Below are 132152 nucleotides of genomic sequence, written 5' to 3'. Positions count from 1 at the left end.
TATTACATAGTATAAACAGCCAGTGATTATACTGAATCACTGAATGGGGAGAATGTGATCTTGTTGCATGTAAGCTTCAATTCTCTACTAAAACAATATGTTCAAAGTTTATTCAAATACTCTGACCAGTTCTTACTGTACTAATCCTGAATGGGATACATTGGTCCCTCACATTCTCGCAGAATATTGCAGATTTATTTCCCCTGCTGGACATGTGCTCAATATCACCATGACATATTCAGTAATATAAGCTAAACCCTGATACAATTATGAAGAGAGAGTTGTTGAGTGAGGCTTGATCAGTACTTGAACAATTATATCAAAGTGTTTCAACGACTAGGCAAGTCGGTGAGGTAGGTTGTAACAGTACAATCATATCAGAGCATAAGATGCACAGCTACCTTTCTACAAGCTGTTACACAATCCTTCACTGAACCTAGTAAAGCACGCTCTACCCATCCCAGTCATCTCAATATGCATCCCTGCCTCTTAATACTAGAATAGATATCTGACTACTGTTAACAATTACTTACCTTCACTGTACCCATGTACCCTTGCCTATCTCTTTTATTCACATTCACTCACTTTGAGCGATGGGGTAGCCTAGTGATTAAAGCGTTCTCTCTTCACACATAGGACCCAGGTTCTATTCCCCACGTGGGTACAATGTATGAAGCCAATTTTCTGGTGTCACCCACCATGATATTGCGGGAATATTTATAAACGTGACATGCCACCCAACTCATGCTCATTCTCTAAGGCACTCACTAACCCACCCATCCACCCACTCACACAACCCTCCCAATCACTCACTTACTTATTCAATGACTCACTCACTCACTCACCTACCCACTCATCACTTACTCACCCACTCATCCACCCACTCACTCACTCACCCAATGCTCCCAATCACTCACTTACTCATTCAATGACTGACTGACTGACTCACTCACTCACTCACCTACTCACTCACCCACTAACCCACCCACTCACTCACTCACTCACTCACCCAACCCTCCCAATCACTCATTTACTCGCCTTCTCACTAACGCATTCACTCACCCATTCACTCACCCACTTACTTACTCACTCACTCACCCACAATTCCCATGTGTCCATGTTTCCACCCACAGCATGACACTGTAAAGAATGATATACCATAACAATCCATCACACAAGACAATGTCAAGTGACCTCCCTTCAGTAAACCCCATAATCAGCAGTATGATGTATGTCCTTATTAGCCTGACTTGGCTGGTGTCAGCTAATACCACATGCACACATACTACCCATGGCAGCTCTCACTGTACTCCCACAAGTGATGAATACATTACTTAGCTCATACATAAAGTATAAGGAAACTCCCATATGTCACCTGGGACAGTGTGTCCACTTGCAGTAATATCACTACAGATATCTTAGAGTAAAGCTGGAATGTGTCCCAGAGTGTCTGTATCATATCACACTGTGTAGAGATTAACATCTGAATTGTACAAGCATTACTTCGTCAGAGAGTGGAAATTCCATGTCCACCTTTGCCTAACCTAGTCGTCTCCAAAATGATAGAAATCAAATATACTGTAGTCTTCAAATATAGATAGCTCAGCTCTGTAATAATCAAGAATTGTTCTGGGCTCATTTTGATTTGATATAAATTCTTTTTGTAGCTAATCCAGTATGTACATCTGGAGACAAACAACCATTTAGGTTTCTCTGGACAATGTTTTATCAAAGTAGCATTTGACATTTCTTACTTGAAATACTGTCTGGAAAAAGCACAGATCTATCAAATTCACAATCAACACAGAACCAACATATAAGATGCATTATGTGTCTATAGCACTCTGGTAGAATACTGACAAAGGCATATATGATACCACTTATCTATTCCTTCACTGCAGAGTACCTACAATTAAGCAAATCTAATATTCAATCCTAAAATTACAGATCTTTGTTATGCTGAAGAAATGTAATTCTACAGACTAATTTATGATGTCTTTACATAGCTGAAGACCTGACAGTATGTTTTTGTGTTGTATCCCTGTCACTGTGTAAAATGACTTAACATGTCAAGCACAGTTTACAAAACATCAGAATTATTTTATCATACTGAATTCCAGATGTTGATGCTTAACTTCATAAACCAGAACTGAAAGTTGTAGGATTATAGAAAACTAGTCAGCGTGTGTTCATTCTAAATTATGCTACTAATCCTAACATGTGTATTGTAATGTTTTTCAGTCACTTTAAATTCTTTTTTCTATTTTTCAGACAGTCAAATATGTTTCAGTCAATTTGTAAAATAACTGAACTATTTATACACTTTATAAATTACTTAAGTGAATTACTATATACACCAGAACCCACATTTTATAAGCTCTCTTAGCGCGAAGATAGTCGCAAGTTCATGTTAACGTATGGCACTTATGACTATCTTGGTGCTAAGAAAACATAGAAAATGTAGGCCCAGTAAGACATATTGTCTGGTTTAACAACCTTGTGGTATGTAAGCTTGTACACAACTCCCAGAACTATGCTGTTCACATGGTATCTAATGTATGGAGATATGCTTGCAATGTCCAGTGGGTCAGTTAAGTGTCTGCACGATTCCCTGCTGGGATTAGAGGTGACCCCCTGAACATCAGCAGTGTGAAGTAAGTCATTCTGTGTCAGCTGCCCAGGGTTCAAGTTGAGGCCATGGAATAACTGGCTGTAACAGCCTGGTGGACAGTTTGACCAATGGTCAAGTACAGAGTGTTCTCTCAGCTGACTGAAAGTCGTGTAATGAACTTGGTTATGAATGTAGTTAGCCAGGAATGTTTAAGCAATTCAGCATAGAAAACTTCCTCATTAACTAACAGAAAAATACTTCCAGGTGACTAAATTACACATCACAATGAATATACAATATTTATACCTATCACAAAACTATAATAAACTAAAATATGAAACTATTGTTCTTCACACTAACAGCAGTTCAACTCTACGGGCTTATGAAAAGTTATACTTTAGACAAACCAATAAACCAATAGGCCTGTTTTCTGTTGTTTTTTTTTGTACTGACTTAGTTGGTCAATCTGCCACCACCACACCCCTTGAAAAAAAAGAAAAACAAATCAAAACAGGAGGAAACAAAGTTTGAGCCCTATTTTACCACTGTAGTAGTGTTGCTGGATATGTGAAGGTTGACAGAGATTGGGAACTAATACACAGATGAAATTGGAAGGGTACCCAGTAACACCAGTAAATGTAGAAATCGCAAACAAAAAACATCAAACAAACACAAAAAAAATAACAATAAAACAATACAGCATTCAATAATTGTTTTATTATGCGAAAGTGTATGATATTGTTTTGATTCTTACAAATGGATCGTGCCATTAAAATTTAGTACCAAAATATAAAACAGATAACTGTTCATACAAACATAAAATACCAAAGTAAACAGAGGATACTAAACGACCTTCTGTGTAATATATTATAATCATATTAAACGATTTAGTGATTTCGTATCAAATGAGCAAAAGCGATTTTAGATGCTAAATCTTTCAAGAGTTGAACAAAAAAAAATGGTATTCACAGAAGCAAGTTTAGTATTCTGTTTATTGCTCTTGAAGCATGAATTGATAGAAACTGCCTACAGTGTGGTGACTCTCATATCAATTTTCTGTGAATCAAGCACAGTCTACTGCAACAGAGGCATAAGCATTGTGATGTCATAACTGTAACATTATGATATCATATGTCTAAGGGTATTACACTAGTGAAATATTGCCTTAGAAATATTATACCGCTGAATCTACCACTGGTAAGTAATAATCAGTATTTTGTTGTATTGCTCTCTCTGTGCTGTAATTCTGTTTTGAGATGATGTGATGTCATTCTTGATTGACATCACCTCACTACATGTACTGCAGATTATCTGCAATATTTCATTGATTTGTATCTGGTTTGTTGTATCAAACTAAATGGCACAGGATAGTAGAAAAAATAAAGACTGTTAACATGAAAATTGCTAATATGCAGTGACAAATTACAGGAAAATTCCAGAGTAATAAATTCTGTTACCATTTTCTAACCAATCAGATTGCAGAACAGACTCCCATTCAGTGCACAGTGTTAAACTAATATCAACAATATCACTGTTGGGTATGATATCACTGTGACAGCATGCAGGAGAATGAGAAAGGGCACAAGGCCTGTAAGCAGATTACAGGATTTATACTACTCAAACAAGTTAAGGATCACATGCTAACTCAACACCACTAAGTCTTGTGTCATGGCGTGGTTATAGTAAATGAAGAATCATCATCCTTAAATTATGTTGAGTTTTATACAATGCATGCATAATTGAATGACTGAGTTTATGCATCTTTCAGCAACATGAATGAGATTCAACATATGTCATATTGGGGATTTCACTTTCTTAGTAATGTACAAATTCTAGTACTTTTTTCAGTTGAGTCCCATCCGGGATTTACACTCAACAGAGGGGTACACAAAGTACGCAGTCTAGACTACCAGTTGTCCGACTTTCATTTTTGTGGAAGTCGCGGTGGCTGAGCGGGCTAGGCGGCTGACTTTGTGTGCTGGCGATTAGGTGCCTGACTCTGAGGGTGCGGGTTCGAATCCCGGATGGGACTCAACCGAAAAAAGTACTAGAATTTGTACTTTACTAAGAAAGTGAAATCCCAAATATGACATATGTTGCATTTGACCACTTTCTAAATGGCATCGTGTAATCATGAATGAGATTCACCCTTTGTATTCTGTTCATCTAGCACTCATGTCCAGAATTCCACATGATAAGCTAGAACTTAGTACATTGCTACTCCACAGCCCTTAACAGCAATGAAAGGAAAACTTTAAAACACATTAAAAACATTTATAAAACAAATATGAATTATGAAAGTATAAAAATATCATCATTAATTTGAACTATGTACAGATGGTAAAAATACAAAAGTTATAATTAAATAAAACACAATGGAGAATATATTATGATTTCTTCATGGAGTGGTGTGAAATGGGTACAGGGGATGAAATAAGACATGACTTGTTTTCAGATGATTTCCTCAGATTTGATAATAATCAGTACTTGTTCTCCTGGAATTTTGTTGCATATGTTATTAAGGTCATTATATGGAATAACTGCCACATATTTTCCTTTTGTGAGATTCTTACTATTTAACTTCAGAAAATTTAATACACCAACTGAACATTTGAGAACCAACTTCTGACATAATATACTAACAAAACCATTGCAGGAAAGTCCAACATGTCAACATTTGAAATAAAACACTGTGATATACTTAAAAGTTACTTAAAATAACAAGCTGACTTGCATTGAGAATATTTTTTTCATAGGGTATGTCATGTAGCACACTATATACCTATAGGGAAGTATTTTAACTAGATGTCTTTCCACTGGAAAATTAATTAACTAAAACACATTAATTCAGAACTTAAAATGTTAAGGTAATATATACTCTTAGTGGGCAGCTAAAAAGGTGAATTACTTCAGTTTAGGGACTAAGGTTAACAAGAATATCATCTATGGAAAGGCAATAAATGCAGCCCCAATAGATATGCATTTGCGGGTTACATCTGATCTGCCCTGAACTTGACATTACAAAGATCAACTTAAACAACCACCTCTGCTTAATCACTATTCAAATGAATATCCCCATGAGAAAAACAGGCTGTCTCTCTCTCTCTTTTTGAATTTACAGAATTAATCAAATGTGAGAAAGAGTTTCACTCTAATACTAGTGGATGAAGTATCACAGTGGTTTTCTGAAAGAACACAACCGTTGCTGGTCACAGTAATTTTTTCTTTTGCCTGGTTAGTTTCATACGTTATACATTAAAAGTATTCTGTCAAGTAGTTGAGAAATTCATGTATTCTGTAAGGATTAAATACACACATAATACCATAAAGATTTGCAAATGCGAAACATATGATAGTACTGGCAGGTATAATGAAGAGAGGAAGTTACAGAAGTTGAGTGTTTGCCTGTATTTAAAGTATTTAATTTCCATGTAAATGTACCTGTTGAAAATTTTAGATTGAAATACAGTCAGGCCACGTTAGTCCGGACCCCGACAATCCGATTCCCGCGATATCCGAACGATAGCTAACTGTAACCAATCTTGTTTACTATGTAAACTCATTACCTGTTGATTCAGTAATCTGGTGCTTCACTCTCCGTATCCGAACGTTAATCAGCGGTAACAGATTAGCTAATTACACATAGTTTTGCTTCATTAATCCGGCAGTGCATCAAAAAGGTTGGGATAATCCCTTCACACCATGAGCCCCATTCAGTGGTAATTGTTAAGTGACACTTGCGAGTTGAAGATGTCGTTAGTTTGTGATTTTGATCAATTAGTTGGTCTCACTTTTGGTTAGTTGGAGTAATACCTGTCATGGTTACTTCCTGTATAAAACACTGATCGTGTCAAAATAAGATCAGCTGACGCTTAAATTTGTCAGTCATAATGGAAAAGTCCCGCCCCTAGGCGTAAAGGATGTGAAATTACTGCCGCACAAAGAAAAAGAGAAAACCTTGAAGCCAACTTTGATCTTATGTGTAAACATTTTGGTCAAGAATTCAGACAGTCTATCGGCAAGAGCACAATTTCGGACATCGGATATGTTTTGTGATTGGTATGATCGTTTGACAGACAGATGCAATCACGTGGTTGACACGTGATCTCACTTCGTAACAATGCTGCTAGTCACAAGTATGCCAATGTCAAACTGACCAACGTGAAAGTTGATTTCTTGCCCCCAAACACCACATCGCACTTTCAGCCAACTTGTATACGTTCGTATGTTTTTGTATCGCCATGTCAAAGGGAAGTAACCCTACTGTAGTTGTGTTCATAAAAGTTCATTTCAGTAGTCCGTATGTTTCACTATCCGAACGTTTTTGATGAAAAACGGACGTGTTCGGATTAACGCGGCCTGACTGTACCTAATTAATAAAACAAAACACATGTGATACACAGCTGTCCTCATTGATTGATGCTCATTGACAGAATGTCACAGCATCACAAACAGAAGCCTCTTCCTACAGACTGGTTTCTGGCTGTACTTGCGGAACATTATGACGTAATGTCACCTGATCTTTTTATAGCCAACTCTGATGAACCCATGTTCCAGAATTTTAGCTATAATTTAACATTCAGCATCTTGCACAGTGTATTATACTAAATATTCATTTCACACAGGTTTTTTATTGCCAGAAGCTAGGGATGATAAAATCTGCAAATATCATCTAGAAGTCTTATACCAGGGACCATATACTGGTATATGGTCTCTGCTTATACTCATGTCCAAATACATCTAAAAATTCAAGTTCAATCTTAATTAAAACTACTGATATGAAATGGTAAAATCTTTTCAGCTGTAGAGATCATGGGAAAAACCTGTGATACCACATTACTACAATTACAAACAAACCAGCCTTGCCTGTTACCTATATGGGTTATATTTGCTCTGCATTCATCTCCATATAAAGGACACACACAAAGTGTACACTAAGGCCCTTTATATAGCACTGGGTCCACTGATTCCCTGCTATGCAGCATGTACTGTCACACGTACTACCTCCCTCCATTACATGCTACATCAAAAAGGCTATGTCACATGTAATACCTCCCTCCATTACATGCTACATCAAAAAGGCTATGTCACATGTACTACCTCCCTCCATTACATGCTACATCAAAAAGGCTATGTCACATGGCAGGTTTAATGAGATGGTGTGTGGAGGTTCCCAGTGTGACAAGATCCCTAGTAGTTTATCCAAATCAGAAGGCCCAGTCTGTCTCACAGTCCCTGAACCACATTATTTTCCCTACTGCCAAACCCTCTCTGAAATGCTAAAGATATAAAAGAAGCAAGTCTAGATTTCCTAAGGATCTGTACCTCTGGTCTCCTTATGGATCATTTTTAATGTATATATGGGTTTGTTTGTTACTATCAAATTTATATCTATTCAAAGATTAAGGTCACTGGATGGATGGTTGTGGATTCTGAAACGGTTGCAACTCAGAAAAACAGGACGATAATGTCATGTTTCTTCTCAGACAAGAATGCGTTCTTAGCAATATTCCAGCAATATCACAGCTGGGGAGACCAGAAAAGAGCTTCACAAATTGTTCCCCTATGGAAGTCTAACCCAGGTCTTTGGTGTGACAAGCAAATGCTTTAACTAGAAGGACACTTCATTGGTCCTCTGCTCAACATTGAAATGAGTGAGTGAATGAATATGGTTTTATGACAATTCTAGCAACATTCCAACAATATCATGGAAGGGGACACCAAAAATGGGCTTCACACATTGTACCAATGTGGGAATCAAACTCGGATCTTCAATGTGATGATTGGATGCTGTAACTATTAGGCTATCAAACCACCCCAACAATGAAATGACCTTGGCTGTCACACATTGTACCCATGTGGGGAATCAAGTCTTAAGCATTATGAGCAGACACTTTCCCCACAAGGCTACCCATCTGCCCTTCCCTGGTGCGAAACACCATCAGTGTTTAGGGCCTCCATACTAAATTTCTCAAGGAAATCTCCATGTATAACAAACATAAGACAACACACATGCTCCTGATATATTTCCTGTTGGCATAGCAGCCACCCATGGTCCCCACTTAATGTCATGTACTCCTAGAATTTATTACCTAGACTCCCCAGGACACTTACACAGACCAAGATAAATCCTCTTGCAGTAAAAGGGGAAGTGTTTGACATGAGCTTTTTATGACTGTTACAATGAACGTCCAACTGTTGTTGTTTTTTTAGTGGCTTGGTATCAGGTGATTTATAGCTTGACATCATGGACGCTATCTTTTAACGTCAATATGTGGACTTGTATAAGAAACAGAATTTCACCAGGATTGAGTTGACATTAATTGTTAATAATGAATGATACTGCTATTCATGTATGAATTAATGTCACTTAATGTTTCAAAAACAGTGTCTTCTACTTGTTTGGTCTCCAGTTTCAACAAGTAAAAAAATTGTATTTACACATATCATAAATCTTCATCAAACATGATCACGATCAGTTTACCTGCAGGACAGGTTCCCCTGCCGACCTAGATACCCTGAGGAGGTGGTGCGATGATTAAGTACATGCTGGGCCGGATGCAGTGCACTCACACTCCAAATCATGATTAGTTAACTCTGTTACCTCACATTTATAACAACTTTGTTGTACAGATAAATACTTGCATTACTGTTCAACAATCAATCTGCCTAAGAGTGAGTGAGTGAATCCATTTTATTCCCATTAACATCAACTTTATTCACAGGAAGCACCAGTGTAATGTGACATGGTATTTCCAAGACTCACCACCCGATAGATTTTAGTCTTTCATCAGAGCAAACTTTGCACTCATGAGACCTTCCACTGGGTGTTGAATGAGTTAGGTGAATATTTTATAATACTTTTCACATATAACCCTACAAGAACCAATAGCTGAATGACGCAACGAGTACAATTTAAGAGTACTGAAAAACATAGACGTTACTTCGTTAAATAGACCCTGAAACAAACATGCCCAGAGTAGAAGAGTATGTGCAAGTCTAGATTACCACAGTTTCTGATAATAAGCAAAATCTCATGGTTCCTTTTCATTATATCGTTAATATAAAATAGGGCTTGATTTTTTCCTTGTAAAATATGTTCATCTGAGAAAACAGATGATAGTTTGTGTATCAGGTCTATGTTCATCTTAAACCCATCTCGCTGATAATGTAACATTAGCTGAAAATAAGTGCATAATCAAGAAATGGTGCCATTGCTTATATTTTTATTACTTGATTTGAACTAAAACAGTTTTCCCTGATTGCTGTTTGTTTTTGACTCTTTAATGCAACACTCTAGCTACATAATGGAGGATGTAAATAGATTAGTCCGGATCATATGAACCAGTGATGAGTATAGTGAGTAACAATATGGAGGTATTTGGACTAAAGTCAACCACTTCACCAGGGCCTGACCCAATTATCTATACCATCTCTAGTGTGAGCCTCTTACACAGCCACCTTTTCAACATGGAAAATTTCCTTCACTATAGAGATGCATTACATTCAATGGTAACTCTATAATCATGCACACAATTAAACATGAAAACAGATATATTCCATTAAAAAAGTAGGAGATATTCCATTTTGTGAGCATATCAGTTGCCAATGACAACGAGAAAAGGTAATGTATATCCATACAGATAAAACATTTCCAAAGGAATGGAATATATTGTCACATTTTCCCTTAATTTATCAGTGGTTGCCTCATTTCATCATTTGCATTTGATCAATCATGTAAATCCAATATCCCCTACCTTTTTTGAATAGTACATATCAAGAGAATAAGCATATGTGCAGACCTAGCATCACAATCCTGTGGATCTTGGTTCTGCACCATTTGAGACTTGGAATAAAATAATTTTTAAACAGGGTAAAATTTTTAAAATCATAATACAATGACCTATCAACAAAAATAAAGTGAAATACTGTGTAAAAGGTCTCCAAATACCTCCAATGTCAGTTTTGCAAGCCTTTATCAAGACATCATCATGTATAATGCTAATATGAGATGACCAAGCCATGATATTCCTGGCATCGAAACTCATGCATATGAATGTCTCTTGAGACGTCTGTATCGCTGTTATATTCCTGTGATGGGGTACTTGTCACATATTGATAGTAAATAGGTAAATAGTACTGGAAATGTTTGTAACATGATAATCAATTATACACAGGCGGGTGAACTTCTTCCTTGCCACAGATACAAATACATAAGTAATAACCCTAGATCAGTTGTACATACACTAACGGGAACAAACACATTGTGTACAGGGAATTATTAGCACAGTCTACAGTCAGAGACTATATCTTAAAAAGTGCTGAGTTGCAAGAGCTCTTAACTACTAATTGAAAATTACCATAAAAATACATGTAATATCAACTCTGTTGCCTGTACATGGGCATTTATATGAGGGCATGGAATTGTTGGTATGGTGTTAGATTTTAAGGATGCTTCTTTCATTTACCTTGCTTTCATGAAATGATTTTCTCTCTGAAGGAGATTTGTTTGAGTTTGCACCCTCTCATAAGTAATCAGTATCTATGGTAAGTCCAATGAAAGTATGTATGCCTAAACAGTCAAAATAAATCCAATTTCAGTAGGCACCCTACCTTAGCTAACACTGCTGAATTAGAAACAATCGCTGCCTCATCAGCAGTCTTGAAGCTGTTTCCACGGCAAATACAAACAAAGTTCAGATCCATTTAATATTTCCTTCAACCAGTCACCGAGTTTTGCTTCAAAGAATGAAATCACAAGTTTGAGTCTAATCACAGTGGTTACCATGGTCTACTGTTACGTCTACTTATACGTAAGGCGATCAAACTGTACATGAGAACTATACACTGAATGATAAATACAGTAAACATGATGAGATGGGTGATTTAAGAATTAGAAGAGCTACACTTCATATGAATCTGATTGTCACTAAAGTACATTTGAACATTTCAAATATACCTGCAAAAATATATGGCAATGGTTTTGATTCACTGAATGAATGATGATGTAGACTTGGCAAAGTAATATCAGGAAACACAACATCAAGTTCAGTGTCACTTCACGATATTTACAGTCTTGGTTATTCTTCAACAGTCATAGTAGTGCATGCTTTCATCCTACATTCACCATATTATGACATCTGTCGATTGTGAAAACCACATTTTTCAAAGTATTTTGAGAATTGCTTCAGATCTTTTCAAACTGTCTCTTCAGACATCCAGGGTTGATGTGAGGAAAACTTATCACTTGGCACAAAAAAGTCATATATCCATTATATCATGAGTTGGAGTTCCACAATGCAAAGAAGGTCTGCTTTGTCCCTAGTGAACAGTTAGCATGTTGAAATGGGTTTCACACTTTGTGTGAAGTGGGGAATCAAACCCAGGTCTTTGGTGTGTTGAAAGAATGCTTGAACCAGTAGGCTAGCCCATCGCCTCCTGGCTCAACAGTGATATGACCATGGCTGTCAATATTCCACATTGGCCATGTTGTTCCAGATTCTGTCAATCCGAGTCTGACCTACAATGTGTTCACCCATTGTTTCTGTTTGCTCTGTGACATCACTCTTGTCAAAGATCTTTTATTCTATTTATTTAGCTTGGTCAGTCAGTTTGGGGTAGCCTAACTGCATATCATATATGCATTTTTATGATGGACTTGTTGGCACTCACAGTCAAGTTTACGACACCAGGAATACTGAATTGACAGACTGACAAAACTCTAGTGGCTATCTTGTGTCTGTGAAGAAGACTAACTTGGAAACACATTCACCTTTCTCGCACAAAAGATGTTCCAGGAATAACGAAAAGTATTTGTCCAAGACTTAAACATACAACTTCTTATTTATAAAGAAAGGATGACAATATATGGATGTTTATTGCATAGAGCAACGTAACAATAAGAATTTGTCATCCATAAAGTTGTATGTTTCATTTTTCAGTTACTAAACAATTATTTGTCCAAGAAAACTCTGCAATCAGGTTCCTGTTGTATTTCGTTGCAGTTCGTCATGGAGATCAGATCCTGAGGTGACATAATTTGAGGAACACTTGGCACTCATGGGAATGGTTCATCCCAAGCTACACTGCACTGCTGATACTCATGATAGGTCCAAGATGATACTATAATCATATCTTCCACACAACTTTTATGACTAGTTATCATGACCCAGTATATCTGATCATCTCTGATGAATATGGCTGTAATCTGATTACCAACATGTGGCGTTTGAGTACATAAGTTCGCTTGGCAGCAGATCTGATCTGGAGGTAGTTTCACCATAGCACTTTCTCAATGCACCAAACTGTTCGGCAGTTGACTCCCATCAAATATCTGTACACGTTATATCAGCATTTGACTGAAACAAGAAACGAACAGTCATAATCTTACTCAACAATAGTACTGAAGTCAAGCCAGTTTGCATGGACATTTTAGTAATGTCTGAAAATCATCTGTATAGCAAGTTGTCATTTGTTTATCATTATCAGCTGTTTGAATTTCAGAAGCCTGCGCAACATGTTCAGAAGCCTGCGCAACTGTAGATTTTCCTATGCCATGTCCTAAAGACATCTCAAAATGCTTACTGATATGGTCCAAACTGGCTGCAGGATTACTTTTATATAATTTGCAAATCTCATGCTTCTCGGCTGCTGTCACCCAAAGACATTTGAGTTTGCAGGTTGACTAGTCATGCCCAAGTACTGATCATGACCCCAGAATTTTGCCAGATCTGTTTGATGTATTCATTGATAACAAGACAATTAACTGCATTACCTCACTTGCAAATCGCAGCAAGTGGGGTATGTGTTGACAAGTAATAAACCAAGACGCATAAACAAATTGCAGTGAGACAGCAGTGAACACAATAATCAGTTGTCTGGTAATGCAAAATCATCATCCCCCTCCGGAGGAACAGTTTAATTTCACTAAAAATTTGTGCAGAAGGCGAAATTTCCAGATATACAGAGTCTGTGTAAACAGGGCTCAACTGTACATGAATTCATTTTACATATTTCTGAAGGTACTGCTGAAACTTAGAACTTGAATTTTGAATTTACCTGAGAAATTGTAAAATTTCTTTGAAAGTACACTTCTAATATCTACGCTTGTCTTGACAAAATTGTGAAAAACTCTGTTGTGTCTCTTAGCAGCTAGGACCCTGTTTCACAAAGCTATCATAGAGCTATGGCTGTCATACCTCCTACACTGTAACACAGACTTACGACAGTTGTAGCACTGCGATAGCTTTGTGAAACAGGGCCTAAGGTCAGATATGTGGGTATGTGTCAGAGACTCACCCTGATCCAGATCTATGGATCCCTACTCACTTACTGGTTTCACCCACGCTGCAACAAGGGGCATCACCTAGATTCCAGCCTTTGTGTTGACACGCGACTAAATACTGCTCAGTGTGGTGTTAAACTCAGTTCACTCACTCACTGATCCTTACCTCAAAGTCCAGGTAGTCATGGGGAACGTGAAGGACTGAGTTGCAATACTTGATCCTCATGTAACCTTTTTGCTGTGAAACCCCAATGACTTTCACCTCTTGACCCTTCATGAGGGTCAGGCCTTGTGAATCACCTGTAAAATGAGTTCATATAATGAGTACATTTTGTATTAAATCATGTTGCTATTGAGGTCTGAAATGTTTGGATCACATCATTCAAACAACAGTTTCTTTGACTGTTACCACAGACCCCTGAATAACAATATCTTGGTAAATCACTGTCAACCTCACACAAAGGGGCCCATTGAAAAGTGTTTAGAAAAGTGCCTGCAGGCCATAAATACTTTCATTTCTGTCTGGTCTGCAAAATACATTCTAAAAAGCCTGGCACATCTACAGTGATACACAATTAACCTGGACTGCTACTGTGACATCAACAAACATGAGGACCTTGCAAGCTCTGTGAACTGGACATGTTCCTTCCTGTACCTACTGTTAGTTACACAGTCTTTTGAAAGGGTTACGGGGCTGTGACCAATTCATTACCTTTAAGATCTCTTTATCTAACTTATCTTTGAAAACCAACATTCATTCTTTCACAGAATTAGACACAAAACGTTTCTCCATGATCCTGATCAGTCATAAAGGGAGATAATTCAGGATGGATGACAAATTTGACAGGGTGTATGGTTCATACACCCTGTCAAATTCGCCCACATGGTTTTCATGGGTATTTGCGATTGACCAATCAGAATTTGATAAATTTATCTTAAGGGTAATAAAGAATCATGTACTGACCTGCAAAGTTATGTTTCATGATACGGTAGTGAGGGAACTCCAGCCTCATCCCCTCATACACCAGGTAGTTACGTCTAGATGGCATTGGTGGTCTGGAATCCTGGGAAAACAACATTTGTATGTCAGTCACATGAAACACAAAGCTTTGATATTGTCATGATTGGGATGATTTTTCTTCGATTAAATTTACATACTAGCATCATGTCATACTCTAAACATAAATAGACAAAGATTGTCCTTAGCATAATCTTCCCCATAACCAAATCACCATAAAAAAGCTGAAACTTTCTTACAATTGACATGCTGAAACAAATTTTCAGAAAGAAATCACAAATAGAATCAATGAAGAAACATTTGAAAGCAGCTAAAAATAGCTCCCTTGTCTTAAATATCATCATGATACTGATAATATGTAGAGTGTAGAGTTAAAGGAGACCTGTTGGGATCCTTTCACAACAAATGTATTTGCTATTCAACATTTTGGATAGTTTCTGAACTACTATGAAAGTAGTGTGTTTGATGTATGATGAAGTACTGTCCTCACCTGGTTGACAGAATACATGGAACACAGTTGTTGCAAGACCCATTCATCCACCTTCTCCACCTGTCTCTGCTTTGACCTTGATGCCTGATGGTCCATCTTTCTACTATGATGATCTGCATTGTGGTGGTGACTGATCCCCTGCTGACCCAGTCCATAATCCCCTTTGTGGCGCTGGTGACTTGTCTTGTTACTCTGAGGAGCTCCTCTGTGTGGGAGATTGTGATCTCCTCTGGAGGGCTGGGAGTTATCTCCCCTGGAAGGTTCTGAATGATGACCATTGTATGACTGGGAGTGAACTCCCCTGTTTGTCCTGGAGAGCTGCTGGGAGTGATCTCCCCTGTGTGGTCTGTATTCTTCCTCCAGCAGGTTTCGAGTGCTGCTGGCACTAGACGAGGAATTAGAGGACCTGGAGGAAGAAGTAGGGATGTTATTACTACAGGGTATTTACATGGCATACATATCCATGCAACATGTTCAAGTTGCTGATATTTTCATTTTCCCTTGGTAAATTTCATGTCAATCTCAACAGCACATCGTACTATCAATCTCAACTCCCTGGGGACCATACAACTCTTGGTGCAGCTTTCCCATTCTTATGGGGTACTTCTTTGGGACACAGTCACAGTTCTTTGTCCAAGGTATTCATGTGTCCACTATCTGGCCATATACCAGTGGATTCATGGGTTCCTTTAAGTGCATAGGTTGTGTACTGTAGGGGTTGTGACAACACATATAGATGTTATGGACGATAAATTGACCACCTTGACTGGAGACCTACCTACTACCTGTATTGCACATCTATTTTCACAACATTCAGTTATCACCATTACATATACAGTTGAGTACCATTGTGTTGGTAATGTGTTGAACTCTGCTAACTCGATATCTTGGCTGTCTCAATATAACATTTCAGTCCTTCAAATCCTTCATAATTTATAATTATTCAAGCTCTTTTAACTTGACACAAATGACTCAGTATTTTGGATAATTCAACCTGGTCACAACAGAGCCACGAGATTTGTCATGTGATTTATCATCAATAAAATTTAGTATCATTAATGAAAACATCAACCATGGCACCAGTCCAGTCAAGATGGGAATAGCATACCTGTGTCTCAACCTTTTCTCTGATGATTTCCGCATTCTTAGCTGAGCTTTTACATCAGGCCACAACCCTCTGACTTTTGACCCTCGCCAGCATGCCTGTATTTTGGCAGCAGCATCATGTAGCCTCTCCTGGCGCATGCCCTCAAGACTCTGACGTGTGCCCTCACTGGAATAATGTAAGTGATATATCTTTAAACCTGGTGTACATATTGCATCGTACACGGGAGTCATAGCTAAACACATAGTAAAGGAGCAAGAATTACCTCTGAAAAACATCATTCATGTTCATCCAACTTCCAAACTTCCAAAAAAGTAACTGTGTTTCATATAAAGTAGTGATAATGTAATATTGCTGAAAGCAATGCCATATCAGATGGTGATACCATCAGATCAATGTTATATCACAACAAATTCACTGACCAACAGTTGGTACAAGGAGGCAGGGGATACCCTAAGAGATGAGAGTTGGTTAACAGGGTCATCACCACATGATTGGCACATACTATATTATTTCTTGCATTATTGTGTGTGGTATCTATGCTACCTGTAGAACAGATGCTTCTTGCCTAGAGTCCACTGTGTACTGACATACGGAAGACGACTGTTGTCCATTGCCCTGAGGAAGCTGGTCAGAATGGTCTGGAAACATTGCAAGGGATACATTAACAATTCCAGCGTACTATATTCATCCAAATCATAATGAAATAACACAATAAACTGATGGAGCTGAAATGCTTGTAACTATCGATGTCTACAGTATATTGAGGTGTTCCCTGGTTGTCCTACCCGACACTCCTCTTGGGGAGTCTGCAGCTGGAAGTGGGCAGACGGAGGCAGGAACAGAGCATACCGGACATTGAACACCTTGTACCGCATCCGGTGAGGCATCCCTAGAAGTGACAGCAGAGTAAAGGTATGAGACAAAACAAGAAACACCTGCACTTATTTCAACAGATTATTATCTGTAAATGTGATAATGTTAGCCTTAGTGATTATTGTGGGGAGTCGAAGTTCATACTTGGACCACACAAACCAATGGTTGATAGTGTAAGCATTTTCCCACACTGCTGGTATGACCAGAAAATCCAGTGATTGACATCATGAGCGCTGACATACACTGTGGTGATATGACTAGACAATCCAGTGATTGATGTCATGATCACTGACATACACCGTGGTGATATGGCTAGACAATCCAGTGATTAACATCATGAGCATTGATATACACTGTGGTGATTTGACTAGACAATCCAGTGATTGATGTCATGATCACTGACATACACTGTGGTGATATGGCTAGACAATCCAGTGAGTAACATCATGAGCACTGATATACACTGTGGTGATATGACTAGACAATCCAGTGATTAATGTCATGAGCACTGACATACACCATGGTGATATGACTAGACACTCCAGTGATTGATGTCATGATCACTGACATACACTGTGGTGATATGACTAGACAATCCAGTGATTAACATCATGAGCATTGATATACACTGTGGTGATTTGACTAGACAATCCAGCGACTTGCATCATGAGAATTCATCTACTCAGCAAGCATTTTAGGAACCATGTTATTTTTCCTTCTGTTCAGACCACACTGTAATGCAATAGTCACAGATGACGTAATAGTAGATTTCCCACAAGTTTACTGTTGAACCTTTTTCAATGTAAACACAGTTGCTTGTTCCCATACATATTGTGACAAAACAATGTATTAAGCTCTCTGTGTTTGTCATGAACAATTCATGTCAAGATTTAAGGTCAACACTTGAATTCAACTTAAATTTTTTCTAATTCAATTGGCCTTATAATACCTAGTTTTCAGAAGACTATTTTTCAAGTCTTTATTTGAACTATATCTTCATTATTAGTTACTCCAGAACAATTGAAATTATAGGTGAAGGCAGCCAGTAGCGTCTGCTATCACCTGTTCAGTTATCAACTCAAAAGACCAATTAACAGTTTTGCTATGGATAAAAACGTGATGTTTGAGAAAAACAATTACTGAGTTTCAAGTATCTGATTTAATATTTCTTGGTCAAGTCAGAGGTTGTCCCCTCCGACGTCCGCCAAGCACCTATAAATTCCAGAACCATTCTAATTGGAGGCAGTTCCAACGGTGGACTCACCCCAACTAGAATCTTTTGGGACGCTGGACACAGGGATATGTTGGTAAGTTCCTTGTATTCTTACCTTCAGTCTGGTGTTCCACTTGTAACTTCGTGGTCTCAAAGACTATTAGTCTTGACAGGGATATGTTGGTACTGATATTTTTGGGTAGATGAAATGTTTCCTATCTACTAGAACAATTTCTATGATAAATTTTCATTATCTTCATTCTGCCAATGACCCTTAATACAGGGACCATTACTGTTGCCAACACCGTGATACAGATATACCTTTTAAGAGACTTTGTGGAGTGTGTTTCACAAGAGCACTTACCTCCTGCCATGAGCCTGACAGTCTCCAGGATCTGCAGTGACCGGATCTGCTGTATCACAGTCTCTGGACAGAAAGAGTCCATCTCACCATGATCATTACTCTGTGCAGAAACAAACAAGTCTGGCTGAATGAACATTGTATCACCCCCACAATATCACATTACAAATAGTTAATGTCTGAAGTAAGTAAACAAGTGGCTGACAGTATGAGCAACAATCCATTACACTGGGGAACACTGACACACAACATTTTCACTGATCCTCATTTCAGTCAGTTCATGTATCAAACATTGAGAGAATGAAAGAGTGAGTGTGTGAGTTTAGTTTTAAACCGCCTTTAGCAATATTCCAGCAATCTAATGACGGGACACCAGAAATTGGCTTCACACAACGTACCCCATGTGAGGAATTGAACGTGGCTCTTTGGCGTGATGAGCAGACACTTCAAATGTTAGGCTACCCCACTGCCCCTCAAACACTGAGAGAAAATACATGTGGTATTTAAGTATTTAGGAGGAAAGAATGGGGTTAGAACGTTGGTCCAGAGTGTCAGTTAATAGAGGTTTTAAAAACTGAAAGTATGTTGCAGCATGACTGCTATCATCTTACTCTGACACATCTGATAAAGTGTGGCTTGGCGTTGACGACTGACTGCAGCAGGTTGTCCAGTCTCAGCTGGAAGTCATGGCACAGTGACCCACGACACTCTTCATCCCTGTTAGGAGATGGATCCAAAACATGTTATACTATATCAATACTGTACAGTCATTCCATGTACTCAAGAAGATTCAGTATGATTTGACAGTTATTACTCAAACGTTGCAAAATTTGATTTTTTTGAATGCAGATTAATTAATTTATTTATTTATCAAACTAATTCTTGCAGTTCCTGAGAACCAATTTCAGATGTTCTCTTATATAAAAACACATCGCACCACGAATTCTTCAGAAGTGCACAGGCAATATTTAATGTCTATTCTTTTTGTACAGCAATAGTGATACTGCTTACAAATTCTGACAAGGCCAGACCAATTCTATTTCTCGTTTTACAGATTTTTGACATCAGAAAAACATAAGGGCAGGATGGAGAGAATAATAATTAAAAACACCTTTCCAATACTAAAAGTATTTTACTTTAGATAATTTATATAGTGTATATGGAGCAAAAAAACCCCCAATCAAATAAATTTTTTTTGTAACTTTACATTTTTGGACAACAAAAAACATGCTTTTATTATTTGAGGGGGGAAAATCCTTGAAAATATATGACCGGCAGATCAATGAAGCAAGAATAATACTGGTCTGGCCTACTCCAGAAAAAACCCTATGTATATACAGTGTTAGTATGATTTTGTTGAAATCCTGCCATTCCTGATTCAGGAGCACTGTACATCAAACCTGACCACCTGTCTCAAGCAACAGAATTTTGAACAAACCCATGACTACTTACTGTTTTCCTGTATCATGGTGATTGGTGGGTAGAATCCTGTACTTGGTCCCTCGTGGTCCCTGACCATTATCTGGGTGAGATTGAGAGTGAGTTTAGTTTTACACTGCTTTTAACAACAATCCAGTAATATTATGGTTGGGGACACAAGGAAAAAGGGGTTTCACACACTAACCATATGGGGACTCAAACTTAGATCTTCAGCTGGATGAACCAACACTTTACCCACTTGTCTACCCCACTGCCCCCTTATCTGGGAGAGAACAACAAGCAGTACTTATTTCAAGGCATCATTCAACAATATATTTGTCTTAATTTGTGAGTTGTTTTATTAGTTTATTCTGTGAGATAAAGAACTTACATATGCTGGCTAAAATACTTAGCTTGCTATGGCCAAATATTTTGAAGCCTTTACCCACACTGGCTGTTTAAAATGTCTGACTGAAGCAACTCATGTGTAGGTGCCGTCAAATCTGTATGCAGAGAGGTAGTGAAGTGATTTTTTAATAAGCTCAGCTAACACTGAACAGTCTCACGAGCATACCAGAGGTATCCCCAGTTACTCTCCCATTCCTCAATGTACACAAAGTAGATTCACCACTCATTGTTTTGACTTCATGTGCAAAGAGATGGCAGACAAAACCATATTAGAGTTATCCCCCCTCATTCTCCCATTCCTCAACCTACTCTGTGTATACTCATCGCTCATGGTTTTGACTTCATGTGTGGAGAAATGGGAGGCGTAACCATACTAGAGTTATGCCCCCTTATTCCCCTATTTCTCCACCTACACTATGTATCCTCACCGCTCATGGTTTTGAGTTCATGTGCAAAGAAATGGAAGACAAAACCATTCTAGAGTTATCCCCCCTTATTCCCACATTCTTCAACCTACACTATATATACTCACCGCTCATGGTTTTGACTTCATGTGCAAAGAGATGGGAGGCAAAACCAAAATTACAGTTTTGCTTCGAGAAAATACTGATGATGTCATCAGGAATCTGATCCTGATTGGTGGAGAGGAAGTTGCTGGCATCGTAAACAACACGGCCTGAGAAATGGCGAATACCAAACAACCGTTCAACCTTTGGTAATGGTTCAAAGAAACTGAAAGTTGAAAATGAAACAAGGAATGGTCAAACATATTTTGTTGTGTTCTTAAATCAGCTTGAAATAGTAATAATCAAGACTAGACCAGCGCTACCAGTGAACATTTTTTAACATAAAATAGGACAGATGAAGCCATAGGTTCATGACAATGAAATGACATGATGATGGTATTTCCTGCTTACTAATTGTTGATCCTGTGCCTTGCTTTAATCTCCTGGACAAACCCCTCGACTGTTGTCTTTGGCTGAGCTGTCAGAGTATCCAGGATGCTCACTATGCCATTTGTCTGTAATGAAAGTAACTGTTCACTCATGGTACTATGCATATATCACCATCCTTGATCATAGGAGACTATTGCACTGTTACAGCCATGCTGCACTATGAACTAAACATGAACATTTTCAGCACATCCTCATGGCTACCGAGTTTACACCCGGGAGAACAGAGACAATGTGGATCTAAGTATCTTGTCCAAGGATACTAGGCAAAAGTGCCCATTCTTGGGATCCAAACAAAGTGCCTCCACAGGGATCAAACCCATGCCTTCAGCATGATCGATAGATGTCTGACCGCTGCACTATTGCTCTCCAACAATACAAGGTAATCTGTCACACTTGCTTTAATGCTGCTCTGTACTTAGTATTACTAATCTCAGAACTCTGTGAACTGACCCTAGAGTAGCTGTGTATTTGTGTAGAACATACTTAAGTGAGTACATACAATATATACTCAGCTCCAAAAGAAACTCAAATCACACAAAAACAATCATACAATTCCGAATAGAGATAGATGTTAGATGAATAGATAACTAGATGTGGTTTGAGATAATGTCAATATGACATCATCAGAGTGAGGTATTTGATAATGCCATTAAGAGCCATAGGAAATGATATTTCAGTATGGGTGAGTGAGTGAGTGAGTTAAAATTTAATGTCACATCGGCAATATTTCAGCCATATCGTGACGGGAACGGAACATTAAAATGGAATATATGAGTATTATAACAATCAGTCGACGAAGGACAGTAAAAAACTAGAACATCACAGAAATGAATGTAAAACTAGTAGCTATGCCTAAAACAATTTATCTATAGAGGACAATACAATATAAAACCGGGCTATAGATTGCCAACAACTGAAGGTAGATCACCATTCTAGGGACCATGGGGACTTACAGTACTTTTGCTACCTGCATGGACCCTAGCTGGATTTACATCATCCCCTCAGCCGTCAGCAATTTCGGAAATCTAGCCATACAATAAAAATACACTTATACTACCATTAAAAACGTGGAAATTTAGAATTTACTTTGCATGTTTGTGGACTTACGTACCCTCTCAGGAGGACAATAATTTTACAATACTTCAACCCCCTTTGAGGGTACAGCCACCAACAATTCAAGTTACTAATTCAAACTACCAGTCATTAAAATACATCTATTTACAGAAACATATTATTCAAAATTCAACCAAAAAATCAATTTCTTTTAAAAAACCTATAATTAAATGAGAATTAACGCTGGTAAAAAGATCCTTAATTGTTTTAACTGTAAAATACTTATCCCTTGTGATGGAGAATTCAACACAGTCAAGCAGAATATGCTTGACCGTGACTCTCTCATCACAAGGGATACAAAATGGAGGATCTTCACCTTTTAACAGGTACGCATGAGTGTATCTAGTGTGGCCAACACGACATCGTCGCAAAATAACCTCTTCAAATCTGGACTGACAACCCAAGTGGGTATAACCAATGTAAGGTTTTGTCTCATGTAATTTATTGATACCCACTTGGGTGTCCCACTTCTTTTGCATCAGATCACGGATATAAGATCTAATGGTGGCTTTGTAATCACTATAAGGAATAAGAAGTGGTGTCACAGATTTGTTGAGTGCTGCTTTAGCAGCAAGGTCAGCCAGTGTGTTACCAGAAATGCCTACATGGCTGGGTAACCAACAAAAGACGATGTCGTATTGGCCAGTAGCAAGATCATTATACAATTCAATAATTTCTATTAAAAGTGGATGTTTGCAAGAAATATTTTTAATAGCCTGAAGGCAAGAAAGAGAATCGGAATAGATTATATATTGTTTACGTTTCGGGTGTCTTTGAATATATTTGAGAGCTGTTAATATGGCGTTAGCTTCAGCTGTAAAAATAGAACTATTATCTGGTAATCTAGAAGATATTGTTCTGGATCCAATGACAGTGGCACAAGCCACTGCGCCACCGTCCTTGGACCCATCTGTAAATAAAGGTTTGTAATTGCTATATTTATGCTTTAATTGATGATATTCTTGTTTATATTGTAAGTCATTTGTTTCTGATTTTTTAAAAAATGTTAATGTTAGGTCAACTTGTGGCCTAACCAACTGCCAAGGAGGAGAAGAAAGAAGACGGGAAGGCGATATACTTTCCAGCTCAATACCGGCAGAAGAAATAAATGGTTTAATTCTGTGCCCAAGAGGTGGAACAAGAGAAGACTTTTTGTTATACAAATCTTCATAAAGGGGATTGAACACACAGTTATAGGCAGGGTTAGATTCATCAGAATATAATTTAGTAGTGTATTGTAAAGACAATTTTATACGACGTTGAGTAAGAGATGGTTCATCGGCCTCAACGTAGAGACTATCAATAGGTGAAGTTCTGAAAGACCCAAGGCAAAGTCTTAAGCCTTGATGGTGGACAGAATCAAGAAGTTTAAGGTTGCTGTTGCAGGCTCCACCATATACGATGGAACCATAATCGAGTTTCGAACGTATGAGTGATCGATACAGGTGTAAGAGGGTTGCTTGATCTCCTCCCCACTTTGTGTTGGAAACAACTTTCAACAAGTCAAGAGCCTTCAAGCATTTAGTTTTAAGGGACTTGATATGAGGCAGAAATGTTAAATGGGAGTCAAAGATTAGGCCCAAGAACTTGGCCTCCTTTACAACTTTGATGGGAGTGCCATCTAGAGATAGTTCAGGGTCCTTATGTGGTTTATATTTTCTGCAAAAATGTATACAGTTAGTTTTGGATTTAGAAAATTTAAAGCCGTTTTCAAGACACCATTTATTTATTTTGTTTAAACACAACTGCAGTTGTCGTTCAATAGTATGCATATTTTTCCCACGACAAGAAATATTAAAATCATCCACAAATAATGATCCATCAATTGAATCGTTTAAAACTTTTGATAAACTGTTTATCTTTATGCTAAAAAGTGTGACAGACAAAATACTGCCTTGTGGAACACCCTGATCCTGATTGTAATGATCAGACAGGGTAGAACCCACTCGAACTTGAAACTGTCTGTCCTTCAAAAAATTTGCTATAAATTGAGGTAAACGACCTCGCAAGCCGTAGTCATGTAGGTCTCTTAAAATACCATATTTCCAGGTTGTGTCATATGCTTTTTCTAGATCAAAAAAGATAGACACAGTATGTTGTTTATTAATTAGTGCATTTTTAACAAATGATTCTAAACGCACTAAGTGATCGACAGTACTTCTGTTTTTACGGAAACCACACTGTATATCAGTTATAAGGTTATTTGTTTCCAAGTACCAAACTAGTCGATTGTTTATCATGCGTTCCATGGTCTTGCAAACACAGCTAGTTAATGAAATCGGACGATAATTGGATGGATCCGTATGATCACGTCCAGGTTTAGGTATGGGTACTACTATGGCGTCACGCCATGAGGGAGGAAAGTTACCCGATGTCCAAATATCATCAAAAATATTGAGAAGAGTTTCTAGGCAGGATTCTGGTAAGTGCTTCAGGAGTTGATAATGTATGTTATCAGCTCCAGTAGCAGTGTCATGAGCTTGATCAAGAGCAGTATGGAGTTCATGAATAGAAAACGTTTCATTATAATCTTCCCCATTATCAGAATTGAAATTAATAGTTTTCTTTTCTTGTTGTTTTTGATATTGCTGGAATTTTGGTACATAATTTGAAGAGGAAGAGTGTTTAGCAAGGGTTTCACCTAGTTTATTAGCAATATCTGATTTATCAGTAAGCAATTGATCTCCATGTTTGAGATGATGGACAGTAGATTTAGTACCTTTACCTTTGATTTTCTGGATCATGTTCCATACCTTGGACATGGGTGTCCGAGAATTTATTTTGGAAACATAATTTTGCCAAGATTGGCGTTTGTTTTGTTTAAAAGTACGCCGCGCTTTAGCATTTAAAATTTTAAATTTATTTAAATTATGTACCATAGGATGGCGACGGAAATAATGTTCTGCCTTTTTCCTTGCCTTCCTAGCTTGTTTGCACTCATCGTTGAACCATGGTTTTCTTATGTGTGGAACTACAGAGGAATTTGGTATACACTCATCAGCTATGGAATTCAGTTCATCAGTAAAACATTTAATAGCATCAGGAACGTCAATAAAAAGTTCGGGTTTAAGTTTTTCAGCACACAGTGTTTCATATAAAGTCCAGTTAGCCTTTGTAAAATTCCGCCTTGATGATGGAGGAACATCAGATGGAGTTATAGCTTTTAATATGGTAGGAAAATGGTCACTTCCACAGAGGTCATCGTGGACTGACCATTCAAATTCATTTAATAGTTCTGAATTTGTAAGTGACAAGTCGAGAGCAGAATAAGTCCCTGTACCAGGGTGTAAATATGTGTTGGAACCATCATTATAAATACATAAATCATTGTCAGAACAAAAGTCCTCCAACAATTTACCTCTAGTGTTTGTATTTACACTACCCCAGAGTGGGTTGTGGCCATTTAAATCTCCCATTATAATACAGGGCTTTGGGAGCTGATCATATAGAGCTTGAAGATCGGTTTTGGCAAAAGCCGAAGATGGTGAAATATAAAGAGAGCATAGCGTAAACGCTACATGTAAAATAATTCTCACTGCAACAGCCTGCATATTAGTATTAAGTGAAACAGGGCTTTGAATAACATTTTGTTTGACTAGAATGGATGATCCGCCAGTGGCCCTATCACCCAGAGGTGAAAAACAATGATATGCATTAAAATGGCGAAGGTCAAATGCATCTGTTTGTTTTAAATATGTCTCTTGGAGACATAACGCTGAAGGTGTGAAATCTTGGACTAATAGCTGTAATTCATGTAAATTAGTCCTCAAACCTCTGCAGTTCCATTGTACAATATTATTGGAATAAACTATCTTTTGGGGGGATTTTTTGGGGATCTACCCCGCACTCTTTTGGAGGGCGACAAGCTATGTGCCCTAGAATGGACGTTTTCAGAAACGTCCATATCTTCAAGAGACCCATATTTATTAAACAATTGAATTTTATTTTGTGACCCCTTAGGAGCTCTGCCACTTTGTTGTTTTGAAGCATCTGACTTAGGTTTGGGTTTAGTTTTAACAATTTGTTGTCTATCAGCTGTTGAATGAGACTCAGAGCGTGACTGTGAAGATGACTTATGATCAGAGGACTTTGATGTAGTAGGAAGTGATTCCTCAGTCTGGGATGATATAGCAGGGTATAAAACCTGTGGGGAGTCGGAACTGACCCAAGTCAAGGTAGTTTGGCATCCTGTGGATGATTTTGTTATTTTAGAGCTGAATTCAGATGATGATTTTGCTACTGTAGCATAACCTTCTAGAAGGTCAGATCTCTTCACCAGTTTCTTTGCCTCAGAAAAAGAGATATTTTGGGTGAACTTTATTTTGTTAATCGCCATTTGCTCTTTCCATATTGGACACTGTTTTGACGAAGATGAATGGTCGCCAGAGCAGTTAGTGCATTTTTTAAAGTCACTGTCACAATCTTCTGTTGTGTGTGTCTTCTCACCACAGTGAGCACACACAACAGACAATGTGCAGGTAGATACACCGTGTCCATATTTCTGACATTTAAAACACCTGAGCGGGTTGGGGATGTAGGTTTCAACTTGGATATTGCAGTAACCCGCCTTTACTGATTTGGGAGCATTTGGCAATGAAAAAGAAAACAGATAGGTATTTGTTTGGATTGTTTCATTGTTTTTTCGGGTGGAAAAGCGCTTCACATACAGCACACCTTGATCCTTCATTTCGCATGCTATATCAAGCTCGGACATGTCAGCAAACAACCGATCACGATCTCTGACGATACCTTTACTTGTGTTCAAGGTCTTGTGAGCAGAGACCGTGACCGGAATGCCCACAAAAGATTCAATGTTCATCAGATTGGTTGTCTGCTGTTTCTTGCCACACTCTATTAGCAATGCACCCGAACGCAAGCGTCTAATGTTCTTGACATCCCCAGCAATACCTTGAATGCCCTTAGATACTGCGAAAGGGTTCAACTTCAATGGTGTCTTGTCCGGAGTCTCAATAACGAGGAAACGTGGCCAATACTCAATCGATAGAGACGGTCTATGAGAAGTATCAACGGGATCAATTTCAAGTGGACGTTTGGTTTTTTTGGGGGGTATTTCATAAGCCATGATTGGTGTCATATGATTCATCATCCGAGCTCCCCACCCACCACGGAGTATCACAAGGACAATGCTAAAGCAAGCGGGCCTCCAGCTTGCAGCACCAAGGATACCCGGATGATATACTCCAGCAGAAGAATTAAGAGATTAATAATTCTACCAGATTGGCCCATGAGCCACCGCCTTCTGGCATAGGACTCTAGGCAAATTACAGAACAACATACTTCAAATTCAACATGTTTTAGATTATAAAGCCAAGTCCAAATTTACAACGATTCCAAATGATATATGTGCATTGATAAATATAATAATGCTCCATGCACAGGGCTTGGCATGACCAGCCGATTGGTCGAACCGGGCCTATTCGACCACCCGTCTAGGCGAAGTCAGGGCCGAAGTGGTGTATTGAGCAACAGGAACACGGTTGCAAGCTCCTATTACTCTCAACCACCAGGATCCCCTCCTCCGCCGACACAGGGCTGCAACCCACGGCAAACGGGTTGGTGGACCAAATATCCCCCCGGGTCCACTACGGGGATGTCGGCGAGCTCTTGGCGTTACCCAGCACCCACCACGAGGAGGTGGCTCGCCACGGGTGCCATTTCAGTATGGAGTATGGCCTTCAGTCACTTCAATTCATATCTTATTTGATATATTATTCATGCTTTTATAATTACTTATCAGTAATTTGATCAAATACAGATAGTGATACTAAAAAAAAATGAAAAAATCTAATGCTTCTTCATCAAACTTGCATTTTCCTCCTTCAGGAGAATTGTTTAGGATTGAAATACATAACCAAATATGAATGTGCTAATACTCATGTGAAACTCGGAGCCAGGTGAGTTTACGCAAATCCCTCGTAACTGACAGGTAACTGGGGCAGAGGGCAGCCTTTTCTACTGTGGCACATTGCTGACTCATGATGTGCACCTTGAAGGGTCTGCTATGCTATTGGTTATTCGCTCAAGTCAAGAGCCAAGTAAATATTAAAAATGAAAAGATTATTTACCAAATGTGATGTACTTTTACTCCAATACTAGTTAAACAGTAACTGATCCATCACAAACACAGCACAAACTACAGTTTCACCTGTGATGACAGTAGCTCTATGACAGGCATGTTGTTGAAGTGCACAATGTCTATCTCCGGGTGAATACCCTCGTCATGGAGGGCTTCCAGGGGGCTGCGGAACATGTGGCTGTTGTAGAAGTTCTGCATGGCCTCGGCACACAGGTTCACACACAGCTGCTCCAGCTGATTCACCTTCGGAAGATACGGATGAAGCAATAAATACTGAATAGCAAAAGAAACGCAAGATTAACAAAAAAATGAAATCTCATAAAGTAAGCGTCCCCATTTTGAATTTTATACACATGACCAAAAAATAAGTAACAGCTGTGTTTCTTTTGCTGTTCAGTATAGCATGATCATATAGGCAAGATCCTTCATTCATCGTATCATCATCATCATCATCATCATCATCATCATCATCATCATCGTCGTCGTCATCGTCGTATTCATGATCTCCATAGGTCCCATGGATCTAGGAGACTATGCATGATTGTAGTGTCAGAGGAGTCCCTGGAGATACACAGGGGCTGGCTACATGTGTCCTTGCTTGGAAGGTTAACACTCTACAAGTGATTCTGTCTGCCATTATGGATGAAAACTACAGTAATATCTGTTATGATGCAGGATTTCAATATGGATCGATTGTTTCTCACCAACCTCTGAAACGCCACTCCATCAGATCCTATTTGTATGTGATTAAGTAAAGCATTGTCTTTGAACGGCTTTTGAAAGGATATGCATAAAAGTGAGAATTTATGGACGTTAACTTCTTTATTTTGAAGTGTTTAGTGTTACCTATCCTGAAATGACACTGAAACAATTAAACAGTCTGATTATGTATTGGATGTCTTTGTGATTAATTGAAGTAAATGAACGTTATATATGAGACTGCAAAAACACAAATGATTAAGACCAATAAGCAAAACAAAACAAGAGATGAAATATATTGCCCTGTATGTACTGCATGCATTCTTTGTTAGGGTCTTGTTACGTTAGGGAAACATAAAAATGTTTGACTGCCAGAACCCTATGATCATGGGTTAAATCCCAGACTGTTGGTTTGTCAGCACCATACCCACACTTGTGGAGTTCATTGATGTAGCATTAGGAATTAACACCTACATCAAGTTAGGCCTTCTTCCCACACCAAGACTGAAATAATAGTTAAGGGAAGGTAATTTTGTACACAAATGGATTAGATTACTCACCTCTGCTAGCTCGAAGCCAAAAAGGTCCACGATACCCACAAAACCATCAGAGAACTTGCGGCCATGTTGGATCGTGGAGGAAGAATCTCCAGGGTGGGTGGTAAGGATGTCGGGACGATGACCTTGCAACAAACAAGATCAGATGTGAGTACAAACAGAAACTGTTTTTGTTCATATGTTGTGTAGTGTTGTTCATGCCACAAGCTGAAGTTACCATAAAACTCTCAGTACTATTATAAAATACTGTTTAAAGCGGCTCTAAAAGAAAGTCACTCACTCACTCACTCACATGAATTAGTAATTAGTAATTCCATTACTTCTTCATATTAATCAGTCAATCAGCAATCTGTAAATAATCCACATAATCCAGTGATCACCAGCATGAGTATCAATCTACACATCTAGGATATGATCACATGGGTCAACCAAGTCAGCAAGCCTGACCCCCCAATCATGTTAGCTGCCAGTTATGACAAACATAGTTGCTGAAGATCAATTCCACTTTGGATCGTCACAGGTACTACTTACTATACTGAGCACTACTGCGACTTCCCTTCGACTCAAGGCTCTCCATGCTTTGGGCAAGATTGGATGCTTGACGACGCATACTGTTGACTCGCTTCATCACTGTGGATACAGTACGGTAATACAGGGCCCGTGCCAAGGCATCTCGAGTTGTGTTAGCCTGCATGTACAAAAGCACATGCTCATGATTAGAATGTTCAAACATCAGGGTGAATTTACATACTCATATGACCCTAAAAGGAGATTGCCATTTTGAACTTGAACTTCTGGTATGCAGGGATGCATCCAACTTTCCCCAAACTTGACCCAAAATCACTTAGTTGCAGGAAGTGATCCAACACATATCAAAACAAGGGCCAACACTTGACAAGTTTCTGATCACCATACAATTTAAGAGCACTCCAAGAAAAGGTTGTCATGTGATCATGCTTACTTGTGCCGTTTGTCTGAATTATAAATTTGTGGAAGAGCTAATCTTAAATATCAAGTTTACATCAGCAAGTGCTCAATACCAATGTATACTATGCTTTACATGAATATTTTCCATAAATCCACAAATAAACCGTCTTAAAACATGACCTCAAACTACTCACACATCTAGCATCTGTAATGCTGCGTGAGACATGGCCATGAACGTGTCGGGTCCTCGTTGTGAAGCCTCGGTATAAGGACACCCCGGACACACCCAGCAGAGCTGCTACATACTTGATTTCTGGATCAGATAATTATATAGCCATGTTTCACTGTATGTTCCCTGAACAAAAAGGATCTGGTGAGAGCTTGATTGAGTTATGCCGCTATTAGCAATATTCCAGCAATATAATTGGTAAGGAATTGGGCGTCACATATTGTGCCCATGTGGGAAATCAAACCTTGTTTTTTGGTGTGATGAGCAAACCCTCTCACCACCAGGCTACCCCACCACCCTACCAGGATTAGGAAAAACATGTCAGTCATCCTACTCACCATCGTTCCCTACAACCTCCAGCTCCATCCCTGGACTCTCTACAAACTCCACATTTCCCAGCAACAAGATGGCCGCCAAGACCCTCAGTATGTCCATTACAGGGATTCCAAGCACTGACAAGGATGACTAAGGAAGAGGCATCTTTTAGAGATGAGTGATCACTCAATCTTTATTCAGAACTGGAGGCCACAGGCTCACAGTACAGATATATAAAAACAGTTCAACAGCAGAGTGGATTTCTTTTCGAAATAGCTGCGATGATGATAAATAAACAAAGCAACATTTTCAATGAGCATCACATTTTCAATGAGTATTTTAGAAATGAGTACATCATGGTAACGACAAAAAATAGCTGAACACCTCACTCATTCTTCCTGACATTCATTAAAACATTTAGCATGTACAAATTTAAGCAACTATCCATTTAGAAAATTTAACGTTTCAAAATTCACATAATGCCCAAACAAGTGTAATACTGAATGCCAAGATTAGACATAGTCCTGACTGTATGATCAAGTTTAATTATCTTCATACTATACAGAACAGCAAAAACAATGCAACTTTGTTTTTTCTCAAGTTTTTCAATGGAAGTCATAAACATGGACACTTACTTTTATGAGATTTGATTTTTACAAACTTGCAGTTCTTTTGCTGTTCAGTATATTAATGAGACTTTGTTGGATTGCATGCTTATTGTTTATCTCACCTTCCATACATCAAATCGGTGCATGTCATCTGTCACATTCTGCTGGAGGTTACCACAACTGAGGTAGCGCAGGTTGTGGAGGGAGTACCCCTTTAAATGTAGCTTCACTGAAATGGATACATTACAGTAGTCATATAGGCAGTTATGCATACTGCTGCCACACAGTAATATGATAATTTGATTACAATAATACACTGTAACCAGTCGACTTTATACAACAGGCACATTGAGAAACACATACAGATGTTTCGATTGTGGGTTCAAGAAACTTCAGCAGAAACTCTTCTATTTATTTAAATGAAATATATCACAGGTATAGTGGAATTATCTCAACGCAATGAGAGAAGGACTGTTACATGGATGAATATTTTCAGATCAAGTCTAGTACCTCTTTCTTCGTCAGACAATCCAGCCAGCATCTGGTAGAATATGTGATAATTTTTCTCCCTCCGAGGAACATATGTCACGCGACCCTGAAGCAAAGTGACGAGGAAAACTTGTAGAAGATAGGTTACATCTAAAATACTTGCACTCAAGATCATTGTTGTCATATACAGGCAAACAAGGATAAGTTGGACCTGCACAGAGAACGCATTTACGAGAAATGGTCGGAACAGGGTAATGAGCAAACCCATTTGGTTTGAGAAAAGTAGAGCAGATGTAGTGCACATATAGTGCATGATGATGAAATTCTGTGCATAGCTGCACATGCCTTGTTCAAAAGACTCTCACATGGTCAGTATTGCATGTGGGTACAACGTGAGGCCCCCTCACTCACATTGCCAAGCGCCAGTGCTGAACTCATACATGTTAATACGGGTCAGCTGTCAGGTCGGTGATCAACCTATCCTTGTTTGATGAGTGACATGCATGCTCACATGTGTAATGCGACTTTTGCTAGTATGGACTGACGCCAGTTTATTACCGGTAGTTCCAGTCCACTGAAATACCATGCTGGATTTGAATCCCTTTCAGAATCCAAGTCACCAATTCATTGTAACGTGTCAACCTACAACTCTACAGATGGTCTGTCTGCTAGACCATGGAGGTGATTGAATTCACTGATACACATATGACACAGGTTACTGCAAGTGAGTTTCAAACAGTCAGCACTATTCTAACTTCATCACAACAAGCTGTCACTCAGTGGCTGAAAACATGAGCAACAATCCACATTAACCATAACGATGATACGGTTGCAAGACAGGTCACACAATGTAACTGTGGACATCCTCTGCTGATCAATGGCAGTGAGAGGAGTGATGTCTTACCTGGTCTATGTACAGACCATGAATCTTGGTTCTGTATATCACACAATCAGAGGTCAAGTTCTCCAAGTACATGCCCTGCAACATATATCAATACATACCATTCACATTTGAGTCCTGTATACACTTGGACAAAGTTAAGCACAGTGCCAACCATGTATTATCCATACAGATTAAGACATCTGTTGAATCCTTTATTTCTATGATGCGACATTCAATATAGCTTCTTGTACCATTTTCACTCTTGCTTGAAGATGGTGTTGGAAGCTTTACCGAAATGTTGCATCATTGTTATCCATAAAGCATTATGCTTTTGTATTATCCATCCAAAATGCTAATCAAACACATAATATTTGTTGAAAATGCATCCTTTTCTGATTGTGACAGAAGAGATTAATTGACCATAGTTATTGGGCAAGTCCTCCAGTTGCTTCCTCTGGGTGTGTTTCTTCATATTACAGAACATACCTTGACCTTCTTGCACCTTCAGCCTAATTGGTGTTGGTGATGTATTTGGCAAATATCAAATGGTATCCAATGAGAATTTTCAATATCTTAGATGGAATTTGGCGATATCTGACAATAAAGACAAATGTGCACCATGTACTCACAATGCGTGTGCTATCAGTGTTGCATGTAGTCTCAGCTGATCCCAGAGATCGGAGAACTGTCATGGCCGCTGTTAGGTGTCTGAACATGTCTGTCTTCGTGCCTCCACCTGACCGCTCATACAGCAGCCGCAGGATGTGCATGGTGCAGTGAGTCTTCCCACTCCCACTCTCACCACTAGCATAAAACACAACATCAATCTAGGGTTCCAAAACATAAGAAACTGGTAGCCCAATGGTCTATGGTTTCACAATTTGTTGTACAGAGCTGCATTCCTATGAAGGTATATTGACATATCTGTCGAAAGTTGGCTTAATTGTAGTTTATTAATACAAATGTGACAATGACCTTACAATTGAACCCAGAATCTGCATAATCTATGTAACAGCAACAGCAGCAACAACAGCTTGCGCATGCTTACTGACACAGTGTTCCAGATTCTGTGACTGACATCTATGCAAACGATGACAACAGCACTCAACAATCAAGTAAACTTCTACACTGCATATATATCTAGCTATATATCCATACCATTCCAATGTTCAGAAATGGATTTTCAAATAAACATTGAAAACCTGCCTGTCCCAAAAGCATCGAAGTATATTTAAGAGATGTAATGCCAGAGATTTCAAATGAAACATTCCTGTACTTGAAATACGCAATAACACCCAGAAATTGGCCAAGACATCATGCTTATCAACATTGTAAACACAAACAGTCCACACAGAATTGTCTGTCAGCACTGACATTTACACTGAGAACAGGTGCAGCAGTAGAGTGTCATCAGCCTACGGGTTTGGATGGTTTGCATCTGGAACTGTTTAACTGTAATGTCATTTCCACTTTACGTCATAATATGATTTGAATGAGGTCAGGACTGGAGACAATGCAATAATACAACTGTGTGTGATATTTGTGCAGATCAATATGCAGTGAACAGCAATTTTATGTTTTTCAACCAATCAGATTAAAGAACACAATGACTTTTGGTTTACTATAAGCAGCATTGTAACAATCTACCTGAGGACGATGAGCTGTGAGTGCCCCGAGTCAATGTGCTGTGAGAGGGCAGTGTTGACAAGACCCTGCAGCTGATGCCCTGCTTGGTGACAGTCCTGTAGGACCACTGGTGATGGGACATGGTGAAATGGGTTCAGGCATATCAGAGTGGGCCCTACACTTGTCTGTAACAGGAACAGATACATATACTTGATCCATCCACTTAGTGCTAACATAGTCATAAGTGCCATACATTAATATTGACTGTCTTAGCACTAACAAAACCTTGAAAATCTAGGCCCTGTTCCATAAACCGACATTGCTAATTTCAACCTTTGAGTCATCTCTGAGGGGCTAGCCCTTTGACTCCCGGGCAAGGACTCAGATTTATTTGTGGGTCCTAAAGGCCCTTCTTTTAATAAAAAAAGGGAGACTCTTCCCATATTTGTAAGAAATATATGATAAATTGCCAACTGTATGTCACATGCAGGTCTTGAAACACAAGCTGTTAAATACTTCATCTCAAACAGAAATACACAAGAGGTTTGTTGTTTATTACTTAAAGACATAGGTACTACTGGTATAAATATAGGGCTGCAATTTACAGCTTCAGTTTACACAAGAGCTTGTTCTAAACACTGCAAGCTCAGAGACATCATTCATAAAGAAGTAAGAAATCTACCAGCTTCCTCTTCTTTCTCCTTTGTGCAATACTGCACTGTCTTAATTGGTGAGAATTGTTACAAGTATTGTCACACCAATACCCTTGCTCATGTTGGGGTAATATTGTCTCACCTGGTACTGCTGGCTGTAGAACCTCTCCTGCACATACCTGACAATTATGGGGTAATATTGTACTATGTCTCACCTGGTACTGCTGGCAGTACAACCTGGCCTGCACATACCTGACAATGTTGGGGTATCATTGTACTATGTCTCACCTGGTACTGCTGGCTGTACCACCTGGTCTGCACATACCTGACAATTATGGGGTAATACTGTACTATGTCTCACCTGGTACTGCTGGCAGTACAACCTGGCCTGCACATACCTGACAATTATGGGGTATCATTGTACTATGTCTCTTCCCTTGGTACTGCTGGCTGTACCACCTGGTCTGCACATACCTGACAATTATGGGGTAATACTGTACTATGTCTCACCTGGTACTGCTGGCAGTACAACCTGGCCTGCACATACCTGACAATGTTGGGGTATCATTGTACTATGTCTCACCTGGTACTGCTGGCTGTACCACCTGGTCTGCACATACCTGACAATTATGGGGTAATACTGTACTATGTCTCACCTGGTACTGCTGGCTGTACAACCTGGCCTGCACATACCTGACAATCATGGGGTAATATTGTACAATGTCTCACCTGGTACTGCTGGCTGTAGAACCTGGCCTGCAGACACCTGACAATGCTGTCTTCTGTTAGTGGACCAACCAGGTGAGTCAGATCATCCACTCGCATCCCACTCATTATGGGTAACTACAGCTGGCCTACAAATACACAACAGGCAAGGTCAGAGGTATCAGTGCACCAATTTGTTCTGCTGCTCACCTAAGCAGGCTGAATATGGTTTCCACAAAGAACAAGAAGACAAAGTCATCAATATTCCCTGCAATGGCAAAATACTCTTCATGAATATGGTGTGTATATGGCAGAGTGGAAGGAGAGTGTTGTAAAGTTCTAGTGTTGTAAAGATCACTATCACCAAATTCAGTCGAGGATGAACTTGTTGCCATAGAAACCCAAAAATTCAGTGTTGTAGCAATAAATGCAGATAGTCAAGTTTGGTGAAGAAATAGTCAAAGGTTTTAAAGTTCTGCTAAAAAAAACCCAGCACAACCACCAATTTCAGTCAAAGTCAAACTTGTCATGGAAACCACAAAAATATGATTTACACACTGGTGTAATACCTAAAAGGCACATCTAGGGATCATGGTATGTGTAAAGTTTGCAATATCTGTTCCGGACAAGCAGGCATCCTGAAATCCGCAGCCTAAGTCATGTTTCAATGGAAACCACTAAAAAAACAAAAAATTCATATCTGTGTCTAATCCCCAAAAGGCACATTTAGCGATCATTCTTGACATATGTACCAAGTTTGATGAAGCTAGTGTAATACGACGAGTCTGGCCATCAATAGTCTTTTGTGTTGTGCAATTTTAAGAAGATGTTATAGGGTGACTTTAATGGCCAAATTCATTCTACAGACCCAGATTTTATCCACTCTCTGCTGCGGGGTGAAGTACAACTGAAGACAATATAGCTTTAACAAAGAATATTTATTCTGATAACATAATATAATTAAATGCACTTATTTAACAATAATGCTTCACCATTCTGGATGGACATGGTTTGAAGCTCTGAAATACATTCCAAGCAGCATGAAAAGTTCACAGTGTAACAAGTCAGTATACAATTGTCACATCCGATCTGAACTTAACTAAGTTCTGCAGTAAATATAATTCACTGACAATTCAACAATCAACCACAATGTCTAACAAATAATATTACTGTATTACATCTAATGCCAACTCGACTAGATTCAGCAGTAAACATCTAACTGCTACAACACAATGTGGGACAACATCTCATGACTGCTATAAACTATGTCTTGACTCATGCCAACTCGACTTGATTCTGCAATAACTGTAAGGCACTATGATAAAACAAAAAGGTGCATGAAAACCTCCCCTAAAACCAAACAAGATCTGATCTAAAACCCAACAAATTTAATTGCTTATTTGTTCCTAAATACTATATTACTCTCTACTGAAAAACGGGAAGCTTGGAGTCATCATGCCGGCAGAAATGAATCCATCCACCCTATCTGGTCTTAACTACCCCAAACTATCTCAACTCTATTGTTAAACAAACACAGTAAGAGAGAGGAAAAGGGTTTTGTTCTGATACAGAATGTAAGGTACAGGGAGCTCTCACCTCCAACCAGCTAGGAGTCATAATGGACTGACTACTGACAGTGCTTATATACCCAAGTGACTACCCAGATGGTGAAAGTAAGGCTAGTAAACGCTCAAATGGATAGCTAAAACACGTGGCAATCAACCACTGATGGACTGACTAGCAGACTGACTGAAGGACTGAACCAGGATACATCCAAAATACTCTCTACCAAAACACAACCGGAACATATACGAGCAATGTTCCAGAGACTGAAAATCTATGGCACCACTGGTCAGCAAAACCTTGTATCTTCAATGATCAAGTGAGTGAGTGAGATTGGTTTTACGCCGCTTGTGGCAATAATCAAGCAATATCATGAAAGAGGACACCAGAAAAGAGCTTTGTACATTTTACCCATATAGGGAATTGAACCTGGACCTTTAGCATGACCAGCAAATGCTTTAACCACTAGGCTACCTCATCGCCCCTAAATAGTAAAGAACATATTCTTGTTTGTTAGAGGTGCCACAAAATGTAATGATGGTATTGTCATTCGCACTGCAGCTGGATCGGATGGATCGGATAAGTCAGGTGTGCTGACTTGGTTGACACATGTCAGTGGTTTCCAGTTGTGCAGATCAATACCCATGCTGCTGATCACTGGATTGTCTGGTCCAGACTCGATTATTTACAGACCACCATCATTTGGGTGGTATATTGCTGATTGTGGCATAAATCTGAACTTCATAGTGCAGTGGATCAGTAAATTGACATTCAAATATATAGTGTATGGCCGTAACACTTATATAGCCATATAGTGTATGGCCGTAACACCTATATAGCCATAACTAACATGCTATGAAAATGATGGCCTGATCAGTATTACTACCTGCTGCAAATGGCCTTAATTTACAACTTAAATACTGTAGACTGTCTCAAACATCCTTCATTATCATTCTGAAAACTATTTCACATGAGAGAGGTGTTAATGGTGCTTGTATTTCCAAACAGAACTAAATACAGAACTAAGGAATCATTCTTTTACTACAGGGATGGGTTAACAGGATTTTAATGCAATTAAGTACTGATACACTAATGTCTGGAAAATGATAACCCTTCCCAAATGTCCAAACAAGTTTTCATGACCCTCACAAAACAAATACAAAAGCACTTTATACTGTATGACAAAAACTCCATAATGGAGCACAGATCAGGCAAAGCCACAATTAAGAGCATGAACAATAATTGATCCCATCCTGGTACAACGACACATCATCTTTTGCTGTGCACAGTTTGGTCACTGAAGCATGAATCCTTTATTGCCCATGCTCTTTCCTGATGAGTGAGTAAGTGAGTTTAGTTTTATGCCGCACTCAGCAATATTCCAGCTATATGGCAGCGGTCTGTAAATTATCATGTCTGAACCAGACAATCCAGTGGTCAACACACATGAGCATCGATTGGCGCAATTCGGAACCAATGACATGTGTCAACCAAGTCAGCAAGTCTGACCACCCGATCCCATTAGTCACCTCTTACAACAAGCATAGTCGTCTTTTATGGCAAGCATGGGTTGCTGAAGGCCTATTCTACCCCAGGATCTTCTCGGGATTCTTTCCAGATAGTCTGCACCATACTCTTGGATCTTACGACAAGAGTCATCAGAGGATGACATAGACACCCTACCCCTCACATCTTTGAAAGAACAAATCATCTGACAGTAACTTAAAGTCCATCTTGATGTTTTTTTATGACTAATTCCAAATGAAACCAATCATTCACTTTTGAGACTAAGTACGAAGTATTTCCATGGAACCCGAGAAAAATAAAAATGACTAAAATTTGTTTATATCAAAAGGCACTACTTTGGGATCTGCCCCAAACATATCTGCCAAGATTTGCTGAAAGATATTTAGAAGTTTTCAAGTTGTGCTCCAGAAAAGAAACCCACCCATCCTTCTCAAGAATAAGTCCGAATTGTTTCCATGGAAACTGGTGAAAATAAAATTAACAAAAATCTGTAAACAGCAAAAGGCACCACTTTTAGGTTATGTTTGATATAGCTACCAAGTTTCGCATAAATGTACTGAAAGGTTTTTGAGTTACGATCTGGAAACAAAGCCCACCCCTCCATTTTGAGACTATTAAAGTCCAAAATGTTTCCATGGAAACTGAGAAAGATAAAAATCTGTAAATTACCCCCATTACATGCCAGGGGGATAAATGGTAAACTCTTAAAACCTGTACACTTCACACTTCAGTCACTCGAAGGAGCCTGACCACAAACATATAGAGTAGTCAGCCTCCATAAGGAGGAGGAAGCACTGGGAACCTTTTGTGACACAGGATCTCCAAGATATTCAAAGTTGGAAGGACCCTAACTATTTTCACTTTCAATTTTCTTGTCATGGCATTCTTGCCATTATCATTCATTCTTTGTGATACACAATGTGTGAATTATAAACATGCATACACTACTGTAAACACTCCTATCAAGCCTTTAGGACTGCACTGAATACCCGGTCTAATCAGTGCAACCAGATCCACATTGCTGTCTTATCACTTCAACTTGGGAATTATGATAAGGACAGATTGCCAGTGCATGTATTCAACCTGGAATCAGGTACAGGATATTATCATGGCCTCTATTCAACACACTAAGGTAGAGAGATGATCCTAGCAAAGGATCTTGTAAGATAATGATCCAGTTTGGCCCCCTTGGATCTGCATTATCATGGAGGCAAACTTTGAGAATTTTATATGTAAGCTGTGTAAAAAATGACATTTCTTACATTTTTGTCATGTCCATCCAACAAAATATGCACCAGTTATGAAATGAGGTAGATTTTTACACAAACTGAACTTTTTAGAAGTAAGTGATGATAAAAGAAACATGAGATGAAATAACTGTTTGTGACCATTCACTTGCTCTAACTTTGGGCTGCTCTTTTAATAATCAGCCTTTTGCATTCAGTTTAACCATTAAATGCTAGATCAAGCCAGAAGTCAAAACTGGCAAGCAGATGCATGGAATCAAGTGGTGTCAATCATTTAAACAAATAATTTCCACTCCAATATTATAAAATTTTCTGTTAAATTTGACGTTTCCAGAAGGTCAAAGAGGACTCTACATCCAATACAGAAACTGACATTTTTAAATACCTATGGAAAGTCATAACACTGCTCACATGTTAACACATAATCTACAATTAACATACTTTTAGACAGTCACACAGGAGGAATGAATTCCAGTCACATGTCAAACACATTTATCTGAACAGTTTCTTCACAGAAAGTTTGGCACACCCCTCTGCCAGGCTTATCACCTGAGAGAGCAATACCCAGAAACTAGAGCAGACGCTGATGTTAAATAAAGATTACATAGTTTCTTTGTATTGTAGAAATCGAACACCCCCAACCAGGAAACTGACTACAAAGAAAGTTTTCACTTTTGAAATGATAGTGAGATGACGAATGCCTTTGGCTCGTGGCACTAAGTGGCTGAACAAACAAGCATTGTCATATACACCAACTGAACGTTTCCTCCACAGAAGGTCTGAAATAGTTCAACTTCCAACTATTTTGGCATGGATTTATCCTGACCTGCTCAGTAGCAGATAGTTAGCACCCAGGCTTCAGTAAAAAGTCTTTGTGAAGATGACTAATTTATCTGGGATGACAATACCAGTAAATGATAATGCCATGTTCACAAACATATCATTTTAAGAAATACGAACTTCTAAATCACAAAATCATGAATATCATAATATTGCCTCAAATTGCATGCTATGGGCAATTATTTTGGAACTTAGCTAAACTATGATTACACACTGTGTCATTTAAAAAGTGGTCAAATGCAACATATGTCATATTTGGGATTTCACTTCCTTAGTAAAGTACAAGTTCTAGTACTTTTTTGGGTTGAGTCCCAACCGGGATTCGAACCTGCACCCTCAGAGTCAGGCACCTAATCGCCAGGACCACAAAGTCAGCCGCCTAGCCCGCTCAGCCACCACAACTTACACAAGTCTGTGTAACATAACATATGTTATATTTGGGATTACACTTTCTTTGTAAAGTACAAATTTTAGTACTTTTTTGAGTTAAGTCCCATCCTCATATACAAATCTGTGTTCTGGAAACCAAAATGTCATCCATTCAGAAGAAATATGGGCCATACACCTTGCTTACACATCAAGAATGAGTGATGAAGGTTTTACAATGCTTCAAGTAGCATATCATAGTGAAGTACAGTGTGAAAAAGCCTATATAATGAAGTCTGTATTTAAAACATACCCCGACATACATCTACAGCCAAATATTTTAATATTACTTGACACCATGATAGTGAAAGCATTCAACTTGTATAAGTTTGCACATTCGTGAAAATTTATAAGAATGTGCACCTCACAATCTTTTTGCTTATTACATTCATCTTCTGTTCATGAAATGGCCAGTTACAGATTTAATACTATCTCTTATTTCTTACTTCTCCTATATCCGTGTCAGTTTCTATTTAAAATGTTTTATGACAACCCAAGGTGAACTGATCAAGAGCAATTCATAACGTTGCCATGAGGTTTAACTCCAATAATACCTTTAAACCATAAATATCAAATGCTTTAGTACCCTTTAAAAATTCAGAATGTCAATCTATTTCATTCAAAACTTCTTCTTTAGGCAGGACAAATTTAATTTCTTCTTTTGTGGATCTGCCTGCTTTGAGTATTTAGAAGGAATATTATTTTGATTGGAAATTTTATATTTATTTATTTTTTTTGCCTGCCTTTATGTTTTCAGAGGATACAAATTTGTAAAACAAGAAATAGAATTGGTCTTGCCTTACAAGAAAATAACATTTGTTTTGTACCATCTGTTTCATGCCATCAGTATCCATTGACCTTTCATCCTCGAAGCCAACTTTGACAACCAATATTTAAGCATTCTGTCATTAAATATTTTCAACATAAACACAGATTAAACAGTAATCACCAGTACTCAACATCATTCAGAAATATAGTATGGCCAGACCAATCGACTTCGCCAACCTAGCCCCTGTCCAACTAGCCCCCTGATGTTACAATCCACTAATTTGTACCTATAGCTCCTTGTCTGGCTGTTCTCTTAACTGCGCTCACTCCCCTGTAGGTGGATTAAGTGCTTCTATTATTTAACTCATAAGCTCGTTAGATTAGGTGTTGGAAGTGAGTAGGTGACTACTGATACTTAGGGCTCTGTGAGTATACAGTTGCTAATAACTGACAAAACAAATAGGAAGATTCTACATTTATTAACATCCACAAATGAATTACTTCAGATCTTGACACATTGTCTGAAGGTAGAGTTAGATTAGTTGTTTTTATGCGAAACACATTTTGTCCATCATATGTCCAGGGGCACACAGGTATGAGTTTGGGAGCAGACTGCCCACACATCAGTTGCAAAGTCGACTTCCTCATGTAGAAATAAGGAGACCATCTCAAATATGTTGTGATGGGATTTACCGGACTTCTTCTTCAGACATGTGTGGTACCCTTCTACGTGGTACTGAGACAACACAAGTGGTATTATCGGTCCAAGAAGAAACGCGGGAATGGTGACCAGCTGGTAGAACAGAGCAGGTGATGCCTCGAATGTTCCATCTCTATGCCAAGTGTTCTGCAGCTTAATGAACCAGTGAATCCAGCTGAACCAGTGAACGGGGCTAGGGGAATGATGCCGAAAATTCTTATTTCTTGTTTTACGGATCTTCGGGTTGCATTTTTTCAAGGATAAGGACAACAAAACAATTTTCCCCATTCAAAATATAAAATCCCCAATGTTTTCATTGGCGAAAAATGTAAAGTTACACACAGAAAAAATGTTTGTAATTGGTATTTTTTACCCCATTTTACACTTAGTAAATTGCCAAAAGTAAAATACATGTACTTCATTATTTAGAGATAACGTTTCTTTGATTGGTGATTGTATTTTAAAACTAACATAGAGCAATCAACTAAACCATGAATAATTATTGTCAATACATGATCACAAATTAAACCAAAATGAACTCCCCAAACTAAATCATCATCACACAGCCGAGGTAAATAAACACAACGAGCATAACTGACAAGTGACTGGATAGTTGCTAACATAAAATTTCACACAATTCAACAGACATACGCTTATATTCCCATGCTTCCAAATTACTATATTTTAAGTTTGGCAATATAAGAATAATAATCTAGGCCAGGAGCCTTTCTACATCATTACTTACTGCAGTCATACCCTGGGGCACACATACTTATGAACTTATGTACTACTTAAAGATAGCTATCGGTTGGAGGGAGGGACATTCACATGCATGTGAAAAAGAAAATATTAACTTCAATATACGAAGAACATATGAACAATGAGTCTGCTGTTATAAGTATGTATGAAATTATATAGAGCTAATGGATATTTTACACTGATGATTCACGAGAATATTTAGGATGGTTTCTATAAAGGCTGTTGTGGGTTGGGTGAGGGTGGGATAGAATCTATGCCGTGTGAAATTCAGTGCAGACCATACACCCAATTAGATGGTGTGTAAGTGTGTTCCAAAATGGTGGAATAAATAGATAAATAATTCTTCGCTCCAGAGTATTTTGACAACAGTGTAGTCACTAGGGCTATCAAAAATATATGATAATCAGAAATATCATCGCTAAGAACAATTATCAATGGTAACTGTTCAAATAAATTAAAGTTAAAATTTACTCACTCTGCACACACAGGTCTTTTTATTCAGGAGCTGCCTCTATACAGTATGTTCAGGAGGCTGTTTTGCATGTAATCCATGCATAAACATTTGCATTTTTGGTTAGATCACTTCCCAAGATTTATCACGAATGATTGATATTTTATAGATTATTGACCTCTTTGACTGATATTGATCACCACACCTAGCAGTCACTGTCATTTCGCTCAATCAAAATGAGAAAAAGTAGAGAGGAATGACTTACCAAAGTTATATCATCCAAAATATATCACATGCTGTATTTATCCTCTAGCACAGTTATCCCACATCAGTAGTTACTGACTCCTTTACATCTTTCCTTGTATTCATTGTCCAAGATGATAGCTGAAATAAAATATACAGGTGAGTGAGTGAGTGAGTGAGTGAGGTTGGTTTAGCACAACTTTAAATTTTGTTTTGTTTGTTAATTAATGCCACACTTAGAAATATTCCAGCTAGACTGTAGTGATCCATGAATAATCAAGTTTGGACGAGACAGTATAGTGATCAACAGCATGAGCACTGTTCCATGCAATTCTTGAGTCTATTACATACTATACACGTCAGTAGTACCATAACAATGTAGAATAAAAGTCTGACATGACAAGGGTTATACATCCAACTGCTTGAAACTTCCCACCCCTGGTGAGACCATCCGATGTATGGCCTCAGAGTGTATGAGGGTATGCTAGAAGTGAAATATTGTACTGATGCACAGACACACATACAATTTCAGTAGTAATTACACTTTAAGTTGCACACAATAAAGTATAGTTGTGATGATTCATGTATTCTTCAAAGTGCAATGATATGAAATCAGTAAAACTTCAGGATTTACATGCTTTGAAAATGTTTGCTGTGAGTCCACTGGACTCTGAAACGGACAGACCCAGGTAAAACCCTACTAAACTTTGATAATTCAAAAGACTATCAACAGAGGACAGTCAAGGATGACCATTAGGAATTAATTCATATATATGCAATAAGCACTTTACCTATTGTGCCACCCATCACACAATGCATACCTTCCCCTATGGTATGCTGACACACATTATACAAGATAATCTCACTGTACCATGAGCTTGTCAGCACAAGAAGCATCTTAACCAGCTCACATGGCAAATACAACAGTGCACAATTTACAATAGCTTCATAAAAAGCCAAGCACAAACAGAAGGATCAGTGTTTCATGGTATTCCATGTGTTTCTTTATATACCGGTACAGAACCAATTATAAAACAAAAATCATATATTCTCCAGATATGTAAAGCAAATTATTGTACAGTAATAAATTTAAAGCAAACAGGACATTAACCATTCAACGGTCTAATTCTCTTCCCAAATATGACTAATTTCCTATTGCACTGTGATAAATTTACACACAATGACTCAACTTTCAGTTGAAAACTTGTATTATTCTAAAATACTATCTACCAAAACATGGTCTAGAAAAATGTCCAGAGAAGTTTTCATATTATCAAATCTAACACAGCGCATTGAGTGCAATAGTAAACATTTGATGGAAAAAGGTGTAGCTCTCTGCCTCTATCAACATCCCTAATGTGCAAAAATATGGAAATAAATATCACACAAGAAAGTACCTGTCCATCTGTTTGCACACCTTCGATCAGTAGCTGACTGTATCACTTGTGGAAGCAATGTCAACAGCAACACAGCACAAAGAACAAGTTGGTGAAAACAAACCCACAAATGTTCCTTTTCAGTGATATCCGATTACACGTCAGTAAGAAAACCTCTCCTGACACTGTCAATGTACACGTTAGATCAAGCCTACTAGCACCTCACTCGCTGCTCGTAAATATCCGATCCTCACAATGGAACTCTATAATTAAGTTTTCCCAATACAGCCCAACTACACCAAAATGTGGCACGAACACATTAAAGGAAAACTCAGTTCCGTGCAAGGTGTAGAGTTAATTGCTTGGTACAAAATGATTTCTCCATACTCCTGTTGTCAAACAACATTCAATAACCATTGGCTTAAATCCTTTCAAGAATGTTGTCAAACATGCATTGATGGCCGTCTGATAACCCTGTCAAATAACCCTTTGTGTAGGATACTGGGTATAAAATCCTGTATCTGTCCCAGTGTCAACCAAGACCTTTGTACACCACCCTGGTGACCACCTGTAGCTGCTAACACTCACTTGTTCTCTTCATAGCACCTTTGAATAACACATAGCTGAAGAATATCATCTTGTATCGCATGACAATATCCCATTCATGGTTTTCTCCATACTACTACACTCTCTTGTACTCTCTTGTATATATCTCCACCACAAAATGAAAACATAACCTTCCTAAGTTTTCCACTTGTCAGAGGTACTCTTTTATTGTAAAAGCTCGGCGGACGAACATTATACGCAAGACGGGAAATTCACCAAACTGACCACTCCACTGAATAGGTGCGACCAATAACACACTCACTTGAGGTATGTCCACTTAGTGTCCACTACCACACTTCACTGACCCCATTATTGATGCAGTGTGCATTAGCTAAAGTATAACTGGTTTACATGGGCTATACCACAAGGGCTTATTGTCAGCTAAGACATGGGCTCCTTGGTAATAGATTAACATGTGAAACATTCTGTAAAACTCAAGTTGTGCCTTCAGGCTAACACCTTAACAATGCATGTTGATCTTTTCCTTAATACTGACAGGTCTCGGTACAAACCCTAATCAGTATGGATCATACACTTATACACTTATGCACAGTATGAAAATACCCTCTGAATTTGTACCTTAATGTTCCACTACGTTATGTAAATACATCAATATTTTGAAACTGGTATCTGGTTCGAAAAGGTCTTCAATTCAATGAATTGAATGTCAGCAGCTTGAAGGCCACTGCAAAATAATGACTAATGTTTGGTGTGATTTTCATATTTCAGCCAATCCAGAAATATGGAATTTAGAAAATGTTCTTAAAGAGAAAATTTCTTTTTTGGAGAATTTGCAGTATTTGCAGTAAGTGAGAGAATGTTTCGTATTAAACTTTAATCGACAACAAATTCCTCCTGTAACATCAACATTGACCTTCTCGAGTCCTACAGGCAGCTTGGTTGTACAGTCCTAAGGGAGGTGAGAAAGAAACCCCACGGATCCACTGACCAGGGTTTTCTTAACGTAGGTCCAATTTGGGTGTTCATGTTGAATTATGAATAGAGTGAGTTTAGTTGTAAACCACTTTTAGCAATATTCCAGCAATATCAGAGTGAGGACACAAGAAGTGTGCCTCATACATTTAATTAGTCTGTCATATAGACCCTAAAGCAAATATATCCAAAAAGCCCACACAAGTCTAGAAAATGTGGCAAGTCTAGATTTCCATAGCTTCAGGAAATGAAGAGAGTCTAAGGGCCATATTTCATTATATCATTTTTTTTCAACTACGCACCTTTTCTCAGTAAACTATGTTCACTTCAGAGACTAGTTGTTAGTCTAACGTTTCATACATGTCGGGAAAAGAACCCAGGTCTTCGGCGTGACAAGCGAACGGTTTAACCACTAGGCTACTCCAATGCCTAAGTCATAAATAGACTTATTATCAACATGACACTACATATACAGGTTAATATATTTGCATAAGAGGGTAATGAGGGAGTTGGTTTTTACGCCGCTTTTACGCCACAGTAGGGGGAACACCACCAATTGGCCTACACATTGTACCCAAGTGGATAATCGAACCTGGGTCTTTGGCATGACAAACGAATGCGTTAACCACTAGGCTACCCCACCACCCCACTATAGGTAGGGAGACATTTCTGACAATCAAACATCAAGGGATATTATAAGTTGTAGCTAAAACTAATGGTTCATACTGCACATTAAGTTAATATTAGTGAGAGAGTAGTGAGTTTAGTTTTACCCGCACTCAGCAATATTCCAGCTATATGGCGGCATTCTGTAAATAATCAAGTCTGGACCAGCCAATCCAGTGATCAACAGCATGAGCATTGATCTGCGCAATTGGGAACTGATGGTGTGTCAACCAAGTCAGCGAGGCTGACCACCGGATCCCGTTAGTTGCCTCTTACAAAAAGAATAGTCGCCTTTTATAGCAAGCATGGGGTGCTGAAGGCCTATTCTACCCGGGGACCTTCACGGGTCAAGTTAATATTAGCAACAAATGTGGCATACAAGTTGGATATGAAGTTTATGCTCATGAAACATGACAAATTGATACAATGTAGCAGCATTAAACCAATACAGATAAATGAGTGATTTGGGTTTTACGTTGCTTTTACCAATTTTCCAGCAATATCACGATTGGGGACACAACAGTCAGTGAGTGAGTTTTGTTTTATGCTGCACTCAGCAATATTCCATCTATATGGTGGTGGTCTGTAAATAATCGAGTCTGGGCCAGACAATCCAGTGATCAACAGCATGAGCATCGATCTGCGCAATTGGGAACCAATGACATGTGTCAACCAAGTCAGTGAGTCTGACCACACAATCCTGTTAGTTACCTCTTACGCCAAGCATAGTCGCCTTTTATGGCAAACATGGGCTGCTGAAAGCCTATTCTACCCCACAGATATATAAGCTTCAGTTTTACTGATGATGTTTATGAAGTATACAGAATAGATAATAATGGACCACAATTAACAGCTACCTCAATATATAAGGATATCCCTGTTTGCTACGAATGTTTCTAATATGGTGTAGTCAGCAACACTTCAACCATGACAACTTCTGTTGGATAATAATTTTATCTCACTGGATCTCAGGTCTGAAGAATCTCCTTATCTATGGAATATCAGCACAGGTTAGAGTCCTCCAAACATAAACAATTTAGGAACACTTATTTGCTTTAACAATATTTTTTCACAAGGTTGTTTTTTTCTGTTACATTTCATAAGCACTACCAGCTTGTTAAAATTCAGGATTGAATTTATCTTAAAGGCTCCATACTAGTCATCCTTTAAAGGATAAAATTTTGCAATTACATGTTGTGAAATTTGAAAAAAAAAAACCAAAAGACCTACCTGTTTTATTCCTAATATTTTTGTGTGAAAACAAACATCTCCGGAAAAATTTGATAAATAAAGCTAACAAATTATTTTCGATGATTGAAAAGATGTAATGAACCAATCGTCAGTTATGAGATTTCAACCAGTTCCCAACACTGGCATTTTCTGGTTTCATTCTTTGCTGGATATAGACTTCTTAAAAAGTAAGCTCATTGGACTTTCAGCCATGTGTACCAGAAAAGAAAACAAAGTTTTAAAAAAACATGAGCATTCTATACATTATGTTCTTGAGTTATTAAATTTGATGATTTGTTTAATAAGTAATCGTTCTTTAACATATAATAGGCTCACTAAGACAAGCTGTAACTCAAAACAAACTTACTTGTCTACAATAGGTGTTTACTGAAACAGCAGCCATCCAAGTGATCCTCTCGCAAATGTTAGTATGGAAAGCTTTACTGTTTTCATAACTAACTCACAAATTCTTTTGTTAACCCATGAAAATATAAGCCAGCAAAACGTGGAGAGCTAAGTCTCATGATTTTCCCACGATGCTTATTCCATAAATAAAAAATAAGCAATACAAGGAAAACAAGTACAAATAATCTTGAAATGCATCCAAATTTGACAAGGCCCTCTGTGTGTAATCACTCAGCCTAGTTCAAAGCTTTCAAGTGAAATGACAAACATAATCAAAATATTTCAATAACATCAGCCATGTAGAACATTTTGAAAATGGGATGCATCGTGTCGGCTTTGTCAAGGGTTGGACATTTTACGAACGATTCACGTACCTGCACTGTAGACATAAGCGTATAAAGAGAAAACTCTTCGAGTATGTCAAAAATTAGCTTGTCGTCTAACGACGTAGCTTATACATCACATCCAAAATGGCAGTACTCAACGTACTTCTTTGTTTCAACATCCTCCCGTTTTGCGATAGTCTGGCAAAGTGCGACCGGCTTCGGTAACGGTGATTGCCACGAAAACTAGGTACGATACAGCGCCTGCCACACAAGTTAGCACTATGTATAGGCGTTGGTATTCCTCGGTGACAGTTTGCTTAGCGACAACTTTGATGTGTTTGACTGTGGCAACTTACCTTGAATCATGTCGTATTAACTCAAAGGGACAGGTATCACGCATGATAACCACTAATTGCTTTTAGTCCGGGAACACCGTGTCAAGTTAACCTGTTGGTTTTCTTCTCGGTTGACTGGCTGTCTGACACACATGGCTCGGTCTGTTGTTGTGTTTGACTACAGGTGCGCGGTAGTTATCTTCCCTTGGGTTAGTGAAGCGGCGAAAGTGCTTTTGTACTTAAAACACCTGTTTCATGATTATTGTATTAGGCACGTTTTTACTAAATTATGTAAAAACATCATTACGATGAAACAATAACAAACAACCGTTACATTATAAATATGCATAGATACTACAGATCCGATGTTAGAATAACAGTTATGTTTATGATGTTCAAAAATATATTTTGCTATATTTAAACTGTTTGACTGAAATTCTGTGAAAAACCACATAGAAATTCTAAAGCATGTGTTTTTCTTTACAATTTGCATTCAGGGATATCCGAAATTAATTTTTAGTTCTTTTTATTTTTTAGTCCAATCTTTCGAACTGGACGTTCAAATTCTGTAACGGTATTTCACGTACTGCAATTTTGTCTTATCTGGCTGCTATCTATCACTATTATACACAGAGGCATTAAATGTTGGTATACAATAGTCTCTGAAAAAATACATCCCTGACAGAAACAAAGTTAATGTCAAGAAAAAAGGCCATTAAGCTTTCTTAGCATGAAGTAAGGGATGGGGTAAAGGGCAAACAGGATGATTCGGGAATTCTGAAAGACTACATATCGTTATGTACATAAATGTCCAGGACCAACAAAAGTAAAACAGAGAATCACTATTTCAAATGATTTCTCTTTAGTGTTCTACTGTGATGTCATTAGGAACGTTCTTAAAATGAGCGACTGATTGTGGTTTTTCAATGTTCTAGCAATATCAGAGCAGTGAACATCAGAAATGGGCTTCACACATTGTGCCCATATCGGAATCGAACCGGGCCCTTCGGCGTAACGAGCAAACGCTTACGTTTTCAAAGAAACGTAGACACACACACATAAGGAGGACATATAAACGTAAAGCCTTTTTGAAATCCACAAAATACTGACACAACACGATTGGTTGGTTTGTCGTTTAAAGCCGCACTCATGTAACTACATAATCGAGTCTGAACAGACAATCCAGTGTTGAATTCAACCTTACGAGCATCGTTCTACGCAACTCAGATGTTATGACAGGTGTCAACCAAGTCAGTGAGCCTGACCCTCCTACCCCGCTAGAAGATATATTCTTGTTGTGCAACTATTTGATGGATTCCCCTATACATGCAGATCCCAGTAGGCATAATGCCACTGGTCATCTGCGATCCCTGCTTGTTGCAAGATGTAAACTAACCGGATCGGGTGGTCAGGCTAGCTGACTTCGTTGACGTTTATCATCGTTTTCTATATTGGGTAGATCATTGCTTACACTGCTGATCACTGGATTGTCTGGTAGGATTATATGTATTTACAGATCGCCGTCATATATAGTTTGAATATCGCTGACAATGGCGTTAAAGAACTATCAAAACTGCATACATGTATTTCTGTTCGGGAACAGAAAATGGCCACACAAAAAGGTCAAAATGGTCACAACCCCAAGTCAAAATGGCCAAACCAAACAGTCAAAATGGCCACACAAAAAGATCAAAATGTCGTAACATTATTTTCTTACTTTTCAGTACTCATGACATATGTATATTTTTATATCAAAGTGTAAAAAATACAAAAGAAGTTATATCACGCAAAACTTGGTGTTTATTATTGAGGTACTTTCCTCATTGATACTTTGAGACTGAGGTGAAAGACAAGTTCGCCTTTTTCGAGATCGGCTCACAGAAGTGGGAAACCTCTACTGATAGAGTCTAGAGGATAAACCTATGTCCAAAAGGTATTTCCTCTCTTCTCAAATATCTGTCTATCTACCTACGTACCTTCGTATCTATCTATCTATCTATCTATCTATCTACTTTTTGAGAGGCCATTTTGACTTTTTGGTATGGCCATTTTGACTTAGAACCTTTGTGGCCATTTTGACTGACTCTATATACTGAAAAACGTCGCTGAAGATTCTGTAGACTCCAATGGCTTGTCGCTGATCTGTCGATTGCCATTCAATCCGTCATTTTATGCCTGAGTGCAGGCATGATGCACATGCATCTCGATTTCAGTGTTGTATGTGTGCATTGAAATGGCAGATTTACTAGTATATATTTAAAAATAAAAACCGAACATACACACACTCACTAAAACGAATGTTGACAACATACGTATATAAACATACATTATACAAAGAAAATAAACATGTAATCCTGAAAAGCTGAATACTTACAACGTTGTTGCCGCACGGGATGCTAGGGGTTATCATCTGCCATCCACACATTCCTCCCGTTATCTTCAAGATGTGAAAACATTGTCCATAAAGCGAAACACTATTTATTTACCCAGCTTAAGGTAGCTACATCCACATTTCTTTAAGATTATTGTGCAAATCGCCCAAAGCAAGCATGCCATGTTTCCAAAATTACACAGTACCGAAGCAGTGTTACTTTAGGAAGGGAGATAACTCGTGACAATGCAACGTGCTGAATAGTCCGACCTCAATCCAAATGCGTCTATAGTAGCATCCATACCGCCTGAGGGTAAACATATACCAGAGTGTTAGAATTTGTTTGAGTTTGACACACACTGCACTACAGTTCTAAATACTCATGAAAAGTGTTTCATTTGAATTTTGCCTGCTGTATTGTATGCCATTCCGAAGCTGGTGATAACCTTATCAATTCTATGTAAAGACTATTATCTACGTAATAGACTATTATGATACTGCGTTAGATGTTGAAAGGAATTTCGAAAGTATGAAGAGCAAAGTTATTTCACTACATTATGTATAAGTACTACACTTTTGTTTAGATGGGCACTGGGTACTGGTTAATAGGGTAAATGCCTTATTTTCACAACAGGTGTCTGTGTGTACAAAATATTACTGTGGAGGTTTTCGTGACAGGGATTACATAGATAGGCATTGTTCACATTTACAGCCTAGTGCGCATTGTGGTGGATTGTAAAGGTTCCGGCAAATGCCATAGCTGAAATACGAAGGTGTTATTTCTCGTCCTGACGCATGGAAAATGTACTGATCTAACTAATGGTGTTTCCTTTTTTCCGTTTACTTAGAAACCCGTGAAAATCCGGGTGAGAATTGGTCTTCAGCAGCCATTGCTGACGGTACAGGTGGTTAATATCACTGGCTTGGGTGACTCATGTCATCACATCCCCATTGCGTAGATCGATGCTCATGGTGTCTATCACTAAACTGCCTGGTCCAGACTCGATCACTGACAAACCGCTCCTATATAGCTGGGATATTGCTGCGTAAAAAAGAAACCAATCCAAACCGATCTAACCAACCAATCTCCGCCACCAGCAACCAACTAACCAAGCCAGTGTACGGAAGCCTGCATGAGTGCTTGTTGCTGGCACACAGAGTAATATTCCAGCTATGTGCCTGGAGGCCATGTCCACTTAATCCACATAAGTGGATCTTCGGACAAGAGGCAAAGGTTACTTGAGACCAAGTAAGCCGAAATCCTGCAAATGTTTGTACCATATCCATCTCCATAAAGGCGGGAAGCTATACAAATGGGACGATTCCTGTGTAATCAAACTGTGAGGTACCTTTTCTTGTTGGTTTTTAATGACAACGGAGCATTTTGAGCATATGAGAACGAGTATAAATTATGACTTTTTTTGGGTACATATATGTATTTCATTTGGCTATTGCTGTTCTTCGTGATGATTCAAGCCAGGTGCGGCGGACAGGTCTTGTAGTATCATGTGAGCTCTCTTTTTAAATTAAATTTGGCCAGACTTGTGATATTCCTGGTAGTATCAAGCTGTAAGTGTTTGAGTGTAATTACATAATATGCAGTAAAGTAGATATCTAAGAACGACCCAAGTACATGAACATTTTGTTTTTGAGTCAGGGTCAAATATATTCGTTTCTTTTCAAGTTTCTTGCAGTGACTGTCCAGATACTAGTTTGTTCGATTGTGTACGAAATGGGCTTTGTAAATACTTATATGTGTCCCCATCTTTATATATTTGTTAGCCTGGATGGTGCCGATGGTGGTGTAGCCTAGTTGTTCGCCGAAGTGATTACAATGTCTGAAATCCGTTTCTGATATTCCCTGTCGAGATATTGATGGAATAATATAAAGTAGCGTAAGGGTAAACTCACTCACACTCACTCTCTTAGAGTCGTGAAAATAGAGAGAGAGATAGTACTGCTGCTCAAGGTGGATAAATGCAGTAGCTACTCGCTCACTTTTTTCGCTAACCCCGATTTGGAGCGCACCTGCTGAAGAGGAGTTACGTCCCTTCTCCGAGACAACATGGCCACCCACAATATGAGCAGAATGTTTCGATCAAGTCTCTGTCGTCGTTTTCTGTCAAATCTCACAGTCACTGTCCGTGCAACTCGTAACTGCTCGTACTTTCCCATCGATGACAGTTTGTTCAATTTGGCTGAAGAGCAGCGACAGGTATCGCTTTCAGAAAAAATCTTGCATATCGTGATGATTATTAGAATTTAGTTTAAACCTTTTCTGCCTTTAGTTGTAAGTTGCATTTCTTTTTAAATTATTCACAGTTCTTGTACATCCTTCTATGGCATGTGTATTTTAACATGTTATTGTTAATAGTGAAAGGACGGGTATGTTTTGATTACTACGCATCGAAAGACCTTACTTGACCTGTGGTGTTCGTGATGTTTTAGATCTATTGGTTCAAGGCACACAACCTGCACAAGTCGCCACACAGAACAAACATGTCACGATGCATGTCAGTGTGTCCCACCTTCGTAGATCCACGGCCATGATGTCAATCACTTGATTTTTCGGTCCAAACTTGAGATATAGCCAGAAACGCGAGTGCAGTGTTACACAACAAGTTCACACCTGTCGGCCGATTTCAGATACTGTGATGAACTTAATAAAACAAGCTCAATATCGTATGGAAGTCAGAAAAAATGTGCTTGAAAGGGTCATTTATGATATGTCTTACACATCTGCCATGTTGTGTCATTGAAATGATAACCCATGTTGCCAAGACACACCTATAACGAAGATGAACATCTTAGAGACAGTGGTCAAACCATCAGAAGGAGCATATAGTTGCATTTCTTACTATCACTGTTACAGCCGCATTAATACATGAACCTCCCACCCCCCTTGCCAGTATAAAACTTCCTTGTAACCTCTGTGCACAAATTGTTTTCCAGCTACGACAGAGTGTTTTCCAGTTTGCACAGAAAGAACTTGCCCCCAAGGCAGAAGAAATTGATAAGTCCAATGATTTCAAAGATATGAGGGTACGTAGAGGTTGGAACAAGTATATGTTTAATAGTTAATGACAAGTGTGACTTTGTGCAATAATATTCCTGAAATGTTATAGGAGGTATTTGAAGTTGAATTGTGTGATTTCTTTGTATAATGAAAAAGGTTTTGCCATTGTGGTATGATTAAGGCCACTCTCAGTTGTAACACATGGCATTGTATCCTAATTAAATTGATGCTGTTGATCACTGGATTGTTTTGATCAGCCTCAGTTATTTACAGACCACTGCCATAGAGCTGGAATATTGCTGAGAGCAGCATAGAACTAAATTCAATCACTCACTGACTGTCCGCTATGTCTTATTTTATCTGTATCATGGGCATAGAGTGTTGATTTATGGATAATAACTTTATTTTTTTTTATTATATTCTCCATTACACATCACAATTTGTTTCAGGATTTCTGGAAGAAATGTGGAGAACTTGGTCTCCATGGAATAACTGCTCCAAGTAAGTTCTCTTAGCACTGCTGATTGCCTGCAAAGCTTACTTTTGTTTTTCAGAATGTGTTTGTCAAACTTAAGGGGTTTGGTACTGAGTACATGTGCAGCATGAAATTTGGATATTAAGATGTATTTGGTTACATTGAGTGAATTACATGTTCTCTGATGATCTGAAGAATTGCTCATGTTCTTATTACTTATTTTCCTGAGCTTGATTTAATTATTTACTATGTTTAAAAGCCACAGTTACATAGAATATTGCTAGCATTCACTTCTTCGTCAATGGTTCTGATTGTCTTTGGCATTGACTGAGAGTAAGACAGTGTTATTTTGTCATTATATCTCAGATGGATGGTATTTGGGAGCATCCATTAGTTTCTTATAACAGTATTTGCTTGTAATGGTTAACACTAACAGGTCAACCTTTGTACTTCATGGTGTCTCGATCGTATTATGATAAATAGAAATGATGAGTATATATGGCTCAGTTGTTTGACTTGTAATGACTACAAACTATTATGCTCATTCATAACTATATACATATATAATTTGCCATGACTCAATATGTTCTTTTTCAGAATTTTGCATCAAACTGTTATACATTGTTGCAACTTTTCTAACACCAGGGAGTTAAGTCTTATCATATTGTCAATTTATAATTATTATTAATCAATTTCACAGTGTATCTGGTTGTATAATTATGTCATTCATGCTCTTATGTAAGAGCCACCAAAACAAAATCTTCTACATTGTACTCTGGGCCTAAGACCCCTATTATCAAAATATATTGAACTTTAACTTGAAATATCCAAGAAAATTTACTGGCAACTGATTCAAAGGACATTATGGTAACACTAGCCATTTGAAACTACTATGCTTGTTAATGAAAGAAATTATGTTGCCAGTTTGAGATGGTGATATCACTTATGTAGCAAGTGATTTATGGACAAGAGGTTGTTTTAAGATTTGCGATAGCATGGACATTTGTCCATGTACTGACATTTGTTGATATTGCATCAACTGTCAGTTCACCTGATGAAGGGGTCTGAAATGACCCCGAAACATTGTGTGTCAAAGAATCAAAAGAAGATTTATCCATAACAGATCTTGGGCAACATGGACATTGTTCTCTCAAAATGTCATCATATGAGAGTAGTATTAAAATGATGAACATATCTAATTCATTTTGGCTATAAGAGGAAAAATCTCACAATAGATTTGCATTTTATTTCGATATATCCAATGCACAGTTAATGACAAATGCTCAGATGTCTTTTCTTGTTGGAAGATACCTGTATGTTGATGTATTTATGTGCCGAGTGAATAGGAAGAAGCGAGGTTGGATATCCTGGAACTGCACAGAGAACTGTAAATCTGATTGATTGCCTTGTGAAAACACTGGTTTAGTTCTTTGTCTTCTTTAGTCCCTAGTTAACTGGTCAAGGTCAAATGTTTCGAGGGGTCCAGGTTGGAGATCTAATATTCTGGATTGTCAAGGATGTGAACTTACTAGGCAGACCAGTCTTAGTGACCTGCTGAAAATTTTGAACATCATAGCAAATTTAGACTAATAAATTATTATGACCAGTAATTATAAACACAAATTTAATAGTAGGCAGTGGTGGGCAGTTATGGGCAGTTATGACAGACAGATTATCTTTTTTTGACATTTACAAATATTCAGTCAAAAACTTTTGTTAATATTAGTGAAGCGACAGCCACGAAATGAGCTGTTATGATGTCCTGCAGTTATTAGTTTTAGATCATAGATAAACATTTGATAACACCTGTTTCTGTGGTAGGTGAGTATGGGGGATCTGATATGTCCTACCTGGATCACTGTCTCGTCCTGGAGGAACTGTCTCGAGCATCTGCATCCATTGCCCTCAGCTATGGGGCTCATTCTAACCTTTGCATCAATCAAATAGTTCGCAATGGCAATGAGGAGCAGAAGAAAAAGTATTTACCCAAGGTAAATCTCAGAGTATTTTGTCTCCCATTTATCCTTTACTGGTATATGTCTATTGCCAGTGTCAATACTTCACAGATGTGTATTATACCGTCGCATGTTTTTAGCTTGACTTATATTTCCAGAAGGATACCAGCAATATCATTTCTATTCAGCCATTTTGAGATGTCATTTCATCGACAGCTTATTTGTAAACAGATACCTTCAGGCTACAGCACTAGCCAAAAAATACTCAGATTCTAGCTTCAGAATACACATTTTTTATCAGTTTGACATCTATTGCAGTTTGAGGCAGAGAACACAAAAGCTGAACTAACCACCGTAGCAAAAATAGTATTTTGAACATTTTTTGTAAAGTCTTAGTACTGTCAAAACCTTTCGTGAAAGATTGTCCACATTTTGTTGATATTATATATCAGAAAATCGTAGGGCTTGTACCATGCATAGTGGAAGTAAAAATGTATGACATTATAAAATGTCATGTTTGTACTCAGAATTTTGGAAGCAATTGATGCAGAGTTTTGCTCCCTAAACCTTCGGATTAAAAATCTGAGTAAATCATGTAATTAACCGTTTCAGCATGTAGCCACCATATTATAACCATTTAAAAAACTTGTAAGTTATAAGCGTGTTTCTTCTCCAAGCACAAACTGATGATGCCAGGATATACACCATTTTACTCCATTACCCATGACCACTTATGAAGCGATATGCCATCTAGTGTTGATGTATGTCTATGTTTGGTTCATTAGCCCAACTTTTGGATACAATCTGTTTGCAAACACTGCCATTATCTTATATTGAAGCATTGTGTACTGCAGATTCTCTAAAATATATAGTGCATGTTGTACTATGAGACTGAAACTGGTTGTCTGTGTATCATGTTCATAATTACTGACAGTGAATTTGATCACCTTGTAGTTGAACAGGGAGAACTTGGATGATGTAGTGTTATGATGCTATTTCAGCTGATCAGCGGTGAGCATGTTGGAGCTCTAGCCATGAGTGAGCCAAACAGCGGCTCCGATGTTGTGTCAATGAAACTGAAGGCAGAAAAGAAAGGTAGGGCATGATTATGTTAACCATTATAACTCCATCAGCTGTTGTACAGAGTGACCGTGGTGCTGTAACTTTTGCAAGGCTGTGTTCACATGGTTAAGGTATGGTTGTCATCACTTCAGCACAAAGATCAAAGTCCATTTCTGGTGTCCAGCACGATGATATTACTATGCCATTTAACAGCGACATAAAACCAACTTTCTCACTGAAGTCACATTGTACAAAGGCAACCATGTCCCCTTGACACAACACACAGCAAAAATACCGTTACATTTCAGGAGACCACTATGTACTGAATGGTAACAAATTCTGGATCACCAACGGCCCCGATGCTGATGTTCTGGTTGTATATGCCAAGACCAACCTCACCACAGACAAACCACAGCATGGAATCAGTGCTTTCCTCATTGAGAAGGTAACCAGGAAATTAGTGCCGAAAGTTGGTCGTTGAGAAAATGTCTCCTGACTGGCGTAAACATATCTCAGATTGACTAGTTCTGAGTCAATGAAACTGTATTGAATAAACATGGAAAAGTATCTTTAATGTTAATGTGGGTTAATAATCATCTGCTTTAATCAGTCTGTAATAAAGCTGGAACACAGCTAAAAGAGACATAAAAATGTTACTTACAAACAGCCATGTACTCATAGTGGAAGTTATTTGCATCTGTTGTCAGTGTATTTAGACCACAATGGTGTGTCCTCTGAACTCGGATTGAGCGTTCAGCATGTGTGCTTGAATTTCCAGTCCTACCCTGGATTCACCACAGCCCAGAAGCTGGACAAGTTGGGGATGCGAGGGTCCAATACATCCGAACTCATCTTTGAGGACTGCAAAGTACCAGGTAATATTGTAACCACTTGCATTTATTAAACACAGTTACAGCAGAGAAAGGGTGATGAGGTAGCCTAGTGGATGACGTTGATAATCATTGTGCCAGCACTTTAGTTCTGTTCCTATATTAGTTGGTGTGCTGTCTGTATTTCATGTCTCTGACGATAGGACGGATATTGCTAGAACTGCTTTTGACCCTTGGTGTTTCACTACCTCACGTCAGTGATGTCACAGGCTATAGGAGCAATAGTTGTTCAGTTGGCAGATATTTCCCACATGGGTACAATGTGTAAGGCCCATTTTCTTGTGTACCCAGCCGTGATATCGCTGGAATATTGCTAAAAGCGGGGTAAAACCAAACTCACTCACTCACTCAGTTTGCAGATACTAATTTGTCTACTGATCAAATTTGTGAAGATGTGTTTATTTGCTAATTTGTGATTTTCTCTGTGCGAATTACACATGTGTATATTTTTGTTCCATGGACTCTTGGTTGTATTTACCCATACAAGATTAAAATGTATGTCTCCAAAAGTTGTCATTTGCCAATTCCTACTTCATTCTCTACTTAACCTCACTTGCCTGCCTCATCCCTTTTAATTTGATTTTCTATCGAAACAATTTTTTACTGGTGTCGTGCTGTAGTTGCTCATCTTTGATTATAGAATACACCTTGTTTGGCAACTACTTCTGAGTACACAGGCGTCTCACATTAACCCAGATTTTCAAAGTATGACTGTAAGTGTATGTTAGAATGAGCTGAGGGGGGAAATAATCATTTTATGGAACATAGCACTGCAGGATGAATATAAAGAGCTATATTGAAATATCATCAGAGCTTTTGTTAAATAGTGACCCTAGCAAAATTCCAGCTGCATGAGAGAAACTTGTAAATGTCTAGGTCCAGGGATTGATATTATGAGCATCCATTGTGGTGTTAGGTACAGGGGGTAGCTTGGTAGTTAAAGTGTTCACTCATCATGCTGAAGACTCGGGTTCAGTTCCCCACATGAGTACAAAGTGTGAAGATCATTTCTTGAGTCCCCTGTCATGATATTGCTGGAATATTGCTAATAGCAGCATAAAACTAAACTCCCTCACTCACTGCTAGGTGCACTGACTAGAATCAACTAAGTCACTAAGTCACTAAGTCACCGAGCCAGTCCTTTTTGTCGATCCTTTTGGTCTCTGAAATGGCCTTAAACCACCAAAAAACCTGACACTTTTTCAAGCACTAGGATAACAGGTAATCATCATTGAGTAATGATGGATAAAGACAGAACATTATTTCTTGGGTTCTCAGTGGAAAATCTGCTTGGCGGGGAAAACAAGGGTGTGTATGTGCTAATGTCTGGCCTTGACATTGAGCGATGTCTTGCGTCGTCTGGATGCTTGGGGTGAGCGTGTTGCCATGTGATGATGCTACATTGCATTTCCCCTGATGGTTACTAGAACAGCTGAATATGTGATAGTAACTTGAAAACTGGAGGGGGTGCTCAGTATATTTTTGTTTTGGTTAAACGGAAGAAAATCAACTTACCATTTATACAGGGGTTTGTAGTTCAGGCTAACAGGTCATGCTAAGGTCACATAGTTGAAGACGTTGACTGTCATTTCCATAATGTATAACTGTTTCAGGATGTCGAGTTGAACCATTACATATTCAGCTGTTTGTGTGCCCTGGTGTACAAGCACTTGTTGATTCCTCACAAAGCTAACACTTGCTTTGGTTGTGTGAAACTACATTCAGATGTTACACCCATTATTGACATCACCAGACACTGCTATCAGCATACTTAGTCATTAATTTCTTCTGATTCACGATGCTCGCCTGAAAAAGTTTTCTCAAGTGTATATTTAAATTCTGCTTTGTGAAGACCTGCTAGTGTTTGTTTCATCTTGTATAGTCTGCTGGTGGTGGCCACTTTCTTTGTCTTTGGTGTTCAGTGAAATCCTGTTTGTCTTGACGGCAGAGAACTTAAAAGCTCACTCTCTGGACACTCTCATGGCATGGCACCATATTGTGATTAGTTACTTCTGAAATGTGTTAATCCCAAATTATCCCTAAGTTGTCACAGGGGATTCTAAAGGATTTTGCCGGGAAGAGTATAGTCTCAATGTCAAAGGTTTCACTCGGGTTAGAACAGCTTCGATGTGAGGGGTTTTACTGCAGATAGTACAACCCAGCCGTTGTAGTTTCTAGGTGTTTCAGAAGGAATAGTAGCCTCGAGGTGTGAAGTGTACACTTGTGTTAGAAACTCCACATTTGATGGATTTCATTGTGAATACTATGGTCTTGAAACAAAGGGTTTCACTGAGGATATGACAGTCACAATGTAATGGGTTTTACTGGGGATAAAATGTTACTGAGGTCCAGGGTTTCACTGGTAACTGAGCATTCCAGATATCAAAGTTTCATTGGAGCTAGAACATTCCTGAGGTCCAGGGTTTCACTGGTAACAGAACATTCCAGATATCAAGGGTTTTCTCTGGGGATAGAATATTTACAAGGTCAAGGGTTTCACTGGTAACAGAGCATTCTAGACATCAAGGTTTCATTGGAGATAAAACATTCCTGAGGTCCAGGGTTTCACTGGGAACATGCGAGTCCAGATGTAAAGGGTTTCACTGTAGTCTCCTTGAGTGGTCACCACCAGTAGTAACCCCAGCACTTACAATATAAGCATATGCTAGACAGTCTATTCTGTTTCCTGCTTTGTAACCACCAGAGGAGAATATGCTTGGACAGAAGGACCGAGGCGTTTACGTCCTGTTTAGCGGTCTAGACATAGAACGATGTATCCTCTCGGCAGGCCCTTTGGGGTAAGTAACTCTCGTGCAGTGCCTGCTGTCTATGTTGAAAATCTCTGTAACCTGGCATTCTAGTACAATTATATCAAGGAATCTACAATATCGTCAGGCATTATGGATATCATGTTTTCTTATTTCTTGAGTGCAACTCAAAGGCATAAATGAATCTCACTACCAGAAGCTTTTCATCACTGTCAGTTGGTTAATGATGTGCCAGTGGAAAGTAATAATCATTTTAGAAAAAGTAAAGTATTTTGCAATATGCAAGGAAATGCTTGAGAAAAGTTTGGGTTTGCTTATTTCCTGTACAGTGTTTTAGTTTGTATCTGTTGAGCTTCTGTATATCCACATAATACCCTTTTGATATGACTGTACACATTCTAGATGTTGCTTTGAAACATAACCTTGCTTGGTATTTGATAGGGATACTGTGGTATGGTCTGGTAAGATGTCAAATCAGTTTTTCTGCACATTGATTTTACAACAAATCTATCTGACAGTTCTTTATAAATATGAATTCATGATTCTGATGGTACTTTCTGATTCACAGATTTGTATGTGTAAACACATTTTTGGGCTTCTTTGTTAACCAGGTATATAACCCTAATTTTGAAAAGTGATTGATCCATTGGTCCCTAGTCTCCGATATTAATGCAACAAAAGATAAGAATTTTAAATACCAATAGGGCCACAGGACCACTAATGTTTCAGTTCTGATATTGTTTCAGAATCATGCAAGCTTGCTGTGATGTGGCATTCCAATATGCACATGTTCGAGAGTGTTTTGGAACCAAAATTGGTCACTTCCAGGTGAGATGGCAGTTTCAGACAGTCTCACAAAACAGCATCATCATCTAGACATCAGTATGCATTGAAGAGCAAGTTGTTGTGGTGCTTCTTTTGATTATGACGTGAATTTTGTCAACTAGTGCAACTGAATGGGATGTAGTTTCATGGCATTAGTTGCATCCCACTGTTTTATCTCCAGTTTCTCTTTAACATTATATGCCATTTAGATGGATGTGCAGATTTTTACCAGGACTCAAAAGGCTCACAGAGCATTGAGGTAAAGCTCCCAACATTTCAAGTATGATAGTCGAGAGTCTGATAGGCTTTCAAGACTTTTGAGTTCCAACAAAATTCAGGATGACAGTTAACTGTGTGTCATCTTGTGTGTAAAGATGATGCCCAATGCTTGACACTGGTATTTAGAATTCATATCTTTAATCCACAGATGATTCAATCCAAGATGGCTGACATGTACACTATTTTGAATGCAAGCCGTTCATACGTGTACAATGTCGCTAGGGCTCTCGATAGAGGCGAGAGACATCCTAATGTAAGTTTAAGTATCCAGTCCCTTGTGCTTCCTTTCATATGACTTGAACATAAGCATCACATCCCATGTTGTTCAAATCTGTAACAGTAAAATTGTTATGCAACACTATTCATAACATGACAACATGAAAATTAGTTCGTGAAATTATGAATCATGTCTTCCTTGTTACGGAGGAGCGTAGTTCTGCTCTGGCTACTACCTAACAGTAAAGAACGTGCCTGTTTGTGTGTGACAGGACTGTGCTGGGGTGATCCTCTACACTGCCGAGGCAGCCACCAAGATGGCCCTGGACTCTATTCAGATCTTGGGTAAGTGTTAACATCTTTCAGGGGAGATAACTCTGCACATACACGGTACTTCGCTGAACAAGTGTTTGTGTTGAAAACATGGATCATTATTATTACTTGGTCCCCACCTTTATGTCTCATCCAGATTTGACTGTATCTGGACTAATGCCGATTGTGATGTAAAACTAAACTCACGCACACACTGACTCTAGACATTATAGATTGTTGCTTTTACGAAACCTACAACAGACAAACAAACAAACAAAAAAACAGTGTTTTGTGTCTTTGTCGTTCTCTCTTCTTGAAAACTCATGTTATTCTTTTGATGAAAGATTGTTACCATGGTTACTTACGTCTTCCCCCAGATTTGCCTGTATTATAACCCTGTTTTGTCATCTACATTACGATATAAATGAAATAGTGATCAAAGCTGCTTTAAACTCATCTCACTCAGTTACCCACAACTTATCCACATCCTGCTTTCCAACTTAATTATTTCAGGTGGTAATGGCTATATCAACGACTATCCCACCGGGCGTCTACTGCGGGATGCCAAGCTGTATGAGATTGGTGCCGGGACTAGCGAGATCAGGAGACTAGTCATTGCCAGAGCCATCAATGCTCAATACAGATAACTACATCAACACTACAGAGGACTGTCATTCAACATAATTGTTGTATACATATCTCTTTAGTGCGGATGGGAACACTAATAAAAGTATCCAGTGCTTGCATTAAGGAAGAGAACAAAAACGAAAAGCGTTTCTTTTTTTAGATTAGGCCAGGCCAATTTTATTTCTCCTTAGATGCATTTTTTCCTCTCTCCAATCAAAGCAATATTCCTTCTAAATTATCATAGTATTTTACTTTTGACAATTTATGAAGTGTATATGGGTAAAAAACATTCTAAAATACTATACAATGCCACTAAAAACATTAGGATTTTATTTTTTGAGTGGGGAAAATTAATTTTGATTTATTTTCTATTCTTAAAAAGTCACCCACAGGCGAATCCATAAAACAAGAAAAAAATTGGTCTGGACTTACGTAAAATTGCAAACATTAGGACTAATATGTGACAGAACTTATTTACAACACATTCTTAGTCAGACTTCAGTGGTCCCTCAAATCATATTTTGTAGTAATTGCATTTTGCTTTGTGTTGAGCTTCTGAAGTATTTGACATACTGGTAGAATAGCAGCAGTTTGCTTAGATGTACTGTACATCTGTCTTGTACTGGAAATATTTCTCAAAAGTTACATCTCATGTGTGTGTGTGTGTGTGTGTGTGTGTGTGTGTGTGTGTGTGTGTGTGTGTGTGTGTGTGTGTGTGTGTGTGTGTGTGTGTGTGTGTGTGCGTGTGCGTGTGCGCGCGCGCGTGAGAGAGAGAGAGAGAGAGAGAGAGAGAGATAACATGTAACGCACTGAGGAAAAGGGATATTCTGGAACGTATATCTACTTTTGCAGTAGATGAAACGTTGCAGTACTAATAGTGTATTGGCACAAATGATGCATTTATATTAGATGTGGTGCTAGTACCTCTGTCTCCTGTTAGTATTGTTGAGCAGCATGGATGATAACTCCTCATAGAGTATGGCCAAAAGGGAAATACTTATAGTTGAGTCATTCTGTTGTATTGGGACAGTCTTGTGACAATTGTTAAATACCTCAGGGAATGAAGAACAGATGTATTCACATAAGAAATGGTGAAGAACAGCTGTATTTACACAAGAAGTAGTGAAGAACAGTGTTTTACTTGGAAATGGTGAAGAACAGTTTATTAACTTGAGAAACTGGGATAACCAGTTGTAGACACGTTTGCCTGGTGTTTGAAATTGAGCATGTAAGTGTAGTGCATCCCACGATGAGGCATTGACACTACCCAGTAAGTAACATTTAAGTCTGTACAAACTATATTGTAATAACTTCTTAATATGTGTGACCTGTATATAAGGTATTTTAGATTGGATATGTTTGTGCTTGAAGGATGTACAAAAGGATGTATATCTACAAAAATATTTAGAGTTTGTGATTGTACGTGAGTTTGACAGCTACAGCAAACTGTTAACCCAGGCCAAATATTTCCTGTCCATGGAAACTTAATTTAGTCTCTAACTGTCCTTCTTTGAACAATGGGCGGTGGGGTAGCCTAGTGGTTAAAGCGTTCACTCGTCACGCCGAAGACCCGGGTTCGATTCCCCACATGGGTACAATGTGTGAGACCCATTTTTCTGGTGTCCCCCGCCATGATATTGCTGGAATATTGCTAAAAGTGGCGTAAAACCAAACTCACTCACTCACTCTTTGAACAATCTTGCTGTCTTTATTTACTTTTCTTTATTTATCGTATTGTGTTCGACATGCATTTCTAAATATGTACCTCCTGAAAGGTTTTTAGTTGTATGGGCACTGAACAATGACAACTCTTCTAAGATTCATGGACACCTTCAGAATTAGTTGTTTTGTTTTCTTTGTTGGGTGTTGTTTTGTGTACTTGCTACTCAATGTAGTGCTATGTTTGCCTGTCTGCAGATTTGATATATTTGTTCATCTGATAATTTGGTCGAAGATTATGTCATAAAATATAGAAATATATGTGCATTTGATCAAATCTTTCACTTTATAAAAAATGTCATGAACAATAATTACCTCAGCACATGGAGAAATATGAGAAGGTCATGGGGTTGCAACTTGTATCATCAGTTGTGTGTACTGATCCCTCCAATATAGAATGAGTATCCCTGCTTTACACAATGATGCTGAACCTAACAGAGGTCACGGTATAAAATTTGTCATGTACATGTGTTTATTTAGGAACTTTATACTTTCAACCTTTGAACCACAACACCATACAGTTGAAATATATGTACATGGGTGATGGTGTTCCACGTTGTCAGGAGCTTTCACAGTTTAAGCAACCACAGTGTCTCTCATTTGCAAGCCACCACCACAGAACCACTTTCAGTTAATTTACGTATATTTAAGCAGTTGTGCATTCAAGGAACTGTAACACTTCACTATGATTTCCAAGTTGTTTTGTAAAATCTAGAATGTGTCAGGAATGTGTATGGAGTCAAAATAAAATGCATATGTTTTACAGAATTTAGATGTTTTATTCTGTATGCATTGATATGGAGGGCCCAGACCCACAGTGTTCACAAGGTTGGTTACATGTCGTAGCTACGCTAACGTTTTGTGGATTTGAGTTGGAATTCATACCGTCTGAATGCTGTCCTGGACTGTCGAAAATTGAATTTTTTGTGAATTCCATGTTTCAGGTATTACTTAAAATGGTAATACCAGACTCGTCATCATCATGTGACTAATAGCTTGTCAATGTAATATGTTATTTGTTCATGATTGAAAGGTGGTATTGTTTTTGATTCTAGACATTTAAATTATTTTGGATAAAATACACGATTAAGATATTGAAAATGTCGAATTTTAGCCTCCTAGCTGAAGAATATGTCACCATTTCTTACAAATTTGATGTCAGGAATTAACATATGGGATATCAGGGTAGGGTAACTGGATATTGGTTACAGGGATGGAAAATTTGGACACGTCCCTGTCCTAGGACATGGACTGTTTCCTCTTACAAAATAAACTAAAGCCAGCATAATATTTTTCTTGATGAAAGGAGACACCATTCAAAGCTGTGCTAAACTCACTTGGTGACAGTGGTCAGTGACTGCTTTCTGTATCTTAGAGCAATGTCACGTTTTGCTCTCCAAATTCATCCAGGTCATGCGCCATTCATGGCTACACTAAATACAGATGATCCACAAGGAATGACCACCATCTGCTTCTTCTGACCTGTATTATGTGCACACTACCACACCATTGGACGAATACACTGACCTGCGGCCACAACTGGATAAAGATGGTCACAACTGGATCAAGGTAGTCACAGCTGGATTAAGAGAGTCGCAACATCCAACGAAGATGCCCAACACAGCAACACATGCTTGTCGCAAGAGGCGACTAATGGGATTGGGAGGTCAGGCTCGCTGACTTGGTTGACACATGTCATCGGTTCCCAACTACGTAGATCGGTGGTCATTCTGTTTGTCACCGGATCATCTGGTACAGGCGTGAGTATGTATACACCGCCACCTTAGAGCAGGAATATTGTTGAGTGCGGCATTAAACACCAAACTACACCAAACAAAATACACGTTAGGTAACGATTCACATAGAAAAAATGCAACAAAAATTTGAAATTTTCGTTCTTTATTCCCCGTTAGAACAAAAAGCAGGGATAGTCGGTCACACTGATTGCGTAACATTCCCTGCACGGGAGCAGGGCGCCCAAACACAACAAAATAAGTTAACCTGAACTAATCTCTTAGGGCATGCTTCCTGTAAGCGGAGATTAATTGAATGCATTTATACAGTCTACGACAGCTATGGTACTGATTGCAGTTGCCCGTATCATGGATAATGTATGATTAACGTTTACATACGTTATCAAGCACTATATTGTATTTGGGTACAAATATGCAACGAAAGAGGTTTCTATAGAAATGTTCTTCACCGCTGTGGCATATTTTACCACATCGTTTCCTGATTTGTCGATAGGACGAAAGACAGAAAATATAATTGATCAAGGCTTTCACTATGCATGTTAAATTATCGTTGTTCAATCCTAGCTGTTGTTTCACAGGTACAAATCCGTATGTACACGACTTGATTACACGGGTATAGGGCACAGCAAACGATACAGTTAAACACAAACGTTTGTACAGGACACACGTACTTGCGTAAACAATCACAGTTAGAGCGTACGTTTTATTAGTAACATGTAGAGACAGTTTCACAGTCGTTGCTTGGTAAATGTAAAATGTAACACAAATGCTTTTGATAGGCAGAACGCGATATATACGCTAGATAAGTACATCGATAAAAGGTACTGTTACACGCCAATCGAAAAGGAATATTGTTCAGGCCAAACCGGCATATGGACTGGTACGCCTTGTCGAAGCTTCCTGTAGTGGGTTCTATCTACAACTGTGTTTCAATGAGAAAAATTGTTTGTGCTATAACTTTAACTGAAATTACGAACACAAGATAATATCAGTTTCTTTTTAACCTGTACACACGTATACCAGTATAGTTAAAGATATAAATTTTGAAGGTTCCCATCGTAGTTCACGAAGAGGTCTGAGGAACTATTAATCATTTGTTGAATGGCTGTGTGACATACCTGGGCAGTGTGACACAACTGAGCTGCGTGACATACCTAGGCAGTGTGACACACCTAGGCAGTGTGACACACCTGAGCTGTGGGACACATCTGGGCTGTGGGACACACCTTAGCTGTGTGACACATCTGGGCAGGTGTATGGCACCATGACACACCGTGACAATGCAGTACAAACGACGTACATATGTACACATATAAACAGTTTCACAAACTAGAACAGCTACCAACTGTATAAATTACTGCACTGCACACTAAGTCTTCCATATCCACAAATGATATAGTTTGTATTCATTGACGGTTCGAAAATGTCGCTGGCGATGCTGTCGCCATGTTAATGTATTGGATGGTCATAAACCGCTGCTTTCATCTTGAGTTCATCTCGCGTTTCACTTCAAACCAAACGAAATATATATTCTTTTAACTAGATTTGTCCACTTGGCGAAATGTTGATGACTGATAGTTCTTTATATTGCTATGTGGAAACACGCAAACGCTGGCGAAATCAGGGTTAGTTCAATCATGAACACTCTGAATATGTACAAACCCCATCTATTCAAACACTCGTGCCATCCACCACTTTCATCAGAACTACGAAGAGTTACCTCCCCTTACACAAACATCCTTACAAGCCTATTTCTATCGCGTGTCTTTGACAACACGTTTCTGACGACATAACCCATGTGTACGTCTATCTCGATGCCATAATGGGAGGCAAAGCCTGGGTTCAAAGCGCTGCATGAACTCTGCTGGAGTATGATGCGAGTCAGAAGAACCTAGCCAGGATTTTAGTGGATGTACGAACCAAAACATGACGCATGGTGTCTCTGGATTGCTTTCGTCTCTGTATACCTGCACTTGCTCTTGGTATTGTGTGACTCTAAGAATTACTCCGTGAATAATTAATAAGGTCTACCGATATAAACTGGCTGTGTAATTTATGAAAACGAAATATGGAGATCGAAGACGCAGCACCGTATGATAGTCAACTAATGATATTGGCATAATCAAAGACAGCATCACCGTCAGAGGAACATGGGACCATGCCGATTCCATTCTCCAGCGCCAAGAAGGGTAAACCCAAAGGTGTATGTATAGCTTCAATGGCAAGGAGAGAAGCACCAATGGCGGTGACGTTTGCATTGTCGTGAACATCCATTGCAGTACATCCAGAATGACAGGAGAACACCGTGATGATGGCCAAATCACTTCCACTGGTCAAACCTGGTCTTGCAATTCACTATCGCAGGGCCATTTTGACTTGGTGAAATATGTGTGTGAGAGTATTTCTTTTTGATGTCCATCTGAAATATATCCAAGATGGCGACCAAGAGGTTTTAGACCACTAGTCCTGTTGACGGTTTCTAGAAATCCGTGGCCCCACTGGTGGTCGGGGGAGGCTGGGTGATAACCTTGATCTTCGGCCTAGAGGAACCCTGGCTCGGAGTCTGGTTGACAATATTCTGGGTCGAAGGATCTGTGGTAAAAAGGTACGAATCGTACTGACTGCATTATCACGATCAACAAATCCACCAATATCATTCCTGGAAGGCTCTGGTTAGGGCACACACAAAACAAACTCTTTTGCTCGTTTTTCGCCTGGTGTACCCCTCCACACACAGCACACCCCTCTGGATGCACACTACTCTCACAGACAAAGGCTTCGTCTCTGAATATGTATGTTTTTAATAAAAACACACAATTCCTTCAACAAAAGAATTTTAGAAAGAAAAGAAGTAGTTGCGAGATTCACTGAGAAAATCTAAATGTAGACCAGTCTAAGTAAACTTATCCACAGTACTTTTCGTTACACTCCACCACTGAGTCTAACAGAACCTTATGGGAGGTCGCGTCAGGTAACCTTTGATATTGACCAATCAGAACACAGCTTACCAAATCGCGAAAGTGCACATTCACACATACCTTTTGAACTTTTTATCTCGAAAAGGTTCGTACCCGAACGATTCCGAATGCTATTTAGCGTACGCACGCTTCCAGGTGATGCACACGACGTACGTACAACCATGACAACGGTGAGTAAACAATCTCCGAAAATGGTGTTTTTGGCAATATTCAAAGATGTTGTCTTGTGGAAATATTAGCTAATGGTAACCATGTCAACAGAAACCCCAAAACGTATATACTGCAGGTCAAATAACTGTGTTGTATGCAGAATTTTGTTTGTGGAGAGATCTGTGTCAGTGGCCTGGATATTTTGAAAGTCCCCCGATCTCTAAATAGTAGTCGTTGTCTGATTGGTTAAATCTATTTCACCGTCTCGCGTTTGATTGGACGGTGATTGGTCGCTCAAAGGTTACCTGACGCGACCTTCTACTAGGTTTTGTTAGACTCAGTGGTGGAGTGTAACGAAATACACTAAGAGACTAAGTTTACTTAGGCTGAATCTATACCTGCTTCCTTTAAGCCTTCAGTATGGCAGAAATGATGTGGTCTGGGACGACGATTCTTTTCAAAGTCGTAATAGGGGAACCTGATGAAATCTCGACTTGCTTCATTTGTCTCTTTGGAGAAGGGTGTGGACGGAAGGGAAAATAATGCGACACAAACCACTGTAGAGACTGAGGTCAACCTATTTCCGGTATATCACAGTCTTCAAGCTTGGATCGGTGTGATTATCGATCTGGCCGTGTAGTTATGTCATGAACACCACAAGGGGTCTGAATCATCAAAACCCTTAAACTTGTATGTTCTTCCCTCACTAAACGTCATGCATCCCCAAAGAGAATGATTCACCTGTGAGAACTCATTCATCCCTGTACACCAACTGCAGCGATGTAACCCCACTTACCATTAGGATTCTCAGGAGTATCATCCCCTACAGCCCTCTGCAGGGACTTGAAGACGCGGGAGGGAATATGACCCCCTTTATAACGGACATCCCTAATTTCATCTGGGTTGAGCGTCTCTGGAAGGCCGTCATCCTCATCCTCATCCTTCCGGGATGACTTCACAGGCATTTCTGGAACGATGACAACACGCTAAAGACAATGTTCGGATGCGAATCGATAGTAGTGGCTCGAGAAGAAATGGCCCTTCCACACCATTTACCTATCTTGGCCATACGGCCTGCAATTCGGCAATATTAATGAAAATTGTAATTTAGTATGTTTTAAAACACATGCAAGAATGGTTCACTGTAAATCGCAGAAGAAAACATGTTCAAAGCATTTCAATTTCACGGTCAAGCACCACGCACACACGCGCATGCACACACGTACCTTCTACTTGTGTATCGAGCTCGGCCCATGATTTAAGAACACGGAAGGAGGGAGAAGGAATGTGTTTTCCTTTGTATCGTATAGAAGTCTCGTCATAGTTGCCGACTCGTTCTGGTTGCTGCTCTGTAATTATATCAAGCCCCACATCACCGTAATACAATCACAATACAGTCTAAGTAAACTTATCCTCAATACTTGTCGTTACACTCCAGTGGTGGAGTATAACGAAATACACTGAGACTTACTTACACAGAGTTTGAATCACAATGTATCGAAACTAAACAAACCTAATATATTAACACTTTACAAACTTGATAACAACAAGAATAAGGACAAGTTTTATCGATGCACAACTTTTTCATTCTGTATAGGCGACGTTTCAACATCGATTCTAATGTCTTTGTGAAGTACGAGGTGTATATAAAATAATATATGCATAAAGGTGTTAATCCATAAAAATGTCCTCATGCTTGATCTCCTCCGCTTTCGAAGTGCCAATCAAAATATACACCAACACTCACAATACATCGCCACTGTACAACCACAATATCAACATATTACAAACAGTAAATAAACACTTACAATCACGATATACAAAGCTTTGCAATCACACTGTACGAACAGTTTACAAACGATATTTCAACACTATACTCACATATGGCGTGGACATTTAGTGTAAATTAAAACCCAGTACTAAGAGAAGGCGGAGACAGACTATCATTACCAATAATGAATATATCATGAATGAACATCGAAGTATTGCAATACACAAATTAATACACGAATTTGCATTTTACTTTATTTTCTTTATTTGACTCTATATGAGAAAAACATTTGTTTTACATATTTAAGAAAAAGTGTTTCAAAAATATATTCTCAAACTTTCTGGCAGAAAAAAAAATCCAATTATCATATGGTATGGTATCTATGTTTAATACAGAAACGTCCTTGGACAGGAGATCAAGAAATCTGAACAAGAAAATAGAAGAAAAAAACCCAACAACATTACAGCCAGGTAGAATTATGAAGGAAAGCGGAGCATGCGCATTGTTAGTGAGCAACTGACGACCAGCCACTGTTGTTATGAGCCTCACATGTGATAGAAATACACACATGACGATTTCATGTTTCCAAGCGGAAATGACGTAAAGGTGACGTCGTCAGTGACGTAGCCTAACCTGATTGGTCCTCTTCACTCCCTCCTTGACTGTCAGTACCGTTTTTGGTAGCGTATTTATGGAGCTTCTGGAAGGACCGTGACGGTATGTCGGTGTCGTTGTTGAGTCCTGAAAACCTCATTTCATCATCTTCAGAATTGTGGCGCAACAACGGGTTCCTCTGTCGTCTGGGCTTCTCTGTAGGGAGTTAGCCGAAAGGTAAGAATAAGCAGGACGGCTCCAAGTTAAGACTATAATACTTCAGGCATGGGAATATATACGTGAGGATGGTAATTTGAATATAATAGTTAGTATAACATAACACCATGCTTGAACCACACCAAAAACAGCCAAACTCTGTTTTTCTTTATGTGAGTTTTTACGACAGTTATTACATTACAACAGTTCCTCTGGGATAAAACCTCTACGGTATTGCTGGAACACTTCTTACTAATGATCTCAGTCTAACGTTGGACATCAGTTACACTCTCCGGAATATTCGAGACCTATACCTCCTTAAAAGAATGACACAGGACCAAATCCTAAGTTCAGGAGGGAAATGATTCCAAAAATAAAACCGAGGTAAATCTTCTGAGGCATAGTCATATCCCAACACCTGTACCTGTGATTGACAAGAGTAGAACTGTGGCGCATGTCAATACAAGATGACCAGTTGCCATGGATACAACACTAAATGGCACTCTGATGATTACGATCATATTTCATTTAAAGTGTTTCTACTGAATGGCCATTCACATCTGCCATCGCCCTTGTCTATTTAGCCAGCTGCCCTTGACGCATCTGCCACATTTAAATAGCTGAGGTATTGGCGTTACTGCAATAAACCTACTCACTCCGATACCACAAAGTTGAATATGACCTCAAACCTTCAACCTCAACCCTTACTATATTGTCGAACTGAAGGAATGTGTGTGTGTGTGCGTGTGAGAGAGAGAGAGAGAGAAAGGGAGGGAGGGAGAGAGGGGGTGGGTGGGGGTGGTGTCTGAAAATCATCAACCAGTGAATCCAAAGATTAAATACGAATCTATCCAGACTATTAGCCGCAACCTTTCTGCCAAACCTGGCAAATCAACCCCGAGTACCAATGTAACGCGGCTTTGTGCAAATACGCCGGAAATGTCGTAACAAGAAAGAATAAAGTAACACCCTGGCAATGTGCTTATGATTAAGACATACGATGAATTAAAGAAATGAGCTTTTATCCCAAAGGAGATCGTAACTCCTGCACACAACCGACTCACAGAATAAACTCCCAAGTCCCCAAACGTACTGGAACATAAAAGAACTCTTGCATACATCTTGACCTCAAAAAAGAAACCCAAAAGGCCCCAAACGGGTTGGAACATCAACAACTCTTGCATATAACTTGCAACTCTTGCACATAACTTGCAATCAAAAGAAACCCAAAAGGGCCTCAAAACGTGCCGGAACATCAACGCCTCTTGCACATCACGTGCACTCAAAAGAACCCCAAAAGGCCCCAAACGTGCCGGAACATCAACAACTCTTGCGTACATCTTGCATATAGAATACTTCAAAAAGACCTCAACGTGCCGGAACTTCAACAACTGTGCTATCAACGTCATCGCACTGCTCACCTTCCTCTACTGGCCCCTGTTCATCCTTCTCTGTATCGGTCATCCATTGTAGCACCTTGAAGGACTTGGACTGTTTGTTGGGGTTTGAACCAACGTTGAACTTGACTGGAGCCTCCTCAGACTGCACTGGCTCATGCCTCCGGCCCTCGTTCTCTTGGAGGAACCGGTACGTTGGGGAGTCGCTGAACTCCTTCTTTGGCTTGTTAGGGAGTCTGGCAAAACAAAAAGAAAACAACAATAAACCCGTTGAAACTGTTGAACATGGAGCTTGGCCATCTCTTTTAAAAGGTGTGTTTATTCCACTAACCGTCTGTCACACCTTGGTGTGGAGAGTGAAAATAGAATAACATTACTTTATAGTTTCTCCTAGGTTTCAGGACCATGTGTCTTATTTGTGTTGTGTGCACTTATCATTCATCGTTCTCATTTCAACCCAAACGGACTGTAATATATATGGGGAATATTATTCTGTCATGGAATCCCAAAGTAGTCATTCCTAAGACGCCATCCTGATCAAATAACAAAATAATGCCCAGCATTGAACATGTTCCGACAGATAACCCCGGACCTTTGTTACTATGAAACTTCAAACAATGTTAATATCACTTAGACAAGTTTTGTGGAAACAAGTTTCAGATTTCATCAGCAAACCTACACAAAATAGAGGCATAATGTTATGTCGAATCGCATGCCGCTAGAAATGCAATCATCTGATCACTGGCCAACAGACATCTGGTGTACGTCAGTGTAATAGAAGTGGCCTATACACATATCTTCCTTGTGATCGTTATGTAAGTACATGTACATTTCATTTTCCTGTCTTGACATTTACCTGAAGCTCAAAAATGTTTATACACCTGCACATGAATTGCGACGGCTAGAAACGATTATAAACCAATAAACCAGATTATCGCAATTCATATGATGCCTATGATCAAGAGCACGTAAAACCTTCCCAATAGCCAATGTTTTCATATAAATAGGTGACTACATTGACCAAGAACTGGGTCGACGACGTGGTTCATTGCGTTTTATCGTACCCAACTACGTTGTTCACAGTATCAACCATTGTGTATCTGGGCCAGACTCTCACATTAGTGAGTGGATGACTTTAGTTTTACGCCGCTTTTAGCAATATTCCAGCAATGGTATGGAGGGTACCAGAAATGGGACTCACACATTGTACCTATGTGGGGAATCGAACCCTGTCCTACGTTCAACTGAACGCTTTAACCACTGGGCTACTCCATTGCCCCTACTCGCACATTGAAAGGTCGTGAGATGTAGATGGACTGTGACGTAAAAATAGAGTAATTTGTAGGTGCAGTCCCATGGTAAAAAAATCCCACTAGTTCATATATGCTGCTCTCTAGTAAAATCACGCAGTGTTTTCTATGCTGTTTCCCAGTAAAGGTACATTGGGTCGTATCCGCCGATATGTTTCCACAGGTACGCTACACACTCAAGCAAATGTCAGACCAGGTTCAGCAGGGAGATTCATATCAGAGGCCATCCTACACCATCGCTCTGCTGGCACATCTCCAACATGCCTACGCAGTCAGACGTTTAGCCTTACTCCAAGTCGTCCCAAACTGAAGAATACCAGTATATCCCTTTAAATCCCTCACCACAGGTTACCCTTGGCGTAAACAAACGTACATCAACCATATAGATTTACCGGTCAACTTAGTAAAATATAAAGAGTCAGGTTCTTTGTGATGTTGGTTCTCTGAGTGTAGGTCCGCGTTTCACTAGACGATTGAATATTTTCCATATTCCATCATTTCAAAGGAATGTTGTTTTATTTCCACCCTACGTCTTTTGGTAAGCATCTGTTTCTCCCGGAGATAGCATCCTCTCAAACCCTCCCCCACCACACCCATTCCGTACCCCTTCGTCTCTGCCCCTGCGTCCTAGATTGATATGAGGACGTGAAGATTAGCAGGAGTGCTTCCACAGAGCAAATTCCCCCATGTCAGTATGATCGTTTAGATGTGCACAAACTTGACTACTTTATCACTGGTTATGTCAACCAAAAATACATGAAAGTATTTCTCTGATGGATAACTAAGTTCTTTTCAGATAAAAGGAGGGAAGGGTTAGACTTGATACTTTTACCTACGAGTAATGAGTTCAACATTTCATAGCGGTAGCGGTAGAATTTTCAAAAATATCAATTCCTTAACGATTCCGTTCAAATTTAAAATATACATTAATCAAAGTATATAAAAGTAATACACGACTGCAAAAGTCATTGTCCAAACAGTGATTCGAACCCCAGCCCATGACTCGGATAACGGTAATGTGTTCCAGTAGGTTCACGACCTCACAGAGCACCTCCACATGACTGCTTAGAAGTGAGTGAGTAAGCTTTTACGTCGTTTTAGCCACAGATCAGCTGAACAAATGCATTGAAAACTGGGACACGACCGCCCTTCAGATTTCGACATTATATACTAAATACAATCATTATTGTCATGCTACAAGGTTATAATACACATTCTTAATAATGACCATAGCTCAGGAGAATATAAACAACTATATATAATTATATAAAACAAAGCAATACAATAACAAGAAAAAGGAAAACAAAAACTCTTAAAATCAACAACGATGTTGTTGTGTTATTAAGGGATTTTATGAGTGTTTCCAGTGGAATCGGGTTCGCATTTAATTCACAGAGGCAAATATACTAAACAGCAAAAAAAACAAAAAAACAAAAAAACAAACAAACCCCAAAACAAAAAAAACCAACAAAAAACACACACACACAAAAAAAAAAACACACGTAAGATTCGAAAAAATGAAATCTAAATAAGTAAGCGTTTATGTTAATGTCCTCTATTAAATAAATGTAAAACGAAAAAAGAGTTTCTTTTGCTGTCCGCTGTCTTCACTATCACGGTGTGTTAACTTGAATCAAATCAATCATCGTATGAATCAAATCAATCATGGTATGAATCAAATCAATCATGGTATGAATCAAATCAATCATGGTATGAATCAAATCACCAAGCACCAAGTCAGACCACGTCTTGCGATCGGTATAGGTCGTAGAAGACCTATTCTAACACGGAATCCCAGCAGCTACACATTTATAGTGTCTTCATAGGGACACTTTACAAACATAATGGCGACTTTATTCGCGATTAAACGTCATTAGTCAAGCGGTGATACTCTTCGCATGGAAGGAATAAATACATACGACACATAATAGAGACGGGGGAATGAGAGGCAGAGAGAGAGAGAGAGAGCGACCCTACGGCCTAAACATCTCGCCTCATCCTTATCTCAATGTCTACTTACCCGCTAACCCCTGTGATGACCCCACCAGTCTGTCCCTTGAACGACTCCATAACGTTGTCGTTGGAGTACATGTTCAGAGGTGAGTTGTATTGGGCATGAGAGAACACTGCCGTTCCGGGACCTGAGGGGACCGCCATCTGGGGACTTTGACCTTGACCTTGACTGCTCTCCACTGGCTTCTTCTTTTTGGGGGCAACTGGAGGAGCTCTACGCCTGTAGGAAAACCATCGTATTTGTGTCAACATTTTGTAAACCAGTTGGTCGTAGAATTAAAACGAGTCACAGCACTCTCGACTGATAAACTCCTAGAAAGTTGTTTGAGGTACAAACTACATGAGTCTTGTACCGTAATCATTTTGTGTTATCTTTCAATATATACAGACCTTGGACTTGGAGGGATGGGGGAAATATAGGTTCACGCTATGGCAGAAGTGTTTCATGATACGGATCTGAAAAAATTCATCTTCGGGACAACAACTCGTCACTGTAGATATGGAGAGATATTTCAGGGCAGATCAAGAGCCAACATCCATACTTTAACAACAATCTACGTCATTTGACTTACGGTCTGCCCAGTACCCAAAGCTTTAGAACTCTTGTGATAAATGATGGTATGGTAACTGGATCGGCGCATCAATTCCTTATATACCTGTTTCTATGGATACAGGATTGGCCTTAGATGTTTGGGACAGTATCTTAGTCATAGAAATCATTCTCTATGATTCACGTGCACGAAGTATTTCCAGCGTTAAATCACAGAATAAATATACGTACCCTGAACGAGAAACAAATTACGCCGGCGGACAAGAGGTACTTTACAAGAATCGATCGAAGCCGCCATTTACTCGGCGAGGTGCAGTCCATTCAGCCTTGCTTCAAGGCTCTATTGAGTGCTAAGTCCACTAATGTATAGCAATTCTATTCTTTAGATAAGCAGCCAGTGCAGTGTTTAAGGACACCGGCCTGTAAGGGGGACATTGTGTTCTTTTTATTTAGTAGTGAGTGAGTGAATGAGCAGTCAGCAATATTCCAGCTACATGGCGGTGATCTGTAAATAATCGAGACTGGACCAGACAATCCAGTGATCAACAGCATGAGACTCGATCAGCGCAACTGGGAACCGATGACATGTGTCAACCAAGTCAGCAAGCCTGACCACCCGGTCCATGAGATAAGGAGAATCGAACCTGAGTTTTCAGTGTGACGAGCGATCCCTTTAACCACTAGGCTACCCCACCGTCCCAGTAATTAGGCGCTTACAACTTAAATGAAATCCAACCTCATTAAGAAACATAACTGGGGCGAATATTTGGCAAGAACCTACAATCATAGGGTTCTGGGATGCCTAAGGGACGCAACTCTGCTAAGGAAACCTTCTCGACTGTGCCCTGAACTATATGTTTACTGCTATACATAACGTCTATACATATAGAAGCAATGTAATCCCCATTTAAACAAAATCAGTAATCCCATGAAAACATTTAAATGGATTTGTTAACACTAGGCCGGGGCTCATTTTTCAAAATTGTTTTGGGTGCGGTTAAAGTATAACTAATGTCAACATAAGTGCAGTAATTTTCAGAAATAAAGCATATCAAATAAAGTTATTCCACATTCCTACTGCTGTAAGCCCGTCATCAAAATCTCATTCACTGGCTCCTCGTTCTGTAACAAAGGAAGCACTTGACAGGTGCCTGCCTCGCCTTTCATTCAAACAAACAGCATACGGTAGTTATTATGTCCCACTGAACATTTTGTCTTTGAACCGTCATATTTCAAGAGGAGTGTTTCATAAACGGCAGTCTGATACGTGTCAAGACCACCAGTCCCTTAAACATTTCAAATCATGTCTATGATTTCCCCTTGACACAAATTGGGAAACTGTTACAATACCGGAAACGAGTGCTTTAATCAAGAATTTCTGTTATAAACCACAGGGAGCGTGTTCTCCATATGTCTCATCTAATTTTAAATAAGGTAAATATAAATCGTAGCAAAGCGACATGTGTGTGTGTGAGTGAGTAAGTGAGTTGTATGTTGTTTTACACCGCAAACAGCATTACTTCTGCTGTGCGTGAGTTTAGTTTTGGGTCGCTTCTAGCAATATGAGAGCATTATCCAGACGAGGAACAAGAGAAATGTGCTTCACACATTGTACCTATGGGGAATCGAGCTCGGGGCTTAGGCATGACGAGGCTTTACCACTAGGTTGCCGCACCGCCCTATTTCTGATGACGACATCATGTCAGTGTATGGCGTTGGTTTTAGCGCCTTGCTTTGAGAATACGCTCAGAACAAAGATTTGGTAGCCATCGGGGCCAGGCTATTTGTCAAAACGGGAAAGACATTAAATACACGGGGTAACCGAGGATGATAACCTAAGTGAGTATAACGGTTTTATGTCACTTTTAGCAATAATCTGGGAATATAACGGTGGGTGACCACCATTGTGGGCTTCACACATAGTACCCATGACGACTATCGAACTCGTCTCTTCGGTGTGACGAGTGAACACCTTAGCCACTAGGCTAACCCACGGCCCCAAGTATGGTAAAGATATATATCCTGATTGAAAATAAAACAGTCATATCCTTGATACTGCAGTGTGCACATAGTGTTCATGTTAATAACTCACTGAGTCTTTTGCTTGAGTTCGTCCAAATCTATTCCATACGAGAATGGTTTAGCCTGTCCAGGTTTGGACATAGCATTCAACACGCCATCGGGGATTTTCTGGCCTCCACCAGACTGACTGTTCCTGTCATCGTTATTCTGAAAGAAATACGCCATGACTGGACAACTTAGAAACCAAAACATCCATGGTTACTCAAAGACACACAACACTATTCTGAATTAAGTATTTTAAGATTTAAAGATCTTGAGGTATGCGATTTATTTGAAAACGAAAAGAAACGTTACTTTATTGTTAAAGTACAATTAAAGAAATTCGACAGTAAGGTACTATTTACAGACATGCGAAATCATTCTAACGAGCAGGTCTACATGTCAACATTTGGCAAATACTGTAGCATGGGTGGCAAGTGAAAAGGTGACTTGGGGGTGAAAGGCAGGGGTAAACATGAGATAGTGTTAGGACTATTCAAGACTCAGGGCATTCATGTAGGAACAATAATCCAGGTGTTAAGCAAACAATGAAAATATGTGCAAATATGATGAGAGCAAGGAGTTGGGAGTTTCACGTCACCTGTCAAAATCACAGGACTAATCACACGTTTACTGTCCATATCTTTTGTTGAGCAGACGACATTTGGCGGCCATTTTGAAACACCATATTTCATGACATCTTTTCATGCAAGTACAAATGACAAAGATCGGGTTCAGTGGGACAGCTATATATTTTCAATACTGTGATACTTGGACTCTCAATCTATTTAATATCAATTTCGCGGTGTGTGGATTGCAAAATAAACATTCAAAGCCCTTTGCGATAAATGGCTCTGAAAGAGAAGCACTGGGTGTGGCGATATGGAGTTGAGGAAACCCGGCATTATCATCTCGCCTTTAAATCCTAACATCTGAATAGCATTACTTCTCCTTAATATCATGTTCTAATAATAAATAAACACACGGATAGAGCCCTGTTTCCACTGATCGCAACACGCTCAAATATAGCCTTGCTCATAGGCTGGTCTTTACACAATGTGCGGTATTTCGGCAAGATTGCCTCAGATATCTCGGTGTGTATTACTCATAAGGCCAAAGCATATTGACATATCCCACCAGGACCTTTTCAAAGAAACTATCACTGCGTCGTCTTTGTGTTTTCAAACACAAACCGCGACGCAAGACCCGAGATGATTCAATGGCTTAGCTAGGGGTAATAACATCTCTATAAGGTTGACGGAGGCAACAAAACAAACACATATTTCTCGGATATGTCATACACAGGTATGCACGAAAGGCTAAAGTCTATCATATATAATATCATCAGTACAACCATAGTTTGGTGGTACTTGTACGGCAGGGATATTTTACTCCTGACCTGTCTAAGGTAAAGAGTGACATACTATGTTTACGGGTATTGGTGTATATATATATATATTCTTCGGATGATTATGATAATATTTCATTATTGTTCTTATTTTTTCATCATGATTGTCACCATCTCACCATCCACATTAATGACTGCTTAGAACTTCGTTATTAAACGACACTACAGTTTCGTGGCATGTTAAGGCAAACTTCAGCCAAAAGAATGAGTGGGTTCAGTTTTACGCCGCTTTTGGCAATATTGCAGCACCATAACGGCTGGTAGACCAGAAATGGGTTGCACACACTGTACCCATGTGGAGAATCGAACCCGGTTCTTCGGCGTTAGGAGCCAGTACTTTAACCATTTGGCTACCCTTGAGCCCAAGAGGGACAGTGGGGTAGCCTAGTGGTTAAAGCGCTTGCTCGTTATGCCGAAGACCTGAGTTCGATTCCCCACATGGGTTCAATGTGTGAAGCCCCTATCTGGTTAGAATGTGTCAAGCCCATTCTTGGTGTCACCCGCCGCGATGTTGCTGGAGTAATCCTTAAAAACGGCGTAAAACCATAATCATTCACTCTCTTGAGCCAAAGAAGATAAGGGGTAATATTATCTTGTGACAAATCAATAAATACGAAAAAAGACGTCCCACTAATAAAAGTGCATTCATAGCGATGTCGGCATGTAGGTATGCACCAAGCAAGGATACAATGTGCTACTTCAATACCCTGTATCAGCAAGTAACACAGCTTCGCCGTTGAGCCTTCAACGATATATTTGCGTATATCCTCTGACTTTCACAAATTGGGACATCCCTACAATATGCTCTATAATAACATGGGCGGTACATACTTGCTCATAATGAACCGGCCTCTCACCAACAATACGCCATTTTCTAATTATCAACATGCTCATGGCTAACTGACTTTCAACAGCATTTCTCGATGGATGTATAGAGGGGTACACGCTCAAATGAGTTCCTTAATTGCAGATACTATGTGACATTAAAACCCGTGAGAAGAAAAATCTTAAATGCTGGAATGCCATGCTATTGATTACATGTCATATAAGCCACGTTAAAGCTGAAACCAAGGGCGTGGTTTTTCTGAATCAGTTTGGGAGATTACAAAACGTACACAGTTCTCCAAATTTATGCAAGTTCAGAAAGATTAAAAAACAGTGGTCACAAGACATTTGAAAATAATAAGTACGAATCTCTCTAACAAAATATGTGTTTTAGAGATGTGAACAAAATTAGCATTAACATAAACAAAAATACATATGTACATACATATGTCCTGTAATACAACACATACCTTTAAGGCAACATTAAATATAAAAGCTATAAAAATATCGGGTCAGCTATCATGTCAAAATCCAAATCCCTTACCGTTAAAACAGAAGCTGAAAATTTGTATGCACCGAAGATAAAGACACAATGACCGATCACTGCCCAGACGTTGGGAGAGCTTCCCAGAGCTCAAGGGTAGAGTTAAGAAAGTCGCTGAAAGACGTGTTGATAAAGCGTGTGAAGAAAACCCTTGTGAGGTACGTACACAAGTGCTGTGTTGCACGGGTCGTGTTGTATCCTGCCACGCCAGCCAGTGGCTAGACCGCGGGGAGGGCAGTTATGAGAATTATTTCCATATCATTAAACATGTAGACCAGGTTAATATGACATGAGCTGAAAAGGATTTCAACGCTATCAATCATGTGTATGTGTTTTGTATACGTTTTATCATCACAGTCTGGACAGCTGTATTGTAAAACGATAATTTCTTCAGTCCTTGGATCAGCTACTGGTGATGACTCATGCACATATACAATGACAAGAGCTCGTATATATTTCCTTTTTAAGGACTATCGTTTTATCAAGGTTTCCGAAAGTAAAACGCCCGTCTCGTAGTTCATCGTGAGTAATACTATCAAAACAGGAACTTGCCTATTTAACACCGATCTCAAGCAGTGAGAAGCAGCATGGAGACAGCAATCTGCATTAATGAAATAACACTGTTGCGGAGTCTCGCGAGATTTGAATCTTGTATGACGTCACTATATGGCAAAACGTCCTCAGGGATGTTAGCATTCACAATTAGTTGGTTAATCAAAAGTATTCAAACCGTGAACTTAAATGGATTGAAAGATGATCGGAGGGAGGGAGGGAGGGAGGGTTTGAATCAAACTTGTTTCAAGTTTATATCGCCACGAGTCTATTAATTTGTCTGAAAGGTCCAAAGTGATTGTAATCGCGTACTCTTAATGCTATGATGAAACAAACGGACGCGAGCATGTTGAGAACACGTAACTGTGTTAATGTGGAGAAGTCGGATTGGAAACTATAAGCATCTGATTTTGAGATGGAGCATGGTAGTAATTTTGGAGTTTAGGATATCTACTTTAGTGTTTTACTTTTCATGTCATGAAATGACGGAAAGAAAACATGACAATGAGGGAATCAACTATCTAGGGAAACACCACCTCTTACCGTACCATCCTAGCTTATTCCACTGAAGATCTGAATCCAGTGTTAACGAAATACAGTACAACGACGCTGGGCGTCGGCCACTGAAGGGAATGATATGTGTTTCTTTCTGTTATGGTTGGAAAGGGCAGAGCGCTTCCTCAAAAGCGCTAGCCTGGCATGCGATCAGCGACTCGTGCCGAATTACGACATGGGAGCCTGTGATTCATTCAAGCCAGCTGCCGAGCTAGTTGGTTCCATCCCGTATCATACATGTAACAGCATCGCATACGATGTTCATCTTATAATGGGTGGTTTGTGTATGGAAGGCAAACGACAGTCTTAGTCGAAGCCATGAAAACTGGTGCACAGGAAGTTTGAGTATCGTCACTTCCGTTTGAGACAAATGGTTGATTTCTTTAGAGTTTGTTTGATTATTAGGGTGCATCGGGTTCAAATGAATGTTTCTGAATGGCTCCTCGATTCTGTGGAATGAGACCTGGCGGAAAGGTTGAGGTCACCTTTCAAATGTGTATCGGATCGTTCCACTATTGACGGGTTTTGATGGTTGGCTGATGCATGGATCATACCACTTTTCAAAAATGAATCATAGTTTCATACCACTACTGAAGGAGGGGTGTGATAATGAGATGTGAGAGAATGTATCGGAAAACTGTTCAGTGTGAACGGAGCCTAAATCTACCAAAATTATACAGTTAGGTATTTTGTCATGTCAGTAACTCCCGGACATGCATCTGGTAGTGTTCTTGAAGGGGTCAGAGAGGATGACTGAAGATGAGCGAGGGACCCATAAAATTGTCAAATTGTCCTAAGGACAATTGGCTTTGCCTTCTGTTTTCTAGTGCGAAATAAGCGTCCCTGCTAAACACAATCTCCTTTGTCTCTTACAACTGAACTAATGATTAATTAGGCGGGCCTAACTAAAATAATATAAATTCAGGCATAGCAGGAATATATTCAGCCACATCTACAAGCAGTGTATAGCAATCTAGCAGTGTATTTAGAATATTACATGGGACTACACAGACGAGGTACCATGCCTGTATATCTAGCAAAGTGTCTACTTACAACCATACAATGCCATCACAGATTGGTACAGGCGCTGGAGTTTATAAGGCACGAGCAAGCAAAGAGACGGAAAGTCTTACCTGTGAACTGTAGTCAGATGCCTTTGATGGCCAGTCGGAAGTAGGTAACGGTGGTGGGGGTGGTGGTGGTGGTGGCGGTGGAGGTGGGGGAGGCGGAGGGGGAGCCACAGGTGGAGGTGGGGGTGCCTCTGACACAGGGGAAGACATTGACAGACCAGACAAATCGGCACTTACAGAAGCAAAGGGGTCTGATTGTGTTCTAGCAGGGCTAACAGGATTAAACATATTAGAGCCATCGAACGACGATACCGGCGGACTCCTGGGAGTTGAGGCAATTCTGGGAGAGCCGAAACTATCTGCTGGTTCCTGTCTGGACGCTGACGGAGAGTAGGTGGAGCTGCCGTAGCTCATGTCCTGGCGGGACTGTGGGGGAGAGTACGAAGTTCCATACCCAATGGATGGTTCTTGTGACTGAGAAGGAGAGAAAGTCGTGTTAAAGCCAGAACCAAATTGTGGTGGGTCCGACCTCGTATAGGGCGAGGTTGGCTGAGAATCCCTGGCCGGGCGACTGCGATAGCTTGACTCAAACTGAGGTGTGCCATCAGCCTGGCCATAGCTTGTCACTGGCTGGAACTCCCTACTGGGCCTGTAGGTCGATTCAAAGGATGGTGGATCATTTGATTGTGAGTAGGGAGAGAAGGGCTGAGCTTCTCGACTCTGGCTTCTGCTGTATGCTCTCTGGGGTTGGGTCTGTCGATACGAAGGTTCCTCTGCACCGTAGCTCTGACTCTGAAACGACGCTGGTAACGTATTGTAGTGCTGGTTGTAAGACGGCTCGGAACTGCCATACGACGTATTTCCATAGGAATTGTTTTCATACACAGTCGACGGAGCAGCAGACCTAGCATAGCTTGGAGCACTGGTCTGAGCAGACGACGGAGTAAACGGTTGTCCGGAATAGTATGTATCCGAATACTGTGCTGGCGAGTCTCTGGAGGTATACTCATACGAACTGGGACTGTATGACCTCTGCGCAGAGTTCTGTCTTCCATACACTGATTGCACATTAGCAGACTGACTGGACAGCACCCCTCTCGATGTCTGTCCTACGTCCCTCGGGAGGGACATTGAACTGCCCACTTCATAGGCAGGTTTATACTGAGCTTGGTATGTGTCCTGGCTACTCTGTGACTGGTAAGGGGCACTCCTATATGCTGCAGTGTAATCCGGGTAGGCGCTGGAGCTAGAGTAGTTCTGACCTTGTACATCCTGGTCATAGTAACTCCTGGTAGGTTCACTTGGATAGGATGGTGACCGGCCCTGTTGAGCAGAGATTCTGTTGCCATAGGGATCTGACGTGTTGAGACTTGATTGGCTGTAGGTGTTTGTCTTTGGTGTGTAGTCGTAGAGCTGAGCGTTGGCCTGGCTTCCGTGGTAGGCGTAGTTGGAGTCCGGGGGAGCAGCAGAAGCCTCACTAACTCTGCAACAGAAATATGGAAGTTAAAAACCATTTTGTCATCTAAAACGGACCCTTCCAGCGATATTCAGTGGCTGGGGAACATGCAGCAGCATGTTATGGAAACGTAAGACAATGGGATTCACATATGTTTGAACTAGACTAGAAAAGGATACAGAATCGATGTGAGAAAAGCCGCGCTTGCAATGACCCCTCAATGGCATCCTTTAGGTCACACTAATCAGCTGATCTTACACTGGCCAAATTTATAATAACAATTAATTGGATCATTCGACAGTTACACGTATTTCCGACCCGTGAAGATCCGGGTTAGAACTGATCTTCAGCAACCCATGCCTGTCGTATGAGGCGACTAACGGGAGCGGGTGCTCAGACACGATGATTTAGTTGACACATGTCATCGTATCCCGATGCGTGGATCGATGCACATGGATCACTGCATTGTCTGGTCCAGACTCGATTATTTCCAGACCGCCGCCATATAGCTGGAATATTGCTGAGTGCGGCGTAAAACTAAACTCACTCACTCTTGACACCTCATATATTGTACGAAGTTCACCATTTTACACGTTAACAGATTCTACGATGCGGATTTTAAGTGATATGACTTAAACAAAATGCAACAAAAATCATATAGATGTACTCAGTCTCTTCATGGATCAATGAAACTGATGGATATAGTTTTCAATGTATGTCAACAAATAGGTGTATTAAGTAGCCTCATTAACATAGATCTATTTTCTGTCTGTTTGATGATATTGATGGAACGTTCATATAAAACAGACAGATGCGCCCAGCGGCGCCTGTTATATTGATATAAATGTACATTACAGACCAACACGAGAAGTGTTTAATATGGACGCACTAACCAGTGTTGTTTACGACTGAGAACAATGACAAGCGACACAATGTCCAGAGAGCTCACGTCTAGTGTACGGGATACTCTCGTCCATTTTGTTTACACACATGCGTTCTAATTGTCGAGGTTCGCCACACTTTAACAGGACAATAACCTACTTTACACTGTATTTCACGGGCCATTTTGTCAGGTACATGTGCAGGAGATTGTATCTGAATAATAGCTGAAGGGGAAACATTACATGGAGACCGCGGGGTGTGTAGAGAAACAGCTAAGTAGGTCATTATTGGGCGTGATTTAAGTTCGTTTCTGATATGTGCTGTGACATTTCATATTCTACATCATTCACATGAGCAAGAGTATCTCTCAAAGAGCTGTGATGTTATTTTATGATGAAATGTCAGGACTAATTACGTGTACACAGCATCTTAGTCTGGAGGGGTAAGGGTCATATATACATCTCAAACTTCCTCTAATTAGTTGTATACCTACCTACCTACCTACCTACCTACCTACCTACCTACCTACCTACCTACTTTCCTCACAGTATATCTTCATCTAAAGCGACCTGGATAAAATGCGTATGTATTTGTCCCTCGACAGCTTACGTTTCATTCATTTACAGAACATTCGCGATGCCATTTCTCAGCTGTTTAACCTGCAGCTGCAATCAAGCATACGATAAAAACGGAAATGTACCTGAAACCTGCTGAATACCAAAAAGTGCAGACGTGAATTTTTTCGGACTCTATTCGTTAGCAGTCCAATTAAAAACATTGTAATAACGTTACAACAGTTAAAGTGAATATGGGTAGGACTGGGCTCAGTGTTGATACCCTTGGAGATGTTGTTCAGCATCAAGTAATAGTGCAATGAAAGAACATACCAATCTTGTATAGAAACTTAAACACGCAGCCCATAACCGACTGAAGAACATACAACATGTCACCTTAAACCCAACTCATATACTCACAGATCTTTCTTCTTGGGGATAATCATGAGATTAAGCAGCCTGATGAGACCTTCCTTATTCATGTCGGCGTGTGTCCCCCCGGATAGTGATCCCGACCCCACGTACAATTGTCCTGGGACAATATCCCTGCACGGCGCTCGCAGCCTGCCTGCATCTAATTCGGGGGTGACGCCGAACCAACTGACTGAATGACTGACATGTGGTTCTAGTTGAAGAAAGGTTCTCAAAAAGGCATCTAGGGTCGAAATATGTTCTTGGATTTATTTTCTTTGGAATATTTTTGATATAGAGTTATTAAACTCTAACCCGCGTTTGTTGATGTGGACGTGTTTTTTGTTCCATGTTTATTTGTATTATGGAACATACTACCTAGATTTTAACAAAATATGTATAGAGTGAATACTACATGTGACTTTTGATGTACGTCGTTTGACCTGAAATTTAACATACCTGGCTAACAGCATGATGCTAAACAGCAAAAATGATATTTTGATTTGTTTTTCGAATATTATAAATCTGCATATGAAATAAAAAAACTTTAATACACTTTTCAGCCTTTTTAAAATAACCCGCTTTCCCCCTCCCCGACAAAAAACTTCACAAAATACTCATGCTAATGTAGAGAGTCATCAGTGACCAAGTTTTTGGCCTAGTATGCAGCAATTTCAGCAATTTCAGCAATACAGGCCCTGGGAGTAAGGGGTGTAACGTCAACTACGAAATTAGAAATTAGAATAGAATCCTGGTCTTCGAGGTGACGAACGTTTCGATTCAACCACTTAGCTACACCACGGCCCCAAGCTACTACTCACAGACTGTAAATACCCCCATCTGTAATGTTAAGGACCGGGTAAGCTTGCGTTTTCCGCAACCTATGCTTGTCGCAAAAGGCGATTAACGGGGTCGAGTGGTCAGGCTCGCTGACTTGGTTGACATATCTCATCGTATACCAACTGACTAGATCGTATCGATGCTCATGTTATTGATCACTGGATTGTATGTCCAGTTTCGATTATTTTCAGACCTCTACCATATAGCTAGAATACAGTTGCGGCGTTAAACAACGAACAAACAGAACAAACAAACTGAGTCTGTATACTGCCAGTTTGACCGTTATGTATGCTCGATACTATACGGGGCTAGAATAGTGGTTTAAGCGTTCGCTATTCACGCCTAAGACCCACAATGTGTCAAGTCCATTTCTGGTGTCCCCCGCTGTGATGTTGCTGGAAAACTGCTAGCGGCGTAAAACTAAACTCACTTACACAATACAGTACGTGATGTAAGCTGAATACGCATTTATTCCTTCCATCCCCTATACGAATCACAGCGACTCTAGCTAATGATATACGTGCGTGTTCCGGATAATGGAGAGTGTGGGGGTAGGTGAGGACGGGATGTGTTGCCGTCTGTTGTCGTAACCTTTCTACGGGCTCCCTGCCAGTATCTTCTACCCTGAAAGTCGGGGCGCAGTGGGGTCTACAGGTGTGATGGTAGTCCTTCCCCTGTATATGGTTCAATTGTAAAAATATCGGCAAACAGACACGAAAAAAATAAGCATTTAGGCCAAAAATAGATTAGCGCGATCACATATGAGTTGTAACAGGACTTTAAAACAAACCGTTACAGTGAAGCCTCGTTAATCCGGACGGTTGTGTTTTTCAGCAAATCCGTCCGGAATGCGAATCATCCGGACTACTGAATCAAAACCCACGTCTCAATTTCTCAGTTTCTTGGAATGTACATGGAATTCTCGACGACTTAAGGTCTAAAGGAGTACATATATTCCTATATTTAGCATTTAACACCATCGTATACGTATATTTAACTACAGCGATAACAAACACGCATATAACTTCCATTTGGGTAGGACAGTGGTAGCCTAGAAGTTAATGCGCTGGCTCATCACACCGAAGAACTAGGTTTGATTCCTACATGGCTGACATGGGAAACCCATTCTGAGACATCAAGCCGTAATATTGTTGGACTATTGCTAAAGCGGCACAAAACATTGGAACTACATGTGCAATCTATAATAACCATGACAACGTTGGATACTGACCCCTCCTGCATCAGAACTGCCATGAAGAATGGCCATGACCTTCTCATTATCAAGGTCATTACGACGACTCATAAGTTAAGATTTTTTATATCATATCCAACTCGCTCACTCACATACAAAACACGTTCCATCACTCAACTACCTATCGGCATTCTCATAGAGACTCAGGCCATGACACGAGGGACTTTTTTCCAGATAGATCGGTAATTGTGGTTCTTTCCAGGTAAACCTTTTGGTTTTGCAAGCTCCTAGATACTCCGGGTATAATTATTCTTGCAGTTTACCAAAAGGGGCGAATGGTTACCAATGGAAATTTCTTTACATTACCTACGTGGCAAGCGAGGTTATTGTAAAGCCATCTCCTGTAATCTCCATGGGTCGTGTCTAGGTAAACCTACACCATGTTTAACGCGAGAAGTGGTGATATATGAGACAACGCTGTTATGTGTAATGAGATGTAAACAACTGAAAACAAAGCTCGGTACGTTATGTATCTGGCTTGATGCGGAAAGGCGTTCTTACTTCTTGATTGTGAGCTGCAGCAGGTTGCCTGCTCCTCGGATCAACTCCTGGCCTTCGTTGTGGGAGAGGTTCATGGCGTTGACGTTTCCAATTTTCATAATGACGTCACCACACCCTAAAGTGCTGGCAGCAACGCTCCCGGGGGTCACCTGCAACCCAGACATTACCATGACATTACATGCAACGATATGACATTGCACACAAAACCAGTGTATTAAAGGCTGTGTCATAGTTTTACTATGACATTGAAGACATTAAATACAACACCATGGCTTTGAATACAATATCATGGCACTAAATGCAATACATTAGCTTTAAATATAATACAACGACACTAACATGATATTGCATATAATACCATGGCAATGAAGACAATACCAGGGCACTGAAGATAATACCATAATACTACTATGCCATAACATATAATACCGTCACATTAGCTGCAATACCATAGCACTACTATGACATTATATATTATGGCATGGCATTAGAGATAATACCACAACATTAAAGGCATTATATTACTGACACATCCGTGATTTTACAAGCGTCATGACATACTATGTCATGACGTTTTAGATACAGGTCATGACATTAAAACAATAAATTGCATTATAGACACTTCCGTGACGTTCGCTGCAATGCATGACATTACAGACCTTTAAATTACATTATTAAATAGACCAACCCAAGGTATTACAACCCAACCTATGCCAGTTTAGACAATACCATGACTAATCATGTCAGTGCTGAGGGTAACATTCCAATACAGACAAATTCCAATAGAGGTTACCCGCAATGCAGTTAATTACTGTGCATTTACTGCACATATTGCTATAATGAACAGCAACAGAAACGCACGTTTCGAAAATAAAATCTCATATAAGTAGGCGTTCATATTCATGTCTTCTATTTAAAAACTTGACAAAAAGCCATAGCTGCATTTCTTTTGCTGCTGTTCGGTAAATTACAGTTTATACCAGAAATTGGCTAGACACATTGCACTGACGTAAGGAATCGAACCAGCGCCTTCAGTGTGACGCTTTAACCACTCGCCTAGCCAACCGCCCTTACATGTTTAACCACACGGGTAATTACATGGTAATCTCTTATGATTATCATGTAAACCTGAGCTCAGGCTGCCCGCTATCACCATAGCAACAGTAACAATGAAGTGGAAGCGACAGGGGGAGGGTGTCTGAAGGGGTGGATAACCTTGAGGGAGATTTCATCGGGGGATAATGTATGTGTGTTGTTTAGCAAGTGAAACACGATAACATGCTCCTCAACCAATGTTTTCTTTTAAAGTTAAAGTATTTACTTTTGTATGACGATTGTCGTAGAATGGTATTTGTTTTGTAACCAGTGTTTGCTTACCGATCCTGGCACTGGAACAAGGAGTAAGAGCAATAACACAATAACACAATTAAGATTCCGGACATGGAATGCACGTGTCGGAGATGTCGATAACCTCATTAAATGTTTCACGATCTATTTGGGGCTTTCGTGTATGAAAAAAAGAACACGAATGCTATATGTGAATGTTAGATTAAATGAAGTTATGTCAAACAGACATTACTCCATTCGGTCTGCATATGATTTTTAAGTCCAGGGAAGAAAGTACCATTTTTTTCAGAATACACATGTTGGCATTTAGACCGGTCCACATGCTGGCAAAATCCAGACTTGGGAGTTGGTGAATGCACAGGGGTTCGAGTCGAGGTTTTTTTTCATTCACCTTCGACATTTTATTTCATAAGTGTAGAATTTTGTAAAATCTTTATTTCTTTCCCCGATTTCGTTAAAATTTGAAATATATGTTGATAATAACATGTAAACAGAATATATGAGTGCAAAAATCTAATTTTTTAAAAAAAAAAAATAATGTCAAAACAGAGATTCGAACTCTTGTGGGCGGGCTGGTTATGAAAGGGCACGGTAGTCAAAACCACAATGTCATAAGTCTATGTTTTACTATAAATCTCTTTGACACGAATACAATTACGGGTGGAAGGAAACCAAAGATTAAAGATTCAACCTTCCATTCAGATATATAGAATGAATACTGTTTAGACAAATTACTAAACAGACACACTTAACAAGGACATGTGAACACCATCCATCAGCTCTATGTACACCATAGCCATTCAGTCAATGTTAATATCTCATGTGGTTCGATGCTTATTTCACAAACTGTTCAACAACATGCCTAGTCTTCACATCACACTAGCCAAGCCAGATGGTTAACATGCGCGTAGTAATGCTGAAAGCATCCGCTCAGGTGAAATCCCTTCTCTGGTAGTCATGGCAACAAGATGCATTCTCCAGGCAGATAATTCGGCGAGAACTCTTCACCAGCGAGTAAACAATCTGATCAGGAGAGCTGTAACCCACTTAGTCGCGCTGAAAGTAGTACCATGTCAGAACAAAAGGTCAACCATTCTCCTTATTTCACCGATGGAGAACGGGCACTACTTTTTGGCAGGAGCGTATTACTTTACAACAGCAGAGTTCAGTTGGCGCCGTGCCTCATTTAGTGACATAAGTCACATGACCTGCCGTCATATCAGTGTCTTACTACGGACTGATTTACAATGAGACAATCATACCCTTTCTTGCTGAATCAGAATACAGGTTTTGTTACAGTTTTCGCCCAGTTTTGTGGCAATATTTATTGGGTTTCCGAGGCAACAATGTCAGTGGCTCTTTGTATAATGAGTGAGTTTAGATTTAAGCCCCTCTCAACAATATTCTCAACAATATATGCAATTGGGAACTGATGACATGAGTCAACTAAGTCAGCGAGCCTGACCCCCCAACTTCGTTAGTCGCCTCTTGCGACAAGCATGGGCTACTGAAAATCAGTTCTGACCCGCATCTTCACGGGTAGTTTGTATCTTCAGTCCCAATGAGTGCCGGTTAAGACAGCTTCCGTTGTAATGTGTCAAGCCACAAAACTGAAAGGGTCTGCTGTTTGCTTGTTACATGGCGGGCTTACAGCTTTATTGTATAGCCAGCCCAGTAGGCCAATCCATTTTCCATGGGTGTACATTTTACCATGTTACTGACTATGAGTGATATTTTGAAAATAGTTTACAGTGTGGTAGCTAGACGACGCCTGTATGTATAGTTCATAGATTTCTAAAATTTGCTTTTGCATATGTTTAAGTTTACCTCACTGTAAGTAATTCTTTGATAACAGTATTTTAACACCTTACCCCAGTTTCCTCCTTTTAATACAGGGCTGGTTACATGTTAACAGGGCTAGCAACATTTTTCAGTTATCAGCCCGATTGGCTTTCTGGGTTTTTTGTTTGTTTCTTTTTTAGTTTCATACACCGCTGTTGCTATTTTCTACAATTAATAACCGTTGTGAATTCTGAAACGCATTTACAAGCAACAACTTTCTGGTTGGAGAGAATTTCTCAAAATGGCGCCGTAATCACGTATATTGCACCGTGCATCAAGTATACGAACTATGTTGTTTTCATCATCTTTTACAATCAGTCAAAGGAAAGGCTTGACCGTGATAAACTGGCCCAATGTCCGGGCAACAGAAATCGTCTGCTCACGGCGGTAGGCATCCATCACGTGGGTGTAAGACAGCGCATGTGCAGTGGCGTCTGGCAGTTCTCATATACAGATCAAGCTGATGGGAATGTTCCCCACCTCGTGTGCAGAAAGCACACATAAGTCAAGAAGACGACTTGAGGTATCGCTGAAGCTGAGATGAAGCCATGCCAGTTGGAATGGGCTTACCAATGCTAAGACTCTGAATATATATGAATTTGATAGAAAACAATAGCTCCGTTAAATTGCAAAGGAGCCCCAGGAAAATGGGAGATTTAATGATTTATTAGAATTCATTTGAAGCTTTAGCATTGCAGAAATAATTGTGGTTCGGGGACAGTGACCGTAACCGGTGTTTGGGAATAACTGATACTGCCTGAAGTGGCTTATCGCCAATGCTTTATAAAATGTAGTCGTCCATTTGACCCTTGATCCACCCTAGGGTTAAATTTAAATTCAAGAACAGTGTGGAGAGAGTGCGTTTTCTTGCTTTGAGAACACAACTCCGTTACTATAACTTCAGTAGCAACCAAGATATATTTTATAGTAAAACCTTCTGTTGGCACGTAGTCTCTGAAAATATCATATACTTAGAAATAAACACGTAGTGTCAATGGAAAAGGAACGCAGTGAAATGGGAGAATAAGACCCGAAACTCTAGACATGATTCAATTAGGAGTGAGTGAGTTTGATTTTACGCCTCTTTAAGCAATATTCCAGCGATATCACGGCGGGGGACACCAGAAAGAGGGCCTCACACATTGTACCCATGTGGAGAATCGAACCCGGGTCTTCGGCGTGACGAGCAAACGCTTTAACCACTAGGCTACCTCACCGCCCCTTCATTTAGGATTATGTCATTACGGTTATGGGACCTCGATAGACATCATCAAGTCTCTGAAATGAACATACTTTAAAGAAATAAACCATGTTAAATATGATGAAATGAAGCCCAGAGACTTTCTTCAGAGACCGTTCAATGACCAGTTACTCTGCCTTGTTCCAAAATACAACAGTAACAGATCTAACTAGCAAGCCTCAGCAACCTGGGTTGCGTTGCCATAAACTGTTATTATAGTGAAAGCTACAAGACACTCTCCATACTAAATACATAGAAAAGTTCTAAAATTAGTGCTTGTATGAAACTGTGATGATAACTGGTGTTCGCCAAAGGGGGCGAGTTCAAACCCGTTAGAAACACATGCGACGGCTCGTGAATGGTTGACTTGAAAACACAGAGGACGATAGGTACAAGTCAAAACCGAAAATTGCTTCCGACACATTTCTCAAGGTTCACCGTACAAACGTCACTTATTCGTATCTCAAAGAAACGACCAAAGCATCTAGAAACGTACATTTTCCGCCATTTCAGCGAGACCTTACATGCTCGAGGAGACGAATATATGTATACCGTCTGCTGGAACTGTCTTAGTCTGTCATATAGTCCTTGAAGCAAATATATCCAAGAAAGTTCACGCAAGTCTAGAAAATGTGGCAAGTCTAGATTTACACAGCTTCTAAAAATGAAGGGCTCATTTTCATTATGTTTATTTTTTTCTATGATCTTTTTTCTGTAAAATATGTTCATTTCAGAGATTAGTTGGAAGTCTAGAACTGTCTGAATGTGACATGGTGCAGACTGCTGCCTTCTGGTATGCACTGCGTTCCGTGAACATCAATGACAAAATTGATGTGAACAATTTGTTTCAGACATTCCAAAAGCTTGTACAACAAGCCTCTGACCAAAGGCAACCTTCAACAAGAACCCCTACCATGTCGATGAGGTACGCGTTTGTCTCACAAACCCCGAACAACATTAGTTTCCTACTGCAGAGCACTCTTTGTAAAAGATGCTAAAGTTCAAAATGAAGGAAATCTATATTCCCCCAGGTTCTGAATTTCCCACCTAAGTGTGGCCCCTCTCCAATGAAAGTTTATGTACTACTATAAAAAATCATATATAACGAAGCGTGCGTCTCATGAGGTACTTAAGTGCTGCCTCACGTACCCAACCATGAATCTTGTGTATGAAGATATAATGGTCGTATGTCTTGTGTATAGTGAAGCGGTATCAGAGATCCGTCAGATGTCGTGATACCGGACTTAAATGAAGCTAATCTCACAATCGAGTGTGGAAGGGTACGCTATAGGGTTACAAGGTTGGTCTATTTGGAGCGTGATTGTATTCACTGAGAGGGCTTCTAAAATAGTGTTCGGAAATGTGGCGTGAATCTGATACGGAAGACATTCTTGAACGAAAATGCTTCACTCGTTTTCTCTGGTTTTGAGGAAATAGACATAGCAGTACACCAAGGTATTATATATGCATTTTGAATAGTGAGATCTCATTACAGAGATCGTCAGAACCAATGTTCAAATTCCTTTAAAAGAGGAAAGAGAGGGTATAAAAAGCTCACAATTCTCCGTGAAGACTTTGCGACACTCGTAAGGTCGAATCTCGGTTTGGCCCGAATATGTTTCGCGTACATATATTCGCACCACACTCTTTTTGTGGCTTTTACAACTTCCTAAAGAACCGGGCTTTTATATTTGGCTGCAGTAAAACTGTCACACTGTTAGAAAGGGTAACTCATGCTCAGGGCAACACATCATCTATCGTCATGGGTTTTGCGTCGCCATTGTTTCCTGACGAATAGTCCATCACTTACCATCATATACTACCCATCAAAAGTTTAGACATGGAAGTGTAGATGTAGTCATTTACTTCAGTCAACTTTCGAAACTAGATTTTGCAAAATATTCCATACATTCCGATTCGCCTGAACCGGTCACCAGCAGGCTATACCCAACATACTCTGTATTATTCGCATACATTGTCCTTTAGAGAAACTATCAATAGCGAAAGTTTACTTGACCTTCGCAACGTATTGACACACACCGTCATACATTAAGTGAGTGAGTGTGGTTTCACCTTGCCTTAAGCAACATTCGTGCAATGCCCAAGCGGATGAAACCCTTGTACTCCACAAATAGAACCCGAACCCAAGCGTGACGAACAAACGCTTTAACCATGAAACTACCCCCAACATCCTACATGACTCTACATATTCTGTGTCGTCATAAACAATTTAAAGCGAATTGGGATTTAGCTATTTAAAACAGTTTAAAGGAGGACACTAGAAATGGTACAGTACCATATTCTGTGTCGTCATAAACAATTTAAAGCGAATTGGGATTTAGCTATTTAAAACAGTTTAAAGGAGGACACTAGAAATGGTACAGTACCTTGATTTCGATGGCAATTTTTAGGTAGGCAAATGACCAACATGATAAATCCAAAACACATATTGATACTCAAGCAGCGGACTAAATGGAAACACTCACACACGAAGGAGAAGTTAATCCTCTGACGGTAAACGGGGAGTGGTGGTACTGGTGGAGACGAAATACTAAAACTGGTTCCTTGCCAGCACTGCGCCAGCTAATAAACCCACTGTTGGGATGTTACATTGGTGAATAAAACCCACAAACGCAACTGAGCCTAATGTTCACATAATACCATCTGATATCCCAGATATCATCATATTGCCATCTGTTATGAGAAGCCACCCTGCAGCCCGTAACAACAGCGCTCGTGGCGCAATGAGATGTCTGCCTTATATACGATATAGTACTTTACTTACTCTGTAGTATATCGCCCCTGTTGGAATACGTAACTCGATGTAATTTGTATGAACGCGCCCAGTCGCTGAATATTAGTTGATGCCGTCTCTATTACAGACCAAATGTTAATTCCAGCCATATGCTGGAAGCGGCATCATGGTTTTTCTTCATGATCTGTTGTTTGTTATAGCCGGGTACTCTTCCCTAAGACCACCAGCGCTGCCAGCCTGTGGTTTAGCACTTAATACCGAGTAGATTCTTGACAATGAAAAATGACCCTTCAGCTAGAATTCCAAAAGTAACGTATGTTACTTTTGGTTACTTTCTAAATGACACTGTGTATTCATGGAATCTTAAAATGATTAATTGAGATGTAAACGAAGTTTCTTACACAGATCCCTTCCAAAAATATCCAAGAGAGTATAGAATATTTTGGTAGTTTACATTCTTCAGTTCCTGGGAATGAAGAGCGTTTCCGGGATGAAAAAAGATGATCAAGAAAACCTTCTAAAATATATTCATTTCAGAAACTAAAGTCTGGCCTTTAATGCTGTTCATGACACAGTCAGCGTTGTTCCAGTAAACAATGCAGTGACGCATGAGCGCCCATTCAACTAAAACAACTAAAAAATCCAACATAATTTACTAAAGACACAATTACATGTATAATGATCCTGATGTTCATTAATTCTTATTACAATTCCTCGCGTTCTCTGGACGTGTGGTAGCGACTGAATAAGAGAGTTTGAAAAAGAGACCATGACGAATGGCCGAATATTTTGCTTACCATTTTATCAGTGCCTATTTAATACAGTGACAGATATAAGAATGGTTTCCTATTAAGGTCCGAGGTTGGAAGCTGATGCCGTCTCATGCAATCACATCCACGAGCATTCCACGTTGCACGCGTTGATGACGTAGTGCACCGAATGACCCTAACAATTAACCCATAGTGTAAACATGCCAGCAGGATGTTCGTCAAGCACATGCCGTTCTGAACTAGATATTTCTGAATGTCATATGAACTAAATAAATTCCAGCCACATTGAATAATCCAAGATACATGAAGATCACTGAAATATGAGAAAGGCAAAATGTCTCGCCCGTAGAACGTGCCTTCTGCTGGAAACAAGAGCACATTTCAAAAGTATCGTATTTTCCGGGTCAAGAGTATGAGGCAATGTTTTTTTTTCCAGTTTGCTGCAACTAATTTAGTGGATTTTAGTGTCCATTTTTCACACTTAGAAAATCAAACAATATATATATATATATATATATATATTGGCGATGACAGACCAGGGGACCATGACTTTAATGATCGACAAAAATGACTTCTTGCTACAACATTTCTATAGATTTACAAGTCACCTCGATGCACCGATGTATGGGAAATGGTAAACATAAGCGTTAGATACCAGTTACTCCCCTTTGTACAAGGCTACCAGTAGGTTCATGACCTCATAAACCCACATTGGCTGCCTCCGGCTGACCTTGACAGCTGATCTACTTGTCAGTGGACCAAACTCAATATATATACATTCATCACCTGTGTATGGTCAATACTGTGATGGTGACGGTTACGTATTGTCATGGTGGTTGCTAAGGTATGAGTTTACAGCTTATATGGTAAAGTTCTAGTTTATATCAGTCTGTTACCGACTAAGATGTTTGTGATAGGTTGCGTTACCCGCATGAAAACATTTCACCTGTGACCAGTGAGAGCCATTGTTAATTATGAGCAATTATTGTTTTACGTACTCTAACGTTAGTGTGTGAATTAAGTTTTACGCCGCACTCAGCAATGGTCAAGTTATATGGCGGTGGTTTGTCAATAATCGTCAGTGATCAACAGCATCAGCATCAATCAGCGCAAATGGGAACCGACGACACGTGTCAACTAAGTCAGCGAGCCTGACCACCCGATCCCGTTAGTCTCCTCTTACGACACGCACGGGTTACTGAAGACCAATTCTAACCTGGATCTTCACAGGTCATTGACATTAAACTAACCAAATATCGGCAGGCGACACCAAGAGTTGGGTCTGACGCATATTCCGTTAAATCACGGTATATCATCTGAATGTCGGGAATACACCTCTTTGATGAAGGTTACGAGTGACATGGTACTGATAAACTTCGGTGAAAGAAGTAGCTCACGTATCTCACTGCAACCCCACTGACATGTGTTAAGTGTGTAGCGTTCCCAGGAGTCCTCTCTGACCCCGTCCAATATAGAGTCATTACATGTCGTACTTTACTTCAAAAGTTTGTCAGAAACATTTGGCAATAGGCATTGTGCCCAGCAGATGTTCCGTTATTCACACAGCCTCCCTCTGTGCTGCGGAGGACTCGCCACGCTTCCAACGCTGATAACACCCTTCGAGACCTATTGTTAGAACTCTTGATATACGAGAGCCATCTCGCTCCTGGGATATATATAGTTCCCACTTGAATATTTTTAAACATGTTTTTCAGGACACTGATGCTGTAGTGGCAACCACCCTTCCTGCTGTCGGAGGTGGTGCAGGCACGACACGACTCATCCTACAGATATGCAGTGGGTTTGATGAATATTTGTAGATACGTTTAACTTCCTTGTATACTCTGAGTAGTTATCTACACGCAAGCCTTTAATTACAGGGCGTTGCGGTCTTCATGCAGATTACATGCATGTACGGTTCAACGGATATTAAAACTGCATCAGATTTTTATCTTTTACATAGCTGCGATAGATGTATATGTGTCAGGTAGTAGGAGGTGTAGATTTGTGAGGAAGTGCGGAAAAATGTGGAAAAATGTTATCATAAAAGGATATGTGATGGTCCATTTTGGCGAAAGGCGAAAGAGAGGAGAGATTAAGACTGTGTGTGTGTGTGTGTGTGTGTGTGTGTGTGTGAGAGAGAGAGAGAGAGATAGATGTACCGTCTCGACAGAGTAAGTTAGGTTAGACGGGCGATGATGTATTTGGTGTACAGACATTTATCGCTCTGCACTTTACTATTGCACTTTATGCATACGTAACTTCTATATCAAAACACTATGTAGGTTAAACGATTCACCAACTTCACAAAAAAACGAAGCATTAACAAACCTCATGTAGCAGTATCTTTTTGGGATGTGAAATCTATTCCTGTATGGCCTAGATGACTTTTGCTTATCGTTTACAGCCAAAAACGACTGAACGAGTGGGACCATAGATTCCAGATAAAAGGCTTACCTTGAGCAAGATGAACTTCTCCCATGATCCAAACTCGTTCAAAAGTCAAAACAAAAACCGAAATCTTAGTTTAAATGTTCTTCTTGACAACCATTCCAATGGAACCTGTGCTCCTGCCTTTCTACAAGGAAATGTTTCTCTGAACTTAACTCTGCTTACGTCACAGCCACGATTGCTGCTGCCAGCTCACCACCTTCTGAAATCACTACGCGCATTCCTTCACTTTCATCTAACAGCGAGCTGAGGATTTTTTGTATCATGTTAGGCAGAGTCTGACATACGCACCCGTGCCACAACTTAGCAAATCCCACTTGTTTCTTTTAGTACTGGGTTTTATTACTCTGGTTTTATCTATAAGTGTGAATAGCATTACCAGCTAAAGACTACCAGAACATTATCGCAGAAGAACATCTGCCGGTGTAGGCAGATCAACACGCTGTATCTCCATCATTAAGGTCACCTTGCCTGAGGTGAGGACAAGTGGCCCGTGGATAGTTGGGAGATAGGGCTGGACAGTCTTGTCAGTGGTCATTGCAAACCATTGTTTCTTGCCTCTGACCAGTGCAGAAAAGCTTCACCAATAAGCGAGTGTCCGGCAGAGCTCAATGCGGTCTAGTTGTCTGGGAGTAGATTCCATGCATACACGTCGAAATGCCACGAAAACAAAGGGGGTTTCAATAAATCGTGTTATGGGCTAGGCTTGACCCAGGAGTGTACTTTTTACCAATGCCAGACTGACGCTGAGACAGGAAGACGGATCACCGACAGCATAAACAAAATATCAGATCAATAAATGTTCAATCATATCCATAAGACTAATATTACTTCTTTATCTCAAGGGATTTGGAAGAGGTTCTTCTATCATTTTGCGAATGTATTTGGGAGAGCAGGGTCTCCTCGTCTAAATCGCCCTTATTCCCCGTCTCCAAATCTCTGAGAGGCATACAAATAAACGAACTCTGATATATATTATATTTCATTATTATGTTTATGTTCGGTTTGTTTGTTTGTATATGTGAGTGGACTAAGCTTCGATATGTGAGGCATGCTGTTTATGTGAGACATGAGTACACACAAGCGGTTCTACAGAATATATGGAATGGTTAAAGCTGGCAATCGTCCCTCATGACTTTTTTATCTTAAAAATACATTGGTGAGTTTCTCCTGGTACTCCAACATTTATTTAAGACATACTCTTAAACGTTTTGCATTTTGATGCCTTGGGGACGATGGGGTAGCCTAGTAGCTTAAGCGTTCATTCGTTACGCTGATGACCCGGGTTCGATTCCACACACGCGCACAATGTGCGGAGCCCATTTCTTGTGTTCCCCGGCGTGATATTGTTGGAATATTGCTAAAAACAGTATAAAACCAAACTCTCTCTTGATACCTTTGGTTTAAGTGACACTTCTACTAGTTTAAACTGTAGTTTCCATACAGTAATTACCTGCCGTGCCTTCATAATCAGGATCAAAGGCACTATCGACAATCGTGTCCACGAGACCATAATAGCTGTGTATTGACAGATACTATTTCATGCCGTGGTTACTAAGAAATTATGACCCTGTATCGAAGAATATATAATGGGCCACAAATTAAGTTAAAAATCATCTCGACACATAGGGCGTCAGCTTTGAAACAGTCATACAGAATGGGTCATTATTGACCGTGCACATCGAACTGTCACTATCGGAATACATGTGGATGAAACAGAGTGGAATTCTAACACAAACATAAACAAACACAAACAATTCATAAAAAACAAATAATTCAGTTTAATGAGCCCCAGTGAGAAGGAAGATTAAGAAGTTGAACCTGAGGAAATCTTGATTTTAGGGCTTGCAGAATGGGGTGGGCGGATGGGAAAATCAGGCGGTTCAGGGACTGTGAGACGGACTAACTGTTACTCGTATCTGTAGCCAAGTTACAGGTGTTACCTTGATGAGGTAGGATAAAACCGATTTCAATTTTTGTGGAAAGATTGGTAGGTTGTTGAAATGTTTAACATGGAGGACGCTTTCTCACACTCACAAGCTTTGAACTTCTAATGTGATCTTAAGAATAGCGAAAATAAGTGAAAAAGCTGATGTTTTCAGACTTTTAAAACTCCCACATAGAGCAAATCTGTGAACATCCTTAAAACTGTGAAATCCACTGTACAGGTATCCCCAAAATAATGAATTCATTCATTTTTCATTTATCAAAAAAAATTAAAGCCTGTGAAATAACCTAAAACTTAATACGGTTATTGACATAGAAAAGGGAAACCTGATTAAACCTGACACCTCCGTTTACAATATACTGATACAGACACACTGTTACCTCATATTTGCAACATAAATGATATTTCTCACTGACAGTAGTGCTGGATAACAGAGACAGTTTAACGATCAGACTTTTATCACCAGACACAGTTGTACACGCATGTCCCTTGGACCAGGATCAGAGGGTGGACGAGCATTGAAGGGCCGCATCACCCAACTCGCGATGTTGCTGCGGACGGTTGTTGCACAGAGGTTTGTTCGCATTGGTTTAAACAGGTGTGTACAAAATGTATTATTGAGTTGACCAGAGAGTACGACAAACTTTACGATTGTATGTTGATTAAATTGTCTTTTAATACATGACATAAAGGAGTCTATCGAATATTTTCATACTCAGGTGCTTGGAATACCCGATCCCATTACTCGCCTCTTACGACAAGCAAAGTCGCCTTGCAAAGTCGGCAAGCATGGCCGTGGGTTGCTGAGGAATATTCTACCCCGGATCTTCACCAGTCGGGTGGAAAAGGAATTAATATGGACTGTGACAACTTTTTCTTCTCCTGTAGATGTCCATTAAGTTATCGTTGAAACTAACACTCACTGCCTTAGAGACTTGCGCAAGTCTAGGAAAACGTGTAAATCTCTCAATGCATAAACATTACACGGGTCAAGGTCTTAATGCGTTTTAAGCGAGCAAATTCACCTTGCCATGCACACAACCCCATTCAGCACCTGGTGATTCTCTTGGCGTTGAGTAAAGGTGGTATTTCAATCACGGTATCCAGTAATGGACGAATGGTTCTTCGCAACACCGCCAGGTCTCGGTGACCGCTGTGCAGGAATTCAAATTGGTACTTTCGCCCTTAATTAGTTACTTAGTTTGGCTCCTATCCTGACTTGAGAACAATTTACAACTCCTGGCGCGGTTTCAATACGCAGAACTTATGGAAAGATAGGTGGATGGTGGATGGATGGACGGATGGAAGCGAGCATTGTGAACGTAGGTTAATGCATTCAATAAAACATCCTCAACAATCTACTCTCTGCTCAGTATGGGTTTCATTTATACTCATGGGTTTCCTTGGCTCGTGGTTTTAACCTGCTATTCCGGGAATATTTCTACATACTTGTTTTTGCTTCCTGTTAAAGTTTTAAAGAGTATGGTTTCACATTTGCCATCAGTCGGTATATCTTGAAGACAAGATAAATTATTGATTTTTTTAAAAATTGAACACTTATCCTTATTCAAGAAGTATGAATATTGATAACCGGACCGTGGCCTCTTGATGTCCCAGTGCACTTCAGGGTGGGGTTTGGATAGTTTTACACTAGCGCTTTGTTTCTGAATATGTGTAATTTTAGAATATGTGATTCTAAAGTTTGTGAGAAATTTCGGTTTGGTGCAGAATAAGGTGTGTAGACAAACATACAGGATGTTATATCCTGACTCTACATGTAGGATTACTGAATAAACACATTTACAGTATGTCTTCAGGAATACCCTTAAACCATTACGATACACGTGTCTAAACATTGCAACTCTCGTAATGTGGTAATCAGTTTGTAAATACAACCCTGAGGCATGCACGTGGAGGTCGTGTTGAACATGTAACCTGATAGCCCCCACCCCCACACCTTGAATGGACCGACGGACCACAACACCGGCCATTACCGTAATACATCAAAATGAAACACTACAAACAGTGCAGAGAAACAGGAATACAAGCATCCAGTTTTTACTAGATTCACAGTTTCGTTCAGAGTAATCCAAGATTTATTACATAAAATACTAGATAAGAATTAGTACTTTCATATGTAACCGACTTGTGCATGTATAGAAAGTGAATGACTGTGTGAGTTTAGTTTTAAGCCGCACGCAGCAATATTCCATCTATATGACTGCGGCCTGAAATAATCGAGTGTGGGCAAGCGACCCAGTGATCAACGGCATGAGCATTGATCTACGCTACAGTGACATGTGGCAACGAAGTAAGGAGCCTGACCACCCGGCCCCTTAAAACATGAGTTGCTTAAGGCCCGGATCTAACCGGATTCTACCCCGGATCTTCACACGAGTACATATGTACAAAGAAAAATACAATGCAGAATTCAAAATATCCTGTTCGTTTTACAGAGGTCAGTGTAATGGGACTCTGACTGTAATGGAAACGGAAAAGCCAAGTGGAAAATTTGTTGAAACATATGTAAAACAAACCACATCCGTATTTGAAGGGGAGTCCAGATGTCTTTTTTCAGGAAATACGGTACTTGAGTGCGGTCAGTTGGTTCGAGAGAAGTGTTATAAATGAGCCCCTTTGATATCTGTGAGTGTTAATTATGTCCAAACAGACGCTAAGTGGACGGTAGCGGCCATCTCTAAACCGTATGACGTGGTGCATATAGTCAGCTGTAGCGCTGATACGGCCAATACTGCCGATGGGGAAATATAAGCCAATATCAGACCATATGTAACCACGTGGTAGAAATGTGTTAACGTTCTTATCAAACATTACAAAACATATTATTTATACGAACTTAAGCAGCCATTTCTCTCTGACGTTTTGATGAATAGTTGTAAAGGACATATGATATATATATATATATATGGACCACGAGATGATTAGAAACAAGTTAATCCGGTATCCAACAGGTCAATGACAACTCCGAGCGTTCCAGTTATTTACTACTACTACTACTACTACTACTACTACTACTACTACTACTACTACTACTACTACTACTACTACTACTGGGGCGGTGGGGTAGCCTGGTGGTTAAAGCGTTCGCTCGTCACGCCGAAGACCCGGGTTCGATTCTCCACATGGGTACAGCCCATTTTCCATTTTCTGGTGTCCCCCGCCGTGATATTGCTGGAATATTGCTCACAGTCGCGTAAAACCAAACTCACTCGCTCACTACTACTACTACTTCTACTTCTACTACTACTACTACTACTACTACTACTACTACTACTACTACTACTACTACTACTAGTGAAGGGAAGGCCGAGAACTGATCTTCAGCAACCGGTGCTTGTCGTATGAGGCGATTCAAGGGATCGGGTGGTCAGGCTGACACATGGCATTATATCGCACATGCGTAGATCGATGTTCCTGTTGTTGATCACTGGACTGTTTGGTCCAGGCTTGAAAATTTAAAGACAGCCGAACATTGCTGAGTGCGGCGTTAAACAAGAAACCAACCAACCAAACTACTACAGGGCACTAATGTCCATGCCAATATAAATACATAGTAACCGAAGGCAGATTGTTTAAAACATGAATTATGGTGAGACATTGTTGGGGTTAGCATTAAGAAGCTCTTCTGTCGAACAAGTAACTTTAAACATGGTTGGTTGATACATCTATGTCTTCCTAGCAAACAACCAATAAACAAACAAGTTCAATCACTAAAAAGACATAAAAAACAATAATTAATATTGTATTGTATAAATAAAACAACATAATAAAACATTTGAAATAAGTACATATATAATATCAGAAATCGATCTTGCCACATCAGCTTTTTCAAAGGGCTAGCATTTCTTTATCAGCGAGATAGGTTATTGCAGTGTAGCATTCGCAGTAGATTGACGAAATCCTGTTCATGTGTACTTTTATCTGTATCGACAGCCGGCCGGCCGACTAACACACTCCGACCAGGTGTTCTGGAACAGCCGGCCACAATTAGTATAGATGTGTTGCCATAGTAACAAAAGATATGCATATGAACGCCCCAGTGTCGGGCCGGGCAGGAACGGTGAGTGGCATGTGTTGCAACTGGAGGAACCAGAACGTGGAAACAACTATGGCGATGTTTCCTTATGGAATTGAAATATGACTCTCATCTGCCTTCAATGTCTGGGTTATTGCAGCCATGCAAATGGCTGAAACATAGGCTTGTATTACCCAGTATCTTCAGATGTATCTGGCATATAGGGGGTAACGTGTTTTGCAAAAGACAACAGATTGGCGGGGTACTCATTCTTAGTAGCTGGGCAGATGGCGGAACGCGGGGTCTGTGTAATGTTAGTAGTCATTCCCTACAGAAGAATGTAGACCATTAAAAGAGTTAGGCGGCAGCTGATTGCATCAACAGGTGTCGACTATAGGGAATTTCAGTTGAATATAATAGTAATGAGAGCATTACATGTCCAGTATATGTCAGTGATACATCATTTTATACCTACGAATATGTGCATCTGTGACATTACTGTACTCGTGAAAACGTTCGGGTAAAGGGTATTATATATTAAACGTTAAATTTCTGTTGACAACCATCTTGATTAGAAGCCTCAAGAATGTTTTATTAGGTAGATTCCTATTTTTCTCCCTCACCATGGCATAATCATTCTTGTTTGTTCTGTCTTAAGCCACCATTACACATGTGTGCACACTTTCTGTTGCACGGTACTTAATTTGTCATTTACAATCAGCGAAATAAGTTTTATGGCACAGACGATTTCCAAATAACCTACTAGTACATACCAAGACGTTTTTCTACTGTCCCCACTACGATGCCGATGCTCAAATGGTAAACCAAGTCTCGGCAATTCGCAATACTAGATGCGATGAATTTGAAAACCTGTATAATCTTTGGAACATTCTGTCCACTGTAAAGAATAGGTTATAATCCATTAGCCGTTACTATATTTACAGGACACGGGACACAGAAGATAGGACACACTAGATATCCGTGTGGGGGTAACTAACTTTGGGGTTACTTTTGAAGCCCTGAGCTTCTTTTTGACGCCAGTTGGCTACATTATGCGTGGTAATCTGTGGTGTGCATGGATTCGCTGCCTTCGTGGCCTAGTGGATAGAACTTCTATCCGGAGAATGCAAGGTCGCATGTGCGGTCGTCCATGCAGCAAACTAAGCGATGGAACTTGTTGTTACCCTGACTGGCACAGGCTTTAACTGTATAAAAACAAGGACCGGACGGCCTGGGGTCAGTATACTATGACCAAAAGGGGTATCCATGTTAAACAGCTGGCTAGCACAATGCAGTCAACACATTCGTACAAGTACGTCACAATAGTACAATAACTTCGATCTCGATATGAAACCTCATTTCACCCCGAATTATAGGGACGGTGGGGTAGTTTAGTGGTTAAAGCGTTCGCTCGTGAAACCGATGACCCTAGGTTGATTCCTACATTGGTACATTGTGTGAAGCTCATTTCTGGTATTCCCAGCCATGATATCGCTAGAATGTTGCTAAAAGCGGCGTAAAACCATATACCCCCCATAGCTCGGAACACAGAAAATCAACGCCATTAATTACGCATAAGAGTGTTTCTATACTATTTTGATAAAGACGTGGAAACCTTCAGATTATACATCTGCACATCTCTACCACCTTCATTACGGCCACAGTGTGTGTCATCCAGTACGACAGGTTCTGGTTGGCTGAGTTCCAGCACCACGTGATACAGACAGCGGGGCATGCGCAGAAGCAACTGTCTGTTATATCCATCAAGTGATTGAACGCCACTGCACGCGGCAGTTACAGTACAACGAATGCTGATAATCATCCTGGCTGCTATACACACTTTGGGTTTCGCGAGCTTTAGATTGACACCTAGGTCATGCTTTCAGCATATATAGTTTGGAATCCATTTAGGTTATCTGAAGATACTTTCCGAGTGTGGAGCAGCATTGATGGCCCATCCGTGTTTATCAGGTGGTCTATCTCTATTACATAATGATAAGTCGGAATGTAGAGCAGTCTCATCATTCGTATTTTTGCGAAACGACACAGACTAACATCTAGCCTCAGAAAATACAAATATTTCACCGAAACATAATACAAATAGTCCACAAAAATTCTTCATTTTCAGAAACTGGTAATCTAGACTTGCCACACATTCTAGACCTAGACTTCCACTGGCAGCATTGGGTATATTTGTTTCAAGGTCTGTATAACAGGCTAGAAAAAAACCTTAACGGTACCGGAAATATGCCAGCCAAGATGGATGCGGTCTACTGTGGAGTTTCAGAATTGCTGTCCGTTACCTGTAAGGATCCGCTGTTTTCGTTAGGGCCACACCATTCCATATTTTTAAAACAACCCAAACTGGCATCATCACTCCAGTGAAAAAAATGACATCTTAACTCGTCATCTACATCTCTAACATTTATAAGACCAAATATGCGTACTCATCTATTTTTTTCATATATGATGGAAATATTCCACAGACCATGTACAAACATATCATATAGTTTCATTTGACTCTTCTGACCTTTATCGATATTTGTGCTTTGCGCCTGTTGGCCTGTGTTTGGGTGATAATCGAGGCTTTTTTTCTGGCGTTGAGGTGGAATAACACTATTATTACATTTTAACATGAATATTAGTAAACAAATAGACATATTTGGGTGATTATCTGTGGGTGTGCACGTCACTTTATATACTTCCTAAGATAACTCGGCAGCTAATACTGTAATATTAGAGGTATGGGCCACATTTCACTGCCTTAAGTAGTTTGATTAAAGCCCCCCCCCCCCCCCCCCCCCCCCCCCCGACTGAGCGCTCAGCATCCTGTGATACTTCCTACACAAAGTGAATATACCTCAGATATAGCGGATACGATGGTTTCGCTTGAAACTCGGAATAAATTCCATTCCGGCTTTTATCAATCACCAGATAGTGTCATGGCCACCTGCGAGGATCTTGCCTAACATGTGGTTACGGAACCGATGCCAAGGGTGAAGCACACTTTAAGCCCTAAAAGATAAAAAGCACTACGGTTATAAAGAGGAATCCAATTCAGTCCTATGTTCTTGTCATAAGTGCTTGCCTGGAGTTAAATTTGCGCCTGGAAATCCAAAAATAACTTTTGAAAAAACACATGAACGAAACCGCGATATGTGTCGGTATGTTTAGATGTGTTAAGAAATAAGCAGGCATAATAGAGGAAGTACCTTTCGTCTTTCAAAGATATGTTCACATTTTGCAGCTTACGCTAGCTCTGACAGCCTCTCTATATTCATATTTCGAATATCCGTGAAGTCACGATGACATACTGTAAACGCGTTAGGGACAGCCCTTTGTACGTAACAGTGTTCAGGAGACAGGCTACAACCATTTCACAAGCACTCTACCCTTGTCCTGTGGCCATCGCCACACGACTGGCCTCTCCGTTTCTATTGATGTTGCAGATGGAGGACGATAACGTACACATTGTTATAACTAGGCGACATCATATTACATAATACATAGGTTTGGTTGACGTCAGTTAAAATATGAGAGAAATGCATCAGCCCCATATATAATGTACAAAAGTCATCAAAGAAACCTCGACAAAACCCTATCCACACCCATCAGAAATCTCTGCTAAAAGCAGCGTCCATTGTACAAATGTGACAATATCATGTGTAGATATTAGCTTCAACAATATTACAACTGTACGATGTTGTTTGTAAACAAATCGAGTCAGGACCAGATAATCCAGCGATTGATGTACTGATCTTCAGCAACTCACCACAGATATTTTAAGTCCGCGTCGACTCATTCTGCGTCTGTCGTGATACCAATCAATGTTACCATGTCCTTGAAGAAGCCTGGTCGAAGAGTCCGCGGGGAACTTGAAACGTTTGACCAAATGGACTGGAGATCTCCGAGGATGGGATATAATTCAGCGATCGAAATAGTTGGACGTAACCGAAATCATCTTCGAAAGAACGAGTGACAGGTCTCCATGCACCAGTGCCAGACTGTCATTGCTTTGGCATTAGGTACTGGCGAGTATCCAACGACAAATGGATTAGTCAGACTTGAGGCATATCCTCCCAGAATGTGCATAATCTCGGTCTTGTTCTGTTAACAACTGGTGTCGTTGTATGTATGTCCCAGCAGAGTACAACACTGAGACAGTACTGGGCTAATGCACTATACAGATGCATGTTAGTCCCTGGCACAGACTTGAAAGGAGCCGTGACACTAATGGGCGGGTATGTTGGCTCTGAACGTTGCTTATGTATATATATATGTACGTACTGAGTTCAAGCACGGGTAAGTAGGCAAATACGGTGGACAGGGATACTGAGTCCACATAACTGCTGGTCCTAAGGTCCGTGACCAGCAGAGGCCAGTGACTGAGGATGAGACGTGTACTAAGTCGACATAGATGTTAATCCTAATTCTCGTGGACAGCAGAAACAGCAGAGGTCAGTGACTGATGATGAGACGTTTATTAAGTCGCCAGAGACGCTGGTTCTAAGGCTCGTGACCAGCAGAAACAGTAGAGGCTAGTGACTGAGGACGAGAGGCTTTACTGAGTCGACATAACTTCCATGGCTTGAAGTCAGTGTCCAAGGAGACAGTTTCAACTTGACCGTATCAACACCTGGATACTTGCCAAGGCTGCTTGGAGAAGATGGAATATGAATTCAATAATTCCGCCAAAACAATTAAAAATTACCACACATCACCAATGTCCAACAACAATTATGTTTTTACGTCAAACAGACAACCCACCCTCCCTACAAAGGCATTCGATACGTTAATATGGAGTTAGTACAATGTCTACATGTCCACATAGGCCTGGGTAAACCCAACATATGAACTAACATCTGTTGTAACATGACCTTAAGTTGTACGATTCGAAACTTAGGTCACCGTTAAAGTCATTGTTGGCGTTTGTTAAACCTTGACACAAATGATGTCAGGATCAAATTCAGTGTGGCATGATTAAAGTGTGTGTAAATTAGGAATCCTGTTTTTTAAACGAATTGGTGTATGTATCGGGGCTGCTGTGTATGTAGTGGTATATCAAGTTTTGTCACGATAGCTTTACAATAACCCAGTCTTGGGCGGCAAAATCAGTGTTTGACAGCAGTGTCAGGATCTACAGTCACATGTTGAGAATACCAAGGTTCGTTGTTCGATACCCAGAAGCTGAAATCTGTATATACTTGATCAGCTAATAAAGCATGATCTGATAAGGTCCTACCTACACTAATACTCCACACCCACTAACGCTCTACACCCCTTAACTGTCCACACCATCTATAACGCTCCACACCACATCACATCAGGCACAATTCACACTGTCCCAGTGTGTTCAGCTTGTTGATTGTAACAGCTGATAAAACACATGTCGTAAACACGATATGTCAATGATGTTTTGCTCGGAGGCGATCCAGCTTATTGTTTTGTATTCTGCACATCATATTTCGGCATTTCAACATCTTCGAGTTAAGAGGCATTTAAAAACAAATCTAACTGTATCTTGCATATCAACTAGAAATGCCCAGAACGCTAAAGGTTTCAGAATTTCATATCCATATTCATGCAGCGGCTGAGTTGTAGCAGCCATGTACGTTTTCAGGTTCAGTTAACAGTCGTCGGTACCACGCTGCCCAAAGAGCGCAACAGTTGCCGCGAGGGAAAACTCTCAACATGCCTTCCTTGGGGATGTGATTCATGTATCGGTTACTATATATTCGTCATCTTGTCGGTTTCAGCACATAATCAATTTACACCAACCATTGATACGACTCTAAAATACTGGTGTCTCTATATAGGCAACGACGATGATGATGGTGGAGGTGGACAACAGCGACGATGATCATTTTGGTGCTGCTGCTGCTGAAGACGATGATGACGACGGTGATGGCGGTGGTAGTAATATGACATGCGCTAACATTATATAACTGTACTTTCGCTCTGCATTAATACTTCTTGTTTCGAAATTCGCTCAATGTCTAATCTACACCTTCACCAGGTGCTTCGGTGTTACAAACAACACAGATCAAGTCAAACACTTCTATGTCTGAACAGTTCAGGTCAAACACTTCTATGTCTGAACACAAGAATCTGTAACCCTGCGAACATAACAGTTGTCACTAAGCACCCAGCCTCTTTGGGGAACAGCCCTCGCATTTCACCTTTACCACCTCAGAGTAAATTACATAACCCCCACAGGTCAACAATCCTATTTTTTCCGACCCCCTCCGCCACCGGCAGCGCACGGGGAGCCGCAGTGCTATTGCATGTAGATACAAGACCTGTAATAGATGGTATCCCTATCAATAACTTAAACTCACCAGCCACTTGTTTACTTTGAGACTATTTTCGTCATCGCAGACATCAGAGCCAGGGAATTTGTTGTGGAGGAAACCGAAATGTGGGGGCGTGAAAACATTCCTTGTCTCGTCCCACTTTCAAGGCTTTGAGAATATTAATGAAATCTTTTCAGAACAATGTTCTAGTGTTAACTTTAAACTGGCACAGGTTATGGGGATGTTACGGCGCCAAGTATAAATGCCCCCTTATCGTTATCGGTCATGGGTTACGCTTATTCCAGATTATGTTTCCCTGCTATGGGACCCCCTCGCTACTTCTCACTCCAACTACAGAGGCAAGAATTCGAGGAAGGCGAGCGACAGACGCTGCCTATAGGTATCCGGTTACCCCTCGCGGTGCACTTGAAGCTGTCAAAGTTTAATCACTTAATTTTACCTGGGAGGAGAGGAAATTGTTATATACTGTGCATGAAGTAGATTCTTAGCTCTTCTACTTTTGAGAGGCTGATTACTAACAACGACCTAGACGAGATCGTATATCATATATGTAACTGAAATACGATATGACGGGAGTTTTCCGGTATCTCTTCTTCAGAGGCGATGAGCACAAAATAATGCGAAAGACAGACAGAATATAAACCTGTGTTTTGACCATACACCGTATCGTGTTTCAATCGTGTTTAGAAATCTTGACTTTGTTCACCCAAGAGTTTACAGAAACAGTAAAACATGTTTAGACAGACATGCGTAATGAGAGGCGTCAGGGGTTAGTTCGAGAGAGATGTTGAGAGAGAGAGTCTTGGGTGGGACTTACCCTTTGAATAGCCAGTGATTGTCCAAACTCCCGACCCCCTTGAAGTCGGAACCCCCAAGGGACATTGGGTCCCGACCGTTGTAGCCATATTGTCTCCATGACGGAACCGCTCCCCTCTCCAAGCCGGCTGTTCGGCCGCTGAAAGTAAGATGGTAGCCAGTGTTAAACTGACGAAACGAAGAGGTGCAGGCAGAAGATGCTCCTCTGTCTAAATATAGATGAGCCGGTTTCCATGGAAACTCTTGCCGTGTACTTACCTCTGATGCGTTTAAGCTTAATTTCCTTATTTACTAGTTCACCATTTAGCAGCACCGTTGTTTAAACCACTGCGTCGTAATACATTGAACGTCAATGATGTCACTTCCTTTAAGCCAAAGTCTATGATAAAGCTACAAAATGCTCCGATATTATGAACAGCACTTCATTTGTTCTGTAGACGTGCTAACTGCATCCGTTTAAAAACATTTTGATAACAGATCCTCGGGCTATCGTTCACAGCCTGTTTGTCTTACGTAACTCCCATCTCTCAATCAGCACACTGTTCTGCAGTCATTCCACAGTCTTTCGCCAGAGCAGACTCATTTCAAACGCGGCTTTACACACGACGAGGTTACTGGCAGCAGAAGGTTGTGAAACACAAAACAATAACTGTCGATTTCACTCTTTTGCAGTCCTTAGCACCATATTAAGAAGACAATAGTGTGTAGGGTTCCTCGGTGTAAGAACAGAATATATACAATAGCGACTGAGGTCCAGGATTTAAAAATACAATGGCTATGACACGACCGTTTGGCACCTGGTGTAGAATGTTTAGGATCTATCACTGTGTTGTTATGTACAAGAAGGCGATTGGACTCAAGTGCTTCTACTTACATTTGGTGCGGCATTTCGCACCTCCCGTTTCGTAATTCGAATTGCATTTAGAGGTGCGACGTTCAGTCAGCCGTGGAATTAATCCACGAATGATTGGGACGTGTAATTAGAACTAGCGTCCTGTTTCAAAAAGACCCTATTACCATGCATGGTGTGTCTTTGATATAGGATTTTTTTTTTCAGGGCGTGGTCATCTCACATTGTGTTTGGTCACGTACGGTAGGGTTAATCTGTAGCTTCTATAAAAAAAAACCCCCAGGATCTTCTGCTAATGCTGATTATTATATCATCATGTATTCCTAAGAGTCCTAATTTATTTATTTATTTATTTATTTATTTATTTATTTATTTATTTATTTATTTATTTATTTATTTATTTATTTATTTATTTATTTATTTATTTATTTATTTATACGTATTCTCTCAGCATTTTATTCAGCAATATTCACATATTTTCTCTCTCACCCATATCGGCATCAATAATAAGATACCATTTCTAAACCAGCGTGCACTTATGGATTTTTTCAGTGATTATATATTGTTTTACGCCGCAGTCAAAACAGTTCCAGAACTGTTGCAACGTCAGCATGAACATGAAGGTACACACCCTGATGTAAAACGATACATAGATAACACTTTCTATGATACGGGTTGGGAGGTTATCTTGCACCTACAGTGAGTTTATGAGTACTAACGATAAAACCCGTGAAGGTCCCGGTGTAGAATAGGTCTTCAGCAACCCAAGCTTGCCATAAAAGGCGACTGTGCTTGTCGTAAGAGGCAACTAACGGGATCGGGTGGTCAGGCTCGCTGACTTGGTTGACACATGTCATCGGTTCCCAGTTGCGCAGATCGATCCTCATGTTGTTGATCACTGGATTGTCTGGTCCAGACTCGATTATTTACAGACCGCCGCCATATAGCTGGAATATTGCTGAGTGCGGCGTAAAACTAAACTCACTCACTCACTAACGATAAATCGAGTTATATGTCAGTTCGCGTCAACTACAGTATATTATGTATTTGAGTGAGTAATGTTTGCGAGATATGAAATGTCAGTATGTTGTCAAAGGACACCAGCATTTTTGTTCATTGTGGGGAATAGGACCAGGATCTTTGACGAGTGGAAACCGTAGAGACCTGCACCTAGGTACGACCGAAACAGACACAATGCGTATTACTATAGTTAGCATTACTGCCCTCTATGTGTATGTTTACTCGTTTTCACTTTTAACCTTAGTAAATACTGTTTCATAACAAAAACTGTAACATCTATTAAGTGAGTGAGTGAATCAGTATGGTTTTACGCCGCTTCTTTATCTCATCATTATCATAGCTGGGGACACTATAAATGGGGTTCACACACTGTACCCATGTGGTCAATCGAATGTCCGGCTCTTGAGAGTGACGATCGGACGCTTTAATCACTAGGCTACCCCACCACCCCTAGTATTTCATAAACAAAACGGGGGCGGTGGGGTAGCCCAGTGGTTAATGTGTTCGCTCGTCACGCCGCAAACCCGGGTTTGATTCTCCACATGGGTACAATGTGTGAAACCCATTACTGGTGTCCCCGTCGTGATATTGCTGGAATGTTGTAAAAAGCGGCGTGAAACTAAAATCACATGCTAAACACAAACAGGTTAAACCAATACGACAAGGTTCAACCATTACGTTCAACGTATACATTCATCCTAGCCCCAGCAACTGATTGCCATTGATCACATATTTCACATAGCGACATGCAAGCCATGTATGTTATCAGTGCCACTGACAGGTGCACACACACACACACATTTCACTACACAAACAAATTCCTTCAACGTGTATCACTGGTACACGACGTGACGAGGTGAAACAATTTCAACAAGTGTACGCTACCTTTGTCCTGTCGCTGTCGCTGCACGGCTGACGTCTCAGGTTGTATTGTTGTTAAAGACGGAGGCCGATAAATTACATATCATTAAATCAAGGCATTATCGGGTTACATAATGATTTGGTTTGGTTGACGTCAGTTAAAATATGATTAAAACAGGTCCGAAAATATTTTGGACACTTTCGTGTAAAGTCAAATCTATGTTTCTTGTATAAAGGTAAATCCCTATTAGGACTGATGTAAAAGCTAGGTTGTTTAGATTTAACCTTTTCCATTGAACACATGCTACGTTCGCAATTTGTGAGTAACTTTATAAGTCATGAGTAAAAAAAATCAATACAACCCGTCTTGATTATCGCTGCATATTTTGTGTACGTGGGACGTATTTTGATTGACGCATAGTATCTGAATATATATTATGTTGATGACGACATTGATGACAAAAGACCCATTAATATAAGCCCATGGGAGACCAGAGATTCAGAACCTGAGGAAATCATTTAGGGCTTTAGCATTGCAGGGAGGGAGGGGCTGTGGAGAAAATACTTCAGTTCGGGGACTGTGAGGCAGACCAGGGAGGCACAGTTGTTTTACATACCAGATCAGTTATGCTGATGTCTTGTATTACCTGGTCTCTGCTTGTATTCATCCGCATGGTCCATGATCATGGCATATTTGAGTTGAGTTTAACGGCTGTGACACTAGTTTGATGAAAAATCAATACCCCCTATGAAGTAGGGCGTATATATATGCATCTCAAACAACCACTGGAATAGGTCACAGTGCCTGAACGCTAGTGTAGAACAAACCGGCGGGTTGACGTAGGTAGCAGGTCATAATTAATTTACAAGCACCAATGCATATAGTGGAACCCTGATAATCCATTTCCGTATTCTGGTTCACAAATTTCCGGAATAACCTACTACTTGTTGTTGGTCTGTGATAAGTATAATGATATAACTGATACTGATGATAGTCGTCTTAATATATTCCTCAAGGACCTAAATCTACAAATGTGCTTTGTACCTCCGATGAAACGTGACATCTGTCTGTTAGCTTTGAGATTATTGTGTGTTTTGTCAGCCATAGAAAGGGCCATATGGAAGCATATACATTTACCTTGCAAGCATGAAAAGATTCAGGTTATACACAGTTTTAATGGTGGTTCTACTACATGGCGTAATTTCGTTTGAATTTTTCTGAAAGGTTACCACATGACGAGTCGTTAGATTAAAACCAAAAGCAAACAAACGATCAAAAATTGTGCATTGTCCCAGTTGTCGTTAGATGACGGTATTGCTACCACTGTTCAAGGTATTGTCGTCAAGTTGTGATTGTGCTGTCTCTGCATACAAATTGCAGCATCACATGTACATCTACCTCAGTGACCTTATCATCTGTATAGACCAGCTTCAGTTTGACCATACTGACATTGTATTACATTTGTATCTCTACCAGACATACTACTGACTGACGGAACAAAAGTACTCACATCAGGCTTTGACACAGATAGTGTTATAAAGTATAGTTATTGCTATGTACATATACATTATTAATAAGGAATAGTTAAATCTGATAGTGGCCGGGTTAAAAGTGGACTTACCTCTAGGATATGATTCTCCGCTACTCCCATCAATAGCGTTATAAAGAGACGTCAACAACTGATGCGGGGATATGTCTATCACTCGTTGAGGAAACACACCTCAGGAATAAGAGAGGTCACGTGACCTTACCCAGGCAGTTCCGCTCCGGTGCTCACCAGGAAATAGCTCTTTAATCGGTTATTGTGAGGTTGTGCGTAAGAATGCCGCCTTCAGACACGCATTTTCCGGCGACTGTTCGACTCGGATCAAAGTTGCATGGCTTATGTGAGAGGCGACTGAGACTATAGACCCCTCTCAGCGCCGTGTGACAGTGGGTGAGACAGAGTGAGGTATTCGCCCCGGGGTTTCCCAGGGTACAACGGCAGCCCCGGTAGCGGGGGTGTCAGCTTCTCTATCACGCGGCGTAGTGGTCGAATTCCAGAATACTTTAAGTAAAGCGTGGAACTTCTACCATTGTATACTGAAGTGACTTGGGTGTTGGAATTCCTTGAAGGATAATGCTTTAATACCCTGTCTTAACTTGGCTCGGATTTTAGCCGAAAAGTAAATAGTTATTATAGATATGATCTTTGAGATTTATATGTTTGGGTGAGAGGTATACGCTGTTCAATTTACAGTTGATCTAATTTAAGAATGGATCCTGTGGAGAGTGAATGATATTCACGAATAATTATTGGACGTTTGTGAGTTGGCAGTGGTTATGATCGACTAAGTGTTTAATAAGATAGTATGGATTGTGGTCTACAATAGAAGCAATTATACCTAATTGCCTTGATCAATCTGAAACAGCTGTTGACGTAACGAGGTGGGATTAGATGTGAGAGAACACACCGATGGTCAGGGACTGGTGCGGGGTGGTTTAATTTTTGTGAATCTGAGGTTGGGGGGATGTTTGTCAGGCTGACCGCGGGCGAATGATTGTGAGTTTGAGTATTGGGATAGTGATGCTGAGGATCTCCAAATAGGTTTGTAAGGCTTAGGGTGGGGGAAGGGTGTAGGGTTGGTGTTGAGGATGGGGTGTGCTATATCTTTCTAAGGCTGCAGTGGAGTGGGGCGTGTTGGTAATGCTGTTGGTGGTGTTATGGTCGTGAAGTTGAGGGTAGGGGAATTACTTTGACGCTGATTGTGAGGGTGATGTTATGTTGACGATGTAAGGGTTTGTGAAGCTGGCTGTGGGATGGTGCTGAGATTATTTGAATGTCGGCGGTACGGGTTGGGATGGGTGGGTGGGTGGGATATGTTGATGATGCTGAGGGTGGGTTATGCTAGGGAATTAAGGGCTATGCTAATGTTGTTGAGGGTGACTTATGTGCTGGAGATGGGATATGCTGAGGGTGATGTATGTCCTAGAGATAGGGTAAACTGAGAGAGGGGTATGCTGAGGGTTAGGCAAGGTGGGGTGGGGTATGCTTTGGATGAGGATATTGCTAAGGGTGGAAAATGCCAGGAATTTTGAGGTGTGGTATGCGCAGAATGTGAATGTGCTGAAGGTGGGGTATGCTTAGGATTGTGGGTGTGCAGAGGGTGGGGTAGGCTCAAGATTGGGAGTGTGCTGAGGGTCGGGTATGCTTAAGATTGTGAGTGTGCTGAAGGCCGGGAATGCTTAGAATTGTGAGTGTGCAGAGGGTGGGGTATGCTTAGGATTGTGAGTGTGCTGAGAGTGGGGTATGCTTAGGATTGTGAGTGTGCTGAGGGTGAGGTATGCTTAGGATTGAGGGTGTACTGAGAGTGGGGTATATTTAGAATTGTGAGTGTGCTGAGGGTGGGGTATGCTTAGGATTGTGAGTGTGCTGAGGGCGGGGTATGCTTAGGATTGTGAGTGTGCTGAGGGTGGGGTATGCTTAGGATTGTGAGTGTGCTGGGAGTGAGGTATGCTTAGGATTGTGAGTGTGCTGGGAGTAAGGTATGCTTAGGATTGTGAGTGTGCTGAGTGTGGAAATGCTTGGGATTGTGAGTGTGCTGAGGGTGAGGTATGCTGAGGATTGTGAGTGTGCTGAGAGTGGGGTATATTTAGAATTGTGAGTGTGCTGAGGGTGGGGTATGCTTAGGATTGTGGGTGTGCTGAGGGCGGGGTATGCTTAGGATTGTGAGTGTGCTGAGAGTGGGGTATATTTAGAATTGTGAGTGTGCTGAGGGTGGGGTATGCTTAGGATTGTGGGTGTGCTGAGGGTGGGGTATGCTTAGGATTGTGAGTGTGCTGAGGGTGGGGTATGCTTAGGATTGTGAGTGTGCTGAGAGTGGGGTATGCTTAGGATTGTGAGTGTGCTGAGGGTCGGGTGTGCTTAGGATTGTGAGTGTGATGAGAGTGGGGTATGCTTAGGATTGTGGGTGTGCTGAGGGTCGGGTATGCTTAGGATTGTGAGTGTGCTGAGAGAGGGGTATGCTTAGGATTGTGAGTGTGCTGAGGGTGAGGTATGCTTAGGATTGTGAGTGTGATGAGAGTGGGGTATGCTTAGGATTGTGGGTGTGCTGAGGGTGAGGTATGCTTAGGATTGTGAGTGTGCTGAGGGCTGAGGGTGGAATATGCTTAGGATTGTGAGTGCGCTGAGAGAGGGGTATGCTTAGAATTGTGAGTGTGCTGAGGGTGAGGTATGCTTAGGATTGTGAGTGTGATGAGAGTGGGGTATGCTTAGGATTGTGAGTGTGCTGAGGGTGAGGTATGCTGAGGATTGTGAGTGTGCTGAGTGCTGAGGGTGGAATATGCTTAGGATTGTGAGTGCGCTGAGGGCGGGGTATGCTTAGAATTGTGAGTGTGCAGAGGGTGGGGTAGGCTCAGGATTGGGAGTGTGCTGAGGGTCGGGTATGCTTAGGATTGTGAGTGTGGTGAGAGTGGGGTATGCTTAGGATTGTGGGTGTGCTGAGGGTGAGGTATGCTCAGGATTGTGAGTGTGCTAAGGGTGGAATATGATTTGGATTGTGAGTATGTTGAGGAGGGAATATGCTTGGGATTCTGAGTGTGCTGAGAGTGGGTTATACTTAGGATTGTGAGTGTGCTGAGGGTGAGGTATGCTTAGGATTGTGGGTGTGCTGAGAGTGGGGTATACTTAGAATTGTGAGTGTGCTGAGAATGGGGTAGGCTCAAGATTGTGAGTGTTCATTATATTACTGTTTTTCACCATAAACTTTTTCCAGTAAAATTTGTTCATTTCAGAGACTAGTTATTAGTCTATTGGGGGTGTTGCAGATGGGAGTATGTGGTGATGCCAAGGATGGGACGGTGTTAGGTGTAACATGTCTTGTACCTATCTCAAGGCGGCCTAGTGGTTAAAGCACTCGCTCGTCACGCCGAATATAGACCCGTGAAAGTCCGGGGTAGAATTGCCATTATGCTTGTCGCTGACTTGGCTGACACGTCACATTATGCAATTTGTGAGATCGATGCTCATGCTGTTAATCACTGGATTTACTGCTCCAGTCTCATGTATTCACAAACCAACGTTATGTATCTGGAATATTGCAGAGTGCGGCGTAAAACTAATTTCACTTACGCCGAATATCCAGGTTCGATTCCCAACATGGGTACAATGTACGTAGCTCATATCTGGTTCCCCTGTCGTGATATTGCTGCAGGTGACGTAAAAGCAAACTCACTCACCCACAGTAACCTTTATAATGGTAGGAACTAAGGCTATTTCGGTTTTACCAACACACCTGCTAACGTTATATTAAATTACATGTACTCATGTTCAACAAGGCCTTTTCCTTAAAAGGCGTAAAATGCAGGTTAACGAAAAATACATTGTTAATCCAACGTAGTATTTTGTCATTTCGCACGACATTATTTATAAAGGTGAATGACATCCCACCTAAGGATTAACATTTTACTTTCATGACACTTAAAGTGTGTTAATCATTCAGGAAAGTCAAACGTTACACCCTCCTACATTTGCCGGATTTTCATAAAAGGTCAAATCACTTACACCCGGGGGTGAAAAAGTTGCGCTCTGTCAATAAAGGACCTCATCGAAAACTAATTTATCCCATTAATGGATATGTGACTCTCGTACTTATTCAGTCACAGGTGTTAAACGACGCGAGACAGTTGATAGTGGTCACTGAAGCATGCTGGGACTCAAGTGACGTCATCAAGACTCATGAAAGTGAAACCCTACCACCCACACTATAGGGTGCCACTGCGCATGTGTTAATATTACCCGAGGTCGCCGAGTGCACATTCCGGTGTGACATCGATGGCCCGAGGTCACAGGGTCACGATCATATTATGTCTGTTGGCAGGAGTGAGTAGTTTTTATTTTCTCTCACAAAGAGAATAATTAGCTTTAACTGACAGTGTATGATTCACTTGTTGCACTTTTTCGCGTGGTCTTTACAAGTCAGTAATGGCTGACACTTAATATTGATTGAGTGTGTGACAGATCTTTCACTTTCTGTTTCGCTTGTAAGATAAGCTAAATAATGGAATTGACTAACCTGGCATTCGTTGATATGTGACGCATTGATTAGTCACGAACATTGATGCAATGTGTACATTCAGTCACCATAGGCGGGGTGGAGTCGTAAACACGTGTACCTCACCTAACAGCACACACGACATACTCGTACTCTTTTCATTAATCTTTTGCCAGAATATATAAATAATATTTAAAGAATACCAGTATTTTAATATGTTTTCACCTTCTAAGTAAACCGATGTCTATATATCATATCATATCATGCCTATCTGCAGGTCTAACCATCGTGGAACTAGGTATGATAATAATTCTGATAACATCAGTGACACAATTAATGGTAGCAATCCCTTCATCATAATAGCATTGAGACCATAACACCAGTATTTACGATGATCCGTAAGTTTCCCGACTTATCTTCACCTTAATTGTATCAGATTAATATGCCAGGTATTGACCCCCACACCTGCAGGTAATTTCCTAACAGTGGCACACCTTACAGCCTGCTACACGTGCAGAGACAGCTACCATTTGTGGCGACCGTTGTACACCTTCCGTATGTGTATACCTACATTTAACTTCATCTATTGACCGACCAACCTACAGGGTTAGACGATATAGCCTGGCGCCGTTTTCATGTACCCTGGATATATGGCACTATTTACCTGGTTCGTCCAGTTTTGCTGTGTCAGTGAAGGCACCAGTTCCTACAGCAGACGTATCCTTATTTATACAGAACATAATGATACAGAACGATATAAAGTAGCTGATATGTTTACGGTCATATCAGTCAGTCTGAAATATGAAGAGTTGAAGACTTTATCTCATCCTTCAGTTCCCAGTATAAAGAGGGGGGAAATGTTTTCAAGCTTCCATCGTCGTTTAGAGCGGTGGGGTGGCCTAGTCGTTAAAGCGTTCGCTCGTCACGTCGAAGATTCGTGTTTGATTCCCCACATGGGCACAATGTGTGAAGCCCATTTCTGTGTACCCTAGTTGCCATGATATTGCTGGAATATTGCTGAGAGGGTGTAAACCATACTAACTCACTCCATCGCCGTTGTATAGGTGGAGTACTCGCTCACTCACTCACTCACTCACTCACTCACTCACTCACTCACCGGGTGTGGCACTAGCAATGCTGTCTGGTTTAATGCTCAATATGTTCGAGTTAAGCAATAGCTGTAGTAGTGTTTCAACATATGGACACTGTTAACCTATAGGCCGGTGTCTAGCGGCTTACTCTTTCCCGGCATCACCCGAACATGACTCCAGTGTTGCGGAAGGCTAGCGTGTGATTACTTCTAGATGTTGAAAGATTACATACTACAGACTGGAGGAGTGAGTAAATGTACGGGCATGCTCTTTTACACCGCATTTAACAAGAAGCAAGTGTGGACGATTGCCTGAATCAGAGCCCTGGCTTACGAAGACATCCATAACACTGCATTGCTTGTCGAGCAAGCTAGTGAGTTTAATTTAACGTCACACTCTTCAATATTCCAGCTGTATGGCGGCGGTCTGTGAAGAATAGATTCTGGACCAGACAATCCAGTGCTCAGCAGCATGAACATCGATCCACACAACAGAGATACAATAATTGTTGTACATGTTGTGTAACGGTTGGGAGGATGCGGGCAAAAGTATCACGACGGCTGTACGTGACAACAGCGAGTGGTATCAGGCAACGGGTTGCATCCACATACGGCGGAACGGCTTTCTCAAGAACCTATATTACATCGGCGGAAGACACGTTCCCAGTTCGTGCTCAGAGCGTGAACGACGTTTCCTTCCGTGTGTGAGAGATTTCAGCTTCTGTGCCTCTTGACCACATTTCACAGACTGCTATTTCCATTTATATATGATGATATAAATACGTTGCATCAAGGTACAGAAAAAACTATTTGACTGACTGAGACAAAACAGGAATTATACCGAGTACGTCAGTCGAGACCCATTTACAATAACAGTGTACAATTAGGTCGTGTACGGTATCAAGCCCAACATTTGGATTAACAGTCATTTTTGCTTTCAGTACCATATTAAGATACGTTGGTTAGACGCCTGGGGTTATTTACATTCTGAAGACGGAGTGAGTTAGACAGTATGGCTTTAAGATACTTTTGGCAGTATTCCAGCAATATCACGACAGGGGACCCAAAAAGTAGGCTTCATATGCAAATGTAAATCTATTGTGAGAAATAGAACCCGGGAACTGAGAGTGACAAGTGGGCGCTTTAACCATTATACTACCCCACCGCCCCTGTTCTGCGGAGAGGCTGTAGTCTGTGCCCTAGAGCTAAGAGATTAAGTGAAATATTCTAGAACAGTTTGTCGAGATTGCCACGTCTCCAGAAAAAAGAATTGTTCTGGACTTCACTTGGATTTATTTGATAGAAATACATATATATGCTTTATCTTTAAAATGGGAACTTTTTCGGGGACCAAATGTCAGTTAAGAGAAACATCTGCGATAGTGTCAATGTAGCCAAATAGACATGATGTTGTCCATTCCTCCAGTCAACTGTTCTGAACTAGATTTTGCAAAATATGCCATCCAGTTTAAAGGCACTGTTTACAAACAAAGCTGCTGTATTGCCAAACAATTTCGTAATATTGAAAAGAATTATTGTCATGAGTTAAATAAATGATGAAACTCAGTGAAAACTTTACACCAAAACGAAGTCGTTCACATGCACGGAATTTACACATGCTTTTCGGCAATTTGATGCATGATCCCACGCACACACACTCATATAGCGAGTGCTTTAAGTGAGTCTAAACTTTTGACTGGTGGTATTATACCGAGGTCGATTTCTGAGGTCTGTTGTGATTTTACAAGCGCATCATACAGTTTGCATTAACCTTGGGCTCTGGTCCCACAGTGAGGAGCACCAACGTCGTAAATGTATTATTTTCCACCTGTATCTCAATATTCAATGCAATCATATATAACATACCATATATCAGACAAACCCATAAACCCAGGAAACGTATTGATAGAAGCGGCTTTAAAATATACAAAGTGTGCACTTAACAGACGCCATTTCCTGTGGTTTGGACATTTCTTGCATAGTCCCAGTCGCTGCATGAGGAACTTTATTCAAAGAAATAATGCTGCAGATATGCTTTAGGAAATAAGTTATGATGTTCTCGGTAATTATCGACTATCCAGTATAATCATCCTTGATGTTCATATCGAAAAAAAGACCCACTCACTCACTCACTCACTCACCCACTCACTCCAAGGACGCTCAGGACCCGTGAAGGTCCCGGGGTAGAAAAGGCCTTCAGCAACCCATGCTTGCCATAAAAGGCGACTCAGCTTGTCGTAAGAGGCGACTAACGGGATCGGGGGGTCAGGCTCGCTGACTTGGTTGACGCGTGTCATCGGTTCCCAATTGCGCAGATCGATGCTCATGTTGTTGATCACTGGATTGTCTGGTCCAGACTCGATTATTTACAGACCGCCGCCATATAGCTGCAATATTGCTGAGTGCGGCGTAAAACTAAACTCACACACACACACTCATATCGAAAAAATCTCTATCATATGAAATCTTAGCAACATGAAAATCTAACAGATTTTGTCCAGTCGATTGATTCTATGAGTTCGGGACCCGTGGAGGTCATCGTAAGAATTTATCTTCGGCAACCAATACTTGCGGTAAGAGGGAAGTAACAGGATCGGTTGGTCAGACTCACTCGCGTCATTGTTTTCCAGTTGCCCAGATCGATGCTCATGATGTTGGTCATTGGATTGTCTGATGTTGAACTGTCTGGTCCAAGCTAGCTTCTTCACAAACCGCCATTCATATAACTGGAATATTGCTGAGAGCGGCGTTAACTAAAAAATGAAAAAACAAACAAACAAACAAACAAACATAAGAACGTAAATGAACACAATGAACGCCATCGGCGCCATATGGATCCTGCACGCTCTGAGGCTATGGCGTTCGTGGAAATCGTGCACGTCACTGCACGTGCTTCATGAGCGACAATCACGGGTGAGACATGTTGGAGGCTGGATCGTGAATGTGTGCAACACTTAAAAAATTACATGCGTCCTGGAACCCGGTGTTTTAGGATAATAGATTTTGAATCAACATTACGTCAGGAAAAACTGACATATTTTGTCAGTGTTACTTCAATACAGCAGATCTGAAGCCGATACGAGGCAGCTGCGAGGGCACATGGCTACACAACAGATACAGTGGAATTCCATGTGTTCATGTCAACACCTGCTATTGTGTTTTCCAGAGCTCCACTGGGCTCAGCTGTTACTATACCATCCGTGGATGTCTAAATGTCTATCCCATGTCATAAGGCTGGCAAATTACCTGCTATCAGAGCATTGTGTTTCTGTGAGGTGATATACTGACTGTATATTTTTCAGAAATGTCACTTGCCTCATCTCCATGAAGTTCGATTCTGGTGTCCCCGAAGTGATATTGCAGGAATATTGCAAAACGTGGCGTAAAACTAAACTCACTCACACACATCCAACTCTGGTTAAAGCATGACCATAGAAAACCTTTCCGTTTGCTCCTTTGCACTAATATTAACTATGGATCATCCTTTATTAAAATTCTTCCATCAAAAATAACTTTTAATACGCAGTCTAAAACGAATTCAACTTTCATAACTTCAACCGTAGTCTGTCGCAGATCCTGAACCACATTATTTACTCTGCTGCTAGGCTATTCCTGCAACGGCAAAGCTCTAAATAAATTTAAAGAATTCCTCAGGTTCTGAAACTCCCATCTTATTACAGGACTCCCCCCAACCTCCTCCCCCAACCCCACCCACCGACACACACACACATTCATAATTATGTGTAGGCATGTAGGCATATCGAAATGATTGATTAACATAGACATTCGTAAAGAAACCACACACAATACAATCTCCATGAATTGAAACCATCTAGTGATGTAGAAGTGGGCAGCAAGTCATCCAGTGTACATAGGCATATTTTTCACTCGGTAATCGGTAGCCCCATGTAGTGACAGAGAAAAACTGATGCTGGACGAGGACCTAATGAGAGGGTACAATAACTGCAGCTGTTCGACTACATCGCCATGTGTTATCTAGAGTCCATGTTAGACCTCCATCTCGCGTGCCGCTCGATCTCGTTACGTATTTCGCAACGCCATCAGGCAGCAGTCGTGACCCCGAAATGTTTCTGTACTGGGTATAAAATCATTTGTCTTTTTTCTTTTACGCATAAACCATTCACCGATGTTTTGAAAATAAAACATCTACTTATCTGCTGCATCAGTAATCGTTTGTTTTTTTTGTCGACATGGTGTAACTGCTGGAATAAGCTGAATGGTCCCTAGGGAGCTATGTAACCGCGTTACAGTTACCTCCCTTTGACAAATTCATGTTCGCCCTACACGTAAATACTTTTATTGTTCATAAAAAACACATAACCGGAACCTTTAGTAATTGTTTCATTTGCTGCACGTACATTTATATTAAGCAGTACATTCTGAAAATGTGTATTTTTAAAAGCCCAAAAACACTTGAACTATTTTCAACAATAAAATCAAATGTTTAACTAACGGAATGTTTTGCTTTTTTGTGTTCTAAACATTTTCACGAAGATAAACCTTTTTCTTTATAATAAGGAGCAGTTAGATAGACTAGTGGTTAAAGCTTTCGCTCGTCCAGTGCAGAAGATCAGGGTTCGATTCTCCATGTGGGGACAATGTGTGAAACTCACTTCAGGTGTCCTCGTTCATTCACTCACTCTTTACATTACAGATAATTTAACGATCCGCTTTATGATTTTACATTTACTCGTAATGATCAAAACATGTTAAGTGATGTCAATCCTTGGTTCTGAATACAGTAAAACAATCTGTGAATCAAATGTTTGACAAAACTCGGTAATCAAACGATTTTAGTTTGCACTGCATGACATTGGCTGATATCAGTTTGAACGGTCATTTCCAAGTAATGCGTAATTTAAATGTCATTTGTTTGGAAATATTGATGAAAATGGCTAGTGGACATTGATCAATATACCCTTGTGCCGTGTGCTTTCGATGTATTATAGTTGCTGAAGATGTTTTCTGTAAACGGAAGAAGAATGAAAGCTGGAATTTGAAAATGAAGCTGATTTCTCTACTTGATTGCACATGTTCTAACAGTTCTGTCGACTAATCCCAACACTCTTCACAGATATTACAGAAACTGTTCGTTAGAAAGAGAAAATCAGATATTGGTTCCCTTATTTTCGTGAGCATTCTTACATTAGATTCCGAATTATTCCACTTAATTCTAACACTAAAATTGGGTTAGAATGTTGACATGCTGGCCGTACAGGCCGCAGACGAGTTCGACCTTCGTACACAATGTGTAGTGGTGTTCACCGTCCGCTCACAACGGATACAGACGAATTCGACCTTCGCACACAGTGGCCAGAGGATTTCGACCTTCGCACACAGTGGCCAGACGTGTTCGACCTTCACACACTGTCAGCTGAGTTCAACGTTCACGCACAATGGCGAGAGATCAGATCAACGCTTGAGTCCGTACACCCATTTCTTTGAACACCTGGCGTCACTACCTCTAGCGTGTGAAGTGGCTTGCTATGACATCTGTCGCATTCTCACCACAAACACGGTGTTTATACAGTAAGCCCATACACTTATATATCTACC

At 40.1% G+C, this 132152-nt stretch overlaps 3 protein-coding genes across 6 annotated transcripts; 1 reads left to right on the top strand and 2 right to left on the bottom strand.

The window, feature by feature from the left end:
- Positions 1–12769: 12769 nt before the first annotated feature.
- On the bottom strand, positions 12770–36791 carry LOC137284467 (myosin-IIIb-like). The gene is made up of 23 exons (XM_067816283.1): positions 36667–36791; positions 35306–35469; positions 34288–34462; positions 33680–33754; positions 32797–32881; positions 32409–32515; positions 31702–31828; positions 31329–31447; positions 30739–30895; positions 30211–30332; positions 29021–29194; positions 21703–21806; positions 21318–21517; positions 20411–20480; positions 19570–19675; positions 18962–19061; positions 17297–17400; positions 17055–17149; positions 16512–16676; positions 15404–15809; positions 14860–14959; positions 14062–14195; positions 12770–12969 (listed from the first exon to the last, which is right to left on the bottom strand). Exons 1-23 carry the CDS (start codon positions 36769–36771, stop codon positions 12937–12939), a joined length of 3027 nt encoding a protein of 1008 aa, XP_067672384.1. The 5' UTR covers positions 36772–36791; the 3' UTR covers positions 12770–12936.
- An 18668-nt stretch (positions 36792–55459) lies between these two features.
- On the top strand, positions 55460–68326 carry LOC137285300 (isovaleryl-CoA dehydrogenase, mitochondrial-like). Of its 2 annotated transcripts, none has more exons than XM_067817632.1 (12): positions 55460–55629; positions 56367–56456; positions 56880–56931; positions 58727–58896; positions 59862–59955; positions 60231–60367; positions 60701–60797; positions 62091–62184; positions 64327–64408; positions 64833–64937; positions 65173–65245; positions 65726–68326. In XM_067817632.1, exons 1-12 carry the CDS (start codon positions 55480–55482, stop codon positions 65857–65859), a joined length of 1278 nt encoding a protein of 425 aa, XP_067673733.1. In that variant the 5' UTR covers positions 55460–55479; the 3' UTR covers positions 65860–68326. The 2 variants fall into 2 exon arrangements, with proteins under 2 accessions (XP_067673733.1, XP_067673732.1); XM_067817631.1 differs by lacking the exon at positions 62091–62184 and adding an exon at positions 63517–63610 and having other exon boundaries at positions 55478–55629.
- Positions 68327–69440: 1114 nt separating this feature from the next.
- Positions 69441–125370, bottom strand: LOC137285288 (uncharacterized). Of its 3 annotated transcripts, none has more exons than XM_067817619.1 (11): positions 125361–125370; positions 116723–116860; positions 93203–93351; positions 87370–88789; positions 82384–82520; positions 79749–79961; positions 76443–76654; positions 74845–75021; positions 73667–73795; positions 73237–73407; positions 69441–71904 (listed from the first exon to the last, which is right to left on the bottom strand). In XM_067817619.1, the coding sequence occupies exons 2-11, from the start codon at positions 116819–116821 to the stop codon at positions 71792–71794; spliced, it is 2820 nt and encodes a 939-aa protein (XP_067673720.1). In that variant the 5' UTR covers positions 116822–116860; positions 125361–125370; the 3' UTR covers positions 69441–71791. The 3 variants fall into 3 exon arrangements, with proteins under 3 accessions (XP_067673720.1, XP_067673718.1, XP_067673719.1); XM_067817617.1 differs by lacking the exon at positions 125361–125370 and adding an exon at positions 121075–121177; XM_067817618.1 differs by lacking the exon at positions 125361–125370 and adding an exon at positions 121075–121177 and having other exon boundaries at positions 73667–73789.
- Positions 125371–132152: the final 6782 nt, after the last annotated feature.

The sequence above is a fragment of the Haliotis asinina genome, chromosome 5 (assembly GCF_037392515.1).
Source record: "Haliotis asinina isolate JCU_RB_2024 chromosome 5, JCU_Hal_asi_v2, whole genome shotgun sequence".
Lineage (NCBI taxonomy): Eukaryota > Metazoa > Mollusca > Gastropoda > Lepetellida > Haliotidae > Haliotis > Haliotis asinina.
The sequence above is the reverse complement of the archived record's forward strand: the minus strand, read 5'-3'. Positions and strand labels throughout refer to the sequence as shown.

Excerpts from the sequence above, each read along its gene's own strand:
- LOC137284467 (XM_067816283.1), bottom strand. The coding sequence starts at position 36,771 with ATGAGTGGGATGCGAGTGGATGATCTGACTCACCTGGTTGGTCCACTA. Across the intron at positions 32,882-33,679 it reads ATGGTCTGTACATAGACCAG|GGTCGCGTGACATATGTTCC; the intron begins GTAAGACATCAC and ends ACTTTGCTTCAG. Across the intron at positions 14,960-15,403 it reads CCATGTATTCTGTCAACCAG|GATTCCAGACCACCAATGCC; the intron begins GTGAGGACAGTA and ends TTGTTTTCCCAG.
- LOC137285300 (XM_067817632.1), top strand. The coding sequence starts at position 55,480 with ATGGCCACCCACAATATGAGCAGAATGTTTCGATCAAGTCTCTGTCGT. Across the intron at positions 55,630-56,366 it reads TGGCTGAAGAGCAGCGACAG|CTACGACAGAGTGTTTTCCA; the intron begins GTATCGCTTTCA and ends ATTGTTTTCCAG. Across the intron at positions 56,932-58,726 it reads CCATGGAATAACTGCTCCAA|GTGAGTATGGGGGATCTGAT; the intron begins GTAAGTTCTCTT and ends TTTCTGTGGTAG.
- LOC137285288 (XM_067817617.1), bottom strand. The coding sequence starts at position 121,104 with ATGGGAGTAGCGGAGAATCATATCCTAGAG. Across the intron at positions 116,861-121,074 it reads CGGAGAATCATATCCTAGAG|CGGCCGAACAGCCGGCTTGG; the intron begins GTAAGTCCACTT and ends TCTTACTTTCAG. Across the intron at positions 73,796-74,844 it reads GAGTGAAGAGGACCAATCAG|TTACAGAGCAGCAACCAGAA; the intron begins GTTAGGCTACGT and ends GGCTTGATATAA.